This window comes from Betta splendens, chromosome 2, assembly GCF_900634795.4.
Source record: "Betta splendens chromosome 2, fBetSpl5.4, whole genome shotgun sequence".
NCBI lineage: Eukaryota > Metazoa > Chordata > Actinopteri > Anabantiformes > Osphronemidae > Betta > Betta splendens.
Window position 1 is genome coordinate 11004286 of NC_040882.2, and position 123436 is coordinate 11127721.

A 123436-nucleotide genomic window follows, 5' to 3' on the forward strand; every position below is an offset into this window, starting at 1 on the left:
TTCAACATCACCTCTACACATTTACATTTTGAGCTATTTTATTTGGGCCTAAGGATTTAAGCCAGCCAGAACCTTGCTGTTTGTTCATGTCTTCATATGCGACTGAACATCTAACACCTGCTGGTTTTGTATCTGAAATCAGCCCCAGTGCAAACAAACACACGCCCAGGAGCAACCTGAGCCTCAAATCCACACCTCCTCCCACCCCAACACCTGCACCGACACACGCCCGACTCCTCCCCAACGCCACCTCTGCCACCTCAACACGCACCTCCATGCACAATACCAGGACAGCTGCTGCCTCACTGCCGCAGGTTTAGGTTTCTGATCACAGACCTCAAACTCTGATCATCTTACAGAAACATTAACTGAAAAGGCTGTTTTTTCAGCATTTTGGTGACACCTGCATGCGCACTTTCCCCAAATGCAACCGCAGACGTGAGCCCAACAGCAGCCAGTGTGCAGCGTATAAAGGGCAGGTGCTGCGATGCAGGGTCAGGGTTGGAGTGGAGTAGGTGTTCTACTGTATGTCCTGGGAGAGTTCAGTGGGAGGCAGCTCAGCTGTTTACCCCTGACCGCTCCCAGACACAACATGACCTCCAGCTGCAACTTCCTGAGTCTCACTGGTGTCAGACATTAAAGCAGGGCTGAGTGAACCGGGAGACGAGATTACCACCCCCTGTTTCTAAATAACCATGCAACAACCACCTTTCATCTAGACTGAGCAACCTATTAGTTGATCAACCGAGGCTACTGAAGCGCATATCATTGCCAGTTATCATGGAAAGTGATATTTTGGGTTTCTCTGCATCTGTAGGTCTGGTCTCACGAACAGCTGTTCCCCCCTCACCCCAGCCTCTCTCTCTCTCATCCTCCTCCTCTTGTTCAGCTTTTTCCAGCTCCCCTCATTTTCCCCATTTCTTTCCCTACCCCCTGCTTTCCTCTTCTTCCTTTGCGCCCCACAGAGCTCCCACGACATAAAACCCCATCATGTCTAGACCCGGTTCATGAGTGTGTGTGTGTGTGTGTGTGTGTGTGTGTGTGTGTGTGTGTGTGTGTGTGTGTGTGTGTGTGTGTGTGTGTGTGTGTGTGTGTGTGTGTGTGGGCATGTCGCTGTGTGTGTTCCTACCAGCTGCTAAAATACAACATTTGAAGTGACCTTTGAATTCATCAACAAACAAAAACAGGAAAAAAGTCAACTTGAAGCTGAAGTCTGGACATGGTCCAGCGGCAGACATTCTTACTGGGTAACATTCAGCTGTACAGTCCACTGAGTTACCAACATGACCAGACTTTGAGTCATAGTACTGGGCTCAGTCATGTCCGTTGAGAGTCACTGAGACAGAGTCTGCTGAGCTCTATGAAGCAAACAGCCTAACGTCTTTTATTGGGAACAGCTGATGCCTTATAATGGCAACTACTGGAAATCCTAAACTGACTGTAGCATGAGATCTAAACTTATATGTACGAAATGTACACTAAACCCATCTGTCGGGCAGGACCTTGGGTCATAAGTGTGTTGTAGACCTGCCTACTAATCTGGTCTAACAGACAACAGCCCTCAAATCTCATTTATATAGCATCACTGTTTTATTTGTATACTGTTTGTAACCAATGCTGTCATAGCAATAATGTGATGCAACTGCAATCCAATCACACCGAGGGAGGTGAGGAGGGGTGTTGGGAAACAATTGATGGGGGAGGTGGAGCAGGGGAGGACGCAGAAAGACAGAGGGAAAGATCTTCTGTCTGGTCAGTGTGAGAAGCCTCTGGAAGCTCAATTAGTCATTATACTGCAGGTCATGCGTGCGCACGCACACACGCACGCACAATGCACTGCATAATGCTTTCTCAATATTCAATGGAAAGTGTATTGAAAAGTTATGTGAAACCAAACACTAACAACATATGTGTCAATAACAACCTCCCACAGGAATGTTATGGAGGCCCTTTGTCACCAACCACACCTCTGGTTTAAGTCTGGACATCGTCTTTCTCCTCATTGTCAGTCTAAGATCATCTGTGCTTGCTCGCTTTCCATCATTGTCTTGCTGAGAGCTGAGCTGTTGCCTCCATCTCAGGTGTCAGAGCTGAATTTCTTCTAGGACACATGGATGGGTCTTTGCATTTTTAATGGAGGGGGGGGGGGGCAGTCTAAGGCTTACACTCACTGATACAAAGATGGCCAGTACACTGTACACTGTTACATACACGGGACAAACTAGAGAACCCAAACGCATCGACAGATACGCGTACTAAGTAACAATAATATGATTTAATGAAACAACAAAACATACACATGCACCAAAGGAACGAATAACTACTAATCTAAAGGAAGAGCACAGAGACACCACACAGATTCACAGCACGAGCAAACAAACCTGGACAAGGACGGGACAGAACCACGAGGCAAAAGTGTAGACAGGTAACATCCATGTAACATTCATTGGTGAACCAACAAAACTCAACTCAGAGTAGGAACTGAAATAGTAAATACACAGGTGGACATACTGACACTAATCACAGAAAACCACATGACATCAGGACGAGACAAAGTAAGGCTCCTCCAGCAGGCCGGAGGGCAGAATCACAACACACAGCTTATGTATATGATTACACATGTTTAATAATTTATTACAGCCTTGAAATTGTTCCAATCAGCTCAGTGTAATAATAATAATAATAATAATAATAATAATAATAATAATAATAATAATAATAATAATAATAATAATAATAATAATAATAATAATAATAATAATAATAATAATAATAATAATAATAATAATAAACTATTGTTATTATATATATTGTATAATATATTATTACTTTATTATTATTATTATTATTATTATTATTATTAGTAGTAGTAGTAGTAGTAGTAGTAGTAGTAGTAGTACTAGAAGTAGTATACAATAATCTCAGTATGAAGCCCCTTTTACACATTCACTCCCAACTACTGTTTGTCCTTAACATCACCCCATCAATTTCTACTCTACATTGTTTGTTTTTTGGCAATAGGTTCTAGTGACACATATATATAAACACATTTGGTTTCCCACATGCCCCTGGATAAATGCCATCAAGGCACCCACTGCAATGAGTAAGGAGAAAACCTGACACATAAACTCTGGCGTCAAACTGACATACTGTAGGCGCTAACAGTGTCAGGTCCACGTGGAAAATCTCAGTGTTTTCCCATTGAGCATTTGATGTCCTGCATTGTTCCATTTCGTGGCCTCACCCTGCTTCTGTGACAGAGAAGTGACTGTTCAGCCACAGTTGGTCTGTGAGATACAACAAGAACAGCGAATAAACAATGCTAGAATCAAAGTTTTCATCAAAACCACGTAGGTGTGAGTAATTAAACTAAACCTTGTCACTTATGGATTATTAAAATAGCCGCACATGGGCCCAGTGTGTTTGTCTGTAACAGTAGAGGGGCTCAGCTCATATACCAAGAGACACACACACACGAACACTGGGTGTTTTATTTCTCTGCTCCATTCCAGCATTGATGATGTAATGCGTGAGTGATCACAGCCATCCTGCTGAACAGTAGATGCTGTGTGTGAGTTCAACAGATGTCGATGAGACATTGTCTGAAAATCACTGTCTTCAAAGAACCAGAGAGACACTTTACACGTTTAAATTTGACAAGTATTCACTGGCATGTTTAAGGATCATAGGTTTTAAGAAGCTGTTTGACAGTGTGTGTGTGTGTGTGTGTGTGTGTGTGTGTGTGTGTGTGTGTGTGTGTGTGTGTGTGTGTGTGTGTGTGTGTGTGTGTGTGTGTGTGTGTGTGTGTGTTTCACAGGGATGTGAGGGATCTTCCACAGCCTCCATTCTCCATTTTGATGACTCAACAGTAGGAGGGGGATCCTTCCAGTAAAACTCCTCCTCACACAGATTACATCACACACACCTGGTGTTGTCATTCCTCCGGTCTGACAGCTGCAGATGAACACAGAGTGGGAACTGTGGTTCGGGTTTGGAGAGTGGTTACGGGATAAAAACATTATTGATCTGTACAGAATCAATGGTGAAGCTGATCACAGCTATAAAAAGCCAGACATGCTCTTGTTACATTGGTTCTATCTATATTTGAACATCAAAGCTGGAGCACAGCAGCTGTCTGCACACTGTGAATTATGGATGACGGAAATAACAGCAGCTAGGACGTATTTAGGGCATTCAAGTAATAAAAAAGTGTAAAATAGTCTATCACCAATTATAAGCTTTCAGTCAAAAGCACATAACAACCAACAATACAACGTAATATATTAAATAATTTTAAATATTCCTTCACGTTGCTACTAAGTTACTGTACCAGCACTGAACTCAATTCTGCTATACTTTCCTTCTTGCATTGCTGGAACTCATGAGTCAATACAGTATGTACCTACTTGTTGGAGCTAGTTTGTCTATGAGGCCCATTGATATGAGGAGACTCAGTTAAGACAACAGTGTAACGTCATTGTTGGGGATCTTTTGGATTCTTCTCTGACAGGTACCTGTACATTACTGCTGCATCTCATGCTCCATCCTATCACTGAGAGAGCAGGCTGCCCTTTGTTGTGGAGAAAGTCTGACTTACTGATGGCAAAACAGCTTTTACTTGACTTTAGTTGACTGGCCTTTTTACGTTTTCATTATATCATTTCTATTTCTGCCGCACCTATAATAATCATTTATAGGAATAACAATCTCAACACTGTATTTTTGATCAGTTGCGAGAAAGATAAATATTTGCTAATGAGGCCCAACTTTTGTAGAGCTTGACCTTGCAGTTTATACCAAACTTTGGATCGACTGGCACAGTTTTCGTTAACCTGATAAACTAACTCTGTTGTAAATACACAGACATCAATTTAAACCTGAACTGGACATATTTGATTCTACACATCTGACATTTCTGTTGTAGGGATTTCACATTAGAAGACTTTAGTTGACAACTGAAAAATACACACACACACACACACACACACACACACACACACACACACACACACACACACACACACACACACACGCACACACACACATTAGTGTTAGTGCAGGCCATCTAAACCTAATGAGGTGATGACTGTTTAGGCATATACTGTATTACCCTCTCTCTCCTTTCTCTCCTTATTTCTCTCTCTCTCTCTCTCTCTCTCTCTCTCTCTCTCTCTCTCTCTCTCTCCCTCACCCTCTTGCTTTCTTTGCCTCTATCATTATAGAGCTATGGGGGTTGGCAAACAGAGCATAGCAAATGTGATAATTGGTCCCATGTGGTTTTCAGGAGTGTATTCACTGTGTGTGTCTTACTTGTTTATTCAGTTGTTTTTTTAAATTGTGACTCCTATTTATTCTCTAGCGCTTTTTGTATAAAACCATAAGTCCACATAGTTTGTAGTAACTGCATGAAACTGAAATCCAGAAAGGGCTGAGGGAAGAAAGTGACAACACTATCACAGAAAGAGGAAGAAGGTAGAGAAAGCAGAAATAGAAACGCAAGTAACAGTAGTGGAATAATAAACAGGCTGGGCTTTGGACACTTTGCACATACTCTAGTTATTATTATTGTTGTTCTTCACACAAATGGAAGAAACTACAAAAAGTCCTGTGAGTAAAGCAAAATAGGTTAAATAGGTTTTCAGTGACTTCTAAGCATTTAAACAGTAAAACCGAGTTGTGGAATTGGTATTTACCTTATAATATATGGATTGAATTCTTAATTTGTGCAGGGTGAACTTACCATAAAGTATTGAATGAGACATTGTCTGAAAAATAATCTTATCAAACGTTATCAATTTGCATGTGTATTGTGTATATTTCCTACAATAACACATCCTTCCTTTCTAATAGAATGTCGTTGGCATAAAATTAACTTGACAGACCAAATAAGACAAAGTCATTTATTCACCATGTGCTACAACTACTACAGCACTACTGACACCACAAGTAAATCTGAGCAGGCTGCAGTTTTGACTCATGTCAATAACATGATGTGCTACTCTAAGGAGTGTCCTTCTGACTTTCATTTCTATTTAATTCAGTTTCCATTTTAAACCAATGCAATACAACTCAGATATGATCAATATACCAATGTGTCTGCTGCATTAGTTAAGATCTGATCAGTGTCTACAGAGTCACTGTAAAACAGAACACAGAACCACACACAATAGACATTGCTGTTAATAGATGTTTTGCGTTGAATCACCACATTGTACCCACACTGGCATTTACCAGAAACCAGCATCCATAGGCAAACTCTGCAATATGATGATGCCACATGTGACTCATCATTTTATAGTAGTGACTTACTGAAGCTGACAAACTTACTGCCAACAAACAGGTCATTAAAACCAGATTTGTTGCCTGAGTGCTTTTGGCTCTGTTCTGTTTCTGGACCAGATGCCGATTCTATTGTGTGTTTTCACCACCAGTCGTCAGTTCGTCGTAAGTGTCGGACAGCTTTCTGTGAGCTGGGTGACTCTGAAACCACTCAACCAAAACCTTCACATCCTCAAAAATGTTTGTGTTTTACTGAAACTGAACATTACTTTCAACAGCACATAAAGACCTCCGGTGAGTTTAGAAAGCAGGTACTTTCCAATTGTATATTTCTTATAAAGATGCCAAGACTTCAGATAAAGAATCATGATAATTGTAAAAAGGTCAAACAATTAATAAAAAATAATATACTTTTAGTTACTCTGATAATACTGGTGCAAGGTTTATTTATTTTATGGCTTCAGTTTGTGAAAGCAGAGCCTGACAGTTGCCACTTTAGTACCAAAACTGTCCTCTTTGTATGGCGTGAATGATGAACAGCCCTCTGAGGAGCCCCCGTCCAAAGGATATGACTGGGAGGGAGGTGGAGACGCATGTGGCCGTCCTCCAGTAACGACTACTAACGCTGCTGACGATCCACAATGACAATGTGTGTCTGACATTTAAACATGACATTAGTTCTATTACAGGTGCTAGGACTGGGATGTCACACTTCTCTGGCTCTTTCATTGATCACGTCAAAAACAGCATGACTAACATCTAAAACATGATGTTCTGTTATGTTATGTTATGTTTTGTACATTTAATTAAATTTGTTCATTTGTTCATTTATCATGTACTTTATATGAATACACACACACACACACACACACACACACACACACACACACACACACACACGGTGGTGTTTGAGGACACACCTCCTGCATCTGTCCACTCTGTCCCCGTCTCCTCATCTCTGCTGGTTATATCAAAGCTCTCCTTAACGCTTCAGCTAATTATAAAGTAACACACACGTGCAGCAACCTGATCAGTGACGTGATAATTACAGGCTGTGCAATGACACAAGAGCGCCACGCTACCTCCAACACCATAATTATATCACCAGCACACACACGTGGTGTAATTACAGGTAAAAGGAGCTCTGGAGAGCAGCAGGTGGCCGTGATATCATATTGTCTAAAGCCTCTTGACTGGACGCTTAAACACCTCAGGGACACAAACAGAATAAAGGATTTACAGAGCTGCTTCATTACGGAACTACTTGTTTTTTTACATTTTTATTTGTTTTTCAATCTGGAATCCTACACCAATTTAAAGACACACCTTTACTGTCACCTGTCACCTTCATCCTTTGGTTCCTCAGACTGCGCTGGTAACAGTAAAGCAGCTGTGAACGCCTCCACCTCTCAACTCACTGGACTTTTCCTGCTGACGTCCTGCTGCTTATGGAGTCCAGTGGGTCAGAGCCGTCCAGCGGTGGAGGAGCATCTACTGTACATATTCACAGGCAGGTGGTTGGCCGTGATCTACCTGTCAAGTGTCTGAGCAGCTGCTGTCTGCCTCATCCAAAGTAAGAGCTCGCAGGAGTAATGACGATTTCTGAAGGTTTAATGAAGACAACTGGATTTCTTCTTTTCAGTAGAAACGTTTCACCACTAATCCAGATGGCTTCTTCAGACTGTTCCACCTGGATGACTGAGAATCTCCACCAACAAATGACATTTTGCTTTGCAGGGGAAAAAAATCTGACGGCAAAAATTCCACCCCTTCTTGTGACTCAAACTTAGCACTGTTTGTTTGTGCTGCCTTTAAAATTAGCCATGAGGCGACAAAGTCTTGTTGTCTTGATGAAATGTCTTTGTCAAAGCCACATGAGGGTGCCATGTTGGGCAAGTCAGATCGTACAGTAGTTAGATGAGTTTAGTTTATGTCTGAATTGGTTATCAGCTCACAGTTAGGTTTAGATACACATCTGAATACATGTTCCTCTTCATTTCCAGGATCAGTGTGAAGACGTAATGACAGGTAATCACACACACACACACACACACACACACACACACACACACACACACACACACACACACACACACACACACACACACACACACACACACACACACACACACACAGACCACGGCCCTGAAAAGGATTTCCAGTCCATCCTGTGACTGCTAAGAGTCTGTGATGAGTTGCTGGTGCCATGTCGGAAGAACCCAAACACACAATGTGTTGTTAAAAAAAACAAAATGAAAGAGCCTTCTTCTCTTTTTAGCAACAGAATGTGTGTGTGTGTGTGTGTGTGTGTGTGTGTGTGTGTGTGTGTGTGTGTGTGTGTGTGTGTGTGTGTGTGTGTGTGTGTGTGTGTGTGTGTGTGTGTGTAGATTTAAATACAAAAGATGTAGAGTTGGACGACCTCCATCACAGGACCTTGACTTGTCATATCACCAGTAGCCGCTGGTTCAGGAACAGCTTCACACCAGCTGCTTTGCCACCGGAGACCGTGTTAACAGCAGTGTGTTAAATGTTGAAGAAGGCCTTGTGAATTCCAATAAATGCTAAAATGTTTTATTTTTTTAAATCTATGTTATGAATGTGTTTTTACATTAATGTATGTTTTAATAAAAGCAATGTAAATGTTATTTTACAAACCTTGTCACACTTCTACTGACTTTACTTCCTTTTTGTGCAATAATGTTTTTTACACTATAGATCATAGCGTCATAAATCTACACAAATAGCAACTACAGAACACAAAAGTCATTTGTTAACGCTGTACTGTTCATCAGTCAGTGAATATGAATGCTGATACATTTCCTGTGTCTTGGTCAGTGGGTTTGAAGCCAGCAGGATTTTTTAAAGGTGTTAAGATCCGGAGGCTCTTTTGTGTTTCCTGCAGCAACTACAGGGTTCTGGCAGGAACTAAGCGTCTTACTGGAACATCCAGTTGTTACCAGTTTGAGCATCTGTTTTCAATATTGCAGTATGTGGGCTGCTACTGGCTAAATGCTGAGAAATTATTGTCACACTCACACACAACTCTCTTATTTTAATTACATCCATCAGGTCCAGAGCAGCAGTGAATTGTATAGTAAGAATATTAAAACTTCAAAGTCTTGTTTACCCATTCCTCTCTCTATCTCTTCCTCTAACTAGCTAAATCATCTTCTGGTAAAGTCTTACTCATCGCTGGCTTGGTTGTGAGCATTGGTTGGGATGGAGGAAACATGTCTTTCAACACCATGTGTGCGTGCGTGTGTATATGTTGACTCATGTTGCAAGCATCATAATGTGAAGTAACAGCTTCTAAGCTATAGTATGTGAATCACCCGACAGTGTGTGTGTCCTATATTGTTTCACTGTGGATGACTCACCAGCAGCGTGAGTTGGGTCTACAGTGCCCCCTACAGGTCATGGTCGGTGAAGCAAAAACCTGCCCAGCAGAGACAGATTTAAAAAGATCTATTTGGATTTTACTGCATTCATCTCTGTGCTTTAAGGTTAAAGGACTGACCTGATCTGATAAATACACCCAGGTCATTTTAGTTGTGCATTACAGCAAAAAGTAAAAGAATGTGAAAAGCTCAGGTCAGCTTTACTCAGGCAGGTTTAGGCCTGGTTTGCTGCAAAAAAAAGCTACTTCTCTGTATAAATCAGCAGAGTTCATTCAACCTGCACAGCATGTAGGGTTTAGTTTGGACTGTTCCCTCTACAGTGTGGTATGAACTGCTCTGCTGAGGTCACACCACAGCATCTCTCTTGGGCTGAGGTCTGAGTGGACCATGTCAGTGGCAGATTCACTTCAGAAAGTTCACATCTACTCCACAATGGTAAACTGTCCAGGTCCAGTCTTACCTGTACTTTTTGGAGCTGTCTTAATAAAATCTTTTGTCTTATTTTCAGTATTGTGGTCCTGCACCAAGTGAGACGCGGGTGCAAGTAAATTCTCAGCTCACACAGGAAAAAGAACAATAAAAATAGAGGCCGTTTTGCAGCAGTCAGAGGCGATTATCTGCCTATTGTGAGCACTGACAGTTATATGATGTGGGCTGAAAGGCAAACAAAAAGAAACAACAGCAATACAAAGAAACGTGTGTGCGTGCGTGCGTGCATGTGTGTGTGTGTGCGTGTGTGTGTCTGCCTCCAACCACAGACAGAATGTCTCCTTGTCCGCTGCCCCTCAAATAAATTCTGCTTTGTTGTTTTTCCACTAATACAGCTCCTGGAACAATCAAATATATTGACCAACACACACACACACACACATACACGCACACAGATATGTCTTGTCATGCATTTCAGATATGTATGGTTGACTTGTCTGCAAACTGGTCCGATATGCAACATTATCTGGTCGTGTACTGGCTCCACTATGAACACACACATCAATGTATAAAGACAATGGTGACACACACTTGGATACACACATTAAAGCTCAAACACACACTTACACACACTGTGCGTCTGCTCGTCTGGGCCCATTGATCCCAAGGTTGGTGCCACAAGGCTTTGGATTCAATGCTGACAGAAACACACATGCACACACCTGTTTTATTAATACCTTCTAATATTGATGTTTGATGAAGAAGAAGAAACACCAGAGTCATCAAAATGATATGATTAGTATCAGTGGTAACAAAAACTATGAATATGAATCTTTTTGAGGGTACAAATGATTGTTGTGATGTGATGGCAACATTTGTGCTTCCTTGACCTTCTGTGCAGTTTTTTATTGAAATGACTGAATTAGTATAGTGTTAATTCTGTGTCATTGTATCACCATGTTAATGGTAAAACTGCAACATTAGCTACTTTGAGGAGTAATTAGCTGCATTGCAGCCACAATCATGCTAAAATTGATTATAGCATTCCAGCTATTTCCAGGCATTGATCAGAGCATCATCTTTCATACTTTAGTTGCATAACCAGTGTAATATTGGTCTGACAATTAAATTCCAGCCACATATTGAGATTGCAATTAGTAATTTCGGAGAAGTGTCAGTCCATTGACATTGACTTTTAGTGATATCCAGATAAAGTGCAGCTCAGGAGGCCGTGACACAGACAGCAGGCTGTTATCTGTAAAATTATAGTTGCTGCTCATATGTTGAGTGGAACAGAAAAAACATCCTTGTTGGATGAGGCTGTGAGTGAAACTTCTTGTCAGGAATATTTGCTGCAAAACAAAGACGCTGCTGTAACTTCACATACTTCATCCAATCTTGGGCTCTCTATTAATCAAAGCAACAGTCCCAACCCTGGATCTCCAATGCAACACGTGTTCCGTCTCCAACGGAAAGTGAGTGGACAGAACTCAGTGTCCCTGTCACTACCTGGATGAAAAATGTTTCAACCAAAGAAAAAAAACATTTCAGTGATGAATAATGTGACTCTTCTCATTAAAGCAGAAATGCTGTTTATGTACAGAGTTATTTGAAAGGAAACATCATTAGTTAATGCACTGTTTTAGTTTCATTCCAAACTGAATCCCCAGTATCTTGAATTAGCTGACAGCTGCACCAGTGGCACTGAATGCATCACTATCTGCTTGCAAATGTGACAAAAAACAGTCCTCACATGCAAAAAGGCAGGGCAGTGAAGAGAGACTGATGGCATCACCCTGTCCTCCCTGAGGGACGGCTCAAACCCTTTTAAAGCTTGTCTCGTTCTCTGTCCCTCGATCATCATCTCTTTCTCCTGTTTACCCTGTTCACTATCTGTCTCTCTCTCCCTCTCCGTCACCCTGTAAGGCAGGCCAGGCTCTGCAGTCGATAGGGCCATTAGTAAATAACAGATACATAATTTATTAAATATCTTTAGATACATATTTCAGCATTAGATTACCAGGCAAGGGAGATTAGAGGGGAGGGCGTGTATTTGACACTTTGCAGCAGCGGTGCCACACTTTGGTGGCTTGCGAGCTACGTTTACAATGACCAAGTCTACAGCTGCTATGCTCTGACCAATCTTTCAAATCTTTATCTTTAAAATATTAGTCATATAAAGCTTCTAACAACAGCTTCGTCCAAATTCTTTTAAAATATAAAAAAATAGACGTAAGCTACAGAGCTCAAAAAAGCCTTGAACAATAAAGCTTTACATTAACGTCTGGCACCAGACAATTAGACGATAACAGTCTGCGTATATTTAGCAACACATTGTTGCATATCTTCATTTTTTGCTGCAGCACTGCCATCGCGAATTTGCGTCATCTGAAAAAACACTGTGACGCAAACGTTACCCAATTTACAGAAGTTAATGTTTCAAACTGAACGACTGCTGCTCACCACAACCGCAAAGTCAACCATAAAACACACACACACGCACACACACACACACACACACACACACACACACACACACACACACACACACACACACACACACACGCTTCCTCTAATTTTTGTAAAAAGTGGAGTTTGAATGAGGAACAATAGCACCACTGGCGTCTGACTTTTCACATGAATTAGTCCAGCTCAGCCCTATAGGCCGAGTCACACACATCTGGTCAGTAAACTGAGTTTTATTTAAGCCTTGATGATAACGTATAGCTGGTTGAGTCCACACAAATGAACGTGCTAAAGCTTTAGCATCCTGACACCTGACTTGATTTCATGAAGAAAACTTTCCATTTGTCACGCTTCACCAGTGACCAGTGATGTGTCTGGCTCGCAGAGTACTTATAAACATGTGCAGCCATGCAAACATGAACTCAAGGAGCAGCTTGTGTCTGACAGCTACTGTACTGTCTGTGCCACAGTACAGCTCCCACCCTGAACAGGGTTGCGATAACACAGCCACATAGCAGGCGTGACACATGTCGGGTCGTTCACATGCTTATGCTCATAAGTGAACAGCACTTCTCACATAATTTGTGTTGTTGTTCTTTTCTCTTTATGGTGCAGATTGTTAATGTTTCAGGTGAATGTAGGCACTTTACTGTAAATAACCACAATGAAAAAAGTGTAATCCAAGATAAACCATTCAGTGCTTTTAGACACAACTAACTAAAAGCAAGCACTGGGGACATCAGAGCTCACTGACACCAGGCCTCTCCATGACTTTTGAGGAGTAATGTCTGTCTGTGCCGGGGCACCTCTGACTTCCTCTGTATTTCATCCATTTTCTTTCTCACATACTAATATGTGAATATTTATTCATATTTGATTCCACGTTAGATAAAAATCAATGATGTAATCAAGATGTCACTATGAAATTGGCGCCAGTGACGCTTTGCATATTCACCTCTGGACACATCATTAAAAACGCATCCATTGGTGCCGCCGCCGCCGACTCGCCTTTAATTAGTTTGAGAAAACATATCGAGCTGCACCACACACACACGTATAAACCAACACATCCAAATGCTGGCTTGTCTGCTTCAAGATTGTGCTGAATCTGTATAATTGTCATAAAATACTTAAGGCGCAAAAGTGCTGCTTGGTGAGAGGGAGTTAACTGGTGTGTTGCATGCTGGGAGATTTTGGGCCTGATGGGAGAAGCAAACAGTTCATCTGAATCAAACTCATTGCGTGGAACAATATTATCTTGATACTTTTATCTCACATATGAGTTGCTGTAACTTCCTGTAACTTTGAGCAAACTCATATCAGTCAGAACAGTCATTTGAATCATTGTCACTTGTGTAACAGCAGTGATATTGTTCATTGATTGCAGTCGACCAGATAACACATTTTTGTGTTTTTTCTGCACATCAGTTTTTTCCAAGGAAGTGTTCTGTTCCTGATTGAGGCTGTGGATGTACAGTACAGAGTCCCACCTTGTTAGTTGCTTGTACAACGCTTTATTGTTACTCCTCTGAGCTTTGTCGTACAGTATTTGGCCTGTTGAATGTTTGAATGGCGCAGGAAAGTGTCATAATTTCTTTGGGTGGAAGTGTCATTGTGTCTCGACATTGTCATGGTAACCGTGAGACAGCAGCGCCCTTGAGAAGTCTAACAGGGGGTTACAACAAAATCTAAATTCCCAATTCAACAAAAATGTAAAAACAAATGTAAAAAATATATTTATACATACATATTAATAATATTCCCCATTCGCCCCTACCTTGAAGCAGTCTTATTCTTACAAGCTCGGGTCCTCTACCAGAGGCCTGGATCTCCTGGATCCACTGCTATTACATTTTTATTTTATTTTATATTTTTGCTCAGTGCACCTCCAACCAACAGACCCCCGCCCCGATACTAAGGTCTGTACAGCGTGGGATACTTTTAACGTGTTTTTATATTTACAATAAACATACTTATGACCAAGAACAACAAGCTCAGGACACAAGTACACTGAGCATGAAACAGGACAGCAACATGGTTGCTACAAACTGGACCCATGAAGTCTGCTGTTGAGGAAAGCCATGTTTAGTTTTAACATTAGGGCCCTGACTAATAGCAGAACATCAGATCTGTTCACATTACCAGAGGAAACAAAAGGCAAATGCTTCCATTCTGATGGCAGACAGAGCACTTTACTCCTCTAATGTACATAATGTGTAAATTTCCTCGGTTTGGGAGCGTTTATGATTTCTCTGGGGTGATCTCTGGGAAGTGTGTATGTGTATGTGCATCTGTACTGTATGCATATATTTGTATGGTCTTATTGACTTGACTAACGTTGTATTGCAAAAAAACATTTTTGCTTGTCCTGGTCCTCCATGTTACAATTACAATTAATTTTAATAACACAAACTAACACAAACGTGTGTGTGTGTGTGTGTGTGTGTGTGTGTGTGTGTGTGTGTGTGTGTGTGTGTGTGTGTGTGTGTGTGTGTGTGTGTGTGTGTGTGTGTGTGTGTGCTCGCCTTTGAAGAAGCCAACCCAACCTCTGGCTGCTGACGGAAAACCTCTCATGTGTCTCTCTCTCTCTCTCTCTCTCTCTCACCAACGCACACTCTCACGCACATTTTCCCTTCGCCTTACCGCTCCCACAAAGCCACAATGCATCTTGGGAACCATTAAGGAAACCGGAGACCACCGCAATGGGCAAAGGACACAAACACAGGGAGAGAGGAGGAGGGCGAGAGCGATAGAGATGGATGATAGAGAGGGAGGGGGAAGGAGAGATGCGTTTTCAGAGTGTGATCATTTCTCTGGATTGCTTCATAATGAGTGTGATGTATTTGCTGCAATATATGGAAAACCACACTGACAGTATGGTTAGAGGTTAGACAAGGGCAGTATGATGGTGAGTTCAACAGCAGCATCACCAGCTGGGCCTGATTCATTTACTAGGAGACAACAATAACACCTGGAGGCTGTGAGAAAATCGCCCAACCTCTCAAACAACAAAAAGACACCAGTCACTAAACTGTGTCTCTGTGTCAAAGTGCATAAATCAGAACAGAAATACAGAAAAATGAGTCAAATGTCTGTCTGATGTTATACAGTATCTGTAAGAATAAATACTATGTAAAAACAGGACCAAGTGAAGTAAAATCACACAAAAATCAGTTCTTCACTTAATTTGAAATAAATTCTTCTCTTTCCTCTTTGTTCCACATCCTGCCTGTCTTCTACATGCTTTCCTGCAGTTCTTTAAAATCATGTCCATAATGTGTCATCTCAGCACATCTTCTGTGTGTCTCAGCACCTAGAGACACACTATCTGTGTCAAAATGTGAATAAAGCCATATTCAGACAGATATTTGCCCTGTGTGAAAAGTGCTGTGGGCTTTGGGGACTGTTGTTTCATGTAGCAGTGAAAAAGTGGAACATGATCCGGCACGTTCAGTCGGAGGGACGGCTTTATGGGCCTAAATCTCATTAGATGCCAAAACACTCACAACACTCCCAGACAGCACTGTACAACTATGTCAGGTTACCATAGAGATGAGAACTGGTCATCTGCTGCATCCAAAAGAATGTATGCTTCAACATCCACAGAGACCTAACTCTTTCAACAGATTACAATTAGTGGGAACGGTTGAGTTAGCATATGGAAAGTCAAACTCTGCCATGACATCAAAACTGCAATGAAGTATGTAACATGTGTCTCTATCCCGTCAGCTCGGCCAGTTGATGATCTGCTCTGAGCCGGATTCTGCTGGAAGTTTCCCACGTTAGATGGAGGCTGTTCCTCTCCGCTGTCTCCTGGTGCTGTTCAGAAAATTGAAATAATTCTTCATACAGTAGTTGTGTTTTGTAAGGTCCTAAACCTCACCTTGTAAAGTGCATTGACCTGAGTGTAGTGAAATAAGTTGTTTTGGTAAATACCCTCATAATTTATAGGCAGAGTCTCCTCTGCTTCAGCACGTTTCACCAAATATTATAAATATTTGCATAATGCAACTGTAAAACTCTACTGCAAATTCTAACAATTAAACAATTTTTAAGTAACATTAAGCAATATCTGGTATTCTGCACCCTATTAACGCCCTCAGTTCTCATGTGACTGGAGGTTTGTGCATTAAAATGACTCAGAGGGGGAGGGAGCTGTGTGTGAGGGTAATGCAGTGGGACAGTTCGACGATCGTCGCCTGTGATGCTGCTGATACTGACACCGATGCAACTAGAGAGGCTGCACTTTAATGCTGCGCTCGCACGGAGCATCAATCTCTACACACACACACACACACACACACACACACACACACATGGTCGGTCACTAACTAACAGCACTGTTCTACCTTCTGATTGTTTTCTCTGCATTATTACCCACTCTTTGCTCTTTTCTCATTTCCCATCACTTCTTCCTCTCTTCCCACTTTTCCCACCTCTCCCACATAATTTCTCCTCTCGTTTCCCTCTAACCGCTCTCTGATGTGACCTGATCTCAGTGGATCAAGTGTCATTTCTCTGCTGTAATTAAAGTCCAGTTTACTGCAGTCCACCCTGGTGTCTGGTGACAAAATGAGAGTTTCCCTGCTTGTATCATCTCATCTCTTCTTTCAGTGTTCACCCTTTCATCCTTTCAATCTTGCCCAGCACTGGACACAAGACCATTTAAAATGTGACCACAGTGACCACCAGCATTTCCATGTGGGTTGTGGTGATTTCTGTATGTCGTTGAGTGATGATGTGGGCAGACGACAGTACCACAGTTAAATGGGAATGATGGAAAAAGCAGTTTAAATAGAACACACCGCAGGAAATGTCTTAAGCAATGTCAGCACTGATGTGAGGCTGCAGTGAAGAAGAAACCTGAAAAAAGTACACCAGGTGCAAAGTAAAGCTCATATTTGTTAGTAATGTAACCTTGTACTGGCTCTGCTTTGGATTCGACTCATAAATTTACAATAACTAATCGGTGAAGTTGGTATTATAGATCTGGTCTGGCAAAGTCTTCCTCTGATAGGTCTAATTATAGTGGGTCGCCACGGTGACATGATAGCCAGGAAGTACAGTCTCCCGCAACCCTGGACCGGACTGATCACAGCCTGGTTTCATCTGAGGAAGGCAGATTCATGAACAGGTTCTAATTACATTACACTCAGCACAGCGGCAACAAAGCACAAGTCCTTTCATGTGAAAACCTTCCGCATTAAGCAAAATGCTGCTTTTTGTGTTGTCACAGCCTGCTTTAGTTTAGCAACACATGAAATATGGTACCTATGTTTGGATTGAGTTTCTGCCAAGCAGTAGTAGTAGTAGTGTTTTTTTTCTTCTTCTTTGGTTTAAATATCCAGGGCATCAGTGCTGCTCTGCACTCTGACGCCGTCATTATGCCAACACATGCTTCCCAACAATGACGCACACATCGTGTGAATGTGCTTCCCTGGCCTGCAAACCAATATGTACATACTATACTATACGAGCAGGAGAACTCGCTGTGTGCACTGGGTCTGAACGTTGTGTCCTACGACGTTGGCAAAACTATTGGCTATTTTATTACCAGTGTTTGTTGGAGGAAGTGGTTGGTTCATGTTTCCCTCTGACCAACAAGCCAATCAATAGGCCCACACCAATAAAATTTAATTAAATTCAATTCAGTTTATTTATATAGCACCAATTTACAACAGAAGTCGTCTGAAGGCGCTATAGAGTAGGAAGGGAGGGGCTGCGCCAGGCCTGGGCTGGACCTGCTCTGACTACGGTGTCGTAGGTGGAAACGTGAACTAGTGGAGTCTTTTGCCGAACTTTCTTCTATGAATTAAACTATACATTTTTCAATTTAAAACACTGAATTAAAATGTGTAGAAAGTGCCTGAAAAATGATTCAGATTATAAACATTTGTTCAGTTTAATATCACATTGTGTAAAATACGCAACTTCTCTTCTTCCACGTTGTTTATTATTGTAATTCAGCCATAATGTGCTTGCACTGCTTAAAAGCCAATAATGTTACTGAATTACTGAGTGTTGCCGAAGTGGATTCTTGATGTGTGTGTCAGTGAGTCCATTTCCAGAAAACACTGCACTACCTCCCACCCTCACTCTGTCTATTAGACAACAATACACTTAAAAGTCCCAGTCGGTCTGAGCAGAGCGAGCAGACGCTGTTCTCTTTTAATGTCACTGTAAAGAGATCAAGACTGTGTGTTTGTGTGCTGCTGTGGAAGAATGAGGGAAGAGAAAGTGAAGGACACAGAGGGCGAGAGTGACAGAGAGTCCTCCAGTCTCCAAACATCTTTTATACAATTACATCTTACAGTAAACCTCGATCAAAGAAACCGACTGGAAATCTCGTTTCTGGAGTTTTCATTTCTCAATTACTGATGGACGTTTCCCTCCCTCTCTGTCACAAACAAATGCCATCTACTACTCAGTGCCCACTCTTTTTCTTTCCTTCATATTCACGTGATTCAACACTTAGAACGTTTAGCGAGTACAGGAAAGCTCTGTCATATCAAATCAAATATGGTGTACAATGTGTTTTCCTGGGCATTTATTGCATGCAGGTTTAAATTAACTGCAGTAAAATATCACTGTTCAGACGGATCATGTCATTTTCTTTTTCACACAAAAGGATTAACACCCTTATTTACACCACTGATTTAAATCAGTGTGTACAGTAGATTCTTCTTCGGCAGCAGTTACAATGTTCATGCACACACAATTCCTCCTAAAAAAACTCTAGTGTCTGATCTGTTGACATGAGATGTTCTTTGGTGTTCAGGTTGGGATTTGACTGGACAATTTGAGACAGACTTGTCATGAGGCTACTCCAGCTTAATCTTCAGGTGTGAACAGTCAGTAAACGCAGGGTTGATCTGATAGCCAGCTCTAAAATGAAGGCCTGGAGCTTCCACACAGATCACTGAACTTTAAATCTGCAGCATTTCCACGTTTTCAATTGACTGGGGAACACTGTGCCCAACCAGGAGCTTTACAGCTTCAGACCTTCAGCCATCATACTGTACAGTATACAGTTGACTCTGCAGTCTATGGATCAATTGAAAACGTAGTAGTGCGTTTTCAAAGTAACATGTCTTCTTTATGATCTCTTACTCAGTTGTCAGTTTTTGGAAAGCAGGTGCATCTTTTTTAAGATGTAACTTTACAGTTATTGGGGGTTGTTTAAGGGAAAGGGCTCCGTGGGGAACTGAGGGACCGACTGCTCTATGATAATATCAGTTTCTGCTAGAGGGAAACATGAGCAGAAATCTTTAGGAGACAGAGAGGGTCCACATAGATCTCCAGCGCCGCTCCTCAACCATATCTGGGCGGCTGTGATACACTACGCTCTGCGTCCACATGGATTGTTTCTTCATCCAGTCCCTGGTGACTATTATAATCAAACTAGGTTACAACATGTGTGTAGTGGTGTGTGTGTGTGTGTGTGTGTGTGTGTGTGTGTGTGTGTGTGTGTGTGTGTGTGTGTGTGTGTGTGTGTGTGTGTGTGTGTGTGCTAATATACAGTAGTTGGTTTCTGTACTACTGCACACTGATATAGAACAATGCAATATGTGCCTGTTTGTTCGTACACACATCTCACTTTGTGATATCCTCCTTTTCCAGGAGCTCTGTCCAACCTCTGACCCTCTGAGGTTGAGGCTGAGGGACTGATCAGTCCCTGTGCTCCGATCTGTTTCATATCAGTCACTGACTGTTGTTGTTTACTTTCCTTTTGTCCGTCATGCTGCTGCTTTAAACACAAGACTTTCCCCATTACGGGATTAATAAAGTCGCATCCAGGTCGCATCCTAAGACACATGGTGGCAACTCCAGAAATTAAATATATTCAGGTAGAAAGACAATAAAAACTATAATTCATCTTACTTAGGTGAACTTACTTTTTATTTTGCCATGTATAACATGGTTTTATATGCTGCTGGTCATGCATGAAGTGTCTGTACAGGTACACTGTCTCTATGACAGTGGAAGTGACCATGTACACCAGTGGTTCTGTGTTTGTCTAAAAGGGGAAGCTATAGTAACCAAGACTTACTTTGACAAACCCCAGTGTTTCACAATAGTTCAAACACTCAGTCTCCTCATCTAAGCTCTGCCAGGTTGTTTTTCCAGGTCTTTATTTGATGGCTGAGTATTTTCCCTGCTGCAACTTTTTTCCTGATCACAGTGTGTTGTTGACCAGACAAAGCAGGAGCTCTGTGAGCGTGCGCTTCTCCGCCTCCTCTCTCTACTGCTCAGCTCTCCTGTTGCTGTTTTGGCATCTGGCTGCTTTATTTGTTTGTGTTTGCCCGTAGTCAGTTCCGCTGGGGCGCCTTTCCTCCAGCGTGTCATGGGCAAATGTCTAACCGAGAGCTAACGGGAGGCCTCACGGGGGCCTGCGAGTGCATGTGTGTGAGAGAGAGCTTTTATTGTGTCCTTTAACAGTGGGCGCGTGCACTGGGCTTGTTTTTATTTTTGTGCACACGTGCACTGTAGCCTGGATGTGAGTGTGGAATATAGGCTCCCCAGGGTCAGAGTGAAGGGCTTAGTGCAGTAAAAATACTGTGTGGCAGGTAAATAAATACTCACACAAACACACACGCACCAGGCCCTGTCTACGAACTAGCCGGGTGAAACCAAATCAGTGTGGGCTCACTGGAGGGAGGGTGTGTGTGTGTGTGTGTGTTGGTGGATTTAGTTTTAAGCAGGCGGCCAGTTGTGATGTGAGATCACGCCATCACAATACTTTTTGTATATACACAGGGAAACTGAAGCTCATTACAGTTCAGTCTTCCGTTGAGTGATATGGAAACTTCACAATATAAAAAACATCACGTCCCAACACGCCAAAGGTTCAGCCACTGAAGAGTGTTCCAGGTTCACTGGTAGTGTGTTTGAAAATAAAAAGAGGGAGATGCCTTATAAATACATAGCTTCATCATTTTACAGGACTGTAGTGTTACTGTTCTTTCCTACAGTTTGATCCATGGTGTAAAAGCAACATCTGTGTAATCACAGTAAAATGCATCCATCTTGCCGTGATGCTTTGCAGTGCTCATGTTAAACAAACCTTGTACTGTACTTCGCAGATGTTTCTGTTCTGCTACATGCTCAAACACAGTTCTCTAACTGTCACGGTTGAGCATCATTTATGATGGTTAACATAGGAATTTTTTGTACAGATTCATACAGACACATAAAGGTATTAATCATTTATAGAGTGAAAAGCACATTTGTCCTGCAAGGCTCTGTGTCTTTAACACGCTCAGTCCTTCAGCACCATGGACAGCGACATTGGCCGCGTCGTCTCAGACCTGTTTATATATAGATCAGGGCAAACGTATAGTGTTCTTTCCTCCATGACATTTGTGTGACCTATAATTACTTTTCAGGATGAGGTTTTAGGTGGTAACAGATTGAAAACACGAGCCAGATACTTGAACATAGGTTATTGGAATTTCATTTATGTATGCGTAACAGTGTTGTTACTGCGTTTATTTTAACTGTATCAAGATTCTTTTTTATTTAAATGGACTGATTAGAAGAATGAACTGTGGTCTGTGTATAGCTATAATTATGAATGTAAGTTCATGACGATTTTAAGACATTTTTAGAGATCTTCCTTTTACAATTTATTGACAGTGAATGATGTCTAAACTGTTGGATACATGGTTTACAAAGCATCACTAGTTTAACACCCTGGATTGGTGTACAATCCTCACATCTATTTCATCTTCAGATAAAGACTAAAAACGTCATTTGAAGTGTTAATTGTCTTAAACATCATAACATGAATTCAACTCCTGCAATAAAGTGCGTAAAGGTGAGGCTCGCCCCCAGTAACAGTGACTTCCTGTTGGCCAGCAGCATCACAACAGGATGAATCCTTGTTACTGACAGCGACACATCACCGTCCACTATACTGACTGTCTGTCTGTGCAACTGACAAGACAGAACAGCTTTCCCACGAGTTGAGATGTGGCACTAACCTGCAAACAAGCACAGAGAGAGAAAAAAAATGTTAACTCCAGTCAATAAAATGAAACCAGTGTAAAATTATAAAAAGATAAATTAAGAGTGTGAGTAAGATAATGAAATGATGATAAAGTGTTCTGAACGTCACGTTTAAGTCCAAAGGTGTTTGTAGATAAGCATTTATGGATACAATTAGAAAGATCAAAGAAAAATGAAACACACGTGTCTTTTCAAGCATTAACCACAAAACATGAACAGGTGAGAGCAGTGTTAGTATTGTAGCTTCATGTTTTCAGTCTTTTTGCTAAGTTAAACGAATGTAGACATATTAGTGATATCATCATCATCATCTAACTTTCACTAAAATATGTTCTTGCCATATTTACAAATGCATGTGCTGCTGAGAAAAGGATTTGCACTTGCTAATATAACAATAACAATGCAATAGCTATTTTAATCATCACAGTGTTTCACACCTTCACAAACATATTTTTTCATAAATGACTTAACATGTTATCTGCAGCGTCCTGCTTTAATAAAAACATTTGTATTCCCTGTTGCCTGCAGCCTCATTAACAAAGCACAGAAACATGGTGACACTTAGTTTAGTAGCTGCTGCACTCTTTTCATTTACACTCAATCAGCTCTATTGATTTGAGATCCGTGATTCGCCATCTACGACTACAGAATTGCATTCGCTGCATAGTCTCCCCCCCACACACACACACACACACACACACACACACACAGGACAAGCACAAAAAAACACATCAAACACAGGAGCAAAAATAACAACAAAACGGATAAAAAAAAGACTCAGAGGCAGAGCAGAGGAAACTCAATCCATCCATCACCTCTGAGAGTGAGTGACCTCTTTGTGTGTGTGTGTGTGTGTGTGTGTGTGTGTGTGTGTGTGTGTGTGTGTGTGTGTGTGGGCGCGCGCTAGTCTCCCCTGGTGGCCGTTTCGGAAACTTAAATCAGCAATTAAGGTAAATTATTAACGAGCTTAAAGATGTATTATTAATGAGACTGACGGCCTAATTGCCCTCCGCTTTAAATGGACAGATAACACCTGAAGACAGATTAAGATCCATTGAGAGAGGTGAAGACAAAGAGGGAAAGGACAGTAAATAAGACCACAGAAGAAGAGAAAGGCTGGAAAGTGATACAGAGAGAAATGATGTTTGAAACAATGGATGGATGGAGGGGTTAGAAAAGGAAGGTAATCAAGTCAAAAATGAACAAAGGCATTGACACAAAGGCAGGCAAGAAATAAAGATGGAGAAATTAAACTATAAAAGGGTTGAAAAGTATGATTACTGGAGAGCCAACAAACTTCCCAAGGTTATTTGTTGCTGATACCAAAATCTATTCACAGCATGACTTTACAGCCCCCTGATGGGACTGTCACGATATTTAGAACAGATATTCATGGTCCCCTGGGGATAATTCCTACTTTTCTATAGAGGCCCATTAACATATCCTTTAGTAAAAGTATCAGGCTTAAATTTCCTATTGATCAACTCCTCTAACCCAACAGTACTCGCTGAACTAAAGGCTGATTTGTGAAGAAATGTGCCGAGTATAGAGACAAAAAACAAACACTTGTGACTGTAACTCCTTCCCTGCGAACAAATGGCATAAATAGTCAGCGTATTGTCTTGTTAGGACAGGGTGTTGTTAGCGTAGCTTAGTGTAAGTTATTGAAGTGAGCATGGCATGTTTGCTTTCATCAGACTTTTGGAGAGAATTCCTAAAAAGTCAATAACATATTTTTTTCAAACATTTGCATTTAGCCTAAAACAGAACAAACTAAAAGAAAAACAAGCGTGCAGATATTCATTCATTTTATCAGATTTATAAGACAATATTATTGAATAAGCTTAAAGCAAAAGAACAAAAAGTCATTGTATTTTAAGAATCTAAGGATTAAAACACGCTGACAGTGCTTCTGTAATATTTGTGTGTGAGTGTGTTCACTCTGATCTTCCACTTCACTTAGTGTGTATCGAGTTGCCCAGACAGAGGCCTGTTAATTGCAGAGAGATTACAGTGCTAACATCAGGCCTTTTAGCTGCATCTAGACACTATTGGATTGAGCTCATGTTGACTGCATTAACACCTGGTAACATCTCCACAGAGTAGAACACACACTTTAGTGTGAGCAGGTTGAGACCAATCTGGAGGGTAGATTATTTACTTACAGTCACACTTGTCTCTCACCAGAATGACATCTGTGTATCGTGTATTTAAAGTTCATTTGCAATGAGGTAGAGCTGATTATAAATGCTGGACGAGGTCCAGAATGTAGCAACAAAGAAACCTGGATAAAGTTTACTGAAGAACATTCTCTTTATGCTCAAGAATCCTATTAGGTATTTACTCACGTCCATTCCTAACTTAGAAAAAACAGCAGCATCGTAATGAATGTAAACCAGTCTTTGGCTCACTCACCCTCACATGTCGGTCTCCTACATTTGAGCTGCTGAGCAGAATGAGCCCGGGCCACTCAGCTCGGCCTTGTTAACCAGGTAGAGGCCAACTCTGGACTTCAGTCTCACCTGTGGACTTTGCATCTAATCTTTATGGCCGAGCACAGAGTGGACGACATCCAGTATAGACGGAGATAAGAACTGAGAGATACATGAAGGTGTTATCACTGTCGCTCTGTTCCAACACCAGCACAGATTGTATGTGCGGTGGTAAAGTTTTTTCAGGTGTCCAGGACTGTCTCACAGACACAGTGGTACAACTCAAGTCTCTCTCTCTCTCTCTGGGCATTAACCATATAACTCATGCCACAAGCATTATGTGGTCTGTGGGTTGCTCTCTCTTTCTTCACCTCTCCATTTTTCCCCTGCTCTGCGCTGTGTTCGTCCTCTCTCTCTCGCTCTCTCTCGGTTTTGTCAGGACACAGGGAGTTGTGGTCAGAGGGGATTGTGGGAGGAAAAGGCAGAGAAATAAACACCACAACCCAATGAATGGATGTCAAATGTGCCTCATTATCAACTTAAACCTTTTCTTTTGCACCGTGCGTATGTGTGTGTGTGTGTGTGTGTGTGTGTGTGTGTGTGTGTGTGTGTGTGTGTGTGTGTGTGTGTGTGTGTGTGTGTGTGTGTGTGTGTGTGTTTCTACCTCTCACACGTCTTCTTTGAAATGTATTTATCCCCAGAGACAAACTGTACGACACGTCAAAGACACTGGAGATTTAAAGTCAACAACATTGACTTGCAACATTAATATTTGGTTTATTCTAACCTCACAACAACACAACATAGACACAGTCACAGAGTTTTGCTGGTGCAATACTGTAGAGAAAGGACAACAATTTAGAAAAAACAAAGCTACATGTGTCCATAAACATTTGTCCTCTCCTCATGTTTCCATTGTTGACACTGTCCCACAGATGATCCAAATTCATGTGTTGCACTTCTGTCAAACATGGACACATATATCACTCATAAAACTGACACTGGATCAGTGAGAACTGTATGTTGTGATGTGTGTGTTTGCACTGGTTCAGTTGTGTTTATTTTATAGTCTGTAAGAACTGAAATTACAGTTGCAGCCAAGTTCTAACAAAGCAATTAAAACACAAGCTGGCAAACACGCAGAAGCCTGGAGTCCCTTCATCTCACAAACACACACAGTTTCCACTTGTCTCTTGTTTTAAATGGGAGCTGGCAAACACGGACATCCCTCTCTCGCCCTCTCCCTTTCTCTCTCTCTCTCTCTCTCTCTCTCTCTCTCTCTCTCTCTCTCAGTCTTCTTCTATCTCATACACCCTCAATCTTTCTCAATTACTTCTCTTCTCCTGCTCTTGTCTGTCTCACCATTTTCTCGCCCCTCCCGCCTCACCCCCGCCACCTCCACCTCCTGCCAGTGCCAACGCCTAATGGCTTTGAGCAAGGCAGCCAGCCTCCCCACCCCCTTGTGTCTCTCCCCTTCTCCATCTGAGAGAAATTCAATTGGATTGGAAGCCAATCAATCACAGTGGGTATTGAGCTGTGATTGGATTTGGCCAGGGCAGATGGGGTGAGGCGGGCGAGCGGAGTAGGGGGGTGTTTTGATTTTAGCTCTGCTCCAATGAAGGTGGATCTGATGTATTATTGCTATGGACATACAGACAGAACTGACGGTGTGTGTGTAGGTGCTGGGTTGGAGTGTGTGTGATTGTGGTTGACATGTGTCATGGTTTGAGGTTTTGAAGCGGTGCCAGCTCTGACTGATTTCTACAGAAGTCCAGTGGCGGCTATCTGTCATATAGAGATGTACTGTGCTCTCTGGGTCTCACGTTACGCTTCACATTTGAAGCATTAAGCTAATGCGATCAAGAATGACAGTGGCACAGAATCAGCTTTATATTCTGCATTACTGACGTTTCTAGAAAACTGTCATAAGGGGCAGTACTGCAGTTAGAAAACAATACAGTACTGCAGTGCGTTTGACTGCAGTACAGACTGAGTGAAGTCAGCTTTTACTCGTCAAAATGGTCCCCATCAAAACAACTAAGACTTTTCTGATGAAGACTGTGGGATGTAAAGCTGTTATATGTAACACATTCAGTTGGACTTTATGGTGTAGTAGTTGAATTTCAATCTTAGGTTTGAGTTAAAAGGGAATGATTAAGTTCTAAAAGTGAGAACTGATGAAGAGCTTGTGACATGTTTGAAAAACAGTTCTAAAATAATGCTGCTGTTGAGCGTCGAGGGGCCCTGGTCCCTAAACACCACAGCAGTGCCCCTGTAAAACTGAAGGCATTTCTCACTTCTGTGTCTGCCGCTGCATGAAATCCTGCAATACAAGCAAACACAGATTAATTTTCCTTATAAAAAACTCTCAGAAATGACAGCACACACAAACAAATGACACTGCCTGCCAGTGTATATGAGGGATGGCTGCATTAGGTCTATGGAGAACCTCCTGTATGACAGTTATTATGTTAAAAGACCTGTGTCACACACACACACACACACACACACACACACACACACACACACACACACACACACACACACACAGACAAAGAGAGAGAAAGAGAATCCTAACAACTTATGATTAATTTTAAGATAAATTAAAGGTAGAATTACAGTAGGGACTTTTGGGTTATGACATATGACATTAGTATTTCACAAAAATGATGTTACACACATACACACACATTGTAGCAGTTCTGACACCAGTGGCAAGCTGTAGCCACAGATAATGTTGTAAGAAGCTGGTCAATACTAATTCACTAACCTTAACCTGCTTAGCACTGACCACTCACTCTGCATGTGTGTGTGAGTGTAGGAGAGAGAGAGAGAGAGAGAGAAAGAGAGAGAGAGAGAGAGGAAGAAGTGTTTTGTATGTTTTCCTTTTAGGTGTAAGTGAATGTGTGTGCAAGTATGCGTGTGTGTCTGAGTCTAACAACCTGTGTGTGTGTGTGTGTGTGTGTGTGTGTGTGCGTGCGTGCATGTGTGCGTGCGTGCGTGTGTAACCCTTTTAGTGCTCCCCATACATATTTCTTTGCTGTAACATGAGGCACAGCTGTAGACCAGATCAATATAAATGTTTCTTTGTTAATAAAGATGTTTGTGTGTGTGTGCGTGGGTGTGTGTGTGTGCACTGACCAATGTGTCTGACCACAGTGGTCGGTCACTGAGCTATTTACACAACCCACAAATATTCACAGCTAATACACACACACACAGTAGGAACACAGATACCTGTCTGTGCTGGCATTTGAGGCCAGAGTGTCTATCAACAATGGCTCATATACTGAAAAACGAAATCACTCCTGCAGGTGTATCATAGTTATACTGTAGCAGTTATGGGTCAAAGAGCAACATGTTCTTCCGGCTCACTGAATAAGAATCTCATGATAAAACATATGATGAATTCCTAACACAATAACAGTTTTACTAATGTTACCGAAAATGTGTCTTGACCATTTGTTAAAAAATTTAATTTAGGCCTGAAGAAACTGTAATAATAAGATGTGTGAAAGATGTAGTAATATCAGGTGTTATTAATTATCAGGTAAATGGACTAATACCAGTGTGTGTGTGTGTGTGTGTGTGTGTGTGTGTGTGTGTGTGTGTGTGTGTGTGTGTGTGTGTGTGTGTGTGTGTGTGTGTGTGTGTGTGACTTCCAAACAATCTGCTTTCCTTCATCTTGATCATCATACCTTATTGACAGTCTGCACAGCCACATTAGCATATGTAATTCATACGTCGCTCACATAAGTGTTGAGTATGCATGAATCCTCCGGGTCAATATTTCATTTATGCTCCATTTGCACAATCGCTGTGCCTCTGTGAGAATACGGATGTGTGTCGGCACAGTGTGTGTGGACCGTGTCGGTGTAATCATGTAGGTGTGTTGCTGTGATAAAGGTCTGTTAATGATTAAGAGTGATTAGATTTGGATCAGGGACACTGTGTGATGTGTTGGAGTTCAGAGTTCAAAAACACACTCTTGGTTTCAGCAGCTCCAGGTTTCTGTACATTGGTTATGTGTCGTTCGTGAAAGATTCGTTCAATATGAACTACTCTTTTATGACTCGGGAGGAACAAATCCTCTCAGTGAACGACTCGTTCAGTTCCATGCAGTGCCTTCTGTCGCCACATGGCAGCAGCTGCTTAAGCTCAGTCAGCAGCACAGGAAACAGAAACGATTCGTTCAGGACTCACTCAACTGAGCGTCCTTACTCGATGAGTCGTCCTTTTGTCACGTGACAGCCGAGCCGCGCAGGCTCTGCAGAGCAGCACACGCTCCAGTTCATTCCTGATACGTTCCTACGGCTCCTTAAAGATCATTCACTGTTCTTTTATCATGTGACTGCTACCAAGCGTCTGTCGCGCTAATGTGGTGCGTATTTGTTAGGTTTTCACATGGTTGATTTGCTTGTGGTATTTTCTGATTGTAATTTGTCCGCTGAAGCAAACCATGTTGTATATAGTGTGTTTGAGAACCGTGACCATTTACACAAATGAAATGAACAAAATGAACGAATGACTCAAAATGATTCGTTCACTTTCAGGTTCGATAGTTAAAGATCCGAATCGAACTTCCCATCTTTACATTCACCTTAGAGACCAGAGAGAGATCACAGATGAAGTGGGGCAAACGTTTACACAGTTACAGCAAAAGCCTGAGTGACAATGTGACGCTGAGGCTTGTTCTAACTTACTGGAATGTTTTAGGTTTAACTTAAATAAACTAAGAATATATGCCATTATTTTGGAAGCAAAAATGTTTGCTTCCACCAAAACATTTTAATTTTCCATTTTGCCACCAATAAAACGCAGCGATTGAGAAAATGCACAAGGCTGGACATGACAACAGTTCCTGAATAATAGTAAGTAATAAAAAGTTCTGAAAAATAATTAATAGGCCGATGAGACCAGGATGAGTATCCTGCACCCGTCACTATGAAGGAGGTTGTGTTTCATCCAGATTTCAGGGACAAACTGTACAGACTGGTGAAATAAAGACAAATACAATCAAGGAGCAGAAAGAAAGTCGTCACTGCTCCTCCTCCGCCTCCTTTCATCCAGACTTCTCCTACACGACATACATCAGCAGCTGTAATGTGCATGCATGTGTGTGTGACAGTCTCCATTGATCCTCTGTCATCCTGATCACATTACAACCCCCCTCCAATTAGATCTACATTTTTAATTTTCCTCCATGGATGACAAAAAAGACATGAGCGCCGGATGGAGCGACAGAGGGAGGAGACGGGAATTCTAGATGTGGACGAATATAGAGACGAGAGCGGGTCATGTGAGGTCAGCAGGGAGGGAGGGGCCGAAAACAAAACAGACAGTGTGTCCTGCCACTGCCTGCACGCTGTGCTCCCTAAAGTACAACTCAGTTGTGCTTTACTGCCAATCATTTATTTAGCCAGCAATTTAAACACAGCTGTAAATGTTGCTTTGCTGCTACAGTGGCACTGGACACTGCCTTCAGCCAGGTGATGTTTCTGTTCACTGTTATGTTCCAGAGACCATTCAAACTAAAGGTCGGTCAGTGAATGTGGCTGGTACTGGATCCGTCTGTATCTGTCTGCTGGTCCAACTCTGAGCCTGGTTCTGTTGAAAGGGGAGGTTTTTCTGACAGAGTTGCATGTTGAGTTTCTTTCTGACTTTAAAACACCAGTCGATGACCCTTGTTGTAATATAAACGAAATGTCGTCATATTTTTGTGCCTGTAATTGTGATGTCAGGTTTGGACCTTCATCATCACAGTGCAAATGAAGCAGACTAACTCTTCTCTGGGACAGATGGCTGTGGAGGACACATCTACTGCACATCATCCCTCTGGAGCGAACATACCTCACGTTAATGCTATTAATAATCTTATTTGTTATCATTACAGTCTGTGGCCACCCTAATTCCTCAGGCCTCCAGCATGCGTGCACACACACACTCACACACGCGCACACACACCACCAGCACATACAGGCAGAGGCAGCAGACACAGTAAGTGATATAGATTACAACACTCATCACTCCCCGCAGAATAAAAGTCACGACCTTGGAGCAAACGTCATTAAGTGGTGAACTGTGCATGTGCTGTCTTGTGTCCTTGTTACCTCTTCTTCTGATCCACCTGATTCACACAGACACACACACACACACACACACACAAACACACACACACACACACACACACACACACACACATACACACACACACACATACACACACACACACACACACACACACACACACACACACACACAATCTGCTGAAACTAGAACGCTACCTTCAGCTTATTAAACAGTAGTAAACAGACAGTACTTTGCTGCTTCATGTATTCAACAGGACCTGATTCTGTTTATTTTCCACCTACTTTAATTGTTGATTCTTTGTGAAGCCAGGTTTAGATCTTACTTCTGTACTGTACAGCTGTGTAATCAAGACCAGCTCTCCTTTCACTTTCTCTCACTGTCCTGCCAAACTACAGCGCTTGTGTCCTCCCCTTCGGTTCTGTCTTCTCCCTCCTCACAGATAATCTCTCGCTCTTCTTCTCCCCTCCCTCCATCTTTCTCCTCTTCCTTATTTCTCCATCTGTCTCATCCTGGCAAGGCCATTAACTCATAAATCCAATACAGGCCACCTCAACACTATCTGTCTTCTGCCGATGGAGAGCGGGACGCGATGCAGGGAGCAGAGAGGAGGATCAATGGCTCCCCTGACTGTCAGTCCGCTCACTCGTTTTCACATCCATCCAGACGTCGCCTCCTCCACCTCCTCTCTCCTCACTCCCATTCTTTCGTTCCTCTTGTTTTGTACCAAAGCGTGGGACTAAATGCTGACACGGCACCTCCACACACAATCAGATGTTCACCTAGGTGAATGCTAATAATGTTAGTCCTCCTTGTCTGTGCATGTTGGATGGACACGAGTCTCCAGTAGCTCAACAGTTTGTACAGTGAGTGAGTGAGTGAGTGGCAGTGTCCTGCTTCAGTGACATTGCCTTGACCACTGGCACAAAGAACCTGGCCTGAAAACAAGCCTCACATGGTTCAGCCACATATTTCACTGCAGACTACAGTAGACCTGTACTGGTTGCATTTCTCAAGGTTTTCCAAAGTGCTCCCAAGACCCACATGACTATGTTCATCATGGCGGCAGGATCGTTTTCCATGAGACACATTGGTTCTGAATTACAGCATTATGAAGTGTAGATGAAACACCTGAATGTTTTTTCAATCTTCTGTCATGTCAAGTGTTGTACAAGTTATGATATGATATTATTATAATGTTGGTGTGAGCTTCATATTGCACAGTATGTGTTAGATTTCAGGTAGAGAATGTCCTGAAGATAATGACGCGTTAGTGAGATAAATGCATTTAGACTAATGAAGGTGGGCAGACGAGGCTGTGTGGCCACTGCTTCCACTCTCTGAGACCATCAAGAGTCGCTTGCTTTGCAATGAAATATTGTTGTACACATGGAGAGATGGCCAGCAGCCTGCGGCTTTGGCACACACACACACACACACACACACACACACACACACACACACACACACACACACACACACACACACACACACACGCACAGTGCTGTGTGGTTAGACTGTTTCAGCCCCCAGTGAACCACACTGGCCTCTGGTGAGCCACAGAATCCATGAGGTGTAGAGTGACAAGCTCCCACACACATATACACGGAAGCACGTCCATATGTTTTTCTGTATTGTTTCTGTCTTTTTGGTTAATAAACAAATACTAATGTAACAACGTAGCTTTATGTCTGCTCCATAAATTCCCTCACTCAGTCGGCGTCTCTCAGCTGTTTCATTAGTATTTCTCTTTTAACTTTATACATCTGATCTGAAGGGTCAGAGTTTTTACAGAACAAGTATTTTCTAAAACCCTGTTTTGATGCTGTGTTCAGTGGTTTGTGTCTATTTTAATCCCATTTTGGTTCATAGATGATACATTGACCAATTCTTACTAGAAGCTGTTGTGTACAGTATATAGCTGGATGGTTTTCTTATCGTTCTTTCATTATCGTTCTCTGTCGTTTCTTGTGATTTTTTCGTATCATATAACGTTTACATCAGGGTCATGAACCATCCAAGGCTGAACTGTTGATAGTGATACTGTTGAACTAGTGTTTACTCATGATAGCTGTGATTATTTATGTGTTTTAGGTATGACTTCACTCTTGTAGAGAGATATGTAGACTTTGTAGACTCAGTTAAACCTTTCTTCTTGCATCAAAGAACACACAGCACATCGTTATATTAAATGGTCACATTACTGTGGATTAAAGCTCCTGCTTTGTGCACACACACACACACACACACACACACACACACACACACACACACACACACACACACACACACACACACACACACACACACACTGGTGTTGTTCTACAGGCTACTCTTCACCTCCCATCAATCGAAATGCTTTTATCTAACAAATGCAACACAACCATAACAGCAGTCACATTATGCTTCAAACACACATACACTAACACGCTCTCATACACACATGTACACATGCATACACAGGCTATCATTTTAATCATAGAAGGTGCAGACCCCCCCCTCCCCTCTTTCTCTTGCTCTCTCTCATACACAAACACACACTGTGTTGTATCAAACACACTTGTGCTCTTGCAAAGCAACTCACACGTGATCTCTCTCTCTCTGCATGTCACTCACACATACACCTACCGACACACACTCACACACACAGTCAGGTCGTGCCCTTCTCGTGTTTCCTTTGACACATGGTAATAGATTCCGCTGTAGCTCTACGCCTCGGCTAAGTGGCCTCACCTTTCACTGAAAACAAATCACTCTCCTGCTGCCGCGCACACATAGACACACACTTTTTTTGCATTACCAGCTTTCTCTTGCTACACACTCTCTTCCTCTTCTCCCATTTTCTCCTTTACTTTCTATCTCCTCCTCATCCTCGGCCCTGACCTTCATCTTCCTCTCTCTCTTTCTCTCTCCGTCTATCTTGTCCCTCTCTCTCATCTGTCTCCCATGGGTGCTCTCCTCTTCCTCGCCATCACCCACCATACTTTTATTTCCATTCTATCACTGCTTTTCTATCTCCTCCTCTTTTTCTCACTCTGTTTTTTTTTCAACTTGGACCTGCCGTTACCACGTTTTAATCTAAGTATGTATGATACACTGTATATTTTAGATTAATAATATATAACTAACTAAATGTATTAGATATACATACAAAGTAACATTTATAGTTATGATTAATTGTTCTGTATATTGTATGTGTTCTATAAGTTTATATTTCATTGTACACTTTATTTATTTTTTTATTGTAATCATCAAAGATTTATGTTTTCTTGTTTTTATTTTATTTTATTTTGATACAGTCTTTTTGTTCTTAGACTGTATGTTTCCAGAAATAATCTTTCTTATCTGATCCTTAATTTTATGCTTTTCATTTTTATGCCCTAATAATAGTGTTGTATTTTTGTTTTTTGAAGAATGGAATAATTAAACTGTTTTTTTTTTTAACTTTAAGAAATGTCATAATTCTGTTTTACCAGTTTTTACATGGTTTTATAATGTTTCTTGTCAGGTTCAAAATAGTCAAACATGGTAATGTTTGCATAATTTTAGAAAGGAGAAGCTAAATGTGAAACATTCCTGTTCATGCCTGAGTTTAATTTAGAAGTCATTAAGCTTGATGAATAAATGGCAGTCATCAGACTAAAGTCACTAAACACATTGTGATAACACAGCTGTCAGCTTTTACACACAGTGACAGTTATAATGGCCAATCAGACAGAGTAGAAGTCAGTTCAGTGTGCACAGGTGGCACATGAGCATTCAGCTACCGTACAATGGAAGAAACATACAGGGATGCAGAGGAGGAAGAGTTTGTATGAGAAGACCAAGAACAAACCAAACACCATTTATGGAATTGTAAACTATTGTAAACCGGTTTTAGGAGTGATGTCAAGGCTGGATTCTCCAAACTACAGGGTTTTCCCCCGTTACCTGTGATGAGGAAAAGTTCTCTGGTCAAACACAATATACGATATGACAAAATGAATGTCAGTTATGGTGACTGAGCAGTGATGTGGTTTGTGTGTGTGCTTTTGTCAATTATGCTAAATGTAGATGTCATGATATGTCTTTCCTAACTGTATTTTCAGTAAATGTTTTTGTTACTGCAACTACATGGCCTGAATGCTGTGTCCTAGATTTTTTGTGTATTTGTGTATACAGTTGTATTTGTGTAAGCAATGCTTTGTGTTAATTATATATAATATTCAATATATAATATTTTTATTTGCTATGTTTATAAACTGAACACATTGTTTGGTCTTGAGCAAAGGAGAACTGGTTTTGAAGGAAGTAGATTTTATAAATGTATTGATTTGTGTTTATTGTTGAAATAATATGGGTTAGCAATCAAGAAAAACTAAAATGCATTTTATGCATATTTTAAAACTAATATGACTTTTAATTAGAAAATTAACTACTCAGCAAAGTGTAAAATCACAAAAAGACAATCAACTACGAACGACAAAACATATTGGAAACCAAATTAAAATAACCAAGAAGTTACATCTCTAAAGAAATGATTAAAAGGATGATTTGTGTGAACTATGTCAACTCTTCAAACAGATCTGCTATAAAATCAGTTTTTATTGTTAGCTTTTCAGAATAGAAATTTCTGAAAAATTATCAAACTAAACCTTATTTTATTGATATTAAATACATAATCATTATTACCATTTTGTGTAATAGGCAGTAGGTTTGACCTGCATGCAGTTTGACTGACTATATTTATTGCACAAACTGCCTGCAATGCATTAATATTAGCACATTAGAAAAGTTGGACTTTTTAAATTTTACTGTATTTGTGTCAGACTGGTACCATTCATAAAAACTTGTCTCTCGCCTCAACGTGTATTTGTTTCAACCTTGCTGAAACGTTGCATTGCTTTATTTTGTAAGCTACTTGTACCTGTTTCTATATAATTAGATTTAAATAAGAAATAAGAATAAGAAATGCTGGTATTTGCAATGAGTGAACATTTCCACAATTCTGTGTATTTATGGACTGCCATTAGATGTCTGCAGGTTGCCTGTGATGACAGAGGGTCTGTGTAGCCGCCGATCATAGAGAAACACTGCCCCCTACAGTGAACTCAATACAAATGCTCTGCATCAGGCTCAGTAGAAGGCACCAACCTCACTGAACTGGACATTGTGACATCATCTTATGATGTGACCAAAAACTAACTTCAAAATCACACTAATGTTAATTCACAAAGTCTTGTTTTGATTCATTGCTAAAGCTGACTCAAATTAATTTTATTAACTGTGTGTTTAAGGTGTGTGAGCAGAAGGAACACATTAAAACATGGTTCTTTTCGCTAACCCTGATTTAACATTTCTACATTAGGTCCAAACCTTTTTTAGCATGAGGACAATGTGGAGCAATATCAAAGAAAGTAAATAAAGGATTTCAGTTTTTTGCTCTTGATAAAAATGTTCTTTTAGTTACATCCTTGGCTCCTGTATGAGTGTGATACAGGTTTAGTTAACATTCAAACATGTTCTCAAACGTAGATGAACCTGTTCTAATTGTGGTTCTGCTGGCGGTTTCTTCAGTTAAATTAAGTTTTCTCCGGGTGCTGTTAACTGAAAAAACATGATATAGGAGGAGACAGAGTGAAAGGTTCTGGTCAGTTTTAGTGTGACATGACGCCATAAACACACAGCGTCAAAGCTGGCACAGAGCAGTAATGAATGAGTGGATGTTCTGAAGTTGAATTCTCTTCACCCAGCAACTGACACACACAGACATTATTCATACTGTTTGCAATGTTCTTTTTACGTTTAACCTCTCATTCACAACATAAGCTCATGCCTCCACCGTGTCTCCGTGTCAGATGGTGTTTCTGGCGCGCCGCCGTTCCACCATCTCTGTGTCAACTTCCTGTCTGGTGGATTATTGTCGCGAGGAGACACGGGACAAAAGCTAAGACGTTCTTTTAGACACGACCTCTTGGCCTTAACGTGGCCTTTGATTTGCATCTTGCACTTCATGTGTGTGTGTGTGCGTGTGTTCCACCTTTTCATCAAGTTTGTACTGACCACTGGATTGTGTGTGTGTTTGTGTACCTAAGTTGCCTATTTCACAGCAGTGTTTTATTTTTGTCTGTGTGTGTGTGTGTGTGTGTGTGTGTGTGTGTGTGTGTGTGTGTGTGTGTGTGTGTGTGTGTGTGTGTGTGTGTGTGTGTGTGTGTGTGTGTGTGCAGTCTGTGTGGCTCCAGGCCCTCGTGCGTCAGAGGGCCTTTCTCTTTCTGTGGCCCCTGAGCAAACATATTAAGAACTACCTTATCACTGCTTATACAGCCAAGGACACACACTCTGCACTCAACACACACACTCACAAGACTAAATACACACCACATTCACAAAATGATAGGTTTTACTCCAAACACACAAAGCTCGCCGCCAAACTGCCCAAATGTCACCAATGCATAGAGGAGGAAGAGGCGGGCGTCAGCGAGCACTTGAGGTTGGTGATTGGTCGACAGCAGGACGCCAGTCTCACGTTTAGGGCAAACGCCAGTTTATAAAGAGAAGGATAGCGGAGTGTGAGGAAGACACATGCTTGACAAGCCTTCATCAAGAGGCGCATCCAGGGAAAATGAACATACAGTAGAGAGCTGGTTTGTTCTACAGATAGAGAGGAAGATATATAACTGTCAGGCTGATGAGAACATGGAGTTAAAGTAGACGAAAACCAAGGTCTGGTTGAGCAACAGAAGCAAACATTTTCATTATATCCGAACAGGATCAGTAACTACAACAAGCTGTTGACTTGACATCAATGAGCCAGCTCTAAAACCACCGTAGCTAATGTGTGCACCATCAGCAGGACCGTCCAAGCTTGAAGAACTGGATCGATACAAGACGAGAGACAACACAGATTGAGAACCAAAACCAGTACCAGAAGTCTCTGGAAACTTAATCCTGATTCTAAGACAATCCATCACAGGAAAAGTGACGGCAGGATCTACTAATATTTTTTAGGTGTTCAGTTACGCAGTTCGTGATTTGTGATGTCAGTGATGAAGGTCGCCACGGTGATGCTGATGATCATTGGGATGGGAGTAGAGGCAGCTCCCGCTGAGAGAGGTAAGGAAGACAGAACCAGCCTGTACTGTCAGGTCGTGTAGATCAGAGTGGAGCATAGAGGTGCAGCATTCCTGGTTGGGCTCTAATTAGGCTATAATTAATTTGCCTCAATCAAATGTATGTATTGGCTGAACTTTGCATGCATCAGTCACTGACTATTAAAAAGTAGCATTTATGGGACTTTTCCTTTATAGTGGTGACAATACATGTGACAATATCGGAATTGGTGTTTTTTTTAAATCTCTCAGAAAACTAAACATTACACATTTATTTCTCACTCATTTTCTATCTCTGTGTTTGTGTGTTCTGGTATTTTTGACACTCAGTGACACTGAGAAACACCGTTGCAAAAGCTCAGACGTCATAGTGCACACATAAACACAACTGCTACACAATCACATGCTATTTGAGTGGAATGCCACTGCTCTGCCTGTTGCTATACGACCTTCAACTGTGACGTAGCAGTCGTGGGACTGGTTAGGGGTCATGTGTCACAAGAAGTCAGTGACCTTTAGTGCATGACATTAGTCAAGTACAGCAATGGATTCCTGCACCCAAGTGATACCATGTGATGTAGATATATCTATAAAGATAGTGGGGTAATCAGGGGGAAATATATTAAGAATAGGTTTCTAAAAAATCTAAAAAATGTATAAATCGTTATTTTCCAGATCGTCAACTAAGTCTCACTCACACATCAGCTGTACCAGAAAAGTCCACAGGGCTGAATCCAAGTCAATATCTGAAACAGTGGCGTCTGAGCAGCAAAGCTGACAAAACCACACTGAGGTCTGTCACCGGCGGCACCAGGGCCAGACTGAGGATCAGCCAAGACACGGCCAGCTCGGATAAACAAGCCCAGATGCTGAGGATGATCTCAGCCCTGGAGGAGCTGCACAGGACATTCAACAGCACGCTGAGCTCACGCATCACTATCATACCACGAGGTGCTGATACTGTTATGGGCCGTAGCCAAAATGAGCAGAAATCTGTGAATTAGTATATACTGAAACTGTAGATGTAGCTTGAAAATACATGTGTCATTGTTCTTCACTTGAAACCGTTTCTGTTTGTGGTTGCAGCAAATGGCAGAAATTCAGGAAGAAAAATTAAAGTGGTAAGTTTTTTACATAAAGTAAGTTTTTACAGGTGAAGTATGTGTTTCACACCAGGTGGCCTCTTGCAGAGGTCTCCATGGTTCCATAAACTTGACGTTCACTGGTTCAGGATGACTTTAATGTTACGGGTTTTGGGTGGAGGCTGTATACTGTACGACCAATACCCAAGTGGATCCAAAACTACTCAAATTATATAATGCTGTTGACTCTGTGATAGTGTCTAACCTACAACAATATTCACCAACAGAATGACACCAAATAGTAATACAAGATGAGATGTCATCAAGTATTTAAGAGCAGAGCTACAACACAAAATCTGTCCTGTCACACAGAAATGTTTCCAAGCTTGAGGGCAGGTCACCAATGTTTCATTAATCCAGGTTCATTAATCCTCTTCTCTCCGCTCTTTGTGCTGCTGCCCGGCTTGAAGCTGCCAGCGACAGAGGGAGGCATGAAGCCCACCACTGCTCCCCCCGCGGCGGCTGACAGCACAGCGTCCAGAGCCAGCGCGGACGCCTTCGTGCCCAGCCTCACCGGCCGAAGCTTCAGGAAGTCTCTACCACCACAGAACAAGAAGACCAACAAAAGAGGTGACAGCCTTTAGCAGACTTTTACAAAGAATCACAGCAGGATGTGTAGATGTCTCTGTAAAATACATACGAGTCAGTTGATGTGTATATTGACAATATTTAAATTTGACTTTTCTTCTTCTTTATGTGTGTCCACAACAGTGTGTTTCTGGAAGTACTGTTCCCAGAACTGATTGGTTCCCAACCCAAGGTCTCCCTCCACTTGTCCTTTATCTCCTCCTCACTCACCTATCATCATTCCCCATCAATGCACCCATTCAAAGTTTATTTATTTATATAGAAACAATGTGTTTCCAAATTTGTGATGTGAAAAGTCCCAAGATAAATGTACTGTACAATTCATGATGAGTTTAGACTTGACTCAAAGACTTAATAAGACTGAAGTTTAGTGACCTGCGAAGTGGGTAAAAAGATGTTTAAATTCTCTTCAAAAGGTATTTTTTCCAAAATGATAAAAAATAAAATCTATTTTCTTGATATATTTTATGTAGATTTTTTTCCGTTTTATATTTTAATGCAAAATTTAATATGCAACTCAGAAACAAATGTATGAATAATTGCACTTTTGTACTAATAATTTTGTTTTACCTTTATGATATTTACAGTACCTATATTCTGAACACCAGCTGTTCAGTGCCTGATTCTAAACTATCAGCATCAGTTAAAGCTTTGAGAAGCTGATAATGCCTCATCCTTGGTGTCTATCCTTTCATCTATCTTCCCTCCATCAGTCCATCCTGCCGCCTTTTCCCTATCTCTTCTTTTACCTCTGACCACCAGGAGTCCGTTGCTATGGCACCAGGAGGCTCTGCGCCCCCTCTGCACCGGCGCCAGTCTCGGCTCGGACCTTTTCGTTCGCTCATCAATTAACCAGACTGACCGCTCAAAGAAGACGATGTGCGCTTGTCGCCAGCGCATTGAACAAACACCTGTTAACTTTCTGCTCTTTTTTTTCCCTTTCGAGACAGACACACGTCTCCTTGTATGTGTGTGGGCCAACTTCAAAATAAAGTTCAACGGTAGCATGGCAATAAAATCTGCTGTGACAATAAAGATTGAGTTTTTTTTTTCTAGTCACACTCTTAAGTTGTCATTATACAATTTCAAATCATTCAAGTAAAAGCTGCACCACTAATTAATTTGGCTCCCAATAAATAAAGTATATAAATACAATAAAGCATTTAGCTCTACAGCTGGTCAATGACAGTACGTGGAGTGTGACTTGACCCAGTGTTATTAATGTCAGCGCAGTCAGAACAGCAGGACATTCTTCCTGTGCATGTTTCCTTGGTAATTGAGCTGTGTGTGTGTTTGGCGTCTGCGTGTGTAAACTCTGGGTCATTACATTCAGAGAGGTCACTAATACTGTCGCCACGGTGATGAGTGTGTCGCTACACACTTGTATGTGTAATAAACTGGCTCTTTCACATCCTGTACACACACATTAAATAACACTAATCCACATCAGACCTTACTCCCAAACTTTTAATATAGAGGCTGACCTGCAAGAAAATTAGTGCAGTCACTTGTTCTATGCTTGTTAAACAGCTTCCTCATGGATCTATCATGTCCATTAACATTTTACATGAGGTTCAGTTTGACCTCAGACACTACTGTACTTTGACTTACTCTACGCTTAACATCGCTTAACATCCATCCAACCTTTATGTGTCACAGGGTCTGACTGTAACAGCTCCCTATTAAATGTATATTATAACACTGCTGTTTAATTGTATTGTTGAATCACCCCACAGTAGATGCACTGTTACTGTTGAATGGAGGATTAACTTAACTAAGATCCTCTAGGAAATGCTGCTGACAGAGACCAAAACAAACCACTGAACACAGTTCATACAGTGATAAAATCAGTTTAATAAAGATTCTCCCCCCAGAGAGGATATAAGGCCAGAACTCAGCAGGCATGTGTCAGGGTGGGTTTGGTGCAGCTAACAGATAACATCCACCTGAGACCGAATGGGCTGTCGTGTTGGTGAAGAAACTGTAAATTAAGCCAATAATCCATCAAAGAGATTAATTTTAATCAAAGACAGAAAACTGAGACAAAGCTGAGCTTGTTTGTGTGTGAACTGAAAGTGTACTGGAAAAAAATAAAACACAAACGTGAACCAAAGTTCTGTGGCAACTGGACGTGCTTTGTCTACTTGAAGACGTTTCACCTTCCATCCAAAAGGCATTAGTCCTTTACTGGATAAAAGTTGAAACATCTTTACATATTCTTTATGGCATAAACAACCTTTTTACTTATGCTAAATAAGGATAAATCTGTGGATGCCGAAGATTTTCATTACAGTGACATTTAGGTGAATTGAAATTTATCAATCAACAGCCAGTACAACCAGCCAAACAATGCAGCACCAAAACCTGCCCACACTCAGCCACACAAAAGCGGTTTTACTGGATAATCACAATGTAAATGAGCGCAATCAGTACATATGCCGGGTAATAAAATACAAGTAGAAAAAGCTCTTACATCTAATCAAGTCCTAATACCATCATTAATTAAATTACTGATTCATCATTAAGACAAACACTGAGCTAAGAAAAGAAAATCAGTTTAACTGTTTTATGCAGTGACTACATTCAAGGTTTTAAAATAGGCAGAACAGCACAAAGATCCATTTCCATCACACTTTAGTTAACTTGTTTTGGAAGTTATGAATGGATTTGATCAAGTAAGGCTAAACATAACTTAAGCATTATTTTTCTTTTAATGGTTTGTATATGTTTGTTAGCTGATCACATGTATTAGTAGCACTGTCGACCTTTAAAGGGCCAAACATACAGTAAATTCATCATAACCATTTGTTTTGTTTTGTAGAGTTTTCCTACTTCTTCTTTGGAAATTGAATGTCAGATGTTGACTTAGTGACTAGAGTGAACATTACTGAAAACTGGCTGACTAGTGGGTCAAACCATCCAAATAAGAAGCAAATAGTAAAAATAAAGAATCACAAGATAACTGTTTTTGGCTGTTTTTTAGTGCTCCATCAGCCTTTCATAGACTTTGTTAGTATCCTGCTTTGCACAAAGTAATACTTTTATTAATAGTAGATTTCCTTAACTACTACTTTTCCTTATACTCAGTTTTCTAAAAAAAAAGAAAGTGATTTAAATTTTTCAGGTTTTGTGTTTCTGTGTAAAAGCAACTGTTGTCACGCTTGTAACTGTGGCTCAGTTGAGCGCCTCCTGCCTACTCATGATGCTTGTCCTTATATAAGTATTTTCTAGTGGCCGTACCTGTTATAGCCAAAGAAATAGTCAAAAGTGACAGAAATGTTACATCCACACTGGATGAAGACCAGGTTTGTATGTTTGTATGAATGTATCAGGGGTTTTTAGCTTTTCCAGTTCACACGTCAAGGTCTCATTAGTCATCACACGAAACTCCAAATTGCTCCTTGTGAAAATAAGTGTAGGCTAGAAATTCCTGGCTAAAACACATCTGTGGACAAGAGGAAAAAAGACACTAACTATGAAAAGAGAGACGGTGACTCGTTTCCCATTTCCAACTCAATATTTGATGTGACCAAATCTCATTATTTTTGTTCCGAACTCTGACCTTTGAATAACAGACCACCACTTTTACTGCTGTAACCATGACAACCCTGGTCTGGTACATCATAGGGCACTGTGCCTACAGACAGGTGAAGTACAAACCTATTAATTCTGTCATATGGTCTATGAAGAAAATTTGAGTTTTATAACATTAAAATTGGTGTCTAAAAAAACGACAGTAGTACCACCACTGTTATTGTATTGAAAATGTACCAACTGATGTAACAGACTCACTGCTGGGATATCAGTTTGATAAAACATAACCTGGATCCCCTCATGGATGAGCAGCTGCAGGTCCAAAGGCTCCAAAGGTCCAACAAACACAAATTTCAGTTAATACTGTAGGTAAATACACTGACAAGGTTGAGAAATGAAGCCAGGTACATGATGGTCAAGGCCATAGATTAACATTGAAAATATATTAGCTTTAATTCCAATGCCCTTGAACTTTACGTTTATTACTTGTCTTTACTTTACTTCTTGCTGATATGTTGCCGTGCTGTTAATGTAGTTCTCATAGTGAACCTGGCCCTGCCATTGTCTGAACAGTTAATAAAAAGAAATTAATTCTGCGAGCAAGCCTCTCATCTTTAAACAACTTTAACTGATTAGCATAATGATTAGAAAGCTGGCGTGCAGCCCAGCCCGTGGGAGCACACACACAAACACACACAAACACATAACTTGGAAATGCACCTAAAACCTGTAGATGCTTTAGTTCAAGGGCTGTGTAGATATTGCCCTGTGTTTTTATTATTTATTGAACTCCTGTTTGTGTATGTTTTGATTTTACCCCACCATCTTTTGGCTTGTCATATTTTGTTGACTCGTTTTTCTTTTGTTACTCTTGCTCCTATTTGATTCGTTTTGCGACATTCAGGTAAGCAAATTCAATTTCTCTCTCTGCAGGACAGGTCCTGGTGAACTCCTCTCGCTGGTAGGCGCCATTTAAATACCTCCACACCCCTGTCATCTCTGTTGGGATCTCAAATCCACGGTATTTCTTGGCCACGACCTACAAACACAAAAAAACATGGAAAAACATGGAGGAGATGGTAAATGGAGGAGATGGTAAAAGTTGAGGTTTAGAATAAATAAATAGTGACAGCAGCTCCCGACCTAAATTTTCTTAGTTACCACCTATCACAATATCTGGATCCACATTTGATGGAGGATGCCACATCCTCCGAAGGTTATGGTGTTGTGACAAGACCTTATTTCAAAGTCTTGGTCAAAAATATTATAGGCTACACATGATGAAGTCTACAGCTGCTGAATTAGACAGTTATTACACATAATAAGAGTAGATAAAGCAGAGAGTGCTCGCAGACTAGTGTCTGTGGACCAGGATTCGATGATGAAACGGAATGAACCTTGAGGATGTGTAGCTTTGGCAGCAGGTTGCAGTCGGCCAGAGTGAGCTCATCACCATCTAGGAAACTCCTGGTGGACTCAGGCAGGTCTCCGGGGGCGTAAGCATCAATCTCCTCAGACAGGGGCGTCCTCAAGAACTCGTCCAGGCGCCGAAGAGACTTCAGCAAGGCTTTTTCTAAGGCTGCGTGGGCAAACGGATTTACAGACATCTAGAGACGTTTATTTATACTTTTGACCACTTGAGGGCAGAACAAGTTTCTTTTAAAAACTTTTACCTTTTTTACCAGCAAGTCCCTACCAGCGGGTTTATCAGACAGTGACTCTCTTACCATCGTTAGCATCCTTTCTTGGGTTTTTGATGTAAGCTGAGAACTTGGCGAACACATCAATACCAGCTGTGTTGGCTTCAAGATGTCTGGGAGCCAGTCTGGGGTAGCTGGAGAGTAAAGACACAATAAACAAGTCAACTTTTTTATGCGCTTTTTTATTTTGGTCTCCTGTAACAGTGAACAACAGTTTGACCACACAGTAATACCATTTTTTATACAACCATAACTAAATAAGCCTCCTCTGGCATTTCTGTACCGTGGTGGGGTCAATTTCTCCTCCAGGAACTCCTCGATCTTGTTGACGTCAACTTTGACCTCACCATTAAAGGTCACAAATGGAGGGTTGGTTCCTGGAGCGAGGTCCTGTAGGTCAGCAGGCTTCCTGGCAACAAAAAACTCCCACACTCACAAAGAAGGTTAACGGTCCACTAGGACAAATATTCTGAAATGTGTCGGTCTGGGAAGCAGAAGGTTGCAAGTTCAATCCCACAGGGGTTTGTCCTTAAGCAAGACACTTTACACTAGCTCCCCCGGCGCCACCATGTGGGGAAGCCCACTGCTCCCCCAATGGGGATTAGATAAGATAGGTATGTATACTATCTTATCTTAAACATTAGTAGGTACTGGGGAACTGTGAGTGCGATGTGTGTGGTACGTTACCGTTTAAGATCCACAGTGGTCACATTGAAAATGACTCCTTTAAGCCACAGGATCATAAAGAGTCTCTGGGAAAAGGGACAGTTTCCAATGCTCTCCCCATCACTCCCTGCCTACACACACACACACACACACACACACACACACACACACACATAGACAAATGCACCAATGCCAGAAATAAGATGCATGTACGTGAAAGTATTTACACCTCACAACACATTAAAGTAAAAGCAGAGATACATGAATGATGCTGTGTTTTTGTGCATTTCCCATTTGTTTGGTCACATCTTTACCAGCTGACATTTTTGCTTCACAGAAATGCTCTATACAGTAGTTCCAAAAGTGACTCATACTCATACATATCCTTGTTCAAAGAGAATATTTCCTGTACCTTATTTTTAACTTTGACATTTGCAAACACCTCAGAGAACATCTTTCAGTTTAAAAACGAGATCCAGAAATGTTGCTTTCTTCTCTGCACTTGATCTCATTGCAGATGAACGGTGGCAAGGTGGAAAACTGTCCTGTGTTCTGGAGAGTCAATATTTAACGTCTAATTATTTTTGGAAATCATAAAGTCTGCATCATCTCATCCTCTAAAGAGGACAGGGCACATCCAGCATTTTATAAGTGCTCAGATGAAAAATTTGGTGCACATACATCTATTAAGGCAATATTAATGCTTAAAACATTATTTACAATAACAGAATTATTCTGCTTTGATTTCTGTGAATTGAGTTTGCTAATTCACAGATGTTCTTATCTATTGACTTACCTTCACAAACAGCTCAATGGTAGGGAAGCCGAGTTTTTTAACTGCAGTGTCATACCAGGACATTGTGAACCAGGTCAATAATCCTCTGAGGTGAAATGTGTGAAAAAAGTGTCGAAAAAACAAACAAACTACAATTGAACAACCAAGTGAGCTGCTTCGCGTCAGTCTTTTTTGTGACTATTCGTCCATCTGCATGTTCCTTTGAGTGTTTTTTTTATTCCTCTAGTGTCTCTAGTGTCCTCCACACACAGTCCCTCTTTGTCATGACAAATGCTAAACACCATCTCAAGACACAAACTACAATAGTTTGCAATAGGGGAAGTAAAGCTGTTTTAAGTTACAACTAATCACTGTCTGATTGTGTTCTACATTATTACTTATTTTGGTATGTAAAAAAATATATATAACCTGACTTGAGGCCAGTTCTGTGTGAAGTGAAAGGCGCAGAAAAGTGTTAGAGTTCCGTCAAGTCTCGGTGGAGTGGGCGGCAGTGGAATCTCTGCTCCATCACGAACACACACTTTGTTTCAGCAAGGACGGGAAGATCTTTTTCACACCCACAATGACAGAGACATTTCCCTTCTCTTTTCAATTCACAGACGAACAATAAAAAACCCAAACAGCACTGATTTAAATACTCAACGTAGCTACTGTAACGTTACAAGTGGTACGAAAACAAATGTAAGGATCAATCGCCGACCAACCGAACAGATTCAACCCCCATTTTGTTTGTGCATCAATCTGTGATGTTTCCACCTCAACTGATCATTGTAGCTGTCACCTTCATTCACATGGTGCCTAGGAGTTAGTGAACTAGTGATACCAACAACACCACCAGCCTTGAAATAAAGTTGCTCATGAATGCAGGGAGAGTTAGAAGCTGAAGATCCAATAACACTTGTTTACATTATTTAGCAGGTACTGTAAGGGTGAGGCTGAGTGCAGCTTAGAGCATCAGCGGATGAAGTGACTGGAACAGATCGGATTTTATTAGATGCTCCATATCAGCTGTAGTGTACAGGTATTTTAATAACTCATGTCCAGATTGTTTTACTGAGTGTCAAACCTACGCAGTGCTGGGTTTTTGAAGTGAGTGTGTGTTGTTTCCACATGTCTTCGACCAACCAGCAGGTTAATCAGCTTACTGAGTGAGAATGCAGAGATTAACCCTGCGTGGTACTGGCAAAAGCACAGCACCGTTACACAATTCATTCCAGGTTCAGTCACACAACTTGTTTGTGCTATGATTGTAGACATGTGCAAGTCACTGGAGTGTTGTATGACGGACGATGAGATGAAGTAACGTGGGGTGTTAAGTAGTCAGATTGATGTCTCTGTCTCTTTATCTCAGCGAAGGTGAAATTCTGCTTCCATAATATTTCCAACTCCCGCAGTCTTGGCTGCCAACGCAGTCTGTGACAAAAGAGGCCATTGTTTGAGTGTGAGCTCCCACAGAGAACAAGCTTGTGTGTATTTGTGGAGCAGCTCTCAGATATTAGTGTGTTTTTTGCTTGTTGTTAAACCTCTGCTGGCCTCACATGGCTCCCCTCCTTTATTCCTCAGTTAGGAATGTAGCTCTGAAGCAGAAAATTAAACTCTGCGTGTCACGTGTTTGGCAAATTTTAGGTCTCAAGAAAAAAAAACCCTGACTAATCAAAAGACATAATTCTAATACGACTAGTGTGTTTTCCTAATTGAAATGATGCACGCTGCTGTTAGGATTGCATGCATGGACCAATGTGGGTTACGATGCCTGATGGATTAGAATATCACAGTCTTAATGGGATAAGGCAAGGAGATCAGGCTGGGGTGTGTCCCTCACTTGCTTGTATTACTGCATATTGTGACTGTTAGTACTAACTCTTACAGTATTTTTGCTTTTAGTTATATCTGCTACCAAGTACACTTCTACTTACTGTATCAGACCAAGCATACAGGGATAAAACACATGATGCATGTAACGCAGCAGGCTATACTAGTCAGTAGTGGTACAGTACTAGACACATGAACTACAGCTCTTTCTTTCCTATGCTCCTCTTTTAGTCGATGTCAAGAGACGACTGCACTAAAGCGCCTTCATGCCTGGACTGTCTGTTCATGCATTAATGACAAATAGACATCTTGACTCTTCAACAAAGACCAGAAGGTGTGTCTTGCTTTGAGTTGCTTTGCTCTGCGGTAGGCGGCAGTGACTTTTCTAGCCTTATGTGCTGTGGCTGGTCACAGGACTGGGCACATGTCCAAAGCCAACGTTACTCGGCTCAACCTAAATCCAACCGACATGTTTACCAGAACCATGCAACTCTACTGGTAAAAACTGGCCCAGTCCGCATCTGTCATAAGACCAGTCAGAACCAAACTCTTACGAGACCCAAGAACATGAGTGCACAAATGTGTAGTTGTAGGTATTTTCTAACAAACACTACTTATGTGGCTATCGATCGAATGTGTGTGTCCTTTACCTTGACATAAAGCGAGATCTCGTATTCCTGGTCTTGGGGTGTTTTGCTGTTCCTTCGCACGTAGGGCAGCGGACTCTCCACCCTCTTATGGGAGATCAGCTTCACCTCCTCTTTCTTGTCCTCTGTGATCTCCTCTCGCTGGGGGATGTATGAGTGGCCATCCTCCAGCAGCACCACTCGCTTCTTCTTCCCCTGCTCACTTCTCTTTTTCGGCAAGGATTCGTCTTTGATCACTGACTTCAACTCCTTTATCCAGTCGTCCCTCTTTGGCGGAGCTGTCTCCTCTGGCGGTGAATCCTTCTTCATCCATTCCTTCCTCCCACCTTCATTTTCCCAGTCTCTCTTCACAGGTTTCAGTTCTTTCCTCCAGTCCTTCAGCTCAATTTCGTTGCTGTCTTCTGGCTCATCATTTTTAATCCAGTCGTTATCTTTCCTTCTGGGTGATCGCAGTCTTGCTGTTCCCCATTCTTGTTTTCTGAGTTGATGTGGCTCAGGGCACAAGATCCCATTTTCCATTGCTTTCCTCAATTTATTGACTTTTCCATTGATGTCCAACTCCACCTCTCTCATATCATCTGTTGGCTTTTTGTCATTCTGTCCTGTTCCTTTTTCACCTTTTTGCTTCTGATCTTTCTCTTCTGGCTCTTGAAACTCTGTGTCTTTTGTGTTTGAGGTTGTTTCTTCACAAGTAGCTAGCTCCTGTTCCTCACTTGTCTGATTCTCCTCTGTCTCTTCAATTTCATCATCTAAAACAGTAACTGGCTCTTCTGCCATCTCTACCTCTTCCACCATTGTGTCTTCAAGTTCTTCTCCATCATTTTCATGTTGTATGGTGATTTGATTTTGTGGCTGTTCTCTGAAGATGCTCTTACAGTCTGTCCTGGTTTCTCCAAGGAGCTGCATTGAATGATCCTGGAATTCATTGCCCTCTGTTTTGGACTCGTTCTTGTCTGATGTGACCTCACCTTCTGTTTGGTCCAGTTCAACTTCACAGTGTTCTTCCAATTCAAAGGCCTCCTCCACCTGGTCCAAATCCACATGTTGCTTCGCTTCTAATGTGTCCTCTTCAACAAACTTGACTGTTGGTTCTTCAAGAGCTACCATTGCCTGTTTTTCAAACTGAACAGTAGATTCTTCATTCATTCCTTTATCACCTTTTCTTCTGTCCTCTTCTTCGTCCATTAACTCACTAACAACATTATCACATGCCTTCCACTCCTCTTCTGTAGTCTTCCCTCCCCCATCCGTACCTATTAGCGTATTAACCCCAACCTGTCGCACTTGCTCGTCTTCATGTGCTGTCTGATTGATCCCTTCAAGACTTATTTCCTCAATCCGTCCTTCGGTCTGGGACAGTGCTTCAAGAGGTACAAAGTCCAACTGTGGTTGTGTTTCTTCCAAGTTTGTTTCAGCCTCTATGTCTAGAACAGCACTGGAAGCAGACTGGACATAAAACTCATTGTTTTCCTCTATTTCATACGTTGCCTGCTCTACATCTGATTGTTGCCATGTGATGCTATCAGAATGCTGAATGCTGGACTCTGAGCCCCTTTTATCTGTGTCTTTCATTTTGTCCAGATGCTCACTTGTTACTTGAACAGTCTGTCGGTCAGTGCCTAATACGTCAACTGTCCCAAACAGAACAGTTGAAATGTGGCATGGGTCATGTTGAACGGTGACTTCTTCGTCTACCTCTGTAGAGTCCTCAAATGTTATTGATCCCTCAATCCTTTCTGTCTCATTATTATTAGAAAGAACAGCACTGTTTGTCTTGGATGTGTCATCAGATGACTGTGTGGCCACAACTGACTCATCAGAAGAAAGACTTGACTCCTCAACAATCTCTACATCACAAACAGGGGACGTGATTTGGTGGTCATTTAATCTGCTGTCTTCCTCATTGATCTGTTCCTCCCTTACGTCTGCCTCCCGTTTTAATATATCTTGTTTATATTGTTCATTTCTCATGTCTTCAACCTTCTCAGTGTTTGTCATTGGTAAAACGTCACATTGATGTTCCACCCCTACATTTGTGTCTTCTGATCCTCCCTTTGTCATTGCTTCACTCATTTCCTCTTTTGCTTGTTCATTTAGTTTTTCCTGATCTTTTTCTTCTGCTTCAACTGCCCCCTCAAAGTTTTCCTCTAGCTTTTTACCTTTTCCCTCTTCCTCCCTTATTGCTCCGTTAGGAAACAAGGCCACTTCAATAAACCTCACCTCTTCCCTTTCACTCTGCTGTTCACTTTCTCCTTCATCTCCCTCCTCTCCTTCCTCACCCATCATCAACACATCCTCCCCTACCTCCTCAGCTAGTTCCACCTCCTCTTCTTCCTCTTCCCCATCATCATTCCCTATTTCTCTCTGAGTATTCAGATCAGAACTAATAGACTGTGGACTGTGGACAATGGCACAAGTTGACAGGTCTGGATTTGGGCAGGAGCTTGATTGAGCCATTGCCATGTTCACAAAAGTTATGAGACACTTACTCAGGAAGAGTTGATGACCAAATTTCCAGGATGTGCGGTGTGTATTTCTGCAAGGTGGAAGGTTATTCCAGAGGAAACTAGCAACAAATGTTTTATGAATAAATTTTAGAATTGGTGTGAGATCTTGAATTTTGAGATTAAGTCCAAAAAGGGATGGTCAGAAACACCAAAAGAAAGTAAAAAGCATCTTCCAGATGTCACAAGTGGCCTGATATTCCAAAGCAAGAGGCCAAAAATAGGATGACGTACTTTTCCCAGGTCACAAGAGAACTCAAAGCCTGTGAGAGTTCCCAACTAGTAGGTAGGTGGATATAGGAATCCAGATCCGTGTGTCCAAGATGATTTTGAATGAGTTTGCAAAAGCTTGTTACACGACCGTACCTCCAAAGGATATAAGACAGTTTATATTACTCTAGTATAAAGGTTTAACCGTGCGTATCCTCGGTTGTTGATTCTCAAAGCAAAACTTCGCCTTTAGTGAAGTTCGGCTCTGGTAAACTGTCTGCTTCTTTCTGCTCTCTCCTCGCTCTCTCTCCAGAGGATTAAATGGAGTTTGATCTCCACATGACCAAGGGCTTAAACCCCTCTGCCACCCAGGGACCAGCACCACTTGTTTAACACTTCACCACACAAGGTTACATAGTGAGGCAGAAAAAATTTTGTCGCTAACAGGCAGGTTGCTAAACAACCTGTCTGTCTTTCTCTGACTCATAGTCACAGCTTATTTTTTAGATTGCAGACGTTTAGAGACATGTGTCTTTAGTTTTTTCCTAACACACCAACACAATTTCTTCTATTTTTTTATTTTAATTTTAACCCATCTTGTGAAATACTTGACATCATATCATATCATATCATATCATATCATATCATATCATAAACAAAACACTTTTAAGCAAACAATCAATAAACTGACACATTTAGTGTATTGTGTACTTCTTGCACTGACAGGTGAAAAAATTCGGACCTGTCTGTCTCGTTTGTTTTCCAAACGACGCGCCGACACCGGAAACGCGTTGTCTCCGTCATTGTGACGTCATCTCCTTAACCTCTGCGCCATGCTAGCTACTGTTACCGAGTGTTTAGCTTGTTTATAGTTAATATTAACGGCGCCTGAGGTGTTTTCAGTAATAGACAGTATCAGCCGATAAAGGGCCACCTTCACCATTATCTAAGGGACAGAAGCAGATCGTGAAACAACGTATGTCCCGCTTGTTTAAGTAGCATCTATTTAGATTTCTGGTTAGCATTACTTGCTAGCTAGCTAGCCAGCTTAGTGCAGATTGTCAGCTAGCTAATACTCTCAAGAGCAGCTTGGCTCCTTTCACTTGGAGGAGACTACGCACACTGAGCTGTTTATCTCCACTTTATCTTAAAATTACGCATTTGGTTATATAGGTACGTATAGCCAGGCAGGCGTGGTGTTACGCGTTAGCCAAAATGTTATTGTTGTGTTTGAATCTCTGACTTGCTGACATGGTGTTTGCTGATGTTCCAGAATCAGTTGACATAGTCGTTGTTCGTGATGCAGCAGGATGAGAATGGAGGCGAAGAGGAGGCGACGGTAGATGTCCAACTGATGGATCTACCGAACGCTCTGATCGCCTGGAAGGTGCCGGAGGATCTGTTCAATGAAGGCAGCATGAAGGTAGAGATTTAAAGATGTGGCGTTTTTAATGTGCTGGTTGTATTTGGGTGAGCTATGTCTGTGCCGAACGTCTGCGTGGTTGTCGTGGATTTGTAGAATGTATGAATTAATGCTGTGTGAAATGTGGGTTTGTGCAGCTTTGCAAAGGAGCACAAACTCTCCTGATCTTGGTCCGAGTTTGGTGTTCAGCTGTGTGGCTTAGCATTAGTCATGAACCCACCAAGGTTAGTGTCAAAGTTAGTCCACTAGATGGAGCAGTAGTTAAAATAATTCAACCGTAACAACCAATACACAGTGTTAACGTTAGAAGGACGCTTCTGTTTAGTTTTAATCTGACTCATTTTCTAAAATCTGAATCATGTTTTGTCAGTTTTGAGCCATTAATGTTATTAGAGTTTTAGTCAAATTTCGTGTCACATAATTGTTAGTTTTAAAATTTTCATGTTTCGGAAAAATGTATGTAGTCACATGTAAGTTACATTTATTCATACATAGAGAAAATTGAGTGTTTCTCTCGGTGGTTGTGGTTGCGTGTTAAGGTGGTGACAGCAGAGAACAATAGGCAGAGAGTGGAAAAACAGACTCAGTGGAAAACAACCAGACACTCAACAGAGAGAAAACATGTTTTATAAGGCAGTTTGAACCAGCTGTATGTCTCATGCCTTCTCCACGATTATATCATGCTGCTAAAGAAGAACTACTGTATTGTTTGGGATGGGCCTCAGTGATGACTGACAAGCCTGACAGGCCACATTTATATAAGAGTTTGCTGATGATGGAAAAATGGCACAAAGAAGGACAAAGTACACTCAGTGAAAAAGGTGTCTCAAGTTCTCCCCCTTGTTTTCCTTTGTTCCAAGATACTTGTGCTTTTCCACTGCATGTCTGCAGGGGATTTAGGAGTCAGCTGATGTATCATATTGAATAATATTCCACTGGCTGTCAAAGACTCGCATTCTTGAAAACACCCCATTGTTTTGCATCTGTTGAGGAATGAGTGCCCATCTTTTTCAACCAGAAGTACTACAATACAAACAGATTATAGTACAGGTCATTTTTGTCAAAGGTTTGTAAAAGGAGTAATATTAGTGTTACAGTCAGTTTCTTTTCCTATACTGCTGTCTATTCCCCATCAGGGCTTTTTTTATTTTCCTCTTTGAGATGGAACATTTAAACCCATTAACCACATGATTAAATGTCCTTGGATAAAGTCAATGCTGGATGTCTGGGGATATCTGGATAAAATTGTTAAACCTGTAAAATGATTTGTTTACATGGCCAAGGATGGATGGGAACTTGGGGCCAAATGCAAAGTGATAGCCAACAGGGATATGTAAATCAGTAGTTAAGCATGATGCTTTGATTATTGCACACGTGAATGGTGGCATCACCACAGACACAGAATACCTTTATATTAACAATATTACTGCAATGAAAATTGTGTCACTTCACAATCTACATCTCTGGAATAACTATATTGGCAGTAATTTTGAGGAAATACAGCCAAGCTGGTGTTGCCACGTTACAAATATTAGAATGCCTGCTACCAGCTGGAACAGCACGGCAGATTACTTGGGCAGCACCTCTGAGCCACGGGTGATAAGCCAAATAAGCTGCCCCAAACATCAGCTGACTTTAGCTCATGTTGGAAACATGTTTCTGGTTCTGTTCTGGTTTAGGCTTGTCTTCCTGCAAAGAGAACAGGAGAATAATGTCAATTCAAAGCTCACAGCAACAAGGTGAGTGCAGACATATAAAAGGGCAACTCCCATGCTCATTAAGTCAAAACAGCACTGGATGAGTCTGACATGGAAGACAGATTTAGGTCAAGGAATGAGCACTGATAAAAGTCTGGAAAGCCTCACACTTTGTACTTTTCCAGCAAGATGCACCCAGTGGCCGCTGTGTCACTAACGTGACGTGATGACATATCCACACCAGCATAACCTGTAGACGATGATTTCAGACTTTGTAGTTTGAACAAGTATGATTTTTCAGTTTTATAACTTCTACCATGAACCTAATTACAACAGGTGCCTCAGTGAAGTAAGTGCACAGGTTGTCATTCAGCATCACTGAGTCACTTTAAAGTTCTACTGCATGATGCAAACAGGACTTAAAGATAATAACGTATTACATATGTGACATCTTGATGATTAGTAGATGTGAGTCAGGTTTACGTAACTAGTTGAAAGTGGGTTTTGAGGCAGGAGTTGAGGAGAGCACAAGGAGCTTCAGCCATGCTTTAGATATGATTTAGTGTTAAACAACAATGTTCTCTACACATTATGTTGTTGCTAGCGCCTACTGGAGATGAGATAGTAGGAAATACAGACCAGCCAGTGTGGTAAAAAGCAAATCTTTGACTTTTGCAATTCAAATGAGTGGAAAATAAATTGACTCTGTGTATTTAATGCGTCCTAATGTTAAAAACACAGAAATAAATGTGAGCGTGATGCAGCAGCTGACTAGTAACACACCGTGTTTGTGTGCATGTGTCCACCTGTCTCCCTGTCTTCCCTTGGACATGTGCGTGTCTGTGCAGTGAGGTAATGGAAAAAATGGGATGAAACAAAACCATAAGGCTGGAAAGAAATGGAGGACAGAGCGTGCACACACACTTTAACACACACAGCAGCCGCAGCAGGACTGCAGTCTGGAGGTGATTAGCACCTACACACACACACACACACACACACTAACATTTAACATGTACAAGCAACATGGGAGCATCAGTTCATACTACTTTCTTTTCTAACCAGGCTTCACATAGAAAAGTGTTGTTATTAACCACACTGTTATTAACACCTGTTCTCAGTGGGCTGTAGGAATGATGACATGTTGGTCTAGTACAGAGGTGGGCAGCCCTGGTCCTCGAGGGCTGGTGTCCCTGCTGGTTTTCCAACTCTCCCTGCTGATCACCTTCATCAGGTGTGTCAGTTAGCTTTTTCATGTGCTGATTGCCTGAACACAACTGATCGAGGTAATCAGCCGTAACCGGGGCAGATCGAAAAAAACAGAAAACCAGCAGGACAGCTTTCAAGAAGAGCCAATGACACTATTTGCATTCTGCATGTGTTGGATATGAAATATGATCTGACCTGAATACATCTGTAAACCTGTTGTTGTTGTTAAGTCCTCACTTAAATGTGAAGCACATGCTGAAGGTGGATTTATTGTCAGCTGTCAGGAACAGCAGACAAACCAGCTCTTCCTGGCCATCGTGACTATCATACAGCTTGCCCTACATTGTGATCATGGTTGGCTAATTGTAATAATACTACAGACATGTCCTGCTCTATTAGTCAAAGATGCATTGGTTGTCTGTTGACTTTCTCGCAGCATCCCTAGCTCTGAGCGCTGTCCTCACATACACAGGTGCAAATGTTGAACTGGCTGCACAGTCTGGTGTTGTTGCAGCTGGCGGCTGAAACCGCACGCACACAGTCCCTGCACTTAAAGCTCTCTGCTATTAATACCTCATAAAGACATGTTATCAAACTGCATACTTTCCATGAGCACCAGCACTTTTCCACCTTGTGCATTTTCCCTCTTCATCCCTTCATCCTGCATTCCTCCTACCAGCTGTGGCTTTTTTATATGCCCGTCGTTGTTCCCTGTTGTCTGTCAGCTGTTCCTCTTTGCTCTGACTCTGTCTCTCTTTCTGTCGTGATGGACATATGGTTTTCCACTTGTGTATTCTTTCCTGAAATTAGTCACATTTTCCGCTCAACAAAGGACTTTTGTCTGAATGTAAATCTCAATGATAGCAGATTAATGCGTCAGTTTGCTCAGTGCTGATGTCATTATTTTCCAACCACTGTGTCTCTACACACTGGCCTCCTTTCTGTCTGATTAGTCAGCATGGGCTAGTAGGAATGGGAAGGAAACAGCAACAGTCCCTCCCTCTTTCACATGCGATTGGCTTGCAGTCAAGGACTGGATGAATGAGACCAGGCAGGAGGAGGAGGGGGTTGTGGGTAGTGCGTCATTGGCTGGCTGGGCCCGTTGAAGTGACTGTAGCAGGAGGAGCTTGAGTGAGCTTAAAAGAGACTGAATGACATTTCTGCTCCCCACACCCAATTCTCTGGAAAATTCCTTCAGTTTGCTGGCTGCAGAGCTCACTCACACCGAGTGCTACATACTAACTGGGCTGAAGAGGACGAGCAGGCTGTTCGTTTTGCCTTTCAGCTGTGAGTGTGCAGCAGATGACTGGATAACCTTGGAATGTGGGTTAGGAGACAGTGTGTTGACTGAGGGGACCTGAGCATATCTCCAGCACTGTGAACCGGTTCAGTGTGAAGACAAGAGGTGACAGACTTCCACCTTACGTCAACGCGTTTCCCGTTCAAGGCGGTCTATTACTTCCTGCTCGCCTGTCACACTGGGGAAGGCAACGCTCCTCCGGTCGTCCCGATTCCCCCCTTCCTCTTCATTGCCGTCGCCGCCGTTGTCCTTGCTGCCACTGAAGCCAAGGTCCCATTCTGCCTTGACCTCAGTTATCAAGTGGAGAAGGTTTCGACTCCCAGGGTCACCCATCATGCACATCAAGACCACCAAGTGCAACCGCTTCTGCTTGGTGTCCTCAGTGACTAACCAGGATGTGTTCAACCGTCCAGAGGCGAAGGTAAGAGAGCGTCTGGCCTCTGGACTCCTGGAGCTGTTATAAAGGATTTCTGTTCAGCTACCACTAATGTTTTCACGGTTCAGTCCACATAGAGTTAATTTTTCAGCTTCCTACAAATAGACTAATATAAATAGTCTTCTTGTCAATGTCAAATGCTTCAAGAACATTTTTCTCACCTGTGTGAACAAAGACTGCAGATAAATGAATCCTTTTTTTAACCAGTGTTGAAAAGGAACATTTCACCAATTTCACATATATAGGTCATTGTGAATTGTTGAGCGTTACTGCGCAGGTTCCTTCTTTACGTGTTATGTGCCAATTGTCATTGTTCTGTCCAATCAGATTTTTATCTACCTACAGTTAAATATAAGTGAAATAAAATAGTGGATCTAAAAATAAATATTATGGGAAAATCTCAAAATATATAGCATTAATTACAGTTTACGTTATTACAGGCAGATCAGATTATAATGGTTTGAGGTAGACAACACAGTAATGCCAAATACCAAATCAATACAGAAATATTCCATTTGTTTAATATCTGCTAGAGACATTTTCTGGTAATCCACTTACACCAATCATTCAATTTTACTGCCTTGTGAAATAAGGTGGAAATAAAATACAGTGGAACTTGTGCGTGTTAACAGACTGTTGTGTTTTTGTTCCTTTATTGGATGCATAACTATACCTCTGCGTCTGTGTGTAGTGGGTGCAACATTTTCCAAAATGTTTGACTGTCACGTTTTTGTATTTGAACCAATTTGATGAGACATGACTGGTTAGAACAAAAGCTCATTACATCAAACCGCCGACGTGAAGAGAAAACGGCAATTAACTGCTGCTGCGAGTCATTCTGTGGTCGTCCTGCTCAGACGTGATCATTGTGAAGAGAAATGCCACAACAGCTCATCTCTCTGTCATTGTACGCACACTGGCCTAATGAGGTTACAGATGAAACACCTAAATGGTCATTAGGTCAAGCTCTTAGGTGAATATGGACTGCCTTTAATATATGCTTCTGCAAAGGTGACTGTTTAAGTGGACCTCAGGCAGCCATTGTGGCAATTATTGGTGTTCTTAAAATTGAGGCCATAGCTCTCATGTCACATGCAAGACGCGAACATTATCAGAAGCAGAGGGGCTGCAGGCTCTCTTGGGCAAAGACAAAGGATGAATATAGCATCTGGTCATAGAAGTTATTTTCATTGTTTTATCATCAAGATTGAAGAAGATCAGTGATTTCATAGCGTCTTCCAACTTGCTCCCAAATATTTTAGATTAGAAGAGTTGACGGTTGAAAGGATGAAATTAAGTGTAACAGAGTGGCTTGGTGTCTTGATTCCTTCAGTATTTTCACCTTTTACTGCCGTCTCTCTTTACCTGTCTTCTCCTCTCTTTCTACAGGCTAGCTTTGAAGCTTTATTCCGTTCGTTTGACCCAGAAGTGCAGTTCCAGTACTTCAAGTCATTCCGTCGGGTCAGGATCAGTTTCAGTGACGCTCTGGCTGCAGCTGAGGCCAGACTGCGGCTACATAAGACTAACTTCAGTGGCAAAGAGATGAGACTCTACTTTGCCCAGGTAATGATATATCACTTCATCTTGTAATGTTTAAACTTCCATCATTTTGATCCATATTCATCCAGGTTCTGTTTTCTTCTGTAGTCTGTCCACATAGGGAGTCCTCGTCTGGAGCCTCCCAAGCCTGAGAAGCAGTTCCTGATCTCCCCACCAGCCTCCCCTCCAGTCGGCTGGGAGCAGTCTCAGGATGCTATGCCAGTTATCAACTATGACCTGCTTTGTGCCATCTCCAAACTTGGTCCAGGTTCGTTACTCAATATACCATCAAAGATTTTTTATCAATGTATTGTATCTGTGTAATTCTTTTGTATTACTTAAATTTGGCTTGATATAGGGATATTATTGTTTTTTCCCCAATTTACCTTAGACAGTTACACATTATAACTGTGTAAATGTCTATATTTTATTATTTATATTAAGGCAAATGTCTGCACATCACACTTTAACTTTAGCCTTTTTCATGAAGCTTATGTAATAACAGATTTTTTTAAGAATCGCTGTGACATAGTCACAGCACCACACTTTCATTATGTGCCTTTGTTAATGCATAATTTTCGAAAATAATCTAAATCTACTGAATTGCATTGGAATCTAAATGTTAAAGGGGGTTTAGTAGGATTTGAGAATCGACTCAAACCTGAATTTATGAGTCAGGCATTACTTAAAATAGAAGGATTTGGAAAAATAGGACCTAACTAAAAATAATGTCGGTACACTCTAACTTGGATTGTATAGTGCTGTGGAATTAGCACTTCAGTTATGCAAGTTCTCCCTCACACTCTGAATCAGCCAGATCAGTCTCCAAGGTGATGTCAGTCACATCTATCCTATACATAACAGCAGTGTCTTCAAGGTCCTGCGCGAGGATGGATTTTGAAGATATTGCTCAATTAATGTGTGACCAGCTTAAATTATTTTACTTTACCTGTGTCATAATCATCACCATTATGTCACCACTACCACCAACATGTCTTCATTGTAAACCTTTTGTAACACTGTTTTAACACTAGCCAATTTTGCAGTGCACATACAGAAAACATGTCCGTATAAAAGCAGGAATGTGCTGTTTTTGTTTATATTACATGAGTCAATATGCTCATTTTCCATTTATGTGTGTGACTGTTCTACTTCTGTGTTGTTTTTCCCAGGGGACAAGTACGAGCTCCACACTGCCACGCCCACCACCCCCAGCGTGGTGGTGCACGTCTGTGAGGATGAGCGTGGTGATAGCTCTGCCCCTGACGACACTGACCAGGATGACAGTGGCCACCAGCCACGGCCCAAGATCATCCAGACGCGGCGCCCCGACTACAACCCCGCTGTCAAGCAGTGAGCAGCAGCAAGTCCACGGAGCGGGTTAGGGTTACGTTCCATCCTCAAGTGACTGGTTAAGAGCCGAACATGCTCTCACACTTTGAAGGTTTGGGGAAAGCCTGAGGGTGCTGCGTTGTCCCGGAAACAAGCTTTTCAAAAGATGAAGAGTGAAAACATAGCGTCGAGTGTTGCATTCATACCCCAAAGGAAAGACGGGAAATATGAACTTCCATTTGGAAAACACTGTACAGTTTAGTGATGAGATATGATTCTGCCTGTTTGAGGTTTGGAAGTGAAACTGATGGAAGCATTGTAGAAAATGTGTATCATTTTCATTTTAGTGTGTACTTATGTTTTCATCAGCAGGTTTTTGTGTTGCTATAACCCACAGTAAATAAAATGTACAGTGCAAGTAAGTCTGAATAAGATCATTGAAAGATAGCAACACAGCATCAGCGTGATAAGTCAAGTTTGTTTACCTCCCACAGAGTTTGAGGTTAACTACAGGCTTAGACATTTATGAGCTGATTTATTTCAAACATAACTCCATGACTGCTGTGTTTTTGCCAGGGTGCTACATCTTTGTGTTTGTCAGCTGTAGGAACTGAAACCTCCATATTGTATACCACTGACTAGTTTTTCAATTCTTTTATGTTTGTTAGTTACTATTTGACATCTCAGCTTCATTTTACAATTCAAGACTGGTTGTTTATTAACAGTTCTAATGTGGACAAGTAGTAAAGTTGCCTTAATGACATTTAACAGGCTTTGGTTTGTACTTCTTACATTGAAGTGTGACTATAAAAGAGTTTGCAGCCACAGTGGAGATGTGTTGTTTGTGGTTTATTTCAGGTTGGTTGTCTGTCTGTGTGTTCTGTCTGTGGTTTAGCAACACTTTGCTATTTGACATTCAGCCAAACTATGGAGGCGTCTATGTTTGAATGTACATGTAAAGCTCTTCATCTGAGCTCTGCACCACAATGATTACAAAAACCCTAAGAGCAGGGCTTCTGTTTTTTTACATGTGCTTTACAGTTTTCTTGAAGCCTATCTGTAAATCTGTGAGAAAATACAGCTCAAGCACTGTTATTGTTATTCAAGTCATGTCTCAGGACCCAGTTTGCTTACTGGCCTCTTCTAATGCATCTTCATTTGACTGCTTGTGAGTTTTATGTAATTTATTATGTTGCCTATACTGTTTGTGTTGTTGTGTTCATGTGTAGAAAAATACTCACCACAAGCACATATGTGTGTGTGAGTGTGTTCTTCAACTTGTTGGTGTTAGTCCACAGACCATCACATCATGATGTGTGTTTAATTTGTGTAAAACAGTAAAATGTTGGAGCAGGTGACAACTCAGACGTTTCTCAAGGAAACCTGGGTATAAACGTGTGAGTCTGTTATTAAATGCTGGTACATTTCCAGTAGCCTTCTACCTGTTGCTTAATTAGTTGTCATATTAACACCACCCAAACCTTTCACATGTAGCACAGTCTAAACCCTTGAATGTCCTAACAAAAATAGGTCTGAAAACAGACACTTATGGTTTTATTAGTGAACTGTGCTCTGTGCAGGTTTATATCAACCCAAATACACAAATGTGCTTTAGATTAGTTTTTTTGGGAGAAGCTGTGACATTTGCTGACAGAACTGTAGGCATAGTTAAAAAAGCAAAACGTGAAATCCAGTCCCTCAGAGAGAACATGCTAACTGTCATTTAAGCTCAATCTTATTGACAACTGAGTGGTTGTATGATACAGCCACAGCAGAATTTACTGTTTGACAGAGAACCTGTGTAACGCTGATTGATGCGTAGAGTTGGTCGTATGTCAATGTGGCTTGTTTTCTTTTTATTTTTGGACAGTATTTTCTGTTGTTGACCTAACAGTCATACAGCAGACAATTAATATGTTCTGTGCCACTTAGAAGCCATTAAAATATGAATCTCTGAAAACTTGTTGCAGGTTAGATCTCATTGTCTAAAATGATACTGCCTGTAGCCCAAAACACACCTGCAGTGAGTCAGGTGATCAGATGATTGCAAATGCAAACTATGTAAAACCGCTGGTTGTAATTAGTTGAATGATGGAGAAATTTGTTGCATTTCTTTCTTAATATTATTTGCTGTAAGGTTTGATTTTATTAAGGCTTTGTCTTCATTCAGTGTGATGGGAAATGCTTCAGCTTTTGGAAGCACTGTGAAACACATCACCTGCTGACCTTCAAACATCTCATTTGTCTCATGCAGACATTTAAAAGTTGCCATTCATTTAACTTAGATCATTATGGTATTAACTTCAATAAAGACTTGATCATCTGGAGTCAAGTGTTGTCCATTTATTATGATACAGAACCATTTTAGGAGAAAACCCCTGTTTTAGTATTTAGGTTTTAGCAGTTTTCACTTGATTCATCTATGTTTGATGAAGCTACTGTAGCTCTAATGCCCGTATAGAGAAATGATGAAAACACTTGTGGCGCTCGTTTTCACTGAGTCCGGCATCCAGAGAAACTTGGAGACATGGATTGTACAGCCCATCTTGAGGTTTGTCTTCAGGTAATGAAAATCTCCATTGTGGAAAAAGATGCTTGTGTGAGCTGTGCTCAGAAGGTCATTGGTGCCAATGCTAGTTGTAAGTAAACAACCTCCTTGTCTGCACCAGTTATAAAGTGGCCACAGTTAGAAAGGCCGAGATGGACACAATAGTTATATATTGTAACAGTACAGATTAGAGGAAAGTTGCTATTTACACTTTTCTGTATGTTCAATGTTACCCACTAGTTATGAATGTCCTCAATTTAACTGATACATGTGTATAATCACCTTGATTAATGAGCATCATGTAGATTTTTAGCTGACTTACGGGCAATAAACCTAAGTTTACACTTTAAATGATTGCTGCCTTAAGGTACTTTTAATTTGTGTTTGTTTAAATTATGAAAACTCTTAAAAAGATTGTGTTTTAAATAAGAGCTTTTACTTTGGTTTTGTTGAACGTTAGTAAAGAACAACACTGTATTCAGAATAATAGAAGCTAACACTGATGCAGCCAACATCTATTAAGCACTTAATTATTGATAGAAGGCTACAGGTGCATTTGTTTGAAATTGCATACATTGCATAGTATTTCTTTTGTTAGAAATGTTTTAAATTAGCTTGTTTCTTTCTCCTAGGATGATGAACACTCTCCATTTCTTCAACTGTGTAGTGAGAGAAAGAGCAACAGCCTCCTCTGCTGTGTGTAGAGAGAAGTGAACACACTACACCTCCTGGTTTTCCAGGCCCACGTCTGCTATACAGTAGTGTAGCCTCTAGGTCAGAATCAGATCAGGCACATTTACTTCCATCTAGGCTACTTCACCGTGCCATAAATGCCATAAATGTGATTCAACTTCAGGTCGTCACACTGAGCACTTGTCAAGACGGAGGCCTCAGACACAACCTGTCTCTCATTGAATTTCATGTTGTGATGGTACTAATTACTGAGGTAAGTTACTGTTAATCTTTTTTCCTGGATGTTCAAAGTTGCCCATCAATTTTCTCTACCCCACTGATTAATACAATGAGGCAGAGAAAATGTATGCTCAAGAGTGAGTGTTTTCAGATCTTAGAGATCAAATGTGATTCAGCACCCAAATTTAGGGTCTTGCAGTAAAACAGATATTGTATCAGTATAACAGGCATGAAACTTGAATGTGCAAGTGCTTTAGTTAAAGCAAAGAATGTCCAAGACAAAACCATTACGTTTCTTATGAGTATATACACTAGCAGTTAAAATTTACTGCGATGCAACAGGGTGCCACCTTAAATCTCACCTAGGGTGCCAAACTGGGCCGGGCCTGTTTATTCTTATGTACGTAGTTTATTGGTGTTCAAAGATTTTTTTACTTGAAATTAGCTCAAACTCAGACTGCGAAGCTGCTGACTGTAAAGAAACTTGACACTTGTATATTTGTATACATATGCATTTATAATACTTTCAGCTATTTTCAATCCTCCCGTCTATACTATGTCAAAGATAATATAAGATAAAATAAGAAAAAAAAACTAGTAACCATTAATGTCATGTCACTGGTTAAACCGTTATCATTTCGGTAAGAGGGTGTGAGAGGTGAAGGGTACGGTAGGTGGCGGTAGTGGAACTTTAAGGATCAAAGTCGCAGCAAAACACTAAAGAAGAAGAAAAAGAACACCACTGAAGAAGATGAAAATGAGTCGGGACTGCGTGAGATCTGGTGTGTTTGTTTCGACATCGTAGAGGCTGCAGTCAGAGCAGAAAGACAAAATGGATCAGTACGAACTCGAAATGAAAGAAGAGGACGCGGACATCTATCAAGACCAGAACAAGAGCGATATGGAGTTTCAGGACCCGAGTTTAACGGAACAGGACCGGTCCATTAGCGAAATAAAGAAGGAGGAACAGGACCGGTCCACTAACGGAGTAAAGAAGGAGGAACAGGACCGGTCCATTAGCGAAATAAAGAAGGAGGAACAGGACCCGAATTCAACCAATCAGGACCTGTCCACTAGCGAAATAGAGAAGGAGGAACATGACCGGTCCACTAACGGAGTAAAGAAGGAGGAACAGGACCGGTCCACTAGTGGAATAAAGAAGGAGGAACAGGGCCGGTCCACTAACGGAGTAAAGAAGGAGGAACAGGACCGGTCCACTAACGGAGTAAAGGAGGAGGAACAGGACCCGAATTTAACCGAGCAGGACCAGAGTTTAACCGAGCAGCACCGGTCCACTAGTGGAATAAAGGAGGAGCAGCAGGACCGGTCCATTAGCGGAGCTGAGGAGGAGCAGCAGGACCGTGACCACGCTGGTCCCACAGATCAACAGGTCGGTGCTGTTTCACCGCTAAAAGCGACACTAATGCAAAGATGTGGATGTTGTGACAGAGGAAAAGCAGGTGTGTGGACACATAAGAATAAGAAAGCCTTTTATTGTCCCGCAACAACAGCACGATAAAGCACAAAACAGATTAAAAGTTCAGAAAACGTAAAAGTTACAGTACAGTACAACTCTATAACGGAGTAAGTGTGGTGCCATTAGAAAGATTATTGTATATTCTAGAAATATTGCACAGAGGAAATTTTTGTACATAACCAATGATGCAATGGGTGAGTTATGGACTGGGAGTTAATTTGCAGTTACACACTTTCAGATGGATGCAGACACACTTGGATGGATGGATGGATGGATACATCTTTATTGTCACTGCACAACGTATAGTTGACAATATAAAATGACAAAATAATCAATAGCACAGCAAACAAGAAACAAATAAATTCAATTTAATTAATTCAATTCAATAATTTATATAGCCCTAAATCCCAACAAGGTTATTTTAAGGCACCTTACAAGGTAAGACCTTGCACCACTAAGCACAACAAATCCCACATACAGCGAGCCTTTAATTATAATTTGATAGCAACAGTGGAGAGGAAAAATTCCCTCTCTAACAGGGAAGAAACTTGCCCATCACAGACACAAAGCACTGAGTCCAATTATACGAGAGAGCGTGAGAGCGATGGAGGTCTTGAAGATAAGAAGGAGCTTTATCATTAAGTACTTTGTAGGTAAGTAGTAGAATTTTATATTCTATCCTACATTTTACAGGCAGCCAGTGCAGAGAAGCTAAAGTAGGAGAAATGTGATCTCTCTTTCTAACTCTAACTTTTGAATTAGCTGGAGGCTTTTGAAGGAGCTGTTAGCACATCCCATGGGTAAGGAGTTCCAGTAGTCCAGTCTGGAGGTAACAACAACATGAAATATGAATCAGTTTCTCTGCATCACTCTGAGAGAGGATGCTTCTAATTTTAGCTATATTTGTAAGATAAAAATAGGCGGTTCTGGAGATTTGTTTAATGTATGATGTAAAAGAGAGGTCCTGGTTTAAGAATACAATAGAATAGATTACATTTATTGTCCTGCAATGGGGAAATTACCAAGATGACACCAAGGTTCCTCACAGTAGAATCTGAACCTAATGTTATGCCTTCCAGGGTGGCTGTCTGACTCAATAGTGTCTCTCTCTGATTTTAAGCCCAACGATAGGAATTTTAGTTTTATCTGAATTTAGTTGAAAAAATATGGGGACATCCAGGATTTTATGTCTTTTAAACAACTTCATTTCATTTCAAAGACATTTACAGTTGAGTATCATCTGCATAAAAATAAAAAATTATAGAATGCTGCCTAATAAAATCACCTAGAGGGGACATGTATTGGACCAAGCACAGAACCCTGCGGTACTTCAAAGCTAATCTTTGTGCAGATGGAGGATTTGTTGTTAATATGAACAAACTGGAATCTGTTCAACAAATGGAATTCAAACCATCCCAGTGCTGTTTCTTCAATTTCGATACTATGTTCTAATCTCTGTAATAGTATATTATGATCAGTTGTATCAAATGGAGCACTAAGATCTAACAGGACAAGGACAGAGAACAGACCATTGTCTGAAGCTAAGAGAAGATCATTAGTGACTCTAACCAAAGCTGTTTCTGTGATGTTTTATGATGTTTTCTAAATCCTGACTGAAAATCTTCGTACAGGTTATTCCCACTCAGGTGGTCAGATTGTTTAGCGATTATTTTTTTAAGAATCTTAGAAATAATGGGTCAATTTGAAATCAGCCCATAGTTGGCTAGTTCTTCAGGGTCCAGAGTAGGTTTTTTCAATAAAGGTTTGACCACAGCCATCTTAAAAGCCTTTGGTACATAGCCTATTAGTAAAGATTGGTGGATTTGATTTAATATGGACGAGCTGCTTAAAGGTATAACTTCTCTGAGTAATCTGGTTGGGATTGGGTCTAAAAGACAAGTGGATGACTTGGAAGAGTGAATTATTGACGTTAACCCCATATGACTTATGGGGGAAAAGCTCTCTAAGTAGGACAAAGGACTAAGGTAAATTTATTAAAGTTGTTGGATCTAGACAGTGATTTCTGTCATTTGGAGGAATGTCTTCCCTAATGGTAATAATTTTATTAGTAAAGTCATTGATGCTGAGATTTAAGGGTATAGTAGGCTAGAGGAATAGTATGTTCTTCTAGCAGCACAAAGTGCTTTTTAATATATTATTAGACTGTCCTTCAATGTTATGCAGTTTACATTTATTTTGTTGGAACCCCTCTGCCTTTCTAGTATTCTGGTCCTGGGATTAGACTCGGTCTCTATGCGATAACTAAGACTAAGAGAGGGTGGCGGCTGTAAAGAACATGCAGAGAAGCGTACAAGACTGCGACTCTGCGTCCTGGGCTCCACTCTGGTTTGTCACAGCGTAGGGAGACTAAGCAACATGGCCATGTTACTAGAGAGCAGAGAGGCTCCATCAAACATAGGATGGACGCTGCTCCAATTAGCTATAAAGCCCACATCGTTTGCTGGACACCACCTAGACAACCAATGGTGGAGTGAGGACAGCCAGCTATACATTTCATCGCTGGTCACAAATGAATGTTATATATATATATATATATATATATATATATATATATATATATATATATATATAGACATATATATATATATATATAGACATATATATATATATAGACATATATAGACATATAAAGAGTTGTTGTTCCAATAATGTTATGTAGTGTATGTTGTTATTATAAGGCAGCTGGTTAAGGTGTGTGTGTGTGTGTGTGTGTGTGTGTGTGTGTGTGTGTGTGTGTGTGTGTGTGTGTGTGTGTGTGTGTGTGTGTGTGTGTGATGAAATGAAATGAATGACGTGTGTTTTTCTGGTGTTACTCCTGACTATGGTAGATAATGTAAGTGTGAACTGTATAACTGCATAAGCAGTCTTAAACATTCAACATTATGACTTTTGAAATGTTTCTGTTGCACAGTGCAAAAGACACCAGCCGGTGTTTACAACAATGTCATCTGTGGAAAAGTGTGTGCGGTGTGTAGGACCAGTTTCTTCTCTTAGATGGCTGGGTTACAAATGCAAAGGTGGGTTTTTGAATTTACAGTCTTTAGTAAAGGGTAACAGATGGACATTTGTGCTCCTAGTTTTTTTTTTTTTTTTTAATCATGTAAACGTTGCTGCAATTAATACATTTAGCTTTTATACAGGTAGCTTCTAGCTTCACATAGGTAGCTCCAGCATACTGTACTTTACAAATTACTTAGAACAGCTAATATTAGCCTGCTCAGTAGGCAGATAATCAAAATAATTGAGTTAAGGTGTGGACACAGATATTGCATAGTTTACAGTATAAGACAGTTTTCATCACATACTTTAAACTTCTTTGTTCTGTTTGACTTCACAGAGCCCACGTATCTATTAATGCAGTTAATTTGGAAGAGCATATGAAATACCTTTTTGTGTTTATTATTTTAGATTGTCCTTACTCTGTACAATGTTCTGAAATAGGATGGAAGTGTAATTACTTGACTTATAGTAAATTGAATCATTTAAATAGAGCTAAATCTGATTTTAGAGTTCTGTATTTGTTGTGATTAAAAGGACCTGTTAAAAATGGGTTAACGAAATAATCTAAATTCTGCATTGTAATTTGCTCAAAGTTTTATGGTTCCTTAATTAACATCAATGGTGGGAAATGTGAGTTGGATGGATGAAATAATTGTTTATTTTTACAGTTTGCTTAGAAGTCTGGCACAAATCCTGCTTTGGACAAACTGAAAATGAAAACCTTGAAGATTTGTATGTAAGTATCCACCTAATTGAATACCTAGTTAGTTGATTCAACATATATAAGTTGTCTCCTGAAATTTATTCAATTCATGTTCCAGAAACTGCAATTATTCGACGATGACCTGACCTCCGATGGTAGTGGAACAGCAGATGAGGATGAGGACTCATCTGAAGAGGAATACATTCCAGATTCTGAGGCATCAGAAGATTGTGATTCGGTTGCAAGTATGTCTGTTGCTTCTACCCCATCAAAAATTGGACCAGCTCAGACACAAGCAGTGGCCTCTGACACGAGCACCACAGAAGATGAAGTTTTCTTAAGTGCTGCAAAACCATGTAATTTAACAAGTTCTGATCAACAAAGGAATGATGGACAGAAGCACATCTTTACATCCACACCTGTTACTTCAAGTAGCATAAATTACTGTTACATTTGTGGTAAAGCACAGACAAAGTTTGCCCGGCATTTGAGAACGCACAAGACCCATGTTGAAATTGAGCGCATTTTCTCCCTTCCTAAGAAATCAAAAGTGCGCAAGAGACAACTAGAAAAAGTGCGAAACAGGGGAAATTTCCAACATAACGCTGAAGTTTTGCAGAGTGGAATGGGATCATTAAAGGTTAAGAGAAAAACAAAAACAGGTCATGCAATTGGGAAATTTATTCATTGCATGTACTGCAAAGGGTTGTACATTCGGAAGGAGCTTTGGAGGCATGTTAAAAGATGTCCAGAAAAGCCAGAAGTGGATGATTTGCTTAATGAGGTGACTGGGAAGAAAAAGGTATTGGGTTTTGCTTCAGCTGTGGAGTCTGGACCAATTCAGAAAATTTCTAGTGGAGTGTGGAAACTTCTTGGCGCGATGAGAGATGATGATGTTACATCAGTGGTCCGGAATGATGTCTGCATTCTTCAGTTTGCCCAATCTCTTTTTAATCGGCATGGTCAAGACACAACCAAATATGAATACATGCGACAGAAACTTCGAGAAGTGGGACGTTTGTTGCTGTGTCTCCGCAAAGATTTTTCTGTTCAAAACATTGAAGATGCCATTAGACCAGCAAACTTTCATAGAGTTATTGAAGGTGTCAAGAAGCTGTCCGGCTTTGATGAAGAGACTCATTCCTATCAAACACCAAGCTTGGCTTTAAAACTGGGACATATACTTAATAGAATTGCTGAGATTATCCACTGGAGAGCACGTATGGCAACAGATGAGAACCTAATTAAGTCTACGGAGACGTTTAAAAGGTTGTACCGTTCTAAATGGTCAGAGTTGCTGTCTCACAGTACGCCGAATACACTGAGTGATGCCAAGTACAACAAACCTTCAACATTACCATTTACTAAAGATGTGCAAAAGCTTCATCAGTACCTGGAGAAACAATCAGAAAGTGCTTTCTGCAACCTTAAAGAGAAGGCCACTCAACAAAACTATGCTAATCTTGCAAAAGTTACACTTGCACAAACTGTTGTGTTCAATCGAAGACGTGCTGGTGAGGTTTCAAAAATGCACCTGAAATGTTTTTTCGAAAGAGACCAAACAAATCTCCATGAAGATGTTGCAATGGGATTATCCAAAGTGGAACAAAGGCTCTGCAAATATTTCACCAGACTTGAAATTAAGGGTAAAAGGGGAAGAAAGGTTCCTGTTCTGCTGACTCCAAAGATGATAGATGCTTTGTCACTACTGACTGACAGTAGGTCCGAATGTTGTGTTAACGAAAAAAATGTTTTCCTTTTTGCAAGACCAAAGTCAATGAGCCACTACAGGGGACATGACTGTTTGCGTATTCACTCAAACCAGTGTGGAGCCAAGCACCCTGAATACCTCAGGTCAACTCAACTCCAGAAGCACGTGGCTACGCTCTCTCAAGTACTTAACCTGAAAAATAATGAACTTGATCAGGTAGCTGATTTTATGGGTCACGACATTCGTGTTCACCGGAATTTCTACAGATTGCCAATTCCAACAAAACAACTAGCCAAAATTTCAAAGATGCTTTTGTCAATGGAAAAAGGACAGCTTTCCAACATGCAGGGGAAATCCCTAGATGAAATTGAAATTGATGGTTTGTCTGCATTTTACATGAATAGCAGTTATAAATACATGCTTATGAGTAATAATTAGACTTTTATACAAATTTGATTACAGTAATGCATTTTTTTCACTTAGATGAAATCTTTGCAAGCGACAGAGAGAAAAAAACGAAAAAAAGAGAAGGTGAAGTGGATGATGACCATGCTTTAGCTGCTTCAGAAGTGGACTCAGGAATATGGCCTAGTGAGCCAATGGACTCCAAAGAGCAGGGTGGTGAAGACAGCACTATCGGTAGGTAACTGTACACTTTATATTTAGAGATCTGATAATATAATTGTTGCGGTTTAAAAATATAAGTTACAGGTAAGTAAGTTATAAGTTTTGTGTTTAGCAAAAACATCATTGTCCTCAATCAGTAACAAACCAGTCACACTGCAGCACTGTTGTTATATTATATGAATTGTTTTTCTAATATAATGACTAACTAACATAATGTAAAATTGCAATACATTACAGATTAACTCTTGCCATAAAAGGCACAGGTACTGTAAGTTGTGTACCCAGCCTTTAGCCCAGTTGACGGTGTGATTTCTTGGGTTTCTGCACTATGTTAGGACTTTCCATTGATTTATGTTTCTTTAACACTGTAAACATGCGCACACAATATTTATTCTTTTATTCTTTTTATTCATTTATTTAATTTACTTAATACCTAGGTTTTTTGCAGTTAATGTTATTGTTATTTTATTATCTATCTTATTGTTTTTGGCCATTGACTATTTCTGCTGCATACAAAAGAATTTTCCAATGAAGTTGTATTGTATCATAGTGCCTGTCGGTCTCAACGCTACTTTTAATGTTTTCCGTTTTTTAAAAGATGAAATTGCTGAGGAACCAAACCCCATGCGAAAGCCTAAAAGACTGTGGTCTAAAGCAGAGGTCACCGCTGTAATGCGACATTTTAAAGACCACGTACTGGAAGGAAGACGGGCAACTAAAAATGAATGCTGTCAATGCAAACGGGCCGAAGCCCCAGTGTTGGATGAAAGAACTGTCCAAAACATACGGGACTTTGTTAGAAACCGGGGTGTATCTGTAAAAAGAAAGTCACAGAAATAAGTGCACAAAGTAAATCCTAGACCTCTTATCCTGTCTAGTCCCAGTTACTGTACCAGTTGCCAGTTTTTGCTAAACTGATTTTGACCTATGCCTGTTTTTTGACCTCCTCCTGCTTACCCCAACCTGTACTTCTGCCTGTGTTTTTCTGTGTGCTGACCTGTGCCTGTTTGACCTGCTCTTCCTACCATTAAACCCATTGAACTTTGGTCCCATTGGTCCAGCACCTAACCCGTTCTGACACAAACAGTATTGTGGCAGTTGTTGCAATTCACAATTACGTTATGTCGCAACCTTTTAGTGAAGCTATGGTTGTTAAATTTTTATATGCTGTTAGGCATTTATTTAGCTATTCTTATCAATATAAGTAAATGAATGAATTGATAGGCCATTGATGGAGGGGGGATCTTTGTGTTTTGTTTTTTTATTGGTTTTAATAAAGCTTTATGTTTTTACCTAAATATAATTTACATTAATTTAATTTTTATTTGAGATTTTATTTAAAAAGCTTACTCCTTGGTTAAAATAGTTAGAATACTGCTTATAAAATACTATGGTTTGTCAGATCTGTGTGTTTATGCTAATGTGTCAATCAAATATGTGACTGACATGTTCCTTTTAAAGACCTAACAATGTTGTTTAGATCTTGAAAACGACATAAAACAGTTGACCTCTAGAACCATCATAGGGTCAGATTGTTGTGTATGAAGTTCTGTAGGGTTTATCTGTACTCTAAAGTAAGATGAATTTTTTCAGATTTTTTGCAGTATTTTAATTTTACTCCTGTAGTTCTAGGACCATAGAAAATCATAGTGTGTAAACCATAACCGGGCGGGTTTTCAGAAATTGTACTTGTATACCTCAGAGACCCGTATAGGTGTGTGCGCATGTGTGTATGCAAAGCAGCGACTAGATTTAAACCCACAACCTTGGTGTCACCAGCACCAACTTAAAGATAACACAGTAAAGTAATACACAATAATTAGAAAAGAGAAGATGAGATGAGATGAGATGTAAAACAGGACATGAGGACAGCAATGAAACATTAGAATGCAGAGTACATTGCCCTCAGGAGTAACACACACAGGCACACACACACACTGAAAGAATAATGTGAAACACAGATAATAATAAAGAACAAAGATCACCAGGGTCACCCCCAGTGTCTTTGTGTGGCGTGTACACATTCTCCTATCGTCTCTGGGTTTTCTCCAGGTTTTCCCATTTGATCCCACAGGCCCAGTTGAGGGGGAACAAGGAGTAAAAATAAAACAACAGGAAGCAGTTTTCAGAGTTATGAAACCTCTACTAATGTGCAAAGTCCAACTGCAAACAAGACAGCACTTGCCACACCAGACTGATCTGTAGCATTATGCTGTACTTAAAGCCTTTGTGCTTTAAGATCATATTAGCCTTATCAGTCAATCCTTTTCTGTTTTTAGATATTGGAGATCAAATGTGATTCAGCACCCAAATTTTGGGTCTTGCAGCAAAACAGATATTGTATCAGTATAACAGGCATGAAACAGGTGATGATGCTTCACGACAGAAGGAATGAATTGAAGATCTGTCATGAATGCACTTTTGCCTACGGCAGTCTGCTGTCATCCCACCGATGCACTTCCAGGGAAGGAGAGAGTGGACTCTTTCAAGTACCTGGCATGTGAACAATAAACTGGACTGGACTCATAACATGTTTGCACTCTACAGGAAGGGTCAGAGCAAACTCTACCTGATGAGGAGACAGAGTCTTTTGGAGTGAAGACCTTCTATGACTCTGTGGTGGCATCAGCCATCCTGTACGTGTGGTCTGCTGGGGCAGCAGCATCACAGTGAGGGACAGAAGGAGACTGGACAGGATCATCAAGAAGTCCAGCTCTGTCCTGGGCTGCACTATGGACACGGTGCAGGAGGTGGGAGACAGAAGGGTCCTGGCTAAACTGACATCCATCCTGGACCAGGACTCCCACCCACTGGAGGACTCACTGTCTGTTCTGGAGAGCAGCTTCAGTAACAGACTGATCCACTCTTGCTGTGTGAAGGAGGGCGCTGTACAGTACATCCAGGGGGAAATAGAGCAAAACAAAAGTTTAACTTCCACTGTTCTTAAAACTAGAGTTCAGAAAAGATGATCTGGGCTTATTTTTTATCTTATTTAGGTTAATTTAAATGCATAGCTGTGTGACTGGTGGCTTTCTGCGTTGTGTAGTGGCTTTAAGTATCGACTCACAGCCGGGATTTACGGTCGTCCAGTTTATTCTGATAACGGAAATAAAACACACATCAGTGTAAAAATCCGCCCTCTCTCCTACACCTAAAGGCAACGGACACATAACTGAAGTTAGCTTGATTAGTGCAACTTCAAGCTAGCGTCAACAAAACTAAACGAAAACCAGTCTGGAACCTAAAAGTATCGACATACATGTATACAAAGGTAATGACAGGGATAACAAATATTAACAATCTGAACAACACTGAATATAAATATATTGGACATATACATGTATATGTATATAAACATACTGTGGTACGTGAAACTGCACCCACCTCTCCGACGGAAGTCATGGCAGGAGAAAGTGAGGGGGTGCAGCCAACATTTATCCCCAATACAGAAAAAAAAACAAAGAAGAAGAAATAAAGAAGAGGGGCTCCAGTTCTGTGCTATCAGGTATTACATAAATAACTAGATTTAAGATAATATTATTATACAGTTCTAAGATCAGACTTTGTGTAATTATAACAATATAACCCGGTTACAATAGCAAGCCTACTAAGTAGTAGTAGTAGTAATAGTAATAATATTATAGCCTACTTGCCTAAAACGCCTCCCCTCTCAAATAATCCGACTTTACCTGCTACGTTTTTTGATGGCTCAACAACGTGTCACAACGTCCAAAACTGTCTGATGCCCAAGAGAGGAAGAAAAGAACAGAAGAGAAGGAAAAACTCAACAAAGACAGAGATAATGTCACGGTAAAGATTATACCAATCATATTATTTTGCTGTTTCCGTTAACAACTAGCATGGTTTGCTAATCAATTGCTAGCGCTATCTATCTGTTAACGTTGTCAGAAAATGTTATGGAAGCGCCTAGTTTTGAAAAATAGTAATGTAACAACCCCCATCACTCCTCCTCGGGCAAATCTGTAAATATTAGATCTATTCAGTAGGTGTTATACGGTTAATTGCATTGACATGGTTTTCCGACGTTTTCCCAGCTTGTAAAAGCTTTCTTTGCTTTCTGGCAATTAGCATTTCACTGTAATGACAATAAAATTGAAATTGTTGCTAATATTATAATTACTTATATAATTTGTATCAGAAAAGGTACATTGTATATTCTACAGTATAGTGTACATTATGCATGTATATCTAGGTTTTTCATTTATATTTCAGATTATTTTATTCTTAAAATCATATCTTTATTATTCGACTGGTGTCACATACGCCTCCTCTGTCTTCAGATGTGCTGCTGAGGTCCCACCGTTGCGAATCCTCCTGTCGCCTCCACGTCAGCAGCACAACCTAGCAGTGATGCAGCAGCATCAAGAAGCTGGCAGAAACTTGCACGTGGGTTGCTTTGAGAATCTCACTCTTCCTGTTACAGTGGCTGCTGCTGAAAGAAACTTCTCTAAGCTCAAACTGATCAAAACTTACTAATATGATCTACTTTGATGCAAGAACATCTCAGTGGCCATTATAAGCATAAACCATGTGGTCTCAAAGCAGTTGTCATATGACGCTGTTGTAGATGACTTTGCTGCAAGAAAACCTGGAGTGTAAAACTGTAGCAGGTTATGTGAGTTTGAGGAGGTAAAAGTGTAGTTTTTAAGTTAGGCAGTACCAAAAACACCACTCGACGTCTTTATAAGAAATTTTTATTATTATTTAAATCTTCGTATTTTTTGTGCCTAATCATTTCTTTAATATTTTATTTTGCACAGTGCCGCATTTATATTGGATTTTTTAGTTGATGTCACTTGGTAACACTTTTTATTTTAGGAGTATTAATAGGTACTTTATGTAAGCTATTATATTGTATTTCATATGTTCAGTTAACTTTTTTGTATTAGTTTCTTTAATTCTTTAGTATTTAGTAAGTATCTTGAATGCGCAATTGCTTAGTTAAATAAAAGAATGTCCAAGACAAAACCAATACGTTTCTTATCAGTATATACACTGGCAGTGAAATTTACTGCGATGCAACAGGGCGCCACCTGAAATCTCGCCTATAGGGTGCCAAACCGGGCCGTGCCTGTTTATTCTTATGTACGTAGTTTATTGGTGTTTGAATATTTTTTTTTTACTTGAAATTAGCTCAAACTCAGACTGCGAAGCTACTGACTGTAAAATAACTTGATGCTGTATATGTGTATACATATGCATTTATACATATATTACATGTCAGACCTGATAATACTTTCAGCTATTTTCAATCCTTCCTTCTATACTATTATGTGAAAGATAATATAAGATAACATAAGAAAAAAAAACTTTAATAGTCACTATTAATGTCATGTCACTGGTTAAACCGTTATCATTCAGGTAAGAGGGTGTGAGGGGTGTAGGGTACGGTAGGTGGCGGTAGTGGAACTTTAAGGATCCAAGTCGCAGTTAAACACGAAAGAAGAAGAACACCACCGAAGAACATGAAGATGAGTCGGGACTGCGTGAGATCTGGTGTCTTTGTTCCGCCATCTTAGAGGCTGCAGTCAGAGCAGAAAGCCGCTAACATATAGCGACCAAAATGGATCAGTACGAACTCAAATGAAAAAAGAGGACGCGGATGTTTTTCAAGACCAGTGCAAGAGCGATATGGAGCTTCAGCACCCGAGTCTAACCGAGCAGCACCGGTCCACTAGCGAAATAAAGGAGGAGGAACAGGATCCGAGTTTAACCGAACAGGACCCGAGTTTAGCCGAGCAACACCGCTCCACTAGCGGAGTAAAGGAGGAGAAACATGATCCGTGTTTAACCGAACAGGACCCGAGTTTAGCCGAACAACACCGGTCCACTAGCGGAATAAAGGAGGAGCAGCAGGACCAGAGTTCAGCCGAGCAGCACCGGTCCACTAGCGGAATAAAGGAGGAGGAACAGAACCCGAGTTTAACCAAACAGGACCGGCCAACTAACCGAATAAAGGAGGATGAACAGGACCCAAATATAAATGAGCAGGACTTGAGTTTAACCGAGGAAGACCGGTCCATTAGTGGAATAAAGGAGGAGCAGCAGGACCGGTCCATTAGCGGAGCTGAGGAGGAGCAGCAGGACCGTGACCACGCTGGTCCCACAGATCAACAGGTCGGTGCTGATTCAGCGCTAAAAGCGGCTCATAGCGACACTAATGCAAAGATGTGGATGTTGTGACAGAGGAAAACCAAGTTGCAGATGTGTGGACACATAACAATAAGAAAACACCAACTAAATAAAGCTGCTTCTGATTATACTATAATATATTTACTCTGTTGTGCTCTGTGTCATGGGCATAGCCTCTGTTGGGCTGTTACATTGTAGCTAACACAAAGAAAGAAGGAATTTGAGGCAGGACGAGGAGTTGCAAACAGCAGGGGAACTCCGAGCCTTAAACCCAATATATTGAGATTTAATTTACAAAACTCAGTTAACTTTAAAAGTTGGTGCGTTGTTAATTTAATTATAGAATTAATAATTTAATTAATAATTTAATTATTTACCTATAAAGGAGCAGGCAGGTAAAGGACGTCTGTCCTTTGCAAACTACTATATCCTGTACCTTTCTGTCTTCATAACAGGTGTGCAGATTTACTGATTAACTTTTTACAGTTCTTTTACAGTTTCCACTTTGTGTATATTTAGTCACTATATGTAAATTATATTGCATGTGTAAATTGTAGAGAGCTGCTGAGGCATCATTTTAGATATTTTTACATATAAAGAGATATTCATCCTTAAAGTGCTTTTTTGTTTAACAAAATCTTTAGCTTGTGTTATTCATAACTTTTCATCAGTAACACATACACTAATTTCACACATTATATTATTATTATATATTATTATACTAGGTTATATTATTATAACCTAGAAAAAAGGCCTAGGATCTAAAAGGTTGGGTAATTTTCTACACCTGCTCTAAATCATTGCAGTTCCCTTACCAGACTGTTATCTTACTGGTAGAAATGCTCTCTATTGAACTGTCTCCTAATTTTCTCCTCATTTGTGTCTGTCTCTGTAGGAACACAGAGGCAGAAGAGCTTCAAAGCTGTGTCGTTGTCAGAAGTGTAACCAGACCTTCACCAAACCATCAGAGCTAAAAAAACATAAAAAAGTTCACTCTGAAAAGAAAACATACAGCTGTGACCAGCGTGGCAAAACCACCTCTGCGAAAAGTAACTTAAAGACCCATAATCAAATTTATACTGGAGAAAGCCCATACACATGCACTGCATGTGGAGCAGATTTCCACGGGTCAAAGAATTTAAAAATTCACTATTGTGTTCACACTGGAGAGAAACCTCACTCATGTGAACAGTGTGGAAAAGCATTCTCTCGCCTCAGTAGCTTTCTGACACACCAACGTGTTCACACTGGAGAGAAGCCTTACTCATGTGAACACTGTGGAAAATCTTTCTCTCACAGCAGTACTTTAGTGAGACACCAGCGTGTTCACACTGGAGAAAAACCTTACTCATGTGAACACTGTGGAAAGCCGTTCTCTTGTCTCAGTTATTTATGGGCACACCAGCAAATTCACACTGAAGAGAAACCTCACTCATGTGAACAGTGTGGAAAAGCATTCTCTCGCCTCAGTAGCTTTCTGACACACCAACGTGTTCACACTGGAGAGAAACCTCATTCATGTGACCAGTGTGGAAAAGTGTTCTCTCAGCTCAGTAACTTACTGGCACACCAACGGATTCACACTGGAGAGAAACCTCATTCCTGTGAACAGTGTGGGAAAGCGTTCTCTTATCGCAGTAGTTTACTGGCACACCAACGTGTTCACAATGGAGAGAAACCTTATACTTGTGAACAGTGTGGAAAAGCATTCTCTTGTCTCGATTATTTACGGGCACACAAGCGTCTCCACACTGGAGAGAAACCTCATTCATGTAAACAGTGTGGGAAAGCTTTCTCTCAACGCAGTAGTTTACTGGCACATCACCATGCTCACACCGGAGTGAAATCTCATTCATGTGAACAGTGTGGAAAAGTGTTTTCTTTTCTCAGTAATTTAACGGCACACAAACGGATTCACACTGGAGAGAAACCTTATCCATGTGAACAATGTGGGAAAGCGTTCACTTGTCGCAGTCATTTACGAAGACACAAATGTGTCCACACTGAAAAGAGCCCTCACTCATGTGAACAGTGTGGAAAAGCGTTCTCTTGTCTCAATTATTTACGGGCACACCAATGGGTTCACACTGGAGTGAAATCTCACTCATGTGAACTGTGTGGGAAAGCTTACTATCAACGCAGTAGTTTACTGGCACATCTCCGCCTTCACACCGGAGTGAGATCTCATTCATGTGAACAGTGTGGAAAAGTGTTCTCTTGTCTCAGTACCTTACTGACACACCAACGGATTCACACTGGAGAAAAGCCTTACTCATGTGAACACTGTGGAAAAGCTTTTTCTCGCAGCAGTAGTTTGCTGAGACACCAAAGTGTTCACACTGGAGAGAAGCCTTACTCATGTGAACACTGTGGCAAAGCTTTCTCTCGCAGCAATATTTTAAAGGCACACCAACGTGTTCACACTGGGGAGAAACCGTATTCATGTGAACACTGTGGCAAAGCTTTCTCTCGCAGCAGTAGTTTATGGGCACACCACCGTGTTCACACTAGAGAGAAACCCCGGTAATGTGAAAACTGGAAGAGCATTCTCTATCAGTAGTTCTTTGCTGCTACAGCAACATGTTCACACTGGAGAGAAACCTCACTGGCGTGAAAAGTGTGGAAAAGTGTTTTCTTGCCTCAGTTTTCTCACTGGCCAAAGACCCAATTTATGTGAAAGCTGTGGAAAAATATTTTCTTATCCATCCAACTTGGTAAAGCACCAACTAATTTATCTGTCAAATTAGGACATGTTCATCCATCATATGAATGTTCCAGAACGTCTAAAAATTGGATTTTGCATAAGCGGTCTTCTTTAAATGATTTCAGTTGTTTCACTGTTTGTTGCTTTACAACGTTCCACTTTGTAGAAACCTGTGGCAAATACATTGGAACCATCAAAGAACACCAATTTGTTCAGTAGACAGAATACTTTAATTTGGTGTAACAATGGTTAATATGCACCAAAGACTCATTGAGTTACAAGATGTCCTGTTTAATTTCAAAGGAACGAAACAAAGAAACAAACAGCAAAATTCTATGGTGGAAAAGATAAGTGTCCACTCTGTGTTGTGGAATAATACATGTCTTAAAGCTAAAAAAAGTGATATGTTCTTCTGTTAATTCTGTTTAATGCGTGCATGTCGAATAGTTACGCACACCAAATATATGTTTCACCCACTTTTTTATATCACTTTTTGAATTAGTTCTTAGTTTTCTCTCTGCTCGCTTTCTTTTAGACATCTTACTTTTTAATTTTCTTGATTTTTGTAACTACCTTTTAACATCATCTGTAAGCAAACTTAGTTTTTTCAAAATAAAGTCATGCCAAACTACTGTAATCATATTTTATTAACTATTTTGAGTGAGTTATATTTTCAATACTGGCGGCCCATCTAGTGTTTCTGACCTGACTCTTAATATAGTGATTTAGGCCTGTCTAGCTGAGTAAGAAACCTCATCTGACAAGGCAAAAGCACCCGGCCACAGCAAGGCCACGTTTTTCTTGATTGATTGAGTCTGATGTCCCAAATAGCTGCTGGCAAAAGCGAGCTTTCCTAAAGAAAAACGTCATTTTTTCAGTATGCTTCATCTTTTTACATCTTTTTTGTAGCATCCACACTCTACATCTGGACAGAGGTGATGTTAACTCATTTATAGACATGGTTTTCTGGTGAGACAGTCTCCTCTAACACATTCCCCAATATAAAGAACACAAAGACCCTTGCTCCTACAAGGAGGAACTGTTGCTTAAAACAAAACACACGTTTCCCGAATTCCAGGTTTGACATCAAAGACCGTGTACACACTTAGGTTGACAGAGACCTAACTCCTACCAGGATCCCTCTCTTCGTTATCAGTAACCAGACTCCAGAATGGTCTCAATAACTCTTACCAATGCTTCTTTCTCAAGCACTCCCAGCAGCCAAGGAGATCTAGGTTGTAAACCTGGAATGTGGACTCATCAGGAAGAGAAAAACTTTACGTACGATGAGCCACATTGCCCTGGAATGGTGGAAGCAACATGTGTCTTCATGGAACATTTCACCATGTGTTCCTTTGTGTGATCCATAGACATGGTAATTGATTTATGATGAAAGGTAACTCAACACTAAAATAATTTGATTACTAAATCCAAGGTTAATTCATGGCTAATGTAATAATTGTTATTTGTGTATATTTTTACTATTTGGTATTACATGATAATTAGACAATTTATCTTGCAATGATGTTTGTTACTGCATCATCAGAACCACACGAGACTTTGATAATCAAATGCATTTGATTAATCATTCTAAATGTTCATATTGATTTGAATGTTCGAATAATCGTTACATGTTTATTGTAATGGTGTGAGGGAACTTTGAGCTTGATGGATCCTGTGTTTATTTATTTTCTCCTTAGAGTTTACATCCTGCATTCCAGTAATTCTCAGTTTCAGAGTTTAGAGTTCTGCTCTTATTAAAACTGTTACTTGGAAATTGTGTTTTCTGATGGCATAACTGGGCTTGAACTGACAATCCACTGCTGCTCAAACTAAAGCCTTACCAACTGAGCCACCTGAGCACTATTTTCAGAAATGTTGAAGGAGTTGGTACTTTATTGCAAAAGCACAAACAACACCTTCAGATTCAGAATGTGCCATGTGTCACTTGGCCCTGGTTTAAAGAGAGAACTCCACCATGGCTTCCACTGCTGCTCATAAAAGTGTCAGCGACTCCATCAAGTCAAATAATCTGCAGCTGTCCTCCACCTTCTGCTGCTCTCGCTGAAGCAGCTGCTGCCTGGTCCACTGGACTGGTTCTGTTTCAGCGGCACCTCGTTCACAAGAGTTTAATACTGTTCCTGTTACACAAGCTTTATCTGCTGAAAAGTGACTGTTGTGATTCTGCATTGATAATCTTATCATTGTTAAGGCCTGTTTATACATTGTTTCTTTACAAACTAATTGTGGTCTGGTTATGAACAAATTATACTTTAGTGATAGATAGTAGGCCCCTGCTACAAATGTAAATGCAAATGGTTTGTAAATAGTCAAATTCAGATTTTTGTGCATCCAATTCCTTCTTATTTATTATTATTTATCTAATTTTATATTCAGCCTCCTTTACAGCTAATGTGCGGCTGCATCTACTCTTTTGGCAGCAATACCCGAGGTTTCAAAATAGCAGCTTGACTGTGATGCAGTACCTTAGATGGACTTAACATGTTCATGGGCTGAGAGGTGATGAAGAAGTTTCCTTTCCCTTTCTGCATCATAATCATCTATAGCTGCTAAATGCTCATGCTAATTTTCATAATATCCTTTGTTACAGCTTCCCAAGAGTCCACTTTGCGCCTTATAGCAGGAGAGGGTGTGTGACGCTGCCTTAATTCACTGAATGCCTTTGTTATGTTGTTCACTGTTTTTCCTAGATCATCAGCTATTTATGCTTAACATCTGACAGATCACTTTTTAAGTTTTCTCTATATACTCTCACTTAGCCTTTCCAATGTTCATAAATACATAGCAGTCTCTTCTCTTTTAGTCTGTACTTCAGACTGTTTGATATGTAAGCATTTTCTCTGTTGGCACATAGGGACACTTTGACCTGCAAAGTGCGGTTTGTGCATTTTGCTGCTTCATTAGCTGCATTCCATCACCTGGCAATTGATCCATTACTTCATTTGGTGACACATTTTCTGCCGTGGCGTCATGTCGTTATTCTTTAACGTCCCCAAAATAGGAGATGTTGATGAAGTGCATGATGAAGGAAGGCAAGATGAACAAAGATACATTCCTCATCATGGGATTTATCACCCCAAAAAGCCGACTAAGCTACGTGTTGTATTCATCTGCTCAGCAAAACATCATGGTACAAGTGTCAATGATCATCTACTTCAAGGACCGAAAGAAGTAATTCAGCTGGCACAGGAGGCCAGAGAGCTTTGCAGCAAAGGGTGTCTTTGTCTACACAAGTTTATCTCCAATAGCTTTACTGTTTTGGAAAGTACCCTTTCAGCGGAATGTGCTGTTAACATAAACACTAAAGACCTGACCTTCACAGACATGCCCCAAGAAAGAGCATTAGGCCTTTAGTCTTGCTGAATGTTTGTGCAAAATTTTATCATGGTCCAAAGCAGTTAGAGCAGTAGTACATCTAATCAGGAGAGCTAAATAAGTCAAGTCAAACGCACCTGCTTCAGTGAGTGAACGTAAAAGTGCTGAATGTGTAATAATCAAGGATGTGCACAGTCAAGTGTATGAAAAGGAAATAAAACTGTTAAGTAGAGGAAACCAACTTCCACGTCATAACAAACTGTACCAGTTAGACCTGTTCATTGACACAGATGGTCTCTTCAAGGTGGGAGGGAGACTTCAACAGTTACCGAAGAATGACTGTTTCAAACACCCTGTCGTCATCCCAAAGGAGCATCATGTAACCAAACTCATAGTGTCTCACTGCCATGACAGAGTCAACAAAATCATGTGACTTTGTGATGAATGTGCCCCATTCCAGTCATGCAGGAGGAGTGTGGGAGCGTCAGATAAAGACTGTTAGAAGTGTGTTGAATACCACATTATCGCTTGCTCATGACAAACTCAATGATGCTTCTTTAAGGACCCTATTCTATGAAGCCATGGCTATAGTGAACCTCTAACGGTGGATAACTTAAATGACCCTAACAGTTTAGAACCTCTAACTCCCAATCACCTGCTTCATGTGAAAACCAACACAGCGCTGCCTCCACCTGGCTCATTCCCACAGGAAGATCTATAAGAGACACCACCTCCACCCCCTACACAGTGTGCTGGCTGGACAGAGGAGCACCTTCAGCCAGAGGCTGATCAGTATTAGGTGTTCCACAGAACGACACCGGAGATCCTACCTACCAGTGCCACCAGTGTGTACAACTCCTCCTCCCTCCCCAACTCTAAGGGTTGATCTTCATCTGGGCAATAACACGTGTGATAAAACTTTAGTTAGTAATTAGATGTGAGTGCGTGTGTAGATGTGTTAACATTCTAATTTTTAATCTCCCTACTTTTTTGTTTGTACCTCCAACTGTGACAGCGATCAGTGTAAGCAAAATAATTTCCCTCTGGGATTAAAACGTTTTTTGACTCTGGAATCTTGGATTTAGTAACTACTACATTCATTCATTGTTAAACATCTGGTCAACATCACAGCTAAATCTGTTCAGTAGTATCTGCTGGAAGAAAGTTGAAAATCTTTGTGTGGAGTTGTCAAAAAATCCATTTGATCCGAGCTATCTTTAGCTAATGGCTGAACGGGGAGTTGTTGATCAGTGTTTGCTGGAAGAAGAGTTAATAAAGCTTCTCCTTCACATTGACACTTCAAATAAATTTTTTGATCAGACAGATCAAAAAATGAAAACAACTATTATATGAAGTTTACATCAAATTGTTCAACCTGATACAAACTAACAACAACTGACTTTGACTCTGATATAAGTTGGTCTTATAGTTTATTTTAAGTTTATTATAAAATGAGTCATTACTCTTGAACGACTGTAACGAAAAAAAATTGTTCTTTCTTATCCTATAGAGTTTTCATACAGTTTGTGCCTTGTTATGATCATCTTATATCTTATGTTCTCTTATGTCTTGCCATACATTAGTTTTTTATATTTGACGTTTCTCTCAGACTTCTCTATGGGTGTTTCTGCCTGACACTCCCTGTAAGTGGCTCCTGTACTAGAGAAACACCACATTATGACTCCTGAGTAAGAGTATGCATTTTGATCGGATGAGAGAGACATTCTAACCTGCACAGGGAAAGGGACAAAAGGCAGAAGCAGCTTAAGGATTTGAGGATCTTTTCATTACACCTTTGTGGTATATTCTGATCTCCCCAGCAGATTTGTGGTTTGTTGATGTGCTCAATCAACATCTATGTTTTCATTTGCTTCGCCCGTTACTTTCCTTATTTTTACAATAAATTACTCTTATGAACAGAACTGGTTCTGGACTTGAGCTGATGGCCAGACCTGGCAGGGGACTGCAAGCAGCACTTCTGCTGTTGGGACTTATCTTTAGGAGGAATCATTTAGAACTGGTTTGAAAAAATGATTTATTACATCAATGTGAGAACGAGACAGATAAGAACAGAGTAAACTATGCATGTTTGACAATGACAATATTTTTCCTACTGGATCACACTCTCATTACTACACGTCACACAGAGATAGGGAAGCACCAGACCACCAGACTGCAAACCCAGGATAGAGCGGTTCAGTGAATGTGGTGTTGAAGGTGTAAATGTGGATCAATTCATCAGAGGAGACACTGTAAAAGGACAGCGAACCAGCAGGATAGTCCACATACACTGAGACTCTGTGAGACACAGAGGACGAGATGGGTATTCGCTTGTTATTGTGTCTGACAAAAAAACCACTCTCATCACAATGAATGAAGGTCCAGGACTGATTGTTTCCTCCAAACCAATGGTTTTTACTGTCTCCTTTCCTTCTGATTCCTCTGTAACTCACTGATACATCTACCCCTCCTTTCCACTCAACCTCCCAGTAACAGCGACCAGTCAGTTCATTACTACACAGCAAGTAACGCAGCTGCTTAAATCTGTCTGGATGATCAGGATAAGACTGATCTTTCTTCACATATGTCACCTTCCTGTTGTTGTCAGACAGTTTTACTCCTCCGTTCACTGTGTTTGTGTCGATTGTGAGTTGACAGAAATCTGATGGAGAAAACAAGACACAATCCAGCCGCAGTTATTGATCTATCATCACTTTGATAATGATTCATGCCAGTTTGAAAATGGCTGAATGTTGCTGATCTCATTAAACACACACTTACACTTGCTTAGACCTGGTCTCATCCATTGGTCTCCACCAGGCTCCACCCTGAAAAGAGGAGGGGGTCAGAGACATGCAGACACGGACATTACATGGCTCTAATACACACTCCTAGACATTCAAAGCCTGTTTTGACCAGGCTGTCTGACAAAATCTTTTATTTAAAATTAACTTAAATTTATTTTCCAAGCCACCAGGAGCCACAGTATAAAGATGAACGAGCCACATGCTACTCCAGAGTTGCCGACAACTGCCCTAGACTTAGGAGTGTAACAATCTGCCTGTGTTAGTCTTTTACTGTTTGTTGTTACTAGTGTTCTCTTCATACCTGAGAGTGTCCAGTCTCCAGTGTGGATCCTTTAGTCCAGGAGACAACAACTTCTCTCCTAAGTCTCCTAGATGATTGAAGCTCAGGTCCAGTTCTCTCAGATGGGAGGGGTTGGAGCTCAGAGCTGAGGCCAGAGAAGCACAGCCTTCCTCTGTGATCAGACAACCTGACAGCCTGCAGACACACAACACCCAGAAGAGTTAATGGTGTGTTATTATACTCCACCATTTAATACAAACATTTACATTAGGGCATACAGTATGTGAACACTTCTAGATATCAATGTCTTATATCAACAATTGATTAACTTGTTCTTTAAGCATTTGATTAATTAAAAACACCTGTTCATGGTAATCAATAAAAGGTAGGTCGAAATGACCACCTTAACACCAAAGAAAGTCAATGAGTGAGGAAAATGCTTTCCTCAAGTTTAAAAACATAGACAAACGTGATTAAAGCAAACACATACAGTATATAAAACGTTTACCATAGAAGCTTTTTCTGTGGTATACAATCCTATAAATCCTAACCTGAGAGTCTCCAGTTTACAATGAGGGCTCTTCAGTCCATCACACAGTAGCTTCACTCCTGAATCCTGCAGGTTGTTGTTACTCAGGTCCAGTTCAATTAGACTAGAGGACTGAGAGCTGAGAACTGAGGACAGAGCTTCACAGCTTCTCTCTGACAGATTACACAAAGTCAGGCTGAAAGACAGTGATAAAGATGAAAACAGTTTTTTTTATGAACTTGTCATGACATTTAAATCAAACTCTAACCAAGTTATTAATCAGTCTAATTATACATATTACAAAGCACTTTTGACATTTGAAATATCCATCCATCCATCCATCCATCCATCCATCCATCCATCCATTTTCATCCACTTATCCGGGGACGGGCCGCGGGGGCAGCAGTCTGAGCAGTGAGTTCCAGACTTCCTTCTCCCTGGACACTTCCTCCAGCTCTTCCGGTGGGACCCAAAGACATTCCCAGGCTATTTGAGACACATAGCCTCTCTAGCATGTCCTGGGTCTTCCTCGGGGCCTCCTACCGGTGGGACATTCCAGGAACACCTCCCCAGGGAGGCGTCCAGGAGGCCTCCGAACCAGATGCTCGAGCCACCTCAACTGGCTCCTCTCGATGTGGAGGAGCAGCGACTCTACTCCGAGCTCCTCCCGGATGACAGAGCTCCTCACCTTATCTCTAAGGGAGCGCCCAGCTACCCTGCGGAGGAAGCTCATTTCAGCCGCTTGTATCCGTGACATTGCCCTTTCGGTCATGACCCAAAGCTCATGACCATAGGTGAGAGTAGGAACGTAGATTGACCGGTAAACTGAGAGCTTTGCCTTTAGGCTCAGCTCCCTCTTCACCACGACGGACCGATACACCGACCGCATTACTGCAGCCGCCGCACCGATCCGTCTGTCAAACTCACGCTCCTTCCTTCTCTCACTCGTGAACAAGACCCCAAGATACTTAAACTCCTCCACTTGGGGCAGTAACTCTTCCAACCTGGAGAGAGCAAACCACCTTTTTCCGTTTGAGAACCATGGCCTCAGATTTGGAGGAACTGATTCTCATCCCAGCCGCTTCACACTCAGCTGCAAACCGCACCAGCGCACGCTGGAGGTCCTGGCCTGATGAAGCCAACAGGACAACATCATCTGCAAAAAGCAGAGATGCTATCCTGTGGTCCCCAAACCAGACCCCCTCCGGCCCCTGGCTGCGCCTAGAAATTCTGTCCATAAAAATAATGAACAGAATCGGTGACAAAGGGCAGCCCTGCTGAAGTCCAACATGCACCGGGAACAGGTCTGACTTATTGCTGGCAGTGCGAACCAAGCTCCTGCTCCGGTTGTGCAGAGACCGTACAGCCCTTAGCAAAGAGCCCTGGACTCCATACTTCCGGAGCACCCCCCACAGGATGTCACGAGGGACGCGGTCGAATGCCTTCTCCAGATCCACAAAGCACATGTAGACTGGTTGGGCAAACTCCCACAAACCCTCAACCACCCTGCTGAGGGTATACAGTTGGTCCAGCGTTCCACGACCAGGCCGAATTTGAAATTTTGAAATATATAAAAGTAATTTAATCTGACCTGAGAGTCTCCAGTTGACAGTGAGGACTCTTCAGTCCATCACACAGTAGCTCCACTCCTGAATCCTGCAGGTCATTGTTACTCAGGTCCAGTTCTCTCAGACTAGAGGACTGAGAGCTGAAAACTGAGGACAGAGCTTCACAGCTTCTCTCTGACAGGTTACAGCCACATAAGCTACAATATTGTGATAAAAGGGAGATGACATTTACTGTGTTACACTGCAATTAAATCCAAAAGATGCATAAGAGAAAGGTGCATTCTTGGTTTACAAAGTGAATGAACAAAATTGAACATCACAAAAGTGTTTCTTTCATTCACTTACTCAGCTTTCTTGAAATCTTTGACCACTCCCAGCACAAACACAAGATCCTTCTCTAAAAAGCTTGATGAGTATTTCAGTGGCTTAAACACATCTAGGTCTTTCCCCGATGACACCACCATGAAGAACAGCGCTGACCACTGAGCAGGAGACAGTTTATTTGTGGAGACACTTTCTGACTCCAGGTACTGTTGGATCTCCTCCACTAGAGAACAATCATTCAGTTCATTCAGACAGTGGAACAGGTTGATGCTTTTCTCTACAGAGGGAGACTCTGAGATCTTCTTCTTGATGTACTGAACAATTTTCTGATTTGTATTTGAGTCATGTTTTGTATTTTTAACTAGGCCTTTCATGGCAGTCTGATTTGCTTGCAGTGAAAAACCCAAGAGAAAGCGGAGGAACAGGTCTAGGTGTCCGTTTGGGCTCCGTAAGGCCTTGTCCACAGCACTTTGATAGAAATGTATTGCTTTTGCTCTGAACACTTTAAACCAACAGCAAGTTGACTGTTGTTGTGACAGCAGATTGACTCCAGAGTTGATGAAGGTCAGATGGACATGAAGAGCAGCCAAAAACTCCTGAACACTCAGATGGACGAAGCAGAACACCTTGTGCTGGTACAGTCCTCTCTCCTCCTTAAAGATCTGTGTCAAAACTCCTGAGTAAACTGAGGCTGCTTTGATATCGATGCCACACTCTGTCAGGTCTGACTCATAGAAGATCAGGTTTCCTTTCTGCAGCTGCTCAAAAGCCAGTTTTCCAAGAGACTCAATCATCTTCTTGCTCTTTGGACTCCAGTGTGGATCTGTCTCAGCTCCTTCATCGTACTTGATGTTCTTCACTTTGGTCTGAACCACCAGGAAGTGGATGTACATCTCAGTCAGGGTCTTGGGAAGCTCTCCTCCCTCTCTGGTTTTCAACACGTCCTCCAGAACCGTAGCAGTGATCCAGCAGAAGACTGGGATGTGGCACATGATGTGGAGGCTTCGTGACGTCTTGATGTGGGAGATGATGGTTGTGGCCTGCTGCTCATCTGTGAACCTCTTCCTGAAGTACTCGTCCTTCTGTGGGTCAGTGAACCCTCTGACCTCTGTCACCATGTCCACACAGCCAGGAGGGATCTGATTGGCTGCTGCAGGTCGTGTGGTGATCCAGAGGCGAGCAGAGGGAAGCAGGTTCCCCCTGATCAGGTTTGTCAGCAGCACATCCACTGAGGTGGACTCTGTGACATCAGTCAGGGTTTTAGTTTTGTTGAAGTCCAGAGGAAGTCGACACTCATCCAGACCGTCCAAGATGAAAACAACCTGGAACTGGTCAAAGCTGCAGATTCCTGCTGCTTTGGTTTCAGTGAAGAAGTGATGAACAAGTTCCACCAAGCTGAACTTTTCCTCTTTCAGCACATTCAGCTCTCTGAAGGTGAATGGAAATGTGAAGTGTATGTCCTGGTTGGCTTTGTCTTCAGCCCAGTCCAGAGTGAACTTCTGTGTTAGGACTGTTTTCCCAATGCCAGCCACTCCCTTTGTCATCACTGTTCTGATGGCTCCATGTCTTCCAGCTGAGCCTTTAAATATGTCTTCTGGTCTGATGGTTGGTTCTGCTTTGTATTGATTCCTGGAGGCTGTTTCAATGCATCTGATCTCATGTTCATCCTTGACCTCTCCAGTCTTTCCCTCTGTGATGTAGAGCTCTGTGTAGATCTGGTTCAGAGGGACTGGGTTTCCTGATTCAGCGATGCCTTCAAACACACACTGGAACTTCTGCTTCAGCTGAGATTTTAGTTCCGCTTGACAACCTACAGCAGTAATATGAATATAATATGACTGAATGAATAAACAACAAGTTAGGAGTAGTACTAATAACATCAGTAAATCAGTTATAATAACGTAAATATAATATAAATGACCGAATATTTAAATAATACATAGCCCAGAGCCCAGTGTTTGTGTATGTACACTTACTGTTGTGCTGACAGTCATTCACATTCTCCTCCAGGTTTTGTTGGACAAACTCACTACTGGGAAACTCTGAGCTGTGCTGGTTCACTCTTTGGAGTAAAGAATAACCAAAATTAGTTTTTATCATGCCTGTTGAGAGCCTGTTCAATATGGTGCCTGGCATGGCTGCCTGGTTTGCTGCGCTTTTCTTCGTCATGTTTTATGTTTTAATTCTGTCTCTTGACACAGATCTTGAGGCTCTTTCTCCAGAGATGAGCTCTTGAACATCAGAGCTACAACCCCGTGGACTTAATCCCAACATGTCTTGCTTCTACTGTAGATTTACTGGCTAGTTTGACCAAGCAGGCGCGTAAGAGTAAGCGAATCCACGAGTGATTTTCTGCATCCTGTGTTTTGTGTTTCACGGAGAGGTGGCTGTGCGACCTCGTAGCAGACTCTGCGCTACAGCTGTGGGGGTTTCAACTGCACTGAGCAGACAGATGCGCAGAGCTTTCCAGCAAAACGAGAGGAGGCGGAATATGTTTCTACATTAACAGCGGCTGGTGCAGCATGTTTCAGACGTGTCTCAACTTAGTTTCCCTGGACCTCGAGATCTTCACCATCAACTGGAGCCCCTTTACTCCCTACGTGAGTTCTCCTCATTCTTCCTCGTTGGCGTTTACATCCGACGTGCGCTCTGCCCAGCGAGCGCTGGCTGAGGAGATTCTGAGCGTAGAACGAACAAAGTCCTTGGAGACTTTAATGAAACCAACCTCTCATCTGACCTCCCCAATACAAACGGTTCATCAAAGGTCCAACCAGAGAGGGAAAGGAACTGGACCACTGCTACACCACCATAAGCGGTGCTTATCGTGCCGTCCCCCGTGCTGCACTGGGTCTGTCCGACCACATCATGGTGCATCTGATTCCAGGCTACAGGCAGAAATTAAAACTACAAGCCGGTTGTGAGGACCTGTAAGAAGTAGACCATTGAAGCTGTGGGGGAACTTCAGGAGTGTCTGGACTGCACAGACTGGGACGTTTTCAGGTCTGCCACCAACAGCTTGGACGAGAACACAGACACTGCCGTCCTACATCACCTTCTATGAGAAAAGGTGAGAAAAGCTTGTTGAGAAAAGCTAAATCAGCTATTAAATCATGGGAAGAGAATGGAACAGCAGTTCTCAGCCAATGACTCTGCCTCTGTCTGGAAAGGGCTCAGGACAATCACAAACTACAGGTTTAGAGCCCCCCCCATGACCTGCGTCTGGCCAATATCCTGAAAGATTTCTACTGCTGCAGTGAAAGACAATGGGTCAGTCCAAACACTCTCCCCCCCAGCCATCCAGCAACAACCCTCCCCCCACGGCCCCTCCTGATGCCCCCACACCGCTTTACACCTCATTGTCCCCCACCCCCCTCACACCTATCTCCATCAAAGAAGGCGATGTAAACAACCTTTTTAAACGCTGAACCCCAGGAAGGCTGCGGGCCGGGACTGTCTATCCCCTCTACACCCCAATAAAAAGCTTTTCTGATTTCTCAAAGAAAGTCAACTCGGATCAAAGGTTGATTTTTACATGGGGCTCATATGGAAAAACCTGGATAGTCATCTGACTAAAACATTTTTTATTCTCACATGTAGTTGCCACAGATTCATACATATATTCAATTTAAGTTCATGCCTCAACACAACTTTAGATGAAACCTATCAAATCTATAAGTTCACACACATGCAGGGTTAAAACTGCGAAATATTTGGTCTTCTTAATTATTAATTATATAAATATATGACTATTAAACTGTGAAGTTTGTTACTTGTTTTTTGCTGTGCTGCTTGTTCATCTTTTAAGCAGGAACAAGTCAACAAGTGAAGCCATCAGTTTCAGTGAAAGAGTCTCTGCTTGGTTGCACTTCTACTTCTGCCTCTTGAGGAGTGCAGACATGTTTTCTCTCTGCTCCCACTCTACTTTTGCTTGCAGTGTCCTTGTCCTGTCTCTTGTGCACCCTGATCTGCTATTCTGGAATAACTATTTTTAAACTTGGAGTTAATCAACTGGTCACTCACTGCATTGGACTAAATTTTCTCACAAAGAAAAGAATCTCTGGGAGAACCACTCTGCCCCTCGGGGACTCTTGCCTCCGGCTACGTGCGGGACGTGTGGGATTCCTGGTGCCCCATGTGTGTGGAGCCACTGTCCATCAAGGATGCAGGGGATCTATTCATATTTTGGACTTTGGAGTTACAAATGCCCCTGCGGTCCAGGGATACTCGGCTGACAGATTTACACCAGAGGTTGGCCCAGATTGATGGACTGACAAGTAACATCTCAGCTCGTTTGGAGGAATTGCATCAGAGGTTGATGACCCAGATTGAAGGACTGATCAGTAACACCTCAGCCCGGAGGAAGACAAGACACAGATGGATAACATCTGCAGACAGACTGAACACTTGGTTACTATGGTGACAGCCTTGTCTGACAGGCTTGAGGAGATGTCACAGGTACCCCTTGGACCCACAAGAGGCAATGAAGCCCTGAGTTCTGACCGATTGGACTATTGATCTGAGCAAATTAGTCATGAATCACTAAAATACTATTAGAATTGGCTGTGTATTATTCTGTCCCTTCTCCCTCACCCAATTGAGCTCACCAGCTGTGCATCTATCTATCTTCTTTCCCTGATTGTTTCTCCCTTTGTAATGGAAAAAATTGTGCCTCTGTGCTTTATCTTATCCAACACTGTCATTGTGTGCTGGTTAGGTGCAATACTGAACTGAACATTCTTACACAAACAACTAATCTCTTGTGCCCTGTCGTACATCAAGTCTAAACATCTGATGTTCCATTTGACTGACTAATAATTTATGATATATGTTTGTCTTTTACACCCGGACTCTGGCTCCATCCTATCTGACTCCCCACCAGACCCAAGGCTGTTAAAGCGAATGCATCTTGTCTTGGAAGCTTGGTGTTCCTTCCTTTGGATAACAAGACATGACGATGCAGAAGTGAGAAAGCAAACATTCTCACTCACAGCGAAATAAGCTGGCACAAACAATTCCATTGGTGCAGAGAGACATTCCACCAGAGCCAGAGAAAGGGGTTAAAAGGCAGAAGCAACTTGAGGATCGTGGGCTCTTTGCATCACACCTTTGTGGTGTGTGCACTGATCTCCCCAGCTGGTTTTTGGTTTGTTGATGTGCACGATCAACATCCATGCTTTTTAAATGTCCCCCCCCCTTTATTTTTATTTTCCTTTATTTTTATAATAATTCTCACAAAAGACAACTCTCTCATCTGCCTCTTTATGGGAAATTTCCACCACACCCAAGGACAACCGTTGGACTGGCATGTAAGCATCTTGGTCGGCCTCTGTCATATTTCTATAAACAACACTTTACTATACTGATGCAGATACACCCCACTACTGCATCTTGCTTCCACTGTCAGATGGGATTGGTGCCATAGACGGCTGCCTGGGTGTGCCAACACCAAGACAAGTTCCTAGTTCTGTAAAGTGCACTCTACAGGACATGGCAATAAAGCCTATCTGATTCTGATTCTGAAAACAGGACAATAAATTTGGTCTCTATCAACAATAATGCTACACTAATTCCCATCATTCCTCATGTATGTAAACAATGTCACTGAGTGGAGAAATAATCCATCGTTCATCGAAGATAAGTTGTTCTCATCGTTACAGTTTGTTACATTAACACAAAATCAGTGAATGTTAGACTGAGAAGAAACTACACTTTACCTACCTGTTTTTGTAACAGTCCACCTTCAAATAATTACAATAATACATTTTTTTACAACTCTGACTTTTTCTGTCACTAATATTTTTTTACAATTTACCTTACTACATCAGATGGTTGATGGTCTTTAAAGTCAATGAAATGATGATTTGACATGTCACTTTTTAAAGACACACAGCTGGGTTCTGGTTCAGGTCCAGCACAGTCTGGTCTCTGCTGCTGTTGCTCTGGGCTTTAACACAACACAAAGAATATTTTAAACAAAGATGATGCAGTTGTTGTTAAAGGTGAGCTTTGATAAAAGAGTCACAGATCCTCATCTCACCTCTGGGTTTTGTTCTGGGTCTCATGGTCCCCACAGAGATTGGTTTTAGAGTGAAGGGTTCCCTCCTCTCTGTCCTCACAGAGATTCATGCTGCTGAATTCACATCCACATCAGCTCACACACACTTTCTACCTTCATGTGGATTGGAAACACAAATCATTCATCTGCACATCAGCAGAAATCCTCCTTCCTTTAACAATATCAGCTGCTCCTCCACTGATTGTTTCTTCTTCTCTGCTTCATATCAATTTCAGCTGGATGCATTCAGAAAGTGGGAAGCAGAAGAAGCTGCCACCAGCTGCTCTACTTCAACTATCAGTCACTAGATGGAGACATAAAGCTGCAGCCCAGCAAACGCATGATGATGGAGGAAGGTTTACATTCAATGACTGAATCATGGAATCACAGCAACATTTGTTATGCATTTGGTATTTGTTATATAAGTTATATTTCACTGATTCTGATTCACTTTGACTGAAACCTTTTTTTAAATTTGTAACAAATTTATTGGATACAAAAAGGTTTTATATATATTAAGTGTTTTCTCTGCTAGTGTAGCAACTGGCTTACTTTTCTGCTATAACTTCCCTCTCTCTCTCTCCTTCTGTTCAGTTCTCGGTTTGTCTTATGTTTAGCTAATTATCTGCCTTCTTTAGTGATGGTAATGGTATCTGTAATAAGTGTACGCTAGTTGTAGGTTTGGAGGCGAGGTTGTTAGACTTAGAGTCTTGGCTTCGCACCTTAAAAAACAGGCCAATTAGCTGGTGCGGAGCCTCTTAGCTTAGCTCCTAGCAGTCCCTCGGCAGGCCCCAAGCAGCTGGGTACGACTGGGTGACGGCTCGTAAGAAATGTCAATCGCTACTAAGTATGAATCTACACCTGTTTGCATCCCAATCAACGTAGAATTGAGCACAGATGATTAAGTAGCAGGCTCCTTCCGTGACATGCCTCCATATAAATACTCTATGTTAATTCATTCAAATACATTCTGCGTCTGCACAGTACACCGAGTAGGACCTCGTGTGCACGTTTTAATGGTGCAAAGTGCAAAGCCAGGGTGAGCGGGAGGCGGTGACAGCCTGTTAGGCACTACTGCGTTCCCCGCCATTGTTTATCCTCGCATACACCTATAGCACTATTCGATGACCAGAAGATCTACTCTATGAGCTATATATGGTTAGGGGATCACTTTACACTAGCTTCAGGATGCCAAGAAGAAACCAGAAAAAACAGCTGGGACAGAACGGTGGAATGAGCACTGAGTGAGTAATATATTCTACCGTTGATTGTTTCAGCTTGCGCTGTGAAGTTTAAGTAAATTTGCGAGTGGCTGCTTGTTGTGTTTTGGACTGTTGGGAGTAGCATGAGTTTAATTTGCTAGCCTTAGGTTTGAGTGACAGGCAGAAACTCTAATACTAATTCAATAATTGATTTTACCTTTTTGTAGGCTGTACAGGCTGGCCGTGTATCCTCACAGAGACTCTTGGAAGGGACAACGGTCTTGTTTTGCCAGCGGCAGATGAAAAAAAGAAGAGCGGTTTAGCTAAATTAAGAATCTATCGCTTTCTAAGAACTGTCTGCAATTCAAAAACTGTTAAAATATAACCTTTTGTTAAAAACTTAAAGCAATGTCCGAACGTTTGTCTGTACACCGGAGGAGTAACACGCCCCCCAGTCGTTGGATCAGGTAGGTCCAGTCACTGCATAACAGGAGATTCGTCAGAGCACAATGCTTTCTTGGTTGTAGGATATGACCATTTTCTGCCACAATGCATAATACTGCCACTTATTCCTGTTTTCTCTGGACATATACATTAATGTTAAACGTTTTTGCACATTTTGGCTAATAAAATGTCCAATATTCATAACACAACTTGCTTTTCAGCAGTGAAGTATCCCTGTAAATTATTTACTGACCATAAGGCCACCAATCTGGTACGAGCTTCAAGAACGAGCTTCTGTTCTCAGCCACACTGTTTAAGATAGAACTTTAATAATTACACATTATGGAAATTTCCAGCTACTGAAAATGTTCAATCACCTCTAGACTTTCCTCTGGCTAATCCGAACAAAAAGTGTATTGCAATAGTTTAATCAAATGAGTAGTAGAATGAGGGACAATAAAGAGACATAAATTTGGCTATCATCAGCAGAAGTGTCACCATTGCACGCCTAAAACTCAGGGGTACAACACCATTTGCAAAGCTGTCAATAATAATATTGAGCACATATGGAGCCAAAGTGGGAAAGACCCCTTGAAAAAAGATGAGGTGGAATAGGATCATTGGGCACTTCATATGAAAAATGATCTCCCCGAGTGACAAGCTCAAACTGATTAAAAACAGCAGAGCATATGACAGCGATAGAAAGATCATAAGAAGAATCAATGAGTGCCCTAGTGCTCACAACCCTATCAATAAAAAGCTCATGAAGGTCTAACACTTCAGAAGACTTTTCCAGGAAGATTGATTCAGGGACAAATGTTTAAATGTTACATTTGAAACAATAACATTAGAAAAAAAGTTAATTCTGGCAGCTTTCACAGTTTTCTGATAAAAACGCCAGCTGTCCCTAAACATTTGGAATGACATCTGTAGCTTGTCTTCCATTTGCACTCAGCTCTCCTGCACTCATACCTGATGCTTCGTGCGTGTAGGACAATTTAACCAGGGCTCATATCTTTATGGTTTGACTTTATGTCAAACCATAAAGTTTTCTTTATGGTTTGATAGATTTAGTTAAAGTGATTGGACAGTGTCTCGACATCTGAGTCAGAGCACAGGGAATTATCTGGGATCGGTACTGTGTTATGACTGAGAGCAACAGAAAACTGAGCAGCAGTGGAAGAATTAATAACACAACAGCATTTTGCTGGGGCGCCATATTTAACCCTATGACAGCTCTAACACAAAAGTAACTAAAACTAAATATAGTAAAAACTAAACTAAAAATAGTATAAACCACTGCTATGCAGAAAAAAATACTTTCAACAAACTATTACAAAAAAAATACCACAGAAAAATATACCAGGAAGAAATATACAGAGACCTAAGAAACAGAGAGCACACAAACCAAGAACAGAGAACATAAACTGTTCAGTTAATGTGTAACAACAAAGACACACATCAAACTGAACAATATACAGGTTTTATATGACAAGCAGAGACACAAAATCCTGGTCAAAGTCCACAAACACAATGAATCATAAAAGAGCAGATTAAAAAAAAAATCAATAAGAAAATACTTGAAAACATTTTATGTGATGATAGAACAAAATAAAATTTCTGGCACGTTGGTGAAGAAAAACAAATCAATTAGATAATAATGGATGTCTTAAAAACATAAACTGTATGTGGAACATATCTAATTAAATAAGTAGTAAACATGTAACAAGTAAAAAAATTCCTGAAGACAAAGTGAATGGCCCAAACAAAGCAAACTTACCTTTGATTCAACAAAGTGAATCTCCCAAGAGAAGAGACGGAGGAGGACAGGTAGGAAAGAGGAAATGGGAGCAGTGTCAGGATCCATGGGCTGGCTCATGCCACGCCCTCGTCCAGCCGCTGCAGCCCCACAGTTTGCTCCACATTCGGCTGCAGCCACTGGTCCACGCTTCAAGTTTCACCACAGCTACCGGTCCACGCTTTCTGCACCATATTTACGTGTCATTTATTTTGCTGTGTTGCTGTCTGGTGGTGAAGACATAGTTTGCCCCGAACCATTATTTCAGAGTTCAGCGGTTTCCAACCTTAGATTTTCAGTTTCGATATGATACAATAGTCACAACAAGAATAATGAAATGAACAATAACAATAGTCACAACATCCCACAACTCTCATTATATGTCCATCTCTTAATGAGGCACTTGGGCATGTCTCTCAGATATGATCTGATCCAGTCTGGCTGGAATGGGGAGAAAGGCTCATTCTTATTGTAGCCTCCAGTGATGCTCTGAGTCTGTTGCAAGATTTGGTCTTAGTTGTGGCCAAAATGGAGAATCCTGACTCACACAAGTATGTACTTGTGAATGGAAGGAGTTTTACAGCCCTCAGTGCTAGACGTGGGTACCCCTTTGAAACAAGAATCCAGAAGGAGCCGAGGTCCAGTTTTCTCCACTGCCCCTTTACAGTGATATCAGTGGAAACTTCCAGAAACTGTAATTATACTGTAGGTTTCTCGCTGTGATTATATATAGGATCACAGGTTTGAATCACTAATCTTCACTTAAGGAGAGTTTTCTAAAGTGTCAGATAAAAGTGTCTCTCTTCGTGGGTCCTTTTAGTCCACAAAGAAAGTTTCCTTTTGAATGCTTGAATTTTGTCTACAACAAAAAATATGTTGCTCTTTCTCCCTTGTAGTGAGACGTTCAGCTGGTTCAGCAGTGAAAAAATGTCACAGAGGTAGGCGAGTGTAGCTGTAAACTTGGTGTTGGTATAGTAATGTGCAAGAGGAGATTTTATTTTTCAGAGAAAAGAGAAAACCTCATTCCTCAGCACAAACAAACAATAACAATTGAGGACCAGTCCCCTTGAGAGCCATCTCACCTCACTGTAATAAAGCAGCTAGACACGATCTGCTTCTATGCCAAAGTTTAGCAAAACGTCTGGAGTTTTCAGCATTATCTTTAACACAATTGATGGTTTTGACACTGACTTCCATCACATTGTGTAACTCTGGTGACATTTTTTTTTGTCGCAAGACTTTCCAGGTGGAGAAAACAGTGGTTCCACTTAGCTTCTGGTGCTGGTACTGGTCCGCAATGTCTGCCACTCATTGATGCTGCACCATCGCTGCACACTCCAACACAGTTCTACCATTCTACATGAAGTAGTTAACTAGCAGCAGAAACACTCCTCAGCTGTAGCTCGAGTTGGAAGCTCTCCACAAAACAGCATATCTTCTTGCAAACTGCTGTCCCAACGATAATGAACAAAAACTAGCAGCAGGGCATTTGTGACATCAGTCGACTCATCTAGCTGCAAAGAGAAATACTGGCTCTTTCTTATTCTCTCCAGAGGCTGATCTTGTACGTCTGAAGCCACAGTGTCATTTGAGAGTGGGATGGTCTTCACCTTCTTAGCAGCAGCCTCCCTGATCATCTCAAAACACATGTCCACAGTGGCAGGCAAAACCAATTCCTCTGCTACAGTGAATGCTTTCTTACTCTGTGTCACACGTCTGGCTATGAGGTAGCTGGCCTTTAAATTACATTTAGTGTCACCAGTCAGCGACATGATAGTTCTTCTCTGTTTTTGGTTTTCATTAGCGGTAAGTATACTTTTACCACACAGGATGTGTTGATTTATGGGTCTGGACAAAACCGACAAGAGTCTTCATCATGCAGCCTGGCTTAGTCACACACAATCTGGTACTTTTTACATCAACAAGTAAAGGCTACAAGCCTATTAAAAGGAACCCTTATTGTAATACAATTAAGAAGAAGAAGCTGTTACTTTAACTGCAAAGTATGTTCTTTATTTAGCCAAAAGCACAAGCTAACAAAAAATGATTAAAATCTTAAAATTAAAATCGCAAAATCTAAATACAGTCAATGTTGATTTTCTCTGTGATGCTTCATCCTGCCTGAATGAAGGTGCTCTGCTGCCCAGGGCAGGTGTCCTTGTCGCACTTTCCCTTGGTACTCCTTCGCTTTGTTCCTCATTTATGTCCAGACTGACCGTGTACCCCAGCCATGATGTCTTCTGCCCAACCAGCCCAAACCTAAGGTTTTTATACACATTTTGTATCACTCACTCAATGGTGGAGATTTCCTCCATTGTCGCTGTAATGGAAAAATTGTGCCTTTGTGCTTATTCTTATCCAAGACAGTCGTCATGTGCTGGTTAGGTGCAATACTAAACTGAACATTCTTACACAAACAACTAATCCCTTGTGCCCTGTTGTACATCAAGTCTAAACATCTGATGTTCCATTTGACTGACTAATAGTTCATGATATATGTTTGTCTTTTACACCCGGCCTCTGGCTCCATCCTATCTGACTCCCCACCAGACCCAGATGTTTTTGATTTGCTTTCCCCATTATTTTTATTTTCCTTTTTTTATAATAAATCACCACACATTAAGAAGATGTACTGGATGCTTATTAAATCTGTTAATAAAACAATAATAATTTTAATGTCATGTTAGTACAAAATAAATGCACAATGTAAATATTTTATGGAACTTATTGTTACTTTTTGCTTTAAAAGTCTCACTAATTGTCAAAATACATTTACCTTTCATTTGTTCACTAGCAGCCATCTATGGGGTGCCAAATGTAAAAGGAGCACCTACAGTATAACTACTTTTCTCACATTTAACTAAATGACACATGTTTTCTCACATTCAATTAAATGTGCAAAAGTCTAAATGTAAATGTTACCTGTAAATGTTAAATGTAAATGTTAAATGATTGCGGAGTGTAAAACTCAAACGCGTCAAAAAGTACACATAGCTCCGCTCACATCTGACTCTGGATGGGTGGACGACAATACTGGAGAGAAACCGGAAGTTGAAGCCATCATGGCTGCCAGCTCCGACTCCCTCCCTTTAGCGGAGATTGAACGGGCTGTAACGGCAGGTGTGCGGGCTGAGGGTCCACTTCAAACTGCTGTTCCGTCGTAAACACCATTAATGGGGAGTTAAGTAGGTTTGAATAGAATATTTTTGTGGCGCCGGTGGAGAATTAGTTGGCTAACTATACTAGCTAGCCGAAGTTACATCCACGCTAAAAAGGTTTCCATGTCAGATGTGGGCGGGGTTTGCACGCGCTGTTTGAGGTGTTTGAGTTTGCATCTCTGATCTGAGATCAACCTTACAAGCGCTGTTTGAGGGTAGGCGTGAAGTCTACTTGCACGATCATGAATATTCCGTCTTACACTCGGCGAACATTTACCATTTAGACTTTTGTACATTTAACCAAATTTACCTTCGACACCCCATAGCCATCACGGCTTAGGTCATTGTTCTCGTTCATCGTTCACAGCTCAGGCTCTGTGACAGGCACCAAGTACTACACTTCTTTTGGGACTTGTTCATATGGATCGTTCATCTGTTCATTTGACTGCGGAGCTGCGCAGGTTCTGTAGCGAGCAGCAAATGCTCCAGTTCGTTCCCGATTCTTCTCTTTTTTTCCTCTAAAGTATTTTGCAGCGCTGAATGTTCTTGATCTGTGATTTAATTCTAATTCCTTCTTTTCATTTCAAGCAACGCTTTATGTCTGCTGCTTCTTGCTCAGCTATCTTCCTTTTGACTTCTGCCTTTATGTGCTGTATTTCCAGTTGCTCTCTTTCTTGCTCTTCTAATACTTCTAGAAGCCTGGCTTGCAGCAGCATCAGCCACAGCTTCTTGTTTTATTGAAGACCTGCTTGAATGATCTGAGGCACCTTTCAGGATATACATGACAGACCCTGACTTAACTTGTGTTCATTTTGCATAAATATAAAAGGTAGGTGAACCTTTGTTAAGAGCTCTAATCCTGTCCGCTTGCAACTCTCTAGCCTTCTCTGTTAGAGTTCTTGCTTTTTGACTCTGTCTTAGTGACTGCTCTTGTTGGTCTTCAGCACCACTTGCTTCATATTCTTCTTTGGAGGTGACACTTGTCTGTTACAAGTGGGTCGAACTGGACCTGAACAGTATCCTAAAACACACTATGAGCAGGAAAACAGACTACAATGGCCTACAAACTGGACGGAAGACCCAAACAGACCCAACGGCCCACACACAAGCTATGCAACAACAATGGGATTTAATTAAACGACAATACATAAACATGTACCATAACATAATAACTAACTGAAATACACGACAATACAGGGAAAAAGACATACACGATTGCTAGAGGCCCAATAAGCTAAACATAAAAAGTGACTTGATGACTTACAACCCCCAACTAATAACAAATAACAGGACAGCTCAAACAGGCACAGGACGCCTGCAAACAGTAACATTTATGCGACGTGCTATGTATAACTGTATGCGTAATGTGTAATGCAACAACAAAACCCAAACAAAAGCCACAGGGACAAGAAGTGATAAGTAACTCAAAATCACTGCCATGCAGGAGCACTAAGTAATCACTTCTCACTAAAACATGCAACAAAAACAAGGACAACATAGAGACAAGACAAACCTTGACCACCTTGGACTGGATCACAAAACAGAAACGACTTCTAACGGCAACCTCAGTGTAACACCAATAACGAATCAACCAAGACTGAACCCAAACTGGAAACTTAAATACTCACTAAACAGGTGACACTAATCAAACTAATAACAGGACATGACACCACAGGAAATGAAACTAAGAATCAGCCAAGAGGGCATTAATGCAACGTGAACCAGAGTGCCCTCTGGCGGCATGGCAGCTGACTCGCAACATTTTCCTACACTGAGCTATGGCTTCACTTATTAGCTTAACATGTATTAACACACAATGTAAAGTAAATTAAACTCCTATGTTAACCTGTAACTCTCTTTAACGTTTATGCAGACTGAAACTTACTCTTAAATGACTAATAACATTCACTTATCATGAACCAACCTTAAACACACTTGTTAAACACTTACTTAAGCCTTTAAATATGTCAACCTTGATAATAACCTTAGCAAATAAACCAACACACTCACAACACATGCTACACTTAATATTATCCCCAGTACCTTACAGTAGGTTGCACTTAATTGCAAGCTTAACTTCTGAGACCACTCATCAGCGTCCAAGCTCTCATTGGCTCTTTAAAGCCTGGGCTGGGCATGGTCTTACACACTGCGTGTGTGGGTATGACTCATGTCGTCTTTGGCATGCGGGAAGCGTAGACATGCGACGTTGCTTAACCGTGATCCACCGTCAAAAAGAAATAAAAGTTTTCACTCGCGTCGACGGAGAGCAGTTCGAGTTTTCACTATGATTCCCTCCAGGCAAACAGACACCAGCGGCGTCCTCACTGATGTTTATTGTAGACTTCAATTCCATCACCATCACCGTGAAAACTAACACAAACACAAAACAGATATTATCTTAAACGTAATGCCTAGAATATAATATCATACACAGCATTTACAACACAAACATTTTACCGAAGTAAAATACAAACAAAACAAAAACAAACCTCGTTGGCTGCATGCCGGTAGAGGGAATAATCTACTTCAATCGCAACCACTTTCCTTCAAAACTGATATATTATGAAGTTAAATGGTCAGAGTAATTCTTAACTCTAATATCAATGCGTACATCTTCCCTTCTCATTAAGTTTTGTTTTCTACCTCTGAGCTCCTTAAAGCGTCTTTAAAATAAAAGCTTCACTTTCAAACAAAATATAGGTAAACACAAATGAAACTTAAATACTTAATAACTTGATCCTATGTTATTACTGATTACACTTACAGTAGATGAATCTAAACACAGGACAGACATGAACATATTTAGATATGGGTTGAACGATCAATTAAATCCTTTATCTGACAAAACAACACTCTCAACACTATTTTTACAGAGATACAGAAGCGCCAGACTCCCAGACTGCAAACCCAGGATAAAGAGGTTCAGTAAATGTGGTGTTGAAGGTGTGAAGGTGGATTAGTTCATCAGAGGAGACACTGTAGAAGGAGAGAGAACCAGCAGGACAGTCCACATACACTGATACTCTGTGAGACACAGGAGAGAAGATGGATGTTTCCCTGTTATTGTGACAGACAGAGTAATGACCATTAGAGCAGCTCAGACTTCCAGGACTGATCATTGTTTCCAAACAAACAGTCTTTAGTGTTTCCTTTTTTTGTGATTCCTCTGTAACACAATGATACATCAACCCATCCTCTCCATTCAACCTCCCAGTAACAGCGACCAGTCAGACCATCACTACACAGCAGCTGATGCCAGTAGTCAAATCAGTCTGGATGATCACGATATGACTGATCCTGATTCACATGTGTCACCTTCCTGTTGTTGTCAGACAGTTGTAGTTTTCTGTTCACTGTGTTTGTGTCGATTGTGAGTTGACAGAAATCTGATGGAGAGAACAAGACACAATCCAGCTGCAGTTATTTATCTATCATCAGTTTGATGATGACTCATGACAGTTTAAAGATGGTTGAATGTTGCTGATCTCATTAAAAACACACTTACACTTCCTCAGACCTGGTCTTAACCATTGGGCTCCACCAGGCTCCACCCTGAAAGCAGGAGGAGGTCAGAGACATGCAGACATGGACATTACATGGCTCTAATACACACATTGGTTTAGTATTATGATAAAATGTCCTAGACATTCCCAGTCTGTTTTGACCAGGCTACCTGACAAAAAATTTTATTTAAAATAAATTTTAATTTATTTTTCCCAAGCCACCAGGAGCCACAGTATAAAGATGAACGAGCCACATGCGACTCCAGAGTTGCCGACAACTGCCCTAGACTTAAGGAGTGTAACTAGCTGCCTGTGTTAGTCTTATACTGTTTGTTGTTACTAGTGTTCTCTCCATACCAGAGAGTGTCCAGTCTCCAGTGTGGATCCTTCAGTCCAGCAAACAACAGCTTCTCTCCTGAGTCTCCTGGATGATTGTAGCTCAGGTCCAGTTCTCTCAGATGGGAGGGGTTGGAGCTCAGAGCTGAGGCCAGAGAAGCACAGCCTTCCTCTGTGATCAGACAACCTGACAGCCTGCAGACACACAACAACGCCAATAAGAGGTGACGGTGTTTGTATATATCATCATTTAATAAATAAATTTACATTACAGCAGGTGTAAGGACAAGAAAAAAAAATGTAAGTTTTGAAAGAAAGATATGATTATCATAGCTATAGCGAATTTACATAACTACTTTTTACATACTGTTTTTCATTATTTACAATTGACACTTCTTTCCATCATAAACTCTTTAGAAAGCCTGACCTGAGAATCTCCAGTTTACAATGAGGACTCTTCAGTCCATCACACAGTAGCTTCACTCCTGAATCCTGCAGGTCATTGTTACTCAGGTCCAGTTCTCTCCGACTAGAGGACTGAGAGCTGAGAACTGAGGACAGAACTTCACAGCTTCTGTCTGACAGGTTACACAAACTCAGTCTGAAAGACAGTGATGAATAAGAAAACACATGTTTTTTTATGAAATTGTCATGGCATTTGAATCAAACTCCAACCAAGTTATAAATAAATCTAATTATACATATTACAAAGCATTTTTTGACATTTGAAATATATAAAAGTAATTTAATCTGACCTCAGAGTCTCCAGTTGACAGTGAGGACTCTCCAGTCCATCACACAGTAGCTTCACTCCTGAATCCTGCAGGTCGTTGTTACTCAGGTCCAGTTCAATCAGACTAGAGGACTGAGAGCTGAGAACTGAGGACAGAGCTTTACAGCTTCTCTCTGACAGGTTACAGCCGCTTAGTCTAAACAGAAAACAAATGTAAAAACTTATTTTTCTCTCCTGTGTAAATAGACAAATATTGTTGTATGAACAACACATCAAACAATCATATACATACAGAGCTTTCTTTGAAGCCTTAACCACAGGCAGCAGCTTTAGTAGGAGATCGTCCTCTAAAAAAGTATATTTCTTTAGATCAAACACGTCCAGATCTTGTCCTGATGACAGAAAAGTGAAGACCAGCGCTGACCACTGAAACGAAGACAGTTGATATCTGTAGAGACTTCCTGATCTCAGGTACTGTTGGATCTCCTCCACTAGAGAACAATCATTCAGTTCGTTCAGACAGTGGAACAGGTTGATGCTTTTCTCTACAGATGGAAACTCTGAGATCTTCTTCTTGATGTACTGAAGTGTTTCCTCATTGGTCAGGGAGCTACCTTCTGTAAATTTCAGTAAGCCACATAGGAGAGTCTGATTAGTCTCCAATGAAAGTCCCAGGAGAAAACGAAGGAATAGGTCCAAGTGACCATTTCGACTTTGTAAAGCCTTGTCTAAGGCATCACGGTACAACTGTGTCGATTGGTTTCCAAACAATTTAAACCACCAGGATGTTGATTGTTGTTGTGACAGCAGATTGACTCCAGAGTTGATGAAGGTCAGATAGACATGAAGAGCAGCCAGAAACTCCTGAACACTCAGATGGATGAAGCAGAACACCTTGTCCTGATACAGTCCTCTCTCCTCTTTAAAGATCTGTGTGAACACTCCTGAGTAAACTGAGGCTGCTGTGATATCGATGCCACACTCTGTCAGGTCTGACTCATTGAAGATCACGTTTCCTTTCTGCAGCTGCTCAAAAGCAAGTTTTCCCAGAGACTCAATCATCTTCCTGTTCTCTGGACTCCAGAGTGGATCTGTCTCAGCTCCTCCATCATACTGGATGTTCTTCACTTTGGTCTGAACCACCAGGAAGTGGATGTACATCTCCGTCAGGGTCTTGGGCAGCTCTCCTCCCTCTCTGCTTTTCAGCACATGCTCCAGAACCGTAGCAGTGATCCAGCAGAAGACTGGGATGTGGCACATGATGTGGAGGCTTCGTGACGTCTTGATGTGGGAGATGATTGTTGTGGCCTGCTGCTCATCTGTGAACCTCTTCCTGAAGTACTCGTCCTTCTGTGGGTCAGTGAACCCTCTGACCTCTGTCACCAGGTCAACACAGCCAGGAGGGATCTGATTGGCTGCTGCAGGTCGTGTGGTGATCCAGAGGCGAGCAGAGGGCAGCAGGTTCCCCCTGATCAGGTTTGTCAGCAGCACATCCACTGAGGTGGACTCTGTGACATCAGTCAGGGTTTTAATCTTGTTGAAGTCCAGAGGAAGTCGACACTCATCCAGACCGTCCAAGATGAAAACAACCTGGAACTGGTCAATGCTGCAGGTTCCTGCTGCTTTGGTTTCAGTGAAGAAGTGATGAACAAGTTCCACCAAGCTGAACTTTTCCTCTTTCAGCACATTCAGCTCTCTGAAGGTGAATGGAAATATGAACTGTATTTCCTGGTTGGCTTTGTCTTCAGCCCAGTCCAGAGTGAACTTCTGTGTTAGGACTGTTTTCCCAATGCCAGCCACTCCCTTTGTCATCACTGTTCTGATGGCTCCATGTCTTCCAGCTGAGCCTTTAATAATGCCTTCTTGTCTGATGGTTCTTTCTGCTCTGTCTCGGTTCCTAGAGGCTGTTTCAATCTGTCTGACCTCATGTTCATCGTTGACCTCTCCAGTCTCTCCCTCTGTGATGTAGAGCTCTGTGTAAATCTGGTTCAGAGGAGTTGGGTCTCCTGTTTTAGTGATGCCTTCAAACACACACTGGAACTTCTGCTTCAGCTGAGATTTAAGTTCAGCCTGACAAACTGCAGCAGTAATAACTGAATGAATAAACAACAAGTTAGTAGTAGTACTAATAACATCAGTAAATCAGTTATAATAACGTAAATATAATATAAATGACCAAATATTTAAATAATACGTAGCCCACAGCCCAGTGTTTGCGTATGTACACTTACTGTTGTGCTGACAGTCATTCACATTCTCCTCCAGGTTTTGTTGGACAAACTCACTACTGGGAACCTCTGAGCTGTGCTGGTTTACTCTTTGGAGTAAAGAATAACCAAAATTAGTTTTTATCATGCCTGGTTTGGTGCGCTCTTCTTCGTCATGTTTTATGTTTTAATTCTGTCTCTTGACGCAGATCTTGAGGCTCTTTCTCCAGAGATGAGCTCATGAACATCAGAGCTACAACCCTGTGGACTTATTCCCAACATTTCTTGCTTCTACTGTAGATTTACTGGCTAGTTTGACCAAGCAGGCGCGTAAGAGTAAGTGAATCCGCGAGTCGGGGGCCGACAGGAACTAGAATGACGTCCTCGAAGAGGCCGACGGGGACAGGAACTGGAACGGCTTCTACCGGGCCGACGGGGACAGGAACTGGAACGACCTCTACCGGGCCGACGGGGACTGGAACGGCGTCCTCACCGGAGCCGGCAGCGCTGCTCGCGGACCCCTCACTGGACTGGGCTGGGACCTGACTCGACTGAGCTGGGACCTGACTCGACTGAGCTGGGACCTTAGGGTGGAATGACTGAGCTGGGACCTGAGCGTGGCATGGCTGAGCTGGGCCCTGAGCGTGGCATGGCTGAGCTGGGCCCTGAACGTGGCATGGCTGAGCTGGGCCCTGAGCGTGGCATGGCTGAAGTGGGCCCTGAGCGTGGCATGGCTGAAGTGGGCCCTGAGCGTGGCATGGCTAAGCCGGGCCCTGAGCGTGGCATGGCTGAGCTGGGAGTTGTAGGACCTCATGCAGGACAGGCTCCCTCAGTATGAGAGCGGCTGCCTCCTCAAACAGTTGATCCCTCGTGCCCTGGTCTGCTGCCGAAACGGCGGTGTTCATGAGGTGGGCAAAGAGGAACGCAACCGGGGGAGAACAGTGGAGGTGGATCCGCTGGGCGACGCTGTCTGGGATTCCTGCTATAGACGTGACACAGTCAGTAGGGGAACCACGGGAGTCCTCTGCCAGGGAAGAGAGCTGCTCGGTCACCACGACCGAGGTCTCGGGACCCGGGGCTCTGGAACCGCGCCCTCGCCGATGTCGTCCGGAGCACCTGTGACTGTCCGTCGTTTGAGGCGCTGGGCGCAGCGTGGGCTGGATCTCTGTGACGGGGTCCGCGTGGTGAACCGAGACTGCGGCGTCTAGTGCTTGGGCTGGAGCCGTCGGAGCAGCGGCAGGAACGGAGACGTGAGCCGCCGGAACGGTGACAGGAACGGGATCTGCTGGAGCGGCGACAGGAACAGGAACGTGAACCGCCGGAGCGGCGACAGGAACAGGAACGTGAACCGCCAGAGCGGCGACAGGAACAGGAACGTGAACCGCCGGAGCGGCGACAGAAAACCTGACACGTTGCTGGTTCAGCAGTCAAAAAATGTCACAGAGGTAGGCACGTGTAGCTGTAAACTTGGTGTTGGTATAGTAATGTGCAAGAGGAGATTTTATTTTTCAGAGAAAAGAGAAAACCTCATTCCTCAGCACAAACAAACAATTGAGGACCAGTCCCCTTGAGAGCCATCTCACCTCACTGTAATGAAGCAGCTGGACACGATCTGCTTCTATGCCCTGACAAAGTTTAGCAAAACGTCTGGAGTTTTTAGCATTATTTTGAACAAAGTGGATGGTTTTGACACTGACTTCCATCACATTGTGTAACTCTGGTGAGATTTTTCTTTTGTCACAAGGCTTTCTAGGTGGAGAAAACAGTGGTTCCACTTAGCTTCTGGTGCTGGTACTGGTCCGCAATGTCTGCCACTCATTGATGCTGCACCATCGCTGCACACTCCAACACAGTTTCACAAGAGACAAGTTCACCTCTTTTGAAGAATTAGTGTCCCACTATGAAATCACTTGTGCCAATTTCTTAGAATACCAACAACTAAAGTCAATACTTAATGTAAAAAGTAAGAATACTCCCATCCACATGCAACCACCACCAGTAATAGAGCGATTTATTGATATATCAGGGAAAAGGACAGTATCCAAAATCTATATTTTAATGTCCAATGTAGATCAGACAGTGAGCCTTCCGATATCTAAATGGGAAGCTGATCTCAACATCACCACTAATCTTACAGCAATTTTGGCAAAGAGTATGTGAACACCTGTCAACCCAGTTAAGCTGTTCAATCCCAGCGGCCCCTGCACTTTGTCTTCTAGGAGATCTAAGTGAGCTTGATCTAGAGACAAACTCATCACACACACTTCTTTCTGCCCTCTGTGTCGCAAAGAAAATCATCCTTATGAACTGGAAAACTAAAAAAAAAATTAAGCATTACTCAGCACCTGAACAGCTTGTTAGATTATACCACCTTAGACACATTGTCTGCTTCATCAAATCAATGACCAAAACTATACTCTGGCTATACTCTGATTGATTCCATATCCAGGTAAGGATGCATGGAGCTCGGGTGCTGCATCATGTCTGGCACAGTGGTGGGGGGGTAACTGGTGGTTGGGGGTGCCTGCCTACCTAAGGAACCGGGACAACGGGACCGGTGAATTCTGGGCTGGCCGCATGGGTCCCCTGCTGCGGGGGTGTGGTGGCTGCTGAGACCGGCGGTCCTGTGCCGGAGTAGGGCCATTTTGAAGGTTGGCGGTGCCCGTCTCCGTGAAGCGGAGGCGGGCCTCCCTGCCGGTGTGCGGGGGGCGGACTCTCCCCTGGGGCGCTGCCTGCCCTAGCGGTCCGACCTCCTCTGGTAAATGCTCGGGCCTGTTGCGGGGGGGGTTTGGCGGACTACTCAGACTACAACCTTCATTGGGCCCTGGGCTGAGTTTGGCCCTCAATACACAACCGCAGAGTATGTGTGTAGGTCTGAGTGTAGCACTACACAGGGCAAGCATGGGCATATTTGAGCGAGAGAATGGATAAGTGTGAAAGAAGGGTGAGGATGGCTCTGGCTGTGCTGCGTGTGGTGCCTGGGCAGTAGTACTGCGGTCCCTGGGTCTCGGCTGTCTCTTCCTGGCTGGGGGTTGTGGGGGGCGGTTGGTTGGTTAGCAGAGCCAGTCGGGAACCTGGCTCTGCGGACCCTGGTGCTCTGCTTCCCAACTACATTTCTCCACATCCATCCACTTAGGTCTGCAAGGGGCGTCCTGCTGATGGAGGGACTAGGGCTACCGGGAAGTGGTTTCGTCCCTCCCAAGTGGGATGCTCTGCAGTTTTAATTGCATTAGTCATACACACTCGTCTAGGAATCTGGGGGCCCCTTCCGGGTGGACCAGTGGACGGAGCCTTCACACTGGGGGCACTGTCCGGGGGACACACCGTCAGCCAGCGGTTGTGCTCCTGGAGGTGTCACCCATCTTTAGTGCACTTTAGTTCCACACACTCACGTCCAAGCTGGGTTGCAGGGTTCTGGGGTGCCTTTTCCGCTGCTCTCTGCTTCCCCTGGGTTGGGGGAGTTGGGCGCGGCTCGGGAGGAACTGCGGTCCCTGCCTGGGGCCACATGGACGGAAGGCCGGAGACCTACCCTCCCCACGAATGTGATCAAGCATTTGAGAGAACATATCTGAGAGTGCATTGGTTCACGTATGATTTACTAGTTTGTTGTGAGAGAGTTTATGGTGTATGTGTGTTGATGTGACGATGTGTGTTGTATGTGTGGGTGGGTGTATGCGTCTGTGTTTGTGTGAGTTTGTATGCGTGGGGTGCGGTTGGAGTGTGGTAGGTCCGGTTTTTCACCCGGGGTACGTTGATCGTCTGCCTAGGTGGTCTCTTTTTTGCTGATGCAGAATCCATGATGATGATCCACCAATTGCTGGCCTTGTGCTGCAGGCCCGGTGTGGTGCCAGAGGATGAGGTCAGGCCGATGGGGTTGGCCCCGCTCCGCTCGTGTAGGGGTGGTGGACTGGGGGTGGGCCCCACTCTGGGCGCGGTGGCATCTCTACGGACCGTGGGTCCTCGGACTCCACTCTTTCAGGCCGACCCTCCCACCGGGGGGAGTGTTTGCCCCTGGTTCTCATGGGGCGGACAGCGTTGACCCACGGTGGCCCACTCTGACCTCGGGTTCTGTCTCTGTGGCTGCTGCAGCTCTGCCTGGGGGGCTCTGCGTGGGCGGCTTGGGTCGCAACACCTGCCCTCCTGGAACTGAAGGTGTGTGGGCTCCCTGGCTGCTAGGATTCTTTCCTCTGCTTGTTGGATGGGCGTAGTGGCCGAGCTCCTCACATCACCCTGGCTTCCACAAGTGGCATTGTTCATGCACCAAAGTCTGCCTCACCCTTTAGGTGAATAATGTTAAGCTACAGCCTTACTAACCTTGTAGTGGGACACTACAGCTAAATAAACCATTAAATAAACCATAAATCAGGAAGAGTATATATAATTTATATATACCCCTCTTGTTAAAGCAAAGCTGCCCATCACAATATGGCATTCAGTGTAAGATATGCTGCTTGTCAGACTGCTGGACAGAACAAAAAAGAAAAAAAGTAAAGGTGTTTATTGTGGTCGGATAAACGATCACACAGAATCACAACGGTACCCACCTTAAAGAGGTCATATGCAAAATCCACTTTTTAGACATTTTGGAGCGTTCCTGTGACTCTATGGGTCACATATACACACACTGAGCACGGTACAAATGCATTTCCTCCTTTTTTCACATCTTGAAAACGTAAACCCCCACCCCCACAATGATCCAGAACCAAAACTGGACTTCCGCCATTTACCCCCCTCTCACTCACCGTGAACAGACGAGCACTGCAGCGCCCAAGTCCTCCCATAGAAATAGTTGGTTTTAACCAACACCAAAGTCTATTCACTTTACCAAGGGATCAACAAGTGAGGACTTTGTGGGTCATTTTTATTTTTAACGGACCGGTGCCAGAAACACTGCCTCAGCATTTATACGTATGTGCATTTCAAACGAGGGTGCGTACAATGCTGAATTTGTTTCACGGCTCCTGTTGGGAAAAAAAGGATCTATTCCTACAGTCCGTCATTCACTCACTGAAGTATGTACATGCTTGATATTAATAATGTTTTAAAATGTTAGTTTGTCTGTTCAAAATGTAGTAACCCATTTGTGAGGCAAGTTAGTAGCTAGCATAGCTAGCTACCAATGGCTACAGCCAGTTGACCGATCCTTTGTCCCCTTCAAATGTGCTCATGTGGGCTCGTGCAGCCACACACCTGTGTGGAGAAAAGCTAATGGCTATTGGCATCAAGCGGCTACAGGCAGGGAGCGGTGGGTCTAGCTTTTGGCCTTTTTCTGTAGTCGCATACACCTGGGGGAACAGCTGATAGCTCTCAGCCTTCGAGCGGCTACAGGCAGGAAGCGGTGGATCTAGCTCGCTGTAGTAAGTTTTTGCTTGATACTTGTGATGTCTTAATATGTTGGTCTTTAAAATGTAGTAACCCACATGTGAGACAACAGTAGCTAAGGGCTACAGCGAGTCAACCTAGCCTTTGTTCCTTTTTTTTAATGTGCTACTCTGAGTTGGCGCAATCACACACCTGTGTGGGGAACAGCTAATAGCTATGGCCCTTCAATCGGCGACAGGCAGGGAGCGGTGGATCGAGCTTTTGACATGTCCTGTTGACATGTGCTGCCGCATGACGTTAGGCCTTTGCACTTTAGAGCTACAGCTGGTCAATCGCTACAATAAGAAACTGCAGATGAACGCGGTTATGTTTGTTATTCCCCGTCCTGTGTCACAGCCAAAATCAACTTGTGATTTGGGGTTATGTTATTCTATCAAATTCTAACATGATTAGTTGGAATGATTACTGTGTTGTGTTGCAAGCTAAGTTGCTAATTAGTCACACCTCTGCAATAACTGCTCCTTTTCTGGTCAGTTACCTATAGCTTGTGTAGTATAGCCATTATATTTGTAAGAATAATACAATTTACAGTAAATTTAACATTGTCTTTTCTATACTGTAGGGGGGCACATCCCAGTTACCCACATGCAAGGAGGTTGTCAAACAGAGAAATCACTGCAGACTGTTGGTACACAGACATCTGCTGCCCAGCTCAGGAGTGAAGGTATGTAAGTTTATATGTACCAAAAGTAAGATAGGTAATAGAAGATTTAAATTTAAATTTTTATATACTGTTTTGCCTCTTGTTGGTTTAATTTTTTTTCTGGTTTTGTGTATTCTTACATTAGAGAAGGTTTTGACCTACATAATAATGAACATTTCACTAATCTACAATTCTGATTGCAGTACCTTTTGTTTTGATGAGGTGATGGTGAGGACAGCCACAGCTTCTATCTGGTAGAGGGCTGCTTCTGCTCAGTCTTCCAAATAGTGATGAGAACAAGGATCACCACATGTCCCTGGTCATCTGTCTACAACTATACCTGTCTTGCTGCAGAAACAAATCTCCAACATAACCAAGTGTACCCTCTACCAAGGACATGGACTGTTTACCATCAAGCATTTCATCTGCAAGGCCCTGCAAAAGCTTCTGTCCTCAAACCCCCAGACTTCTTAATTAACTCAGTAACCTATACATTGCACATTGGAGTGTGAAGATAACAGTTTGTTCTAGCTTTGGAGTAGTGGTGCAGTTTTTGGTTGACAATAAAGTTGGCTTTAACTATTAAGTATTTCACTGAACTCTGTTTTTCTGAGGGAAAAACACTTTTATTCAGGAAATCATAGTATTGCAATTACATGTTTTTTTCTCTTTCTAACATGGTAAGCTATGAAGGTTGAACCGGCAATGAATAAAAAGCATATAAATTATATATAAATTAAAAAAAAATCTTAATGGAGTATTGCACTCACAGAAAAAAACACATTTCTACTCAAATGGTAAAGGAGTTATTCCACAGGTGGTCTACATCCATCATACAGTGATCATCATTTAGTGTTTTAATTATCAGTTAATTGCCTTCATCTACAACCCAAGCGTGAAGAGATGGCAACTCAGATTCTTTACCCCAGGGAATCCCCAGCACCAGCTCACTAGCCTCTGTAGACTAGATACCTGTAACAAATTCAGATACAGAGACCTATTACTGTCAGATTTGTCAAGAATGATCAAAAAACACAATTAAAAGCAGTAAAAATACGTCAGGTCAATATATAATTTGAACCAATGCTTTTTGTTCCCAGGTAGGTCATGCAGTGATTGCTCTGAATATTAATGCACATTTTTTAAATAAAATTATGTCAGAGCAGCAGCAAGTCAAAAACAGTGAAATGTGTATGTGCAAATGTAAAATGTATTTATATTATTTCAGCTATGCTCTTAAACTTTTATTTATTTGTATAATGTAAGCTAAAGTAGTGTTTTCTATTAACGAGGGTTTTCCAGGTAAGTCATGTTGTAAATATTCAAGCCATTTAGCATACGTATTAGCAACCGCTAGTCGCTTTGCAAATTACATAAATCAATTAAATTGAAGTAAATGTGACATTACCAATGAGACACATCGTGCATCAGCCGAAATGTGGCGACTTCAACAGCCTCCTCTTCAGCTTCAGGGTCAGATTCGGGATCGTAGACGTATGGTTCTGCTACGCTACGAACCAGCTGGCTAACGTCGTGCAGTTCTGTAGTGGGTCTTCTTCTTCTGTGGAGGATTGCGGTGGATTGCATTCTCAATGTCGCACTACTGCCACCTATAGTATCCTAACTGTGCGGTGGCTCGTATCCATGAAGCCAATTTAAAAAAACAAAAAAAACAAAAAAGGTATGCGCTTCCGCACAGAGGTGTGGTGAGCAGCTTCGCTTGCGACACGCCCAGAAAACACAGCGTTTGCTGATGGGGAGTGAGAACCACATACTGACGGGCAGTGTGGACGATCTAAAGCAGGGATGTCCAAAGTCCGACCCGGGGCCAAATCACGGCCCGCGGTAAGATTTCATACGGCCCGCAACTTCGGTCTTATCATGTATTATTTCAAACCAAACATGCTAACACATATGGCAAGCTAACAGGAAGTGACCGCGCAGAAAAAGTTAAACAACTCCATGCTGCTCTGGCATCACAACAGCGATTCTTCACGCGGGCCTGTGAGTCAAAGGAAAGTATCACCAAAGCAAGCTACGAAGTGACCATGTTAATAGCTAAACATGGCAAACCTTTTTCTGAAGGTGCATTTATCAAAGACTGTGTCACGAAAATGGTGGAGAACGTTTGCCCGGAGAAGACGCAACAATTCATGAATGTTTGCCTGGCACGTAACACTGTGGCACGGAGAGTGGAGGACATATCATCAGATGTTAAGAGACAACTGGGGGACAAGGGAGTGGTTTTTGATTATTTCTCATCAGCCGTTTTTTGGGTGAAAAGGGGCAACTGATGGAAGAACTGTCCGATCCTGTCTGGCTGGCAGATTTAGCTTATATGGTTGACATAACGAAGCACCTGAATGTGCTGAATGTTAACCTGCAAGGACGGGATGCAGTGGTGAGCCAGCTGTACGCTCACATCAAGGCCTTTGGAACCAAGCTGCAACTTTTCCAAAGACACTTCCCAAACAGAGCCCTGCACCACACACTTCCCAGCTTTGAAGAGGTGATCGACAGCTTCCCGCAGGACAACATTGGTGCGCAAATGATGAGTTACGCAACAACTATCGCATCTCTTTCTATGGAATTTAACACACGCTTTTGGGATTTTGATTGAAAAGGACATGTTGCTTTTCTCTTCTTCCTTCTCCGCGGACTCTGATGATGCTTCTCCACAGCTGCAGCTGGAGCTCATTGAGCTGCAGTGTGATGATGAGCGGCGCGGTGAACACCAGCAGCTTTCTCTTGTTGACTTTTACAGACAGCTGGATAAAGGCAGGTTTCCAGAAATGCGAACATTTGCAAAGAAAATGCTGAGATTATTCGTCTCCACATATTTGTGTGGGCAGACATTCTCTGTCATGAACTTAAACAAGAACCGACTGAGGTCAAAACTAAGTGACTCCCACTTATGTGACATTTTACGCATCTCAACTAGATATTAGATATTTATCAAACTCATGTAAATTTAAAGTATTTCATACAGTTCAGTGTTCAATGTTATCTGACTCCCCAGAGAGTTGTTGTTTAAGAGTTGTTCACGTCTGCCTGAGCAGCTTATATTTGGTTACACTGCCATTTGAAAAATAAAGAGAATTGTGACGATGAAAATTGTTTCATAATTGTGTACATTTGCATGTAACTTTTTTGGTTAAAAAAATTCAGAAGGATCTACTGGCCCCCAGGCATCTTCACTTTATCAAATCTGGCCCTTTGTGCAAAAAGTTTGGACACCCCTGATCTAAAGGGTTTTATGGGATGAAAATTTAATTTATAAGACCTTACTGAGACATTAATGTCCAATATTCTTTGAGTGAAAAGCTCAAGCAGCTTTAAAGCAATTATTATTATTATTATTATTATTATTATTATTATTATTATTATTATTATTATTATCATATTTTATGATTGTGGCAGAGTATACAGGACCACAAAATCAACATGTTAATATAATGTTCGAAAGTATTGTTTTACAAACACACTTTACATTATACACACACAATAAAACTACACACATCTACAAGAATCAAAGACCACAAATATGATTCCATGAATAAATAATGTACGTCGGCTGCCAGGTGACAATTAAATAAATGTCAGAAATCAGACATCGTTCATTTCCTTGTTTATCAGTCCACACAGCCTACGGGGACAGAGTCACAGCTGTAAATCACAAAACAACGAATGAACAATTCATAGGAATGCATAGGAACGAATCAGGAACAAGTCAGGAACGAACTGGAGCGCCTGCTGCACTACAGAGCCTGCGCGGCTCGGCTGTTACGTGACATAAGAACGGGTCAGGTTCCTTGAGGAAGGACGCTCAGTTGAGTGAGTCCTGAACGAATCATTTCTATTCCCTGTCCTGCTGACTGAGCTTAAGCAGCTGCTGCCATGTGGCGAAAGAAAGTACTGCATGGAACTGAACGAGTCGTTCACTGAGAGGACTCGTTCCTATAAAAGATTAGTTCATATTGAACGAATTGTTCACGAACGACACATCACTACTCTTGAGCAAGAAGCCCAGTTCTGACTTGATCACCCTGTGAGACAGTGTCTGACTGTATGGCTTGATGACCCTGTCATGTGCTAGACTTAGATAAGGAACAAAATGCTCCTTGAGTGAGCCCTTCCTCTTTTTTCACCTTTTGCAGGCATAGCAAATTGAAGTGACAACCGTCTAAATAATATTGATGGACGTGTAGTTTTTTTCTGCAGTTTAAGCTCATGTGTGTATAAAGAATGTTGTGGGAGGTGCTTGTGTTATCTGTATGCTTTAAAATTCGGGACAGGAGAAGTTTTCAGAGAACCTTGGTGTGAACGTTGTGTGAGCATCAACTTGTCCTCTCCACCCTGGTGCTTTCTTTTTTCTATTGATTTCTTTCTTTCCTTTTATTTTTCTTATACACATATGCAGAAATACATTCAAAAAGAAAACTTTTTGAATTGTTTTTATCATTGAGCCGTCAGAAGCTCTCCTTTTTTTCCCACAGCAGACTGCGGGAGGCCGCAGGACAGAAGGGTCCGGGCGCTGGGGTCATGTCGGACCCTGGGAGTGAATGGAAGCATTCACTGTATTGCAAAAAGTAATTTCTCAGAGAAATTAGCTCTGGAGAGCTGTTCTGTGGCTGAAAAGATGCCAAACGCTAAGTTGCTCATGTCAAGATGATTACGACAAAACGATGACAAAGATTAAAGTTTTGTCCTAAAAAAATGAGCCCTCGCATTCTAGCCGTGACATCATGCGCTCTAGCTCACACTGAAAATTTAACAAAAAACACCCGATATTTAAACGCTCACAAATCGAAAACTGTAGAAGATACGAGGACACTAATTTACACAGGTGAAGTTGAAAGATGATAGACACTTTTAAAGTTTAAATGACGTTTCTACGCCAAAGTATGACGATCACAGACACTGATGAACAGAGCCAAGTTGACAAAAAGTTGAACGACAATTCTCATGAAAAAAATTATGAAAAAAGTTGAATAGCAATAACATTTTTAAAGCTGAAAACTTGAAACGTAAAAGCCCCCATCTCCTAAACATGATAAACGTTTAGAAAGTTGAACGATGATCTTACGATCAAGCATTAAGACGATCAAACCGAAAAACAAGATTTAGGAGTGTTTAAACAGAGTTGTATACTTGCAGAAGAAGCTAAATCGGAATCTGTATCAGAAAAAACTTTATTGCCAGGTCCTGTAGAGTGCACTTTACAGAACTAGGAACTTGTCTTGGTGTTGGCACACCCAGGCAGCCATTTGCGCCGCCACGTCCCCGCTGACAGTGGGAGCAAGTTGCAGTTTAAAAACAATACAATACAGGAACATACAGTGGCACACAGTACAAGTGGAAACCTTGCTGAATTTTTTACTTGGATACATCAGGACGAATAGATAAGATTGATGAGCAGACGGTGAGACTGTAAAGTGTGTGTGTGTGTGTGTGTGTGTGTGTGTGTGTGTGTGTGTGTGTGTGTGTGTGTGTGTGTGTGTGTGTGTGTGTGTGTGTGCGAGGGTGTATTTGCATCAGTGTAGTGAAGTGTTGTTTATAGATGTACTGTATGACCGAGGCCGACTGAGATGTTTACATGCCAGTCCAACAGTTGTCCTTGAAGGGAGTCACAATAAGGGACAGAAGATAGATAGAGGCACAGCTGGTGAGCTAGATTGGACCCCTGAGGGGAGGGTGAAAAGGAGAAGGAACAGAATAATACACAGCCAATCCTAGTACATTTTAACAATCCATGACTAATTAGTCTAAATCAATAGTCCAATCGGAACTCACGGCTTCATAGCCTCTTGTGGGACCATGGGTCACCCGTAACATCTCCTCAAGCCTGTCAGACAAGGCTGTCACCATATTCACCAAGTGTTCAGTCTGTCTGCAGATGTTATCCGTCTGTCTCTTGTCTTCCTCTGAACGGGCTGAGATGTTACTAATCAGTCCATCAATCCAGGCCGTCCTCTGGTATAATTCTGTCAGCCGAGTAACCATGGCCCCCACCGGCGTTTGTAGCTCCATGGCCGGTGGAAACACCAATGAGCCGCCCGCAGATTTTCCAAATCTTCCAATACCACTAAAGCTAATTATTATAGCCCTGTTATCAAAGCCCAAAATATGAATAGATCCTCTGCATCCTCGATGGACAGTGGCTCCAGACACATGGGGCACCAGGAATCCCATACGGCCCCCACGTAGCTGGAGGCAAGAGTTCACGAGGGGCAGAGCGGCTTTCCCGGAGAGTCTTTTCTTTATGAGAAAATTTTGTCCAATGCGCATGACCAGTTGATTAGCTCCAAAAGTACTTAGTAAAGTAAGTAGTTAGAGCTGAAAGAATAGTTTAACGTTTAACATTTAAAACAGCTAAGAGTAGCTGCAGAGGAAGTAGTTGAATTTTAAGTAAAATTTTAGTAAATTGAGTTGGAGCATTGGAGGACGTATGCACAAGTAATTGTTGAACAATAAAAAAGGCCAAATTTAACCAGCCAAAAGCAGAAAAAGTGCTATTTAGGTTAAAGAGTTGGATTGGTGTTTTTATTTTGAAAGGATATAGAGAAGGTGTGTGCCTAATTGCTAAACTGTAAAATAGTGTCATAAACTAGTCATAATAGACCATTTAAAAGCAGAAATATTTATATATATATATGTCTTTCATATAATGAAACATTTATAATACAGCCGAAAGTTGCTGATGCATTAAAAATATAACTCTTTATCTTGAGTTATATATGAGGAAGGGAGTCAGTTTGATTTAATTTTAAAACGTAGCAACCAAGTAAAGTTACAACAGTCCTTTAAATCACCCCTTTAAATTTTGTTCAAAGTCTTGTTCCAAACAGGCATTGAACCGGGATTTCTACGGTCAGAGCGAGGCCTCTTAACCAATCAGCCGCACTAGTTGCTGATATTACTGCTCAGAGCAGCACTATACATATATTTGAAAAACTGAAAATCTCTTAAAACATCAATAATATAGTTGAACATTGATGACGCATTATGATATAACTCATTTTTCGGGAAAATTACTTATTTATACTTTATTGTTGTTGCATAAACATGTCTTAAACAGGAGTTGAACCCAGGTCTCCCACGCAAAATCATGGAGCCACAGGATATCAAAGCGGAATAAGAACATAGCTGAAGAGCTTGGTGGAGCATAGAGAGGAACACTTTTCACTTGTCATTTTTACTTGTTGTAGCAGCCCAGGGGGGCTATTCCTGTCCGCTAAGGCTTAGGGGTAAAGTAACTGTTCCTGTGTTTGTAGTGTTATAGTTAAAGTTAGAATTAAAGTAATGTTATAACTTTGGTGAAATTAATTTAGCATTTTGTTCATGTGTATGTGTATTGTGTTCTTGTTTTTTGTGTGTTGCACCCTAAGGGAGGAGAATTTGCGTGTGAGTAACCCTCAGGGCGCAGTGATATATTAGACACGTGAAAAATAAATGGGATTTGGCCTTGTGCTGCAGGCCGCTGTGGTGTGTGGTGGAAATTTTCCATAAAGACGTAGATGAGAGAGAGTTGTCCTTTTGTGCGATTTATTGAAATAATAAAGAAAATAAAAATAATGGGGAAAGCAAATAAAAAGCATGGATGTTGATCGTGCACATCAACAAACCAAAAACCAGCTGGGGAGATCAGTGCACACACCACGAAGGTGTGATGCAAAGAGCCCACGATCCTAAAGTTGCTTCTGCCTTTTAGCTTCTCTGTCCGACTAGGGTGGAATGTCTTTCTAACCCAATCAAATTACATGCACCATCTCCTCCCTGTTGCAGTGTGTGTGAAGATATTTACATTCTCACACCTGAATCGCTGACGTCCAACTATCTGTGAGAAAGGAGCACCAAGTCTCAACAGACAGAGACACAACTCCCCGACCTTGGGTTTGGGAGCAATAGTTGAGAGTCTATCAGGCAGAGACAACCATTGAACAATCTAGGTGAAATGTCAAATGCATACAGTAAGACAAAACATAAGATATTAATTGCAGAACATAAGTCATAAATCATATAATAACTGCATAGAAGTAAGGAAGAGACATAGAAATAAGGAAGAGACAATTTTTCCCATAAGGAAGAGACAATTTTTCCCATAACACTCCCCCCTTTTGATTACACATTAATCAACCACTAAAAGAATAAAAATTGTCAACATCACATTCTGTAATAATAAAAGATCCATGCAAATGAAACAATAAGGGTATTAACTCATCAAGATTCAAAATACACCTTCACATAAAATGCAAGTAACTTAAGGACAAAAGGTTGGGAGCTGTTTTTGGTGGGTAGTTATACAAGATACCATACCATAATCATATTCGTATCAGATTATATTTCGTGATCAGATAGCCTAAGACCATCGTCGAAGTCATTAAGTGAATTAGAGTTGGGGTTTTTCAACATAGTGCATTGTGTCATTTGATACGAGAGTGTTGCTGAGGTCGCACGCATGATGAGACCTTTAACCAGTGGGATAACGCAAAAACCAAACAAGAGAATCACAGCCATCTCAATGATAAAGGAAACAGCTGCGGACATGAG

General features: G+C 41.6%; 6 protein-coding genes, 1 long non-coding RNA gene and 1 pseudogene across 12 annotated transcripts; 4 read left to right on the forward strand and 4 right to left on the reverse strand.

The window, feature by feature from the left end:
- Positions 1-37657: 37657 nt before the first annotated feature.
- On the forward strand, positions 37658-40940 carry urp2 (urotensin II-related peptide). The gene is made up of 5 exons (XM_041069899.1): positions 37658-38191; positions 38863-39138; positions 39274-39308; positions 39740-39899; positions 40041-40940. The coding sequence occupies exons 1-5, from the start codon at positions 38116-38118 to the stop codon at positions 40070-40072; spliced, it is 579 nt and encodes a 192-aa protein (XP_040925833.1). The 5' UTR covers positions 37658-38115; the 3' UTR covers positions 40073-40940.
- Positions 40941-41751: 811 nt separating this feature from the next.
- On the reverse strand, positions 41752-52322 carry LOC114842876 (chloride intracellular channel protein 4). 4 transcript variants are annotated; one of them, XM_055504742.1, is made up of 7 exons: positions 47022-47897; positions 46614-46698; positions 45839-45948; positions 45435-45560; positions 45179-45285; positions 44849-45030; positions 41752-44490 (listed from the first exon to the last, which is right to left on the reverse strand). In XM_055504742.1, exons 2-7 carry the CDS (start codon positions 46674-46676, stop codon positions 44329-44331), a joined length of 750 nt encoding a protein of 249 aa, XP_055360717.1. In that variant the 5' UTR covers positions 46677-46698; positions 47022-47897; the 3' UTR covers positions 41752-44328. The 4 variants fall into 4 exon arrangements, with proteins under 4 accessions (XP_055360717.1, XP_028984708.1, XP_028984717.1 ...); XM_029128875.3 differs by lacking the exons at positions 46614-46698; positions 47022-47897 and adding an exon at positions 49076-52306; XM_029128884.3 differs by having other exon boundaries at positions 46614-47895.
- Positions 52323-52581: 259 nt separating this feature from the next.
- LOC114842884 (calcipressin-1-like) lies at positions 52582-63049 on the forward strand. Of its 3 annotated transcripts, none has more exons than XM_029128906.3 (5): positions 52582-52959; positions 53060-53209; positions 59241-59414; positions 59499-59658; positions 60563-63049. In XM_029128906.3, exons 2-5 carry the CDS (start codon positions 53087-53089, stop codon positions 60745-60747), a joined length of 642 nt encoding a protein of 213 aa, XP_028984739.1. In that variant the 5' UTR covers positions 52582-52959; positions 53060-53086; the 3' UTR covers positions 60748-63049. The 3 variants fall into 3 exon arrangements, with proteins under 3 accessions (XP_028984739.1, XP_028984728.1, XP_028984748.1); XM_029128895.3 differs by having other exon boundaries at positions 52582-52762; XM_029128915.3 differs by lacking the exons at positions 52582-52959; positions 53060-53209 and adding an exon at positions 56283-57836.
- Positions 63050-64915: 1866 nt separating this feature from the next.
- LOC114843500 (uncharacterized) lies at positions 64916-73742 on the forward strand. Its single transcript, XM_029130102.3, has 6 exons — positions 64916-65572; positions 68592-68697; positions 69349-69416; positions 69502-71473; positions 71578-71733; positions 72320-73742. Exons 1-6 carry the CDS (start codon positions 65015-65017, stop codon positions 72559-72561), a joined length of 3102 nt encoding a protein of 1033 aa, XP_028985935.1. The 5' UTR covers positions 64916-65014; the 3' UTR covers positions 72562-73742.
- Positions 73743-74898: 1156 nt separating this feature from the next.
- Positions 74899-81210, forward strand: LOC114843508 (zinc finger protein 260-like). Its single transcript, XM_029130113.3, has 3 exons — positions 74899-75531; positions 76023-77859; positions 78770-81210. Exons 2-3 carry the CDS (start codon positions 77326-77328, stop codon positions 80399-80401), a joined length of 2166 nt encoding a protein of 721 aa, XP_028985946.1. The 5' UTR covers positions 74899-75531; positions 76023-77325; the 3' UTR covers positions 80402-81210.
- Positions 81211-85914: 4704 nt separating this feature from the next.
- LOC114866532 (NLR family CARD domain-containing protein 3-like) lies at positions 85915-91522 on the reverse strand. Its single transcript, XM_055502233.1, has 6 exons — positions 91399-91522; positions 89444-91232; positions 87553-87726; positions 87023-87196; positions 86696-86742; positions 85915-86576 (listed from the first exon to the last, which is right to left on the reverse strand). The coding sequence occupies exons 1-6, from the start codon at positions 91520-91522 to the stop codon at positions 86047-86049; spliced, it is 2838 nt and encodes a 945-aa protein (XP_055358208.1). The 3' UTR covers positions 85915-86046.
- A 3168-nt stretch (positions 91523-94690) lies between these two features.
- On the reverse strand, positions 94691-98923 carry LOC121202006 (uncharacterized). The gene is made up of 4 exons (XR_005897304.2): positions 98904-98923; positions 96897-96959; positions 95460-95591; positions 94691-95366 (listed from the first exon to the last, which is right to left on the reverse strand). It is a non-coding gene; the product is annotated as an uncharacterized LOC121202006 (long non-coding RNA).
- A 5784-nt stretch (positions 98924-104707) lies between these two features.
- Positions 104708-109209, reverse strand: LOC129603834 (NLR family CARD domain-containing protein 3-like; annotated as a pseudogene).
- Between the last annotated feature and the right edge of the window lie 14227 nt (positions 109210-123436).

Bases quoted from the DNA above. Each gene is read 5' to 3' on its own strand.
- LOC114843508 (XM_029130113.3), top strand. From the start codon at position 77,326: ATGAAAAAAGAGGACGCGGATGTTTTTCAAGACCAGTGCAAGAGCGAT. The intron at 77,860-78,769 runs GTCGGTGCTGAT...CTGTCTCTGTAG, and splicing joins CTGGTCCCACAGATCAACAG to GAACACAGAGGCAGAAGAGC.
- LOC114842884 (XM_029128906.3), top strand. From the start codon at position 53,087: ATGCAGCAGGATGAGAATGGAGGCGAAGAGGAGGCGACGGTAGATGTC. The intron at 53,210-59,240 runs GTAGAGATTTAA...CTCTTTCTACAG, and splicing joins TCAATGAAGGCAGCATGAAG to GCTAGCTTTGAAGCTTTATT. The intron at 59,659-60,562 runs GTTCGTTACTCA...TGTTTTTCCCAG, and splicing joins CATCTCCAAACTTGGTCCAG to GGGACAAGTACGAGCTCCAC.
- LOC114843500 (XM_029130102.3), top strand. From the start codon at position 65,015: ATGGATCAGTACGAACTCGAAATGAAAGAAGAGGACGCGGACATCTAT. The intron at 65,573-68,591 runs GTCGGTGCTGTT...TCTGTTGCACAG, and splicing joins CTGGTCCCACAGATCAACAG to TGCAAAAGACACCAGCCGGT. The intron at 71,474-71,577 runs GTTTGTCTGCAT...TTTTTCACTTAG, and splicing joins AGATGAAATTGAAATTGATG to ATGAAATCTTTGCAAGCGAC.
- urp2 (XM_041069899.1), top strand. From the start codon at position 38,116: ATGTCAGTGATGAAGGTCGCCACGGTGATGCTGATGATCATTGGGATG. The intron at 38,192-38,862 runs GTAAGGAAGACA...GTTATTTTCCAG, and splicing joins GGCAGCTCCCGCTGAGAGAG to ATCGTCAACTAAGTCTCACT. The intron at 39,139-39,273 runs GTGCTGATACTG...TTGTGGTTGCAG, and splicing joins CATCACTATCATACCACGAG to CAAATGGCAGAAATTCAGGA.
- LOC114866532 (XM_055502233.1), bottom strand. From the start codon at position 91,522: ATGATAAAAACTAATTTTGGTTATTCTTTACTCCAAAGAGTGAACCAG. The intron at 87,197-87,552 runs GTTAGGATTTAT...GTGTGTCTGCAG, and splicing joins TGTAAACTGGAGACTCTCAG to GCTGTCAGGTTGTCTGATCA. The intron at 86,743-87,022 runs GTATGAAGAGAA...TCCTCTTTTCAG, and splicing joins TGGAGACTGGACACTCTCAG to GGTGGAGCCTGGTGGAGACC.
- LOC114842876 (XM_029128875.3), bottom strand. From the start codon at position 51,535: ATGGCAATGGCTCAATCAAGCTCCTGCCCAAATCCAGACCTGTCAACT. The intron at 45,286-45,434 runs GTACAGAAATGC...TTTACTCTCCAG, and splicing joins GAGAAATTGACCCCACCACG to CTACCCCAGACTGGCTCCCA. The intron at 44,491-44,848 runs GTTCATTCCGTT...TTGTGTTTGTAG, and splicing joins CAAAGCTACACATCCTCAAG to GTCGTGGCCAAGAAATACCG.